Below are 142,100 nucleotides of genomic sequence, written 5' to 3' on the forward strand. Positions count from 1 at the left end.
TGGTGGTAGGCACCTATAATCCCAGCTACTCGGGAGGCTGAGGCAGGAGAATCACTTGAACCCAGGAGGCGGAGTTTGCAGTGAGCCAAGACTGCACCACTGCACTCCAGCCTGGGCGGCAGAGCAAGACTCTGTCTCAAAAATAAAAAGAAGCTAGAGGAGGAATCATGAGTATTTATGAAAGGAGAAACAAGCACATGCACAACTGAGCTTCATGACTCTCTAAGGAACCCAGGTTCAAAAAAGGGCAGTGTTAGCATGATCCAAGGGTGGAGTTTTCAGCCCTCTGATGTCAAAAGGTGAAGAAAGGACATGAAAAGCCACACTACTCATCCTTTGTAGACTGGTCAGAACCACTCTGTGGTTGTTGGTCTCCTATCAGGAAAGAATGCTGGTCAGTTGTGCTATAACTGCAAAAAGGGGGAGCAGCCTCAGGAAGCTGGGTGACATCAGAGGTAAAATGTTTTGAAAGAACTGGTTTCTATTTAGCCCTCAGGGAAGAAAGCCTGGTGGTGGTTAGAGAGGGGATGAGTATAACAAGACGTGTCCTGTCTCCCGTCCCATCATGGCCAAGAACTCAGTTTTCAAGGTTACTCTGGCATCCTGTTGACCAAGAGGGGGTCCATGTAGTCATTTGGGGGGCTTAGGATTTTATTTTCATTTATCAATTTTCATTTTAATTCCCTTTTCTCAAATGACAATCTCAGCTGAAGAAATTCTGTTATTCCCTAACACAGCCCCTGCTTCCTTTCTGCATACTACAGATCATAATTCATATTCTTTACCTATTTATTGTTTATCTCCTAAACTAGACCTCAGTTAAACATAGGCCAAAAAAAAAATGTTAGTTTTATTCACCACCAATACCTGGCATACACTAGGCACAACATAAATATTTGTTGTATGATTGAATAAATGAATGAATTGAATGAATAAATAAATGAGCTTTTCTGATAGAGCACACTAGTAGCCATGCTATCCATACATTTCATTCCGCATTTGAGCAAGGGCAACTTAGCCAAAATGAACAACAAAAGTATGCAATTATTCTATGACTTCATTCAACTGTTCATCTTGTTGACCTAAAGGAAAAACGGAGGTAAAATTAATACAAGTAGAGAGTTTATTGGACCAAGTTTGAGGACTGCAACTGAGGAGCATAGTTTCAAGTTTCCCAGAATATATGCCCTAATTAGCAGCAGCTACAAGTATACAAGTGGGGTGTGTTTGTTTGTTTGTTTTTGAGATGGAGTCTCACTCTGTCGCCCAAGCTGGAGTGCAGTGGCATGATCTTGGCTCACTGCAACCTCCCCCTTCTGGGTTCAAGGGATTCTCCTGCCTCAGTCTCCTGAGTAGCTGGGACTACAGGCACACGCCACCACGCCCAGCTAATTTTTGTATTTTTAGTAGAGACGGGGTTTCACCATGTTGGCCAGGATGGTCTCGATCTCTTGACCTCGTGATCCACTGACCTCGGCCTCCCGAAGTGCTGGGATCACAGGCGTGAGCCAACACGCCTGGCCACAAGTGGGTTTTTAAAGGAGAAATGAAGAGGCAGTTTCTAGGTTGTTTACCAAGATTTTACATTAAAATAACATAAGCTAGATTGGCTATACATTTTTCTTTGCATCACAAATTCTAGGAACATGAAGATAATGGGTGAGTCAGCTAGTCAGGAAACTACATGGAAAAAAAAGAAAAGAATGAAATGCCTTTAAACAATTGCTCCTGGGCATGTGTAGGGCTGGGGGATGACCTATGTCCCATATTCATGAATCTCCAGGCCTGATAAATGTTGCACACCTCACAGAGCTCAGACTGTTCTGGGCTATTTTTTTTTTTTTTCTCAATTTAAATCAAGAATTTTCTAAAAATAGTACTAAATCCAAAATTATTTATTGACACAACTATCTGCTATTAACTGACCTTCATGGGGTTTGTGTGGCCCCCCTCCCCCCTGCCCAAAAAATAAAGAGTCATCCTAGGTCTCTTCTATCCTTTTGAATAACTTCACAGATACTCTTTTACTCACTTAGTGTAAGCATGTGGCACTTCTATTCCCTTCAGATAATACCATTACCCCACAGGGGTAAACACTTTAAAGTTAAGATTAAAATAGCACTATATTTTTTTTCATCAAGGCAGTTTTGCTTTCTGATGTTTTGTTTTGTCCTTTATTTGTAGACTGTGGTAGAATAATATGAATATGAAAGGCAAATCAACTCAAAAACAAAAATCTTCTCCAAGCATACAAATATTCTTAAAACCTTTGCTGAGAAAAAGGCTTGATATGCAAGTGGCACCCTAGTTGACTACTCTGACAAAAACAATGTGTAATTTAATTTCCTTGCCATTACCCTGAAGAAATTTAATTAAACGTTACGCCTCCAGAGAATATTTTTCAAGATGCAACCATCCACATTTGAAATATTAAATAAGGAATTAAGCAATCCTCAATTTAGAGAGTGGAGGTTACAGGGGAAGTTGGGGGATAAATTTCAGGTGCCTCAAAGCCAAAGCTAAACAAGGGAGCTGAGTTAAGAGTTAGATTTCAGAATTTTCAAACAAATAACAAAAGAGGGCCGGGCGCGGTGGCTCAAGCCTGTAATCCCAGCACTTTGGGAGGCCGAGACGGGCGGATCATGAGGTCAGGAGATCGAGACCATCCTGGCTAATATGGTGAAACCCCGTCTCTACTCTAAAAAAAAACAAAAAACTAGCCGGGCGACGAGGCGGGCGCCTGTAGTCCCAGCTATTCGGGAGGCTGAGACAGGAGAATGGCGTGAACCCGGGAGGCGGAGCTTGCAGTGAGCTGAGAGCCGGCCACTGCACTCCAGCCTGGGCAGCAGAGCAAGACTCCGTCTCAAAAAAAAAAAAAAAAAAAACAAATAACAAAAGAGTTGGAGAACTAGGAGCTGTCCCCTTTTCAGCACTTTCTTGAGTGTCCACAGTTTCTTCTGCAAGTCCAAAGGATCGAGGAAGAAGTCAGAAAGAGAAGAGGGGTTACTTTTTTTTTTTTTTTTTTGAAACAGTGTCTTGTTATGTTGCCAAGACTGGACTCAAAACTACTGGGCTCAAGTGATCCTTCTGCGTCAGCCTCCTGAGTAGCTGGGACTACAAGCACAAACCACCATGTCCAGGAAGAGGGATTGCTTTTAGATCCTACCCCAGAGCCTAGTCTGCAGCTTCTGTTATCTAAGAAGTCATCACCGAAAGAGCTATCTTTCCAAGGAAACACTAACCAACCTATTGCTTTGTTAATGTTATTTATTGTTGTCTTCCCTTCTTTAGGTATTCGCTCCTTTAGGAAAGAAATCTTACCTCTATGATTCACCCTTGTAACTCAGCTAGAGCATGCCTTGAATACAAGAGGTCAATAAATATTGTTGAATCAATGAATGTATATATGACTTAACACTAGAGTGTACAGCAGATGATGAATACAGCACTGTTCAAGTTGAATATACATTGAATTCAATTTTATATAAAGTTTTACACTAAATGCTGAGACAAACACAACTGTAAAGATTAACCACAGCTCTTACTCTTTAGGCATAGATGGTCTAATTGAAAAGTCAAACTTGCACTAAGTGACATCAGCAAAATGGTGAAGTTGGCAGCTGCAAGTTCTCATTTCCTACAGAAACTCTAAAAAAAACAAGCATAAACTAACTATCAGAACCAACTTTTTCAGAACTCTAGCAAACAAAAACTGAATGAAGAAAAAAGCACAACAAAATGTTAGGAAAGTTTGTGGTGATTTTATAGCAGATTTGGTCTTGAAGCAGGGGCTGGCTGCATTCTTAGCGTAGGACACTTTTCTCTGATTCAGGAGGGAGTGGAGCAGAGCAGATATTATTCACAAATCATGTATATCTGTTCTAACCTGTCTGGGGACTACCTAAAGGAGTGATGGAAAGCAAACATCTCTTTTTCTACCTCAGAAATCAGGCCAAAAAAGCAGTGCTCACAAATACTACAAGCCCAACTAACAGCTTTCAGGTGCCTTGGACAAAAGATTACAGTGAAAACATAAAATAAGTTGCCCAAGTCAAAGGCTGAGGAAAACTTCTTTAGGAAATCAGGACATTAAAAAGCAGTCGTGTATACTGGGCATTTAGAAAGCCATGTACACACCCAGGACAAAATATGTACAGAGGAAAGACCTAAGAAGACCCTAAACTTTCACCTTGAGTTGCTCCACAGACTCATTGTGAGGCTGGCTAACTGTTGAAGGAAGGGCACACATGCACATATACAGAGGCAGTCTGGAAAGATTAGTAGAGGTTTCTCTCCCTTTGTTTTGTTTTGTTTTGTTTTTAGCTCCTGGCACTCAAGGAAATCTTAGTCAGAACACTAGCTGAACATAAGCTAAGGAATAAAGACTTCCGTGACCTCACATGATAAGAAATATAGTCTTTGCAATAATAATTTGGAAAAAAATACTAAACAGACTACTATAACATTCAATAATAAAAAAAAATCACAAGGCATACAGGAAACAGGAAATTATAGCCCATTCAAAGGAACAAAATAAATTGAAAGAAATTGTACCTGTGGGAGCCCATACATCAGACTTACTAGACAAAAACTTTAAAACAACTGTCTTAAGTATGCTTACAGAGCAAAGGGAAAACACAGACACAGAACAAAAGAAAATCAGGATAATAATATATGGGCAAAATGAGAATATCAATGAATAGATAGAAATTATATAAAGGAACCAAACAGAACATTTGGAGTGAGAAGTACAAGAACAAAAAATTTTTAAATTTACTAGAGAGGTTCAAAAGCAAATTTGAGTAGGCAGAAAAAAGAATGGCCAAATTTGAAAATAGGACAACTAAAAATACTGAGTCTGAGTAAAAGAAAAAAACGTGAACAGAATCTAAGGGACCTGTGGGATACCATCAAGAGGACTGATATATACAATAGAAGAGTTTGAAAAAGAGGGGCTAGAGAAAGGGGAAAAATAATATTTGAATAAATAATGGCTGAAACTTCCCAAATTTGATAAAATACATGAATCTACAAATCCAATAAACTTAACCAACTCCAAGTGAGATAAGCTCTGAGACCCACACCAAGACACATCATGATCAAACTGTCAAAAGACAAAGAGATAATCTTAAAAGCAGCAAGAGAGAAGCAGCACATCACGTAAAAGGGAGACTCAAAATTAGCAGCCGATTTCAAAAACTATCAGACACTGGGCTAGAAGACAGTGGGATAACATATGTGAAGTGCTGAAGGAAATAACTGTCAACTAAGAGTTCTATAACCAACAAATAATTTTTCAAAAATGATGGATAAAAATAACATATTCTTAGATAAACAAGTGATGAGGGAGCTTGTTACCACTAGACCTGTCTTACAAAAATATTTAAAGAGTCCTTCATATTGAAATAAAAGAACACTAAACAGTAACTCAAAGCCATATGCAAGAAAAATAAAGACCTCTGGTAAAGGTAAATACATGATCAAATATTAAAGCGATTATTATTGTATTTTTTGTTTGTAACTCTACTTATTTCCTGTGGAATTTAAAAGAAAAATGCATTAAAATATAATAAATCTATGCTTCTAGACTCATAAAGATGTAATTTGTGATAACATAAGGAGTGGGATGACAGCGCTGTATAGGAATCAAGTGTTGTGTGCTGTTAGAGTTAAGTTGGTAACCAAATTAGATTGTTATAAATTTAGTTATTTGTTTTGTTTTTTTAATTTTAGGATGTTAAATGTAGTTCCTGTAATAACCACAAAAAATCTTAAATATATGTACAAAAGGAACTGAGAAGGGAATCAAAATGGTCTGCTACAAAAAAAAAAAAAATCAATTAATCACAAAAGAAGGCAATAACAGAAAAAACGAAAGACAAAAAAGGCATAAGATGTACAGAAGACAAACTGACAAAAGTAAGTCCTTTCTTTTTTTTTTTCTTTATTTTTATTTATTTTTTTTATATAATACTTTAAGTTCTAGGGTACATGTGCATAATGTGCAGGTTTGTTACATATGTATACTTGTGCCATGTTGGTGTGCTGCACCCATCAACTCGTCAGCACCCATCAATTCGTCATTTATATCAGGTATAACTCCCAGTGCAATCCCTCCCCCCTCCCCCCTCCCCATGATAGGCCCCAATGTGTGATGTTCCCCTTCCCGAGTCCAAGTGATCTCATTGTTCGGTTCCCACCTGTGAGTGAGAACATGCGGTGTTTGGTTTTCTGTTCTTGTGATAGTTTGCTAAGAATGATGGTTTCCAGCTGCATCCATGTCCCTACAAAGGACGCAAACTCATCCTTTTTTATGGCTGCATAATATTCCATGGTGTATATGCGCCACATTTTCTTAATCCAGTCTGTCACAGATGGACATTTGGGTTGATTCCAAGTCTTTGCTATTGTGAATAGTGCCGCAATAAACATACGTGTGCATGTGTCATTATAGCAGCATGATTTATAATCCTTTGGGTATATACCCAGTAGTGGGATGACTGGGTTATATGGTACATCTAGTTCTAGATCCTTGAGGAATCGCCATACTGTTTTCCATAATGGTTGAACTAGTTTGAAAAAATTTTTGCAATCTACTCATCTGACAAAGGGCTAATATCCAGAATCTACAAAGAACTCAAACAAATTTACAAGAAAAAAACAAACAACCCCATCAAAAAGTGGGCAAAGGATATGAACAGACATTTCTCAAAAGAAGACATTCATACAGCCAACAGACACATGAAAAAATGCTCATCATCACTGGCCATCAGAGAAATGCAAATCAAAACCACAATGAGATACCATCTCACACCAGTTAGAATGGCAATCATTAAAAAGTCAGGAAACAACAGGTGCTGCAGAGGATGTGGAGAAATAGGAACACTTTTACACTGTTGGTGGGATAGTAAGTCCTTTCTTACCAGCAATTATTTTAAATATAAACAGGCTAAACTTTCCAATCAAAAAGCAGAGACAGGCAGAATAGATGAAAAACCATGATCCAACTACATCCTGTTACAAGAAGATCCAAAGATTGAAATTAAAAGGATGGAAAAAATATTCTATGCAAATAGTAACCAAAAGAAAGCTGGGGTAGCAATACTAAAATTAGACAAAATAGACTTTAAATAAAAATCTATTAAAAGACACAAAGAAGGATATTATATGAAAAAGAGTTTATCAAGAAGATATAACAGTTATAAGCATATATACAACAGACAACAGAAATATTGACAGAATTAAAGGGAGAAATAGGCAGTTCAGCAATAATAGTTGGAGACTTCAGTACATTTTCAATAATGGATACAGCATCTAAACATAAAATCAATAATAAGAAAGAGAACTTGAACAACAACTATAAACTAACAAGATATAACAGACTTATATACAAGACTTCATCCAACAACAGCAGAACATACATTATTCTAAAGTGCACAGGGAACATACTCCAGGTTAGAGCATATGTTATGCCACAAAACAAGTTTCTATAAATTTTAAGAGATGGAGATTATACAGTGTATCTTTTTCAATCGCAATGATGAGATAAAGCTAGAAATAAATAACAAAAGAAAAACATTTTTAAATTCACAAACATATTCAGTATGGCTCTAAGGGGAAAAAAATTCACAAATATATGGAAATTAAATTACACATTCTTAAATAACCAAAAGATCAAAGAAGAAACCACAAGAGAATTTTTAAAATACTGAGAGACAAATAAAAATGAAATACAATATACAAAAACTTATGGGATGCAGCAAAGACAATGCTCAGAGGAATATTTATAGCTATACCCAACTACATTTTAAAAAATAGCTCAAATCAGCTGGTCACGGTGACTCAAGCCTGTAATCCCAGCACTTTGGGAGGCCGAGACAGGCGGATCACGAGGTCAGGAGATCGAGACCATCTTGGCTAACCCGGTGAAACTCCATCTCTACTAAAAAATACAAAAAACTAGCCGGGCGAGGTGGCGGGTGCCTGTAGTCCCAGCTACTCGGGAGCCTGAGGCAGGAGAATGGCGTGAATCCGGGAGGCGGAGCTTGCAGTGAGCTGAGATCCGGCCACTGCACTCCAGCCTGGACGACACAGCGAGACTCCGTCTCAAAAAAAAAAAAAAAATAGCTCAAATCAATAACTTAATTTTATACCTTTATGAACTAGAAGCAGAAGAACAAACTAAGCCCAAAGCTACTAGAAAGAAGGAAATAATAAAGATTAGAGTGGAGAAAAATAAAATAGAAACTAGAAAGATAATAGAGAACAAAACCAAAAGTTGTTTTTTTGAAAAGATCAGCAAAACTGACAAAATTTTAGCTAGACCTGACAAAGGAAAAAGAGAGAAGACACAAGTAACTATTAAATAAAATCTGAAATAAAAATGGAAACAATACTACTATCTTTACAGAAATACAAAGGATACTATTATGAATAATTATATACTAATTGGATAGCCTGCAAGAAATGAACAAATTCCACACAAATTACCTAAACTGACTCAAGATGAATTAGAAAATCTTAACAGATCTATAACAAAAAAGATCAAATTAGTAACTGAAAACCTTCAAATAAAGAAAATTTCAGGACCAAATTGCATCACTGGTGAAGTACCAAACTTGGATGATTTACCAAATATTTTAAAAAGGATTAACACCAATCCTTCTGACATTTTTCTAAAAAATAAAAGAGAAAAGAACACTACCTAACTTACTATGAAATCATCATTACCTTATCTGATATCTGTTTAGGTGATCAGACCCAACACCAGGCCGTGGGAGCTACAAAGTCTGGCAGAGTCAAAGGAATGAGAAAAGACAAGAGTATACAAGGTGGTTCCAGGGGGCCAATGCTGGTATGGAGGCTGCGAAGGCCCTGAGCTCTGGGAGTCAATACTATTTATTGGTGATTAAACAAAGAAGCAGGTGGGAGGATGTGCAGAGGTAGGGGTAGAAAGGTAGCGGTGCATCAGGTGTAGCTGTGATGGTTTAGCATTTTCTTTGATGCATATAGAATATGCTTTGCTGCTTGAGATAATGGAGAACATGTTTATGAGCCTGGGAGAGCAACCAACAGGTCTGTGCACATTCCAGAGGCCTACGAGGGGTTTTATGTCATGAGCCCTGGATTCTATTCAAGCCACGAAGGGTTTTATGCCCTGGGTTTAGATTTGTGGTGCAGCAGGGCAGCCTTCCACCCTTTGGCACAGAGCTTGGTGTTCTAAAGGCCATAAGGGGTTTTAGTCCCTGGACCCCGGACATCTTCCAAGACTCTTTAATATTATAACAGACAAGCCAGTCCTGCCTCAGCTCTTCTACCAACAATATCAAAGCCAAATAAAGCCATCACAAAAAAAGAAACTGCCTTTTGAAAAAATGGAAAAGCACCTCATGTTCATGAATAGAAAAGCTTAAAATTATCAAGATGTCAATACAACTAGGCAAACTACAAATTAATGTAATTCCTATAAAAATTTCAACAGCCTTTTGGGAAAAATGGAAAAGCCATCAAATTCACATGAAATTTTAATGAACCCCAAATAGCCAAAACAATATTAAAAATGAACAAAGTCAAGGACTTGCATGTTCCAATTTCAAAACTCACTACAAAGCTACAGTGATTAAAACAGTATGGTACTGGCATAAGGGTAGACTATAGATCAATGGAATAGCATTGAGAGTTCAGAAATAAACCCATATATGTATGGCAAATTAGTTTTTGACAATGTTATAAAGTCCACTCAACAATGAAAGAACAGGCTGTTCAACAAATGGCGCTATAACAACTATATTTCTACAGGTGAAAGAATGAAGTTGGACCTCCAAATTATACCATATACAAAAGTTAACTTAAAATGGAACAACCTAAATATAAGGACTAAAACCATAAAACTTTCAGAAGAAAACATGGGAATAAATCTTGACTTTGGATTTAATAATGGAGTCTTAATATGACACCAAAAACACAAGCCACAAAAGAAAAAATAGATATATTGGACTTCATCAATATAAAATTTTTGTACATAAGGGGCATTATCAAGAAAGTGAAAAGAAAACCCACAGAATGGGAGAAAATATTTGTAAGTCACATATCTGATAAGGTTATATCCAAAATATAGTTAAAACTCCTAAAACTCAACAAGAAGAAAAACAACCCAATTTAAATGGGCAAAATATTTGAATAGCTGTTTCTCCAAGAACATATGGAAATGGCCAAGAAGTACCAAAAGGATATTCACTACCTTTAGTCATTAGAGAAATGCAAATTAAAACCACAGTGTAATACTGTTTCACATCTACTACGATGGCTGTAATTAAAAGTGGAAAATAAGTATTGGCAAGAATACGGAGAAACTGGAACCTTCCTACATTGCTGATGGGAATATAAAATGGGGCAGCTGCTGTGGGGAACAATTTGGTGATTCCTTTAAAAAGCTAAACAGAGAATTACCATATGGCCCAGGAATTCCACTCGTAGGTATATACCTGAAAGAATTTAAAACAGGGACTTGATCAGGTACTTGTATGGCAACATTCATTGCAGCATTATTTACAATAATGCTGTCTATAGGTGGAAACATGTGTCCACCAACAGATGAATAGGAAAACAAAATGTGGAGTGTACATATAATAAAATATCATTCTGTAATTCCAGCACTTTGGGAGGCCAAGGAGGGCAGATCACCTGAGGTCAGGAGTTCAAGACCACCCTGGCCAACATGGTGAAACACCATCTCTACTAAACATAAAAAAAATTAGCCAGGCATGGTGGTGGGCACCTGTAATCCCAGCTACTCAGGAGGCTGAGGCAGGAGAATCACCTGAACCTGGGAGACGGAGGAGGTTGCAGTGAGCCGAGATCGTGCCACTACACTCCAGCCTGAGTGACAGAGTGAGACTCCATCTCAAAAAAAAAAAAAAAAGAAAAAGAAAAAGAAAAAGAATATTATTCATCCATAAAGAGAAATAAAGTTTTGATACATGCTATAGCGTGGATGCACCCTGAAAATATTATGCTAAGTGAAATAAGCCAGATGTTAAAAGGACAAATATATTATTTTAATTAGATAAAATACATTGAATAGGAAAATTCATAGAGACAGGAAATAGACTAGAGATTGCCACGGCACTGGAAGAAGAGGGGAATTAGAAGTTATTGCTTAATGGTGACAGAGTTTCTGTTTCGGTAGTGAGAAAGTTTTGCAGATAGATAGAGGTAATGGTTGTACAACATTGTTAATGAAATTAATGCCCCTTTTTAAATGTTTTATATATTTTACCATAGTAAAATAAATTACACTAACAAAAGAATGTGAACAGATATCTGTCTTAAGAATATTTGCTTTTTAATAGAGAACTATATTTATTTAAGTAACATTTCTTAAAGGCCCTCTGTGGTCCAGACTCTGTGAATGCTCTAGTGCACAAGACAAGATTTCGGAGCTTAAAGAATTTACAATCCAGTAGAAAAGGTGGACCAGCCAACATCAACCCTGATAAATCCACGGAAAAATGTAAACCTGGGAAGTTAGGCAGCGCACAACAGGAGCACCTAATTTAAAACAGATTGGGTAAGGCCGTAAGATATAAGATGAAGAAGGGGTCAAAGCCTTCCAAGAAAGAAGCGAAGTTGGCAAAAGCTGTCAATGAGACAAACTTCGGGCATTAGGGGGAAAGTGTTAGTTAGTGGTTGAACAAAGTTGGAGCAGAACTGGGGAGGGAGAGGCCATGATCGAGGGGATGGTGAGGGATGAGGTTAAAGATACAAGCACAAACCTGACTAAGCTACACTGAGGAGTCCTTATGCCAGTCTACAGAGAAGCCATTACAGGATTTTATGCAAGATGGTAATACCATCAAGGGCAGCTCTATAAAGAATGGATTTAAGAGCGGCAAGACTAAATAAAGGGAGTCAGGCATTTCCATGAGCTTGAGAGAAAAATGTTTAGAAGATAGAGGACCTATCAATAATGTCCTAAAAATCACAAAATACTTGATAAACCTGTGTTGGTAATGCTTTGGGTAAACAGGCATTCTCATACAGTGCTGATGTAGGGCAATTACCCTATCATAGTAATTTGACAATATATTTATGGAAATATATGTACATACTTGGCAATTTTTCAGGAATTCATCCCAGAGATAGACATGCTCTTGTATAAAATGAAATACATATAATGTAATTTATCACTGCACTGTTCGTAATCCTAAATTATTGAAAATAGTGTAAATATCCACCAGTTGTAGCCCAGTCAAATAAATTATGGTACAGCCATACTCTGGAATACCATTTGACAATTCAAAATAAATGATAAAGCTCTTATGTAAAGACAGAGAATAACTGCCAAGATTTTTTTTTTTTTTTAAACAGGGTCTCATTCTGTTACCCAGGCCAGAGTGCAGTGGCACAATAACGGTTCATTGCAGCCATCAACTCCTGGGCTCAAGTGATTCTCCCACCTCAGCCACCTGAGTAGCTGGGGACGACAGGCATGGGCCATCACGCCCAGCTAATTTTTTGTATTTTCAGTAGAGATGGGATTTTGTCATGTTGTCCAGGCTGGTCTCCAACTCCTGGGCTCAAGTGATCTTCCCACCTCAACCTCAACCTCCCACAGTGCTGGGATTACAGGCCTGAGCCACTGAATGAGGACTAAAATTTTAAGCAATAACAAAAACAAAATAATCTCACTTCATCCCCCCAAAAAAGTGTAACATATGATACTATTTATATTAAAAAGAAGGGACAGATCTTTTTTTAAAAAATGCTATTGCCAAGATAAAATTTTAAACAATAACAATAAAAAATAAACAAAGACCAGGCACGGTGGCTCAAGCCTGTAATCCCAGCACTCTGGCAGGCCAAGGCAGTAGGATGGCTTGAGTCCAGGAATTCAAGACGAGTCTCAGCAACTGTGGAAATCCTGTCTCTACAGAAAATACAAAAATTAGCAGGTATGGTGCTGCACACCTATAGTAACAGCTGATCAAGAGGCTGGGAGAATCGCTTGAGCCTGGGAGGTCTAGGTTGCAGTGAGCCGAGATTGTGCCACTGCCTTCCAGCCTGGGTGACAGATCAAAACCTTGTCTCAAATAACAAAAGAGCAAGAATTGAATATATTACTATTTGTGTAAAAACAAAAGATAAATTCCGTACTAAAGAAGAAAAATGCAGCTGGGCGCAGCAGCTCATGCCTGTAATCCCAGCACTTTGGGAGGCTGAGGTGGGTGGATCACCTGAGGTCAGGAGTTCAAGACCAGCCTGGCCAACATGGTGAAACACCATCTCTACTAAAAACACAAAAATTAGCTGGGCATGGTGGCGGACGCCTGTAATCTTGGCTACTCGGGAGGCTGAGACAGGAGAATTGCTTGAACCCAGAAGGCAGAGGTTGCAGTGAGCCAACATCACGCCACTGCACTCCAGACTGGGCAACAGAGTGAGACTCCCTCTCAAAAGAAGAAGAAAAATATTAAAAGGACATTAGTGAGACAACTGGGGAAGTAACATTATAACAGTGTTAAATTTCTTGAGTGTCTTGAATGTGTTGTAATTATGTAGGAAAATGTCCTACTTTTCTATAAGCTGATTATTTGTTTTATCATTCATTCTATAATTTTGACAATGATTAACATAAAGCCCACTGGCCTATAGTTTCTGAAATCCAACTAAATAGTTCCTTCTTTTAAAAATAAGCACGTTTGTTACCACCAAATATGAGCCTTTCTGAGAGATAATGAGGCCCTTTGTGCAACTGAATCCCAGCAATATTAGTTGCTCAGCACTCAGTTCTAAATTTCCTCCTGACCATCAGTCTGATGCCTTGGTTAGAGTTCTGTGACTTTTTCATTTTCTCTGTGCTTTAGGAACATACATAAGAATTGTAAAGGTGGACACCAGACTGGAAAAAAAAAAAAGTTATATAGAACCACTGGGAATCTTTGAGTTCAAGGTTAGACATTTGGTGTCACTATTCCTTCATTATCATCAAGCATATTCCTTAATTAGAAGGCCTGGAGCACTATACCTAACTTATTGCCTCCAAAGTAATTTGAACCAGAAAAAAATCATTAACATTTTATTTTAAATCATCTAATGCAAGTCAAACTGGAGTATAAAAGAGAATTGAGACACAATATTTTACTTACCAATTCAGAGAATTGTGTGTCTGGAAGATATACCTGTTCATAACTCACTCAATCACAAAAACTAAAACAAAATAAATCCAGAGCTAGAAAAATTTTTAGAAATCATGTACTCTTAGTCTCGCATTTCAAAGATAAGCAAGTTGAAGCTCAGAGAAGAAGGGATTTAGCGTTTATTGAAAGAATATTATGTGACAAGCATTTTTTTTCTTTTTTTTTCTTTTTTTGAGATGGAGTCTCCTCTGTCTCCCAGGCTGGAGTGCAATGGTGTGATCTCGGCTCACTGCAAACTCTGCCTCCTGGGTTCAAGCCATTCTCCCGCCTCAGCCTCCCAAGTAGCTGAGATTACAGGCACCCCTGCCATCATGTCCAGCTAATTTTTATATTTTTGTAGAGATGGGATTTCACCATGTTGGCTAGGCTGGTCTTGAACTCCTGACCTTAGGTGATCCACCAGCCTCAGCTTCCCAAACTGCTGGGATTACAGGCATGAGCCACTGTGCCCGGCAGTGACAACCATTTTACACATGATCTCTTGAAACTGTAACTGTCCTACTTGGCGGCCAATAGTAATCTCAATTTTAGAGATGAGAAAACAGAGGTTCAAGAGGTTAAAAAAAACTTGCCTGACACTTTTTAGTTAAGTTTGTAGTTAAATCCAGGTCCAAAACTCAGTTCTCCCTAAAAGTGGATGCATTTTTCTAGAAGGGGCAGTTAAAACACTTTGCACTACTTTGAATTTTCTGAGAGTGTCTTGCTCTATTTGAAATTTTTGAGAATCTCTTGCTCTATTTGAAATGTCTGAGAATGTCTACAATGACATTTTTAAAAACTGTATTTAAAGTGTTTTGTATTTCTGAATCACGGGGAGTAATTCTGTCAATGATATCAATAGACATTTTGGACCTCATGGAAGCATTTTAAAAATAGTCAATTAATTCTATATAAATAACAAAATAAACAAATCTTTGGGCAGGTTCATGCATTTCTTTGGTTTGTAGGTCTCTGAGTTTGGGAAGCAATTGTTTGATTTCAGAATCCTAATAATGTTGATGATACCTTACCTGCATCCACAACTAGCCAGAAGTAACCCCATCTTTTTTTGAAATCTGAAAAAAAATTGTTTGTATGTCTATTTTAGAACTATTCATTATATATAATCTTTATGTATCTATATAATATATATAAATATTATGTATATGTCCATTTCTGTATGTGCCTCCAATGAGGCTTATCACAAATTTTACTTACGTATAGCAGTCCATAAGACCACATGGTTGAAATTATACTGATCATTTATTCATCTGTTCATTCAAAAAGCACTTGCTTAAACCTGTACAGAAATACTTATAGCTCTTTATAATTGCCAAAAGCTGGAGACAACCCAAATGTCCAGCAACGAACTGTGTTATATCCATATAATGGACCATTACTCAACAATAAAAAAGGAAGCCATGATTGATACAATAAATCTCAAAGTCCTTATGGTTGAGTAAAAGGAGCCAGCCTCAAAAGACTACATACTGTATGATTCAATTCATATGACATTCTAGGAAAAAACAGAACTACAGTAATGAAGAATAGATCAGTGATTGGCAAGGGGAAGAAGAAGGGGAGGGTGTGACTCTAGAGTGATAGCACAGGAAGTTATTTAGAGTGTTCTGTATCCTGGTTGTGGTGGTTACCTAAATCTATACAAAGTGTTAAAATTTGTAGACCTAAACATAGAAAGAAGTCAATTTTACCCTGCATTTCTTTTTAATGTTTAAGCACTTACTGTATGCTAGGCACTGTGCTATCTTGAGGCAAAAGCAATGACAGACCCTATTCTCAAAGAGTGCAATGAGTTAAGACATGAATATAAACACAAAGTAACTATAACACAAAAATATTTGTTACCTGATAACTAAAAAATAAAAACAGCAAATGTTATAAGAAATTAAAGGAAAAATAGATCATTTCTAGCTTAACTACACAGAAAATGCTTCAGAGTGGAGGTTGCATTGGATCTCACTTTCAAGAGCCAGAAAAGGCAAATGATCATTCCATGTGAAAATTTAGAAAGATTATCTTGTCAATAGTGTGCAGAAAGGTGTCTTAGTCTGTTTTCTGTTGCTTACAACAGAATACCTGAACCTGGGTAATTTACAATGAAAAGGAATTTGTTTTTTAAAGTTATGGAATCTGGCCGGGCACGGTGACTCACGTCTGTAATCCCAGCACTTTGGGAGGCTGAGGCAGGTGGATCACTTGAGGTCAAGAGTTCAAGATCAGCCTGGCCAATAAGGTAAAACCCCGTCTCTACTAAAAATACAAAAATTACCTGGGTGTGGTGGCACATGGTTGTAATCCCAGCTACTCAGGAGGCTGAGACAGGAGAATTGCTTGAACCCAGGAGGCGAAGGTTGCAGTGAGCCGAGATCATGCCACTGCACTCCAGCCTGGGCAACAGAGTGAGACTCTGTCTCAATCAATCAATCAATCAATCAACAATCCCTCAAATCACAATTTAAAACTCCTTACTGAGGTGGAGATGAGTAAAGAATGTTCATAGATTTTATAAAATAGAGAATAAGAAAATAATACATGGTAAGAATTTCTTAAGACTTAAGTATTGGCTTCTTTCATAATAAAGAAATTATGTTGAAAAATGAAAATGACTTATATACAGAATAAAGTAAGTTTATCACATAGCTTGTAGTAACAAGGAAAATGAAACCGTACTGGATGTACATTGTTGCAGCTTCTTTCATAATAAAGAAATTATGTTGAAAAATGAAAATGACTTATATACAGAATAAAGTAAGTTTATCACATAGCTTGTAGTAACAAGGAAAATGAAACAGTACTGGATGTACATTGTCACAGTTTTAGTATTAAACCACAATCAACATGCAACAGAAGAGACCCACAAAGGAATGTGAACACAATGAGACTTTTATTGTGTGTCAGTATGAATTATGTAAAACCATTATCAACAGCACAATAAAAAATATATGCAAGCCATTAAAATAAGCAAAGCATATCAATAAAGATTGAGGACATGAAATGGCCTTGTGTTCGCATTCAGTTGAAGTAATTACAAATTTTACTGGGCTCTTGGTTAAAAAGGAAACATAGTCACCACAAGTATTTACTGAAACATTACCTATTTGCCTATTCATGATGATTTCATTCTTAAGATTCCTCAGTGGGTCTAAACGACAATGCTGCTACTAAACAAAGCCATTCAATACATTTATTCTTATTCTCCAACTTTAAAAGGAACCATTTTAAACATGAAAGTGCTATTCACTGCTGATAGATGAAATAAAGAAAAAGCAGAGTGAACATTGATATTCTGTAATATGACAGACCCCAAGGGATTGAGTGATCTTGTTATTGTAGTAACTAAAAGACCATAAAAATCAGGACACAAGGCATTCAACTCCTGTTTATCTAGGAGAGGTAATAGGGGATGGCCACAAAACATGAATTATAAACTCTATCATCTCAAATGACATTTTGGTTGGTATTTCAATTTCTTCTCATATTAGCCACATTAAATCAGAAGATAAAAGGGTTTTCTTTGTTTGTTTGTTTGTTTGTTTGTTTTGACATAGAGTTTCACTTTTGTTGCCCGGGCTGGAGTGCAATGGCACGATCATGGCTCACTGCAACCTCCGTCTCCCGGATTCAAGCGATTCTCCTGCCTCAGCCTCCCGAGTAGCTGGGATTACAGGCATGCGCCACCACGCCCGGCTGATTTTGTATTTTTAGTAGAGACAGGGTTTCTCCATGTTGGTCAGGCTGGTCTCGAACTCCTGACCTCAGGTGATCAGCCCGCCTCGGACTCCCAAAGTGCTAAGGTTACAGGCATGAGCCACTGTGCCCGGCCTCAGAAGATAAAAGTTTAAAAAAAAAAAGTTGATTTAATCAGGCCCTTTCCATTCCCCTGTGTGTGGCTAAAATGGAATTAAAGAAAAGGAAGGAGGACAGCGCGGCATATAGAGTACCTGGAAAATTCACTCAAGGAAAACAAGCCCACAGTGGGAAAATGATCTCACACAGCAACACGATCTGGAAGGAAATACCCATGGCAACTATCTCAGACCCCTTGCTTCCAATTCCTCACTTGCTGGTCAGCTCTGGTATTGACTTATGTTTCTCACAGCGTCACTTCTGGGCCTCAGGCTCCAGCTATTAAAAAGGGGATGAGGGCAAGGCACTGGACTAGACATCTAAGGACTGTTTAAAGACAATATTGAAGAACAATTCTCATGTGAGCAGTTATAGTTTTCCTGCTGAGATTTCCTAGCAAGGAATACATGCTTAGTAGTTAGAAGTAGCAGTAGTAGTTTCAGTTTCAACACCAGAGGAAAATAAATACATTAAATAAATAGTAGTGGTAGTGGTAATAATTAATTCACATCACAGTATACAAGACACTATTGCTAACTAAAAATGAGAAATGAGGAGAGAGCTGATAAGGCATGATTTCCCATTTTCAAAAACAGAAGAAAGGCACTGAGTAACTTCATACAGTATCTATATATGGTGGCCAAAACATAAACAGTTTGTGAAACGCAATGGCTCATAGAAAAGCAAGACTCCCAGCACTGCCCAGAGCAGGTCGAAAGATCCGGTAAATATCTCCACCACACCACACCACACTCACATACTCAGCTGGGCCCTCGAGTGCTCTTTCATCCTGAGACCAACCATCTGAACCCCAGATCTGAGATTAAACACAGGAGTTTGTCACGCATCCTGATGCAGATGAGGAGTACCACACCCGGGAAAGTTGACACAACCACCACAGAAGGTTATGCTGTGATCTGAGACTCAAAAATCAGGTCATGGTCGAGGATCTCTAAGAAAGTGACGCAGCAATGATAGCTTGCTTCACACAAGGAGGAGCCGATATCACCTGATCCTAATTTTGGGCATATCGGGTGGACCAAGGGACCTGGTCAAAGTCACAGGCTCACGATGACAGAGGACTGAATGCCAGCTTTCCCTGAACCCTGCTGTCAGGGTGACATGCCCTCTCTGAGAGTTTTCAGGGCCACGAATTTCTCCAAAGCCATTTCTAGTTTCAGTCAATGATCAGCTTTGCGTGACTGTTCAAGCCAACCCGTGTCCAAACAGGCATCACATCCGCATCTCATACTTACTGTTGCCATAAAGCATTTTCTTGCGGCCTCAGGAATTCCCCTTCTGAAATGGGTAGTAACAAAATATGCAATTTAGTTCTTTTTAGTTTGCCTTGTCGTTCAAAGTTAATGATGATTATATGATACTTAACTTTTAAATGTCTTCAATTCTCTTTTTCTCATTGACGCTGTGAGACTAAATTCTTGAAGTTTAGACTTTATAGGGGAACCTATGGAGGTGCAAAGTCTATTCATTTGAATAACAGTATTGTCTGAATTTTGAAGTCATGTAAGAGCAGGATAGTAACACCAAACACCTTTCTGATTTCAAATCATCATGTATCAAACATCAGACCCAGGGTCTATCAAGCCTGTCAAACCACTTGAAAGCAACAAGATGAAACTGAAACAGTGGCAGAGACATTCTCCCTACTTCATCTTTGAATTACTCTATTAACAATAATAACCAGGTCTTTTCCAGTTACAAACCTCTTCCCTGTAACTCAAATAAAGTACATTTATATTGAAAAACTTGACCGGGCACAGTGGCTCACGCCTGTAATCCCAGCACTTTGGGAGGCTGAGGCGGGTGGATCACTTGAGGTCAGGAGTTCGAGACCAGCCTGGCTAACATGGCAAAACCCCGTCTTTACTAAAAATACAAAACTTAGCCAGGCGTGATGGTGCACACCTATAGTCCCAGAGACTCGGGGGGCTGACGCAGGAGAATCGCTTGAACCTGGGAGGTGGAAGTTGCAGTGAGCTGAGATTGGTCACTGCACTCCAGCCTGGTGACAGAACAAGACTCCATCTCAAAAAAAAAATAAAATAAAATAAAAGGAAAAAAAGAGAGAAAAAGAAAAACTCTACTACCACATATAAAGAAACCTAAATGACTGGAAACCAACATCATTGTCCTCCACTGAATTTTTTTTTTTTTTTTTTTTTGAGACGGAGTCTTGCTCTGTCGCCCAGGCTGGAGTGCTGTGGCGCGATCTCGGCTCACTGTAAGCTCTGCCTCCCGGGTTCACGCCATTCTCCTGCCTCAGCCTCCCGAGTGGCTGGGACTACAGGCGCCCACCACCACGCCCAGCTAATTTTTTGTATTTTCTAGTAGAGACGGGGTTTCACACTGTGTTAGCCAGGATGGTCTCCATCTCTTGACCCCGTCCACCTCGGCCTTCCAAAGTGCTGGGATTACAGGCGTGAGCCACCGCGTCTGGCCCCTCCACTCATTTTTAAAGGATTTTCAAATCCTTTAAAAATACTGCTCTTCAATATTGGTGGTGAAACTGAAAAACGTGTTGACACACTCCTTTGTATAACACACATACCTGGTTTTAATGTAGACTTCCTTGTTCATGGTTATACCCAACGTTAACTGAGCAATTGCTCGGTAGTAGAGTTTTTCAGGAACTAAGTCATTTGCATATATTTTATTTAGTCCTTCGAACTCTAGGCAGTAGATACTACCACTTCCTCCACTGCACAGCTAGGGAACCTGGGTGTTTAGGTAACCAGTCCCAGGTCACTCAGCAGAATCTGGCTTGAATTCAGACAGTGTAATTCCAAAGCCCATACGCCTCACCACTTCTCCAAGCATTCTACTGATTCTGTCAGAACTATGGGTCATTAGAAAAGGGAACCATTTTTCCTCTGAGGCTCAGCCTCTTCACTCCTTGTCTATTCTTTCCACTTTCCTTCCTGCTTCCTGTCAGGCTCTCTAATGCATACCTTTGGACTTCCTCAGTGTTCTTTTCCAGCCACAGCGAGGACCCTGGCCTCCCTCCGGCTCCCAGTTGCTCACACTGCAAGCTCTGGAGAAAGGCTGAGCCTGCTGGGAAACCCAAGCCGCTGGCCACTGACAATAGACACAGCAGCACTGCCTGGGAAGTGTGAGGTTACTTACCACCATGTACACATCGAGCTCCCAGACTCAGGTAAGACCACATCCCCTGACCCTTTCAAGGGACGCATTTATTTTCATGGTTACACAGAAGTGAGGAGCTCTCAGATTCTGAGAACTGCTGAACTTAGCAATGTAAACTCAAAGCACAGTGAGTAGCTGCTGATCTAAGCTTTCCTTCTCTTATACTTACTCATACTCTAATGTGCACAGAGTAGGAAATTTTGGAAACTTGGGAGTAAAACCTGCTTCATTAAATCATATTTCTTTAGCGTTACTGGGAACTAAAAGTTTTACAAAAATTTCTCTGGAAGCACTTAGGGTCATTTTAAATAAATTATGAATTGATTAGCAGATATGCTGAATTTGTTAGATGCCTATATCAGGGCTTCCATTGGAAAGAACTTGTTCTGTTTCTGCAGATTTTTCTGACAGAATGTGAATGATGACACCTGACTGTTGCAGCAGGCAAGAGCGCATGGGTTCAGGCTTCCCCCAGACCCGTGTGTCCACCTTCAAGCAGTGTGAACTTGAACCAGTTCTTTCACTTCTTCAAACCTCAGCGTCTCTGTAAAAAGTTGGGGCATTAACGTTCCTCACCTAAGGTTACTGTAAAGATCAAATGACATCATGTCTGTGAAAACGTCTCACACAGGCACTGGCAGAGTAGACATTTCATAAACGGTAGTTGTATTTAATTTCATGTCATTTTAAGGGAGGGGCAGATGTAAAAGTTTGTTATTGAGAAATAAGGAAACAGAAGCCATAAATTTGTGGTCTGCAATTTTTCCTGCACATAAGAAAACTGTTCACCAAAGCTATATTTGCAACAGAATCTTTTACAATACTTCTCCCACTAAAACCTCAACTTTTAGTATTTGGACACTTCAAAGTTTGGCTATACAATCTTTTCCTGCTATGTACATGTTTACAATATAAAAATCAAGACAAAAAATACACAGTCTGAGTCAACAGGGAATGCAGATGATCAGATGTAAATGTTAGCTTCCACAGCCTATCAGAAAAGAAATCATTTACAAAGATGATAAATATAGTGCTCACAATGAGAAAATTAGTAAATCAGAACCTCTACATAGTAAAAAATATGAAGAAGGCTTATGTGGAAAAATTACATTTCCATCTTTAGAATTATCTGCAAATTACCTAAACTTTCATTTTCAGCATTATTTCCTTTTTTTTGAGACGGAATTGCTCTCTGTTGACCAGGCTGGAGTGCAATGGCGCAATCTTGGTTCACTGCAACCTCCACCTCCCGGGTTCAAGCAGTTCTCCTGCCTCAGCCTCCCAAACAGATGGGATTACAGGCACCCGCCACCATGTCCAGCTACTTTTTTAATATATATTTTTAGTAGAGACAGGGTTTCACCATGTTGGCCAGGCTGGTCTCAAACTCCTGACCTCAGGTGATCCTCCCACCTCAGCCTCCCAAAGTGCTGGGATTACAGGCGTGAGCCAACCACACCCAGTCTATTTCCAGTTTTTTTTAAGATTAATAAAATGGAGTCGCCATTGCTTTGTTCAACATTTCCCTTTGGGTAATAACATAATTAATCTACTGAAAAGAGGAGCCATGGGGGCTCAGAAAGAAATGAGGTAATACATGTCAGCCCAACAACAAAATGTGCAACAGAACAGCTCAGAAAGAAAACTGAAATGGGAACCCCTGCTAAGAATTTTTCTTTGCATGAGGCTCCTGGGCCTACAACTAAACAAGTATCACACTGCCCAAGTAGCTGGAAGGCATTTCCTATTTAAAGGGTGCAACCGCTAGAAAGGAGTTCAGGCCACAGTGACTGTCAGCAAGCTCAGATTACAGCAAAACCTCTGAAGTTATTTCCAAAACATAATCAAAGCTCTCCTCTGCACAGTCAGAGCAGTGGCAAATTCCTAGAACTGATTTTTGTTGCTGAGTTCAGCACTAAACAATCTCTGAGAAAGCTCGGATTAGCCAGGCTGAACAAACAAGAAACAAATAAAAAAAAAAAATCCAGTGGAGTTTTAGCCACAACTAAATGAGTTGTCCTGTTTCACCAAAAATTCATGCACATAGCTAAGTACTCTCCTCATCTTCAAAAAAACTATAGTTGTCCAACTTTCTAAAATTCTCTTAAGTTTGCTAATGTTAAAAACAATGATGGTAAGACCTCCACTATTCTGTCCCTCAGATACACAAGCAATGTATCCAAAGCAAGTACATGGTATTTTGATAAACACTGTCTATAGCCACACAAGCTGTATTATTTCTGCCCATGTTTTAAAAATTAAGTGTCTTTAGTTGAAATCCATCCCATTACTCCCACCCAAAGTATAGAAGAATAAAAAGTTACAGGGTTCTCTAAAAGCTTTTTGTTAAGAAACAAGCCCCATTTTAAAGAAAAATCTTAAAGGATCTATGGGAATAGATACAATTTCAGGAAGAATTTCATATCTTCAAGTTTATGTTTAAGAAGAAATACAACTGGTTACATCAAATTTAATAACATATTTAAGAATAAAATGCCCTCTTTCGTTGGTGCCAGAATTTGTGTTCATACTTTGCTGTCACTAGTGGTACAGATTCCCTTCTACTAAAATTTAGTTGGGGGGGTTTAAAGACCTCAAATGGGCTTCTCTGGGCATCGTTTCTCAAGGCTCCCACAGAGAGAAAAACCAAACAGTCACAGAATAAACTCTTATAGAGGCAGTTATTCATTTCCTGAGCTAACCCACTTCCTTCTTCACACATTTCCTTCTCTTCAACAATGTGTTTTTTGAAAGTAGCATTGAAGTCATGCAAAATATACTTTTGGACCTAGGGCCGGGATTCCAGGCAAATTCTAATCCGTATCATTTTTAATATCATCACTGTATTGATACCAAATTAGAATGCCAAAGAAGTGTCCTGTCAGTAGCACAGAAGGCTCCCTGCGATGTTCATTGTGTTTCAGCAAAAGAATCTGAATCATTATGAACTTGATCCATACTGTGAGAAAACAAATGTTATTAAAAAAACTGAATGCAAAAAATTTCATGGTTCCTGACTACTCCATATGGAAAAGTATGGCATCTAACATGAGGAAATACATTTTTTTAACCTTTCAAATCTTAGAGAAACTCTAATGAGTTGTTGGGTTTCTCCACTCTAAATACAATCTTGGAGATAAAAACTGGAAGTCTCATAATTATTAAATTTACCTATTTTATTAGACATGCACCTTCTCAATGATTATTGTCTTGACTTTGATCAAAGCTGACACAAGAAGTTGAACTAAAATGTGGCTCTCGTTATTCTTCTGTACTAATAAATATTAAATATAATTTAAAAAATAAAATCAGTTCTTACCTAAATATAAAAAGCTTTACTTAGTGACAACGAGTGATACCACAGAAACAGACAAAAGGAATAAAGTCTCTCAAAATGTTTATTTTTGTCAGAATAGCTGACGATTTTCTGTTAAGTATTTTGGTTTATTATTATAATAAGCATTTTTCCCCCTTAAAAAATCCATTCAAAATATCTCAACCATTGAGGTAAAGCACTTTAACTAAAAAAAAAAAAAAAGAAAAAAAAAATCCTGATTTGTTTTAAAGACAAAAAAATCTTAAAATTCCTTTAGCTTGATAAATAGAAATAATCTCTTCTTGTTCTACTCTGGTGAACACAAATGTATTTTATACAGCCAAGAATCCAGTCACTTACTGGCAAGCCAAAGGTGGGAACAATTCATATTCATTTACACGTGCTACTCAAACACAGTGCAACACTGCCATGTTCATATATACTTTTCTTTATAGTTACCAACAGTTTTCTGGCAAAGACAAAGTTTTGGAATGGCAAAAGCAACAGAAGTTTTAGATCTCAAAGCTCCGGAAAGGAATTAATCTGAGTCTTCATCATCGAGATAGTCCTCGGCATTGCTTAATGTTCGAACTGCATCTAAAAGAAAGAGGAGGGGAAAAAGCAAAATAGGGAAATTATAAACTGCTCAGATTTTAGTTTTTCATTTTCAGAGCTCTTAAATTAGAGTAGAATCTTCCATCTGACCCATGGATTGTACTTTCCCTGAGGATCTTTCTCTGCTTTAGATTTTCAGCCTAACCATTAAGTTTCTGTTGCCACAGAGGCTGACGATGTGTTGGTTCCATAGTCATGCAGAAGAGTTTTGGCCCTAGGTGCCATGCATCCATTTCCAACAGAAAGGCCCAGCCACAGGCACCATGACCAACCTGACACACCACCAGCAGCACTCCAGTCTGACAACTGCGCTTCCAACCTCCTTTCCCAGTGACAGCCTGAGGTCTTTCCTAAAGGCAAGGTCACGGGTTAGGAAGTTAACTACTGAAGGGAAAAAAGGAAAAGAAAGAATGAAAACAAAGAAGCTTCAATTTCAATGTAGAAAACACCGACAATAAAGCAAAAGGCTGAAATAGGGGGAAAAAGTTTTAAAATAGAAAGAGCTGGACCCCATCAAATGTTCAAGCATCCTTGAACAGGACTTGAAAGGAAGACATCTGATCTTTCACTGTCACCTCTTCAACTGTCTAGTCAAATTCCTATAACAACAGATTACCCCAAGTATAATTTTAGTGAGAAAAACAGAATGCAAACACAGGCACATTGTTGAAGTTCAATAAATATATGTTTCAGCACCCAGATCATCATGGTCTGTAAGTATCACATCTCTGAAGCTTACCATACATACGACCAGTTCCAAGTATGGGGCAGGAAGTGTAAGAGATGGACCTAGAACCCTAGTCATGCCATAAAGTAAGGATCCTATAAAAGACAGCATCATGTGAAAGGGTCTGAGATTCAACTTAAAGAGGCCTCCACTAGCCAAAGATGGGCTATTGATAAAGCTACTAATTGGAATGGATTAAAGCGCATAAATGCACACCAAAAAGAACTCATTTTTCACCCTTTGGAGGATGACAGAGACCAGCTTATTTTTTAAAAACTCTTAAATAAAGGGTAAAAATCCAGCATTTATCCCACCCTTGCTACATTAACTATTCCACTGTGTAACAAAACAATTGATGAGGGAAAACTTTTCTTTATATTCCAGCTAGTAACTCAGAAAGAAGTGATTTAATTAGAATATTATCATTTTGTGCTGTTTAGTAACAGATCTAGGCAATGATCATCAATGGATGTCACATCACAGGAAGAGTGACAACCACGTATCATGTGCCCCTGACAAAAAAAACACAATATTCTGTATGACCTATTATTCTTTCTACTCCCAAGAAAGAAACAGATTAGGTAGGCAGGCAGGTAGATATACAGATGGATAGATAGATTGATTGACTGAACCTAAATTGGATCAAAACTTTAGCTAGCTAGATAGATACATAGCTAGGTAGGTAGGTAAGTAGATGGATAGAACCTAAATTGCTTCAGACCTCTAGATAGATAGATAGATAGATAGATAGATAGATAGATAGATAGATAGATAGATAGATAGATAGATAGATAGATAGATAAATGGATGGAAGAATGAATCTAAACTGGATCAAACCTCTAAATCTAACACCAATTGACAAAAACTTAAAGGATAGAGGAACATGACAAATAACACCATGGGAATGTAGTCAGCAATGTCCAGAATGAGAAATTCAAGTGAGTTGACCCAGTTTCTTTAATAAATAAATGGTAAGGTTAAAAAGGGGCAAGAGGGGAGGGAAAGGAACTATTGCTTAAAAAATAAAGAGATATATCTACCAACCACAAACTGACCTTATGTAAATCCTGACGTAAATAAACCATAAGTAAATAAATAAGTAAAAACAAACAAAGATGTATGAAAAAATGGAAGTTTGGACAAGGACAAGATATTTGATGATATTAAGGAATTATTTTTTTAGGTATGCTAATGCTCTTTTTTAAAAAACAAAAAGTCTTCATGTTTACAGGTTTTGTAAAATGATTGTTAAGAAAAAGAAAAGGAGAAGGGATGATCAGTACAAGGGAGGTGAAAGCTGATTTATCTTGCAAGAGAGAGAAGGAAAGAACAGAGGTCTCTTTTCTGGATCTCATTCTGTCACCCAAGCTGCAGTGCAGTGGTGCAATCACGGCTCACTGCAGCCTCAACTTCCTGGACTCAAGCGATCCTCCCACCTCAGCCTCCCAAGTAGCTGAGGCTACAGGCGTGTACCACCACACTCAGCTTAATTTTTAATTTTTTTTTGTAGAGATGTCATCTCACTATGTTGTCCAGGCTAGTCTTGAACTCCTTGATGCAAGCAATCCTCCCTGCCTCGCAAAGTGCTGGGATTACAGGTGTGAGAAACCACACCTGGCCATGTTTCAGTGACTTCACACCAGCTTCCAAGCTACTGGAAGTCTCCAGGTTGACTCTATTTTTCTCCACTCTCCTCAAGAGGAGTTCACAAGAACTGGGAGGAATATATTTTGTTCTCCCCCAAAACACACCCAGGAACTTCAGGACTTCATGTCAACTTGGGAAAATGTAGCTTTCTAAGCTAAAGCCTGAGAGACAAATAGGAAAACTCTTTCCCCTTCTACTTTGCTATCCTAAGGTCTGCCCATATTCTGTGTCCTCACATGGTTACTTCTGTTCTTTATTTTATTCTCACTTCTCCTATTAAAAAGAGAGGATGATTTGCCACGGTGCAGACTCTGACTGAGTGGTCATCAAAAGACAGAAACAAGTCAGGCAAATAAATTATTTCTCCTTCTCTCCTTTCATGAACTGTTCTGAGGCAGTTTTCTCAGGAAACCTCTCACATGGTCAGGCGTTGTTTAATACGCTGTATCTCTTTATAGCCCAATTCGGCGTAGCATGCATGGGAATGTCTCTTCCTGCAGCACTGCCATTCTTCCCTAGCTCACGTTCATTTTAACTCAATCCTATCACCCTGGGTTTACACATCTCAAATCAAGAACCAGCACTTAAGACCAACCAACAAACATACAAACAATAAATAAATGATGGAGAAATAAACACAGGCACACAGATGAATCTCACAGACATAATGTAAATGAAAAGAGGTCAGTCACAAAAAGTACATACTGTTTGATTCTATTTACATAAAATTCACAAACGGGCAGAACTTAATCTATGGTGAGAGAAGCAGAAGACACTGAGGGAGGAGTGTGGGAGGCATGAGGGTGGTGTGTGGGAACTGTTCTCTAGCTTCATCTGGGTTGTGGTAAACCGGTGTAAAAAAATTTCATCAAGCTGTATGCTTAAGATTTATGTACTTACTTAATGTAAATTATACTCAAATTTTTAAAAGTTGGAAAAAATGTTAAAGGGCTCAACTCTTGAGTATAACCCCCAGCCCTATATCCTAGTTATCTTCCACAGTAACTACAACATGTGAATTTTTGTACCTATTAAAAAATCCACACTGTGCTTCCAAAAGCAGACAGCAACACACACCCGTAATCCCAGCACTTTGGGAGGCCAAAGCAGGCAGATTGCTTGAGGTCAGGAGTTCGAGACCAACCTGGACAAAAAGGTGAAACCCCATCTCTACTAAAAATACAAAAATTAGCCAGTGTGGTGGCGCATGCCTGTAATCCCAGCTACTCAGGAGGCTGAGGCAGGAGAATCACCTGAGCCCGGGAGGCAGAGGTTGCAGTAAACTGAGATCGCGTCACTTCACTCTAGCATGGGTGACAGAGTGACACTGTCTCAAAAAAAAAAAAAAAAAAAAAAAAAGGACAACAATATCAGAATATACCTTTTCCAACTTAAGAGTTCATGCTGACAATTAACTCTATGGCCAAATAGTCCAAACCTATTCCAATGAGGATCAATATACAAATTAAAGCTTTTTTTTTTTTTAACTGTATAATTGGGGAAATGAAGCAAGAAAAAACATTTTAAAAGTAACATGAAAATTGAAATATAAAAACTCATTTCTTGGCTCTGTCTGCCAGGCCCTAAGATTACCTCATTAATGAATCCATTACCTAATCAGTTCAAATTTAGGAAGGTAGACTAAACACACTTGGGGTACACAGAGAAAAGAGTACCTGCCTCCCAGCACTGTTCTACAAAGGCTGCAGAAAGGCTCATCACCTGCTTCCCTCAACTCAAACTACTCTTGAGTAAGGCTTCTGGGTAAGCTCTCTGGGGTCTAAGAAAGTTTGGTATATGCCTTGTCTATCAAAATGGAGCTCATAGCATGCATGAGACTCTGGTACCTTCAGGTCATATGAAGGCTTAATCTTTGGTCAGGACAGGCTAAGGGTAGCCACACAACAGGAAGTCAGTGGCAGAGAAAGGAAGTTAGGCCAGAGTCCTACTTCCTGACCCAATCAAGGCAGCAAGGAGTAAGAGGTCAACCTCAAGCAGAAGTATGTCTCTCACACAGTTGCAAATAGGGCTTCTCGATCATAATGTAGCTGGGGAGCACCAGCTCAGCTGATACTTTCTCATTCCCTTAGTAGAACCCATCTCCATCTATCCACGAGGAATTACTTTAAAGAAAGGCTTGCACTGCCAGTGAGCTCTCATGGCTTAATTAAGGAATACCAACTGATTAACAGTTTACACTATATTCAAATTGAAGTTAAAAAAAAGTAAAGAAATCTGGAACAAAGACATATCTAGAATAAAGAACAAAAGGAGGCCGGGCACCTTTTGGTGGCTCTCGCCTGTAATCCCAGTGCTTTGGGAGGCTGAGGCGGGAGGATGGCTTGAGTTCACGAGTTCGAGACCAACCTGGACAACATGGCAAGACCCCTATCTTTACATTAAAAAAAAAAAGCTGAGCATGATGACACATGCCTGTAGTCCCATCTTCTCAGGAAGCTGAGATGGGAGGATCACTTGATCCCAGGAGTTTGAGGCTGCAGTGAGCTACGACTGCACCCCTGCACTCCAGGCTGGGCAACAGAGCAAGACTCCATCTAAAAAAATAATAATAATGTACACCTAAACTCTATTTTAAAAAACCACCCATAGTACTATGAATAAAGTCCAAAATATTTAGCAAAGTCTAGAATAATTTTGATTACATTTTATTGATATCCTCATTTAAAATAGAAACAAAATATAATCATGGAGCTATCAAATATTATTTTTAAAAATATTTAGTGATAATTACTCATAAATACATATTGAAATGAAGGAATGAAGACAATCGTTCTCTGAAAAGGACTGTAATGGAAAGCAAGGTGATTAGAACTTGATTGCAAAGAATAAAAGAAGCACAAAATAAAGGTAAAAGATTATGTTTCTCGTCTAATTTCTGTTTAATTGAGGGTATCCTATTTTGGAGGTCTGATTAAGATCAAGGATATAGAAACAAACTTTAGAATCATCTGAAGAGTTTATTTTTTTTTTTGTTTTTTTAAGATATGGTCTCGCTCTTGCCCAGGCTGGAATGCAGTGGTATGATCACAGCTCACTGCAGCCTCAACCTCCCAGGGCTCAAGTGATCCCCCAGCTCAGCCTCCTGAGTAGCTGGGACTACAGGCCCATACCACGATGTCTGGCTAATTTTTTATACTTTTTGTAGAGATGGGGTCTCACTTTGTTGCTCAGGCTGGTCTCCAACTCCTGGGCTCAAGTGAACCTCCTGCCTTGGCCTCCCAAAGTGCTGGGATTACAGGCGTAAGTCACTGCACTCGGCTGAGTTTATTTCTTTCGCGCAATTCTAAGTTAATAAATCTTAGTTATGGGGCACCAGAGAAGAAAGAAGGGTTTAAAACAAATACCTGTTCCCTGTTTCTTTTTCAGGAGAGATGCACAGGCAGCATTGGTAGCCATGTCGAAGGCCAGCTTCTTCTCATTGTTTCTTAAGTCTGTTCTAGCACCTTCCCAACACAAGAAAAATCAATTAGGTGTCTTTGAAGACTATACAGTAGTAACCAATCCTCTCTCCCCATAGCTAACCACTTTTGGCAAAACAAACTAGTGAACAACTCTGGCCCAGAAGTAAACGTTCTCAAAACAATAAACTTTCTCATGCAGTATATTTGGCATCTTTAATCAGGAAGCTTGTTGCTGCACCTGTGATAACAATTAATTCCAAACCTTTCCCTTCGAGTCCCTTTAGAATTGCATGTGAACTTTTCAGTGAGGAGTTTATGGTCCCTGTGGAGCTTAACTTCAATGAGCCCTTTGCTTCCTCTTTTACTCAAGAGGGTCTTTAGAAAAGACCAAGTGGGTAGTGCTTGAGGGGATTAATATTTTATATCTGTAAGTAGGTTCTCATGCAAATTAGCAGAATAGCAACACATAAAACCAAGAGGCAATTCATTATTCCCGTAAGCCATCTTCTACCCACTTTTCCTTTGCCTTTATTGTGTTCAGAATTACATCAGAATTCATAAATACATTTGCATTGTTAAGGATTCAAAAATACAAACGTATGCTGAACAAAAGCACAAGTCCCATTTCATCCCTTCATCTTCTACCTACTTCTAAGGTAACCATTCTTAACAAGTGGGCGTGAGTTCTTATCTCCCTTATTTGCATCAATGCATTCATACACATATTGATATAGACACAAAAATCATACTACACGTATTGGTCTGTAATTTCATGTTTTTAAAACTTAATGTCTAATGGTACTGTTTTCTTAGCAATACACATATTTGTAACTCAACCATTTAAGTATTCCATTTTGTGGATGCTCCAAAATTTAATTACTCCTGTATTGATGGGTACTTAGGCTACTCCTAATTTTCATTATCTCAAATACTCCAGTGAACATCCTTGAACAACATCTTTGTTCATATGTATTTCTGAAGAATGGTTTACTAAAAGTGGTATTAGAAAGTAAGGCTAAGTCCATTTTAAACTCTGCCAGCTACTGCCAGATTGCTTTTTATACTAGTCTCTAATGATCCTCTGAATTTATGTGGTATCAGCTGTAATATCTCCTTTTTCATCTCTGATTTTAAGATTGCTTTCCAAGAAGGCTTTAGGCCAAGCATGGTGGCTCATGCCTGTAATCTCAGCACTTTGGGAGGCCAAGGTGGGTGGATCATTTGAGGTCAGGAGTTCAAGACCAGCCTGGCCAATATGGCCCATCTCTACTAAAAATACAAAAATTAGCCAAGCATGGTGGCGCATGCCTGTAATCCCAGCTACTTGGTAGACTGAGGCATGAGAATCACTTGAACCCAGGAGGCGGAGACTGCAATGAGCCAAGATTGCACCACTGCACTCCAACCTGGGCAATAGAGCGAGACTCAGTCTTAAAAAAAACCAAAAACCAAAAATAGAAGGCATTATCAGTTCATACTTTCTGCCACAGTGTAGGAAAGTGTCATTTTTTTTGCAACCACTTCCCCTTCAATAAACAAAAATAGGCCAACACAGTAGCTCATCATGCCTGTAATCCCAGCACTTTGGGAGGCTGAGGCAGGCAGATCACTTGTGTTCAGGAGTTTAAGACCACACTGGGTAACATGGCGAAACTCTGTCTCTACAAAAATTAGCCATGTGTGGTGGTGCACATTTGTAATTTCAGCTACTCGGGAGGCTGAGGTGGGAGAATCACTCGAACCCCAGGAGGCAGAGGTTGCAGTGAGCTGAGATCATGCCACTGCATTCCAGTCTGGGCCATAGAGTGAGACCAAGTTTCAAATGAAAAAAAGACAGAAAGAAGTGTCCCCAAATTTAAAGGCACAGAAATATTGCATCAAGAAAAAAAAAAATAGTACGTTTAATTAGTAATATAATGATCTTGTGTCAAAATCTTTCCCCTAAGCAGATCGTTCTATTCACAGTAGGGTTATATAAGAAACCTCATTCTCTCAGTGTGCTACAGGTCAAAAACTCCTAAGGGTTAACAGTTCTGTGACTAATCATATATTACATTACACTTTAGAGCTCATAGACATGATTGCTATCAGAACAGGAAATATTCAGAGAGTGATGATAGAGAAGAAACACAACCATTTCCTGGGTCCCTTTAGATGAGCACTAATAGGAATATAATGTGATCCACATATATAAGTTTTAATTTTCTAATAGCCACATTTGCAAAATGTGAAATTAATTTTAATTATATATTTTATTTAACCCAGCATATCTGAAATGTTATCATTTCAACACATAACCAACACGAAAATTACTGGGGTGTTTTACTTTTGGTTTCACTACGTCTTTGAAATCTGGTATGCATTTTACGCTTACAGCACATCTCAATTCAGATAGCCTCATTTAAAGGGCTCAGTTGTGCACGTGGCTAGTGGCTGGCATATTAGACATCAAAGTCCTCAGCATACCCTTGACAGGGCCCTAGAGTGATCCTCATAATGTCTGGCCTTTTAGACCTGGAGCTTACATCACCAGCATACTTAAAATCTAAACCATTCCTATCATATATCCCACAATATTGCTCTGAGGATCCCTAATAAGGGTAATTCCATGACAAGTGTCTTGGGAACTCAAGCATCCTATATGATAGGCTTCTGGACTAGGGTACAGTATGGGTGGTCTGCCTGGCCTTCTCTAAGAGTAAACTAATATTTGTGGGACAAATGGATAAAGGGATAGTCGGTTTATAACTTCACTGTTTCCTCTGACTTACAAAAACGGGATCAAGATATCCTCCCTCGTTCACTTTACATCTAGCACCTGCTCAGCTCAAAGCAGGACATTGCAGCCACATCATTCTTGCTTATCCGTCAAGACTTCCCTGTGAGAACAGGGGCCTCCGCAACTTTACTTATACAGCTTTCTCAGACAAGATCTCCCCAACACATGTGTACACACACATTCTTTGTTTCTAAGGCTCTATAATCCTGCAGAAACGTACAATACAGTTCTTACTAAAAGTAATATATGTAATGTTAAAGCTTGCCGTGGTTTTAGTTTATATTAAAAACTAACACAAACCAACACCCAATAATTTCATTTTATCACAACTACTCCACGATATACAGACAGAGCAAAGGCTAAACCCTATTCTGAAATAAGAATATTATTCTTCCTACCATTTCAAATGGCATAATTTGATATAGACTATTTTTCAGGGCAAGCAAAGACCAGATATACACAGCACAAACTTTACCTTTTGCCAGAAGCAACTGGACAATATCTGCATAACCCTTCCAGGCAGCAGCATGCAAAGCTGTATCTCCCAACTTGTTCTATAGTGATAAAAAGAGAAAGTACCATTTTTAAGATAGAGGGTGGATTGAAAGTACATGTTAATGTAGGTTTAACCCAATTAAACCTAAAATGGGAATGAAGTTATAGAATTCCAAAGAGAAAAGGAAAGGAGACTCAAGAGATGGGAGAGGAGTCATTTTTGGGAGATGGAATTGGATGGAGGAGTACAAGCTGACTTGGTGGAGCACGAGCTGAAAAGCAGATGCCTGCAGAGGGAGACCCAGCAGGAAGCAAGCAGATTTGAACATGCAGAAACCTGGCAAAAATGAGGAACTGGAGATTCCTGGAGGTATTAGGGCAGATATGCGGCATTGGTGGGAAATCAGAGATACTGGTTAAAAGTACTCATAAAAAGCAGAATCTCAGAACCTCTTCCCCTTCTCTTGCTGCCAGATGACCCAATAATGATGACAGATTTACTTGTTAATAAAGTAACCTGATAGTTTCCAAGTTCATAAACACTAGGTACAAGAGAAGGTAGCAAAAGGCCAAAAACTAAAGGCTGAGGGTTAGGTAAAAAACCTACAGACTGAACAGTAAGACCCCTCTCTCAGGTACCTTACGTACCCCACTGCCCAGTGTGCACACACCCCCAGGCAGGAGACTGGAGGGTTCCTCTGGTGAAGTGGTGCAGTCCCATGTGCAGGGGAGAGAAGGAGTGTACTTTCATTAGCATTTGGGTGTCACCTAGCGAAATAGCCAGGACCTCACCAGATCGCCCTGTGAAGGAGCCCACCAGCCAGCAGACCTCACCAAGCACACACAGCTTCCAATCACACTTAAAAATGAATGGATAAGGGCCAGGCATGGTGGCTCATGCCTGTAATCCCAGCACTTTGGGAGACCAAGGAGGGCGGATGACCTGAAGTAGGGAGTTCCAAACCAGCCTGGCCAACATGGTGAAAGCCCATCTCTACTAAAAACACAGAAATTAGCCAGGCCCGGTGGCACAGGCCTGTAGTCTCAGGTACTTGGGAGGCTGAGGCAGGAGAAAAGCTTGAACCCGAGAGGCAGAGGTTGCAGTGAGCTGAGATTGTGCCACTATACTCCAGCCCGGATGACAGAGCGAGACTCTATCTCAAATTTAAAAAATAATAATGAATGGACAGATAATGACATCAAGTGTTCGTGGAAAGCCTACAGTATTTTAGGAAAGACTAAAACAAACAAAATAAATGGATCTCAAAGGGAAAAAACACAGTACAGTGAAGAGCCAAAAAACACAGTTTGAAAAGTTACAAATATTATATCAGCAAGATAAAAGATCATATTGTGTCATGAAACAATAAAAAGAAAGATACTACGTAAAAGTAACAATCAGAGTAAAATAAGAGCTCATAACAGACAGAATTCTAAGAACGGCCCCCAAGGTTCCTGGCCCCGGTATAGGCCCCCTCCTCCTGACTGCGAGTGAAAGCAGTGAATGTAATAGGCTATCACTCCCGTAATTAGGTTTCTAGTCAGCGGATGTTGAGTTCATCAAAAGGGACATTATCCCAGGTGGGCCTGACCTAACCAGGTGGGCCCTTAAAAAATAAAAACGATGAAGCAGCAGACAGACAATCTCCTTCTGGCCTTGAGGAAGAAAGCAAGCAGCCATACTGTGAGCTGTCTACAGAGAGGGGCGGCGTCTAAAAGCTGAGGGCCTCAGTAGTACTACAGACACAAGAAAATCAATTCTTCCAACAACCTAAATACACTTGGAAGCAGACCCCAAGCTCCAGATGAGAATCCAGCTCCAGCCAATACCTTGATTTCCACCTGGGAGACCCTGAGCAGAGAATGCAGCTATGCCATGCCCAGAATTCTGACGTACAGAAAGTGGAAGCTGCTAAGCCTGCGGTCGTTTGCTAGGCAGCAATAGGAAACTAATACATAACTCTGGGGAACTAAAAAGATAATCAAAATAAAACAAAGGTGAGAATATCTCTGGGAAAAATTAAGAAAACTGAAGGTTCAATCCAGGAAGTCCAACATCCTACTAACACGCATTCCAGAACAAAAAGAACGAAGAAGGGTCAGATAAAAACTCTAAAAGAAATAATACGAGATAATTTTCCAGGCTGAAAGAGCTCATCATAATCATTGGGAAGAGATGAGCGCTAAGGCACATCATCATAAATTGTTAGAACACCAACAATAAAGTAAATACTGTTGGCAAGAGAAAAAGCAGATCATACATAAAAGAAGGGGAATCAAAATGGCAGCAAACCTCTGAAGAGCAACCCTGGAAACAAGAATGCCACAGAGCCATGCCTTCAAAATTCTGAGGGAAACTGTTTTTGACCTAGACTTCTGATCAGTCAAATAATCAGTCCCAAGCTTCTCTTTCTCAGGAATCTACTTGAAGATGTTCTCTGACAAAAGAAAGACAAGGGATCCAGAAAAATGAAGATGCAACATGGCAGAGAATGGAAGGGGTTCCCTGGAGGTCAGCAAAGGGCCACAGGGACCAAGCTCAGCCTGGAGAATGATGGAGAACTTCAGGAAGTATGAGTCCAGGGAGAAAACAGAAACCTGTTGATTATCTTACACATTTTGGAAAAGTATTATATATCAAGACTGTATAAAACAGTAGAGAGGTCACAGTGAGATAACAAAAAATGAGTTTTAAAAAGTCAATAAGTACAGAAACAAAAAAAAAAGGTTATATAAGCAGTGAACACTATTTAGACACTCATAATGAAGTAAACGTCATATAGTAATATAACCAAAAACTGTGATGAAGTGCATTGAGGAGCAGAGGACAGGAGGCTGGGTGCTGGGGTGCTGGAAGATGAGAGCTGGGGCAGTGACAAGCTTAACCCTTCACATACCCAACAGGAGGCCAAAGTACACATGAAGATAACGCATGGAGAGAGAGCTCTGTCAGCCTATTCCTTGGTAAGACAAAGGTAAGTACACGAAGAGAGCTAAAAGCTGAAAGTGACATCTGAGGAGGAGTGGGTTTGGCATTTGGGGCTGTGGACAATTTGAATTTTAGTGCAATTATAATTTTTAAATTATGTGCTTGCGGTATTTTGACTACAATACTTCACATGCCTGTAAGTTGCTCTGTACTAAAGAGAACAAGCAGGTATGTGTTAAATGATTTTCAGATAAGCAGTCTTACCTGCTGGTTCAGTTCAATATTTGGTTGAGTAAATAGCATTTCCACTATATCTGAAATTCAAAAAGAAAAGATACTTTTTAAGAATTAAAATTAGAAGCCTGACAAATCTAGGTACAATAATTTTATAAAAGCGAGATTCTTTAGAAGAACCTTCAAGAAAATGTTAACACATTTTTAAAAATTTATAAAATAGAAAAATTTAAGAATCTAAAAAGTGGAATTATTTAGGAAAATACACTTTTTCTAATAGTTTTGGCTTTTGCATTTTCATATGACACAGGAATATTTTTACATTCATTACAATACTTTTCATTCATATAACTAACATGTTTATTAGCTGAAATAAGATAGGCTTCTTTTTAGGAGACAGTTACAAATTTTCCTTTGGCACTGCTATTTAATTTGTTGAGATCTTCATTTCTCATTGTTGTTGAGTTTATTTCCTTTGTTATGAGAGACGTAGAAAAGCAGTGGGTGATAAATTTTTGGCCAGGAAAAAATACATCTAAAAATTCACTTTGTCATTATTATTGATTATAACAGAAAAAGTATCAATGGAATCACTAACTTAGGCAAATGGTTGGCTTTCTCTTGAATCCAATAATTTGCATTAAAGTTAAAATGCAAATCATAAAAGCAGACCTTGTGAAAAGCCAAGCTAGGGAGCCAATTCTGATCTTTTCTTCGGTAAGATTAGACAGTGGTTTTGTTTTTCTATTACTGCTGTTTTCCAGTAACCTTTCTAAGCCTGAGAGAGGAAAGGAAGTGTCCAGTCTTTCAAGCGACAGGGACCCATGCGGAGAGACTGGCTGACCACATTCTACCCACTGTTCTACAGAACTTCCAGGAACAAGGCTTTTGGCCGGTGTTCTAAAGGATTCAAAAAGAATAGCCAGTGCTTTTTCTTTCTCATTTTTTGTAAATCTGGCTCCCGTAGGTGAAACACATTTTCAGCAGCATAGAAACATATAACAAACAAAATGCAATACCTTTGTGACCCCCGTGGCAAGCCCAGTATAAGGCAGTGCTTCCAGCTTTATCTAAGCCATTAACACCCACTCTGTTGTCCAAACACTCTCTCAACCAGCTCAAGTTGCCTGAAAGAATTTTATTTACAAAAACACAAGAAAAAAAGCTTTCACTTTTTATTTTGCTTTTAAATAAATTTCATTGTTTCATTCTGCATATATTTCCATTTGCAATGGATTAATCAGCAAGTAGTAAATTAAGACCTGCCCACTAATGCATTTATTATGGTACATTTTGACTTCCAGCTTATTAATGGAAAGTATTAACATCAATGTTTCTAATGATAGGTTAATGGGAAGAGTTGCCTAAATGGGTATACTTAAGGTATTTCTATTCTGTTAAAATATATATACGTGTGTGTGTGTGTGTGTATACATATATTATTTTTTCTTTGCGAAATTCTGGAAATTGAGGAAAAGACAATCAAACCTAAAAACCAGCAGATACTATTCATATTCAGATTTACAATGCATCTTCAGCTCCTATAAGAAAGGCTAAATAACCTACTCAAAGCTGCTGCTCTTATATGCCAAACTATAACTATTAATTTTAAATCCTCAGGCTAATGTCCCAAGTATCTAATTTACAAAGAATTTTTTAAATGTCAGTTTAGTCCTTTTACTTTTTCACAATCCTAACCAATCATTTCCTTGTGTACATTCAGATTTCCAAAAAATCTAAAAATTGAATGAAATGGAACTCACTGAGGCTTTACAAAAACTCCCCATTATCTACAGCAAGGTTTCTCGGCAGCAGCCCCATGGGCATTTGGGGTTGGATTTATTGTGGGGGAGCTGTGTGCTGTAGGATGTGTGGCAACAACCCCTGCCTCTCCCCAAAAGATGCCAGTAACATCCCTCCAGTCATGACAGTCAACACGTCTCCAGTTATTGCCAAATATCCTCAGGGTTTGTGAAAGAGGAATCAGCCCTAGCTGAGGACTACTGATCTACAGAATAAAGGCCAAGACAAGATTGACAGTTGTTTGGTCAAGGATCCTCCCCAGGTTCATCTCTGTTGTTATGCCCTCCCCGGCCAAGTGCTCACCACACCAGTGCTCTCCTAAATGCTGTACCCACCAGACCCTTCCATTCTTCTGCCCTCCAGTTACCCACCCTGGCCTCTACAGCCCGTTAAACACATTTCAATTGCTGTACTTATCATACCATATTTTAATGATCTGTTACATCTCTCTCTCCCCTGCCAGATGTTGAGCTTTGGAAGTCACAGACCATGTCTTTTGACTTGCGTCTCCCCACAACAGTGTTTCTTGACTGACATTTTAAAATTAAAATCACACTTCTCTAGGGTAATAGATGTTGGGACAGACTGTCTCTGGGGAAGGCAGGGATTTAACTGAGAATGTGCAAAGGGAACTTTATAGGATGGTAGAAATGTTTCAGATCTTGATCTGAGTGTTGGTTACATGGGTGTACGCATTTGTCAAAACTAATTGAAATCCGTGCATTTTACTGTACTGTATACCTCAGTCAAAAACAATCACACCTACCTCTTTTTGCTGCTTCATGCAATGGATTGTCAATAGATTCTGCCTGCTCAGCCACTAGATTGAAAATAAAAAGTGTTAGCCCAATGTTGAATTGCCACACAAATGATTTACTGAAGCCACTCATTCACCACAGTCCCCCAGCTTCAGGAGTACCAGGGCCTTCAACACAGTTTCCTTTACTTAATGTGGATAAAAAGTAACAGAAAATCAAATGGATAGTTCTTACATTAAATGAAGCTGAATGATGTGTTCAGGGAAAGGAAGCCAAGCAATAAAACAATAACATAGTAATTAACTGGAAGTATAAACAAAAACAAACAAACTTGCATACCTGAGTTAAATGCATACTTGATATTATTCAAGTATTTAATAAACAAAGCACAAAAATGCAAAAGAAAGCAATTTGATGTTCATTTTTACATTTTGTAGATCACTCTGCTTTAAAGATGCCTAAAAATAATTTTGAGTCTCTTGTGTGTATCTATGTAGGAGCAGATGGGGGGGGAATATTTTGCTTCCTGTATTCGGAAAGAACAATCAGCATAGCTACCTGCCTCTTAAAGAAGGTGTGTTCACTGCTGTCCTGGAATCAGTAGGGAGTGTTATCAGGAAATGGAAGAAAAAGGATGAAAACTCAGGAGCCTGGTTTATCAGTTCTGCGCTCTTTTGAGTTTATTCTGCTGACAACTAAATAAGTGTTTGATCCATTTGTCCCACTTCCAGCTAGAAGCGGCTTCACGGCAGGAACCGTGTGTCTCATCTCTCAAGGTCCCCAAACTGCCATGATAAGCATTTAATGAACCTCACTGCCCCGAACATGAATGAACAAGGTCGTGTTACTCCATCACAAAAGAAAGGGCTAGTCTAAGAAACGATCTGCAAGATTGAGTTTATCAGCATTAACAACAATTGTTTTAAGAGCTGAAGAAAGTAAAACCATAAGCGTCTCCTCGGAAACCTTGGGTTAAGAATGCTATAATGCTTTCTCTTAGGTCACACAGTCAGGCTCAAGCACATCTGGTAGTCATGACCAGTTTATCAACAGGAGGCTCATGGAATGGAAAATGTCCGAGACTGACAATGACTCCATTGCCTTCTCAGCCACAGCAGCACGCAGAAAAGCCTCAAGAACCAAAAAAATTCCAAGTGAACGAAGAATAGCTGAAGTAAAACCACTCAGCAACACTTACCATAGTTGCTTGGAATTAGTCCAGTCCTGCCTTTGGAGGTGCCTTTCCACCAGTTGGTATCACTCTGGTAAAAGAAAAGTTAAATTAAGCGGTGTGAAATCCAGACTACATTCATTCACTTTTCAAATTGTTTGGCTCCTAGGGAGTACCTGTTCTACAAAATGTCCGTCAACCCTACCCACACTGTCAAGTTTCCTCACAGCCTAGCTGTGGGTGTCGGTCTCCCTTACCAGTAAGTTACAAATAAACGTGCATCTGCCTGCAACAAATGGAATACGTTTCATGACACAGTCCCAACAAACAAACAAATCAGAGATGATATGAAACAGAAGAAAACAAATTACGCTAGTTTGGACTAGCTATATGATTTTGTGTCCACAGTTTCATTTCTCTTAGCTCCGAGATAATATATTTTATGGGGGAGGAAGTTCTAAAGATCTCTTTATATTATCTTCTTTTGGGGGGTAACTTTTTACTATAGAAAAATTTAAACTTATAAAAAAAAGAACAATGTAATGACCTTATATATACCCATTTCCCAACTGCACAAATCACTTCTTAATGATCAATATTGCATATATGCCCCACGACCTCCCTCCCCTCCTGGATTATTTTAAAATAAATTCTAGACATCATATTATTTCATTTGTAAATATTTCATTATGTATCACAGAAAGATACATACTTTTTGAAAGGCAATTATAATGCCATTATCACAGCTTAAAAGTTTTTTCCAACAATAATTCCTTAATATCATCAAATATCCAGGTCAATACTCAAATTTCCCAAATGCCCCATAATTTGGGATTCAAATAAGGGCTATACAATATGATTGATTTGTCTTTTAAGTATCTTTTAATCTAAAGGCTGTCTCTCCATTCTTTTTTATCTCTTAGAAATATATTTGTTGAAGAATCCAGTTGGTTTGTCCTGTAGTTTCAACCTTTATGGATTTTGCCTGTTGTATCCCTGTGTTATCATTAAACATGTTCCTCTGTTCCCTGTATTGCCTATAAATTGGTCATTCGTTCTAGAGGTTTAATTAGATTCAGCTTCAATGTTTTTTGGCAAAGCTATTTCCTAGGCAGTACTGATTTCTTCCATTGGGAAATGCCTACTATCTAGTCGGCTTCTTTTCATAATGTTAGTAGCCTTTGATGATCATTGTCTAGATCCACTATTTCCTAGGGGCTGCAAGATGGTGACATGCTAATTCTATCATTCCTTCTTCATTGAAATAACCTGAATACCTCTTCAAACAAAAACTTCCTCATCAATTCTCACGTTGCCCAGATAAGAAATTCATAAAGAAAACACAGAATAAATGGGGATTCTTCCCCTTAACGGTTGTCAGAATAAAAACCTGGTTTCCTAGCATTCTCTCATGCTGACCAATGAGATTTGTTCAGAAGTAACATTAGGAACTCATAAATTTTTTTTTTTTTTTTTTTTTTTTTTTTTTTGAGGCGGAGTCTCGCTCTGTCGCCCTGACTGGAGTGCAGTGGCCAGATCTCAGCTCACTGCAAGCTCCGCCTCCCGGGTTTACGCCATTCTCCTGCCTCAGCCTCCCGAGTAGCTGGGACTACAGGCGCCCGCCACCTCGCCCGGCTAGTTTTTGTATTTTTAGTAGAGACGGGGTTTCACCGTGTTAGCCAGGATGGTCTCGATCTCCTGACCTCGTGATCCGCCCGTCTCGGCCTCCCAAAGTGCTGGGATTACAGGCTTGAGCCACCGCGCCCGGCCAGGAACTCATAAATTTAAATGTATTGAATGTGTTTCAATTCTTGGAAGTTGTTGCCCTAATTGATGCTCAAATTGTCCTATCTTTGGCCAGTGGGAGTCTCTTCAAGTTAGTTCCCAAGTCCTTTCATTATGACCCTACTGTCTTTGGGAGCGTCCATGGTTTCTAATAAGAGGATGCTCTGGGTTTATCTTGTACCTCTGCTGCCCCTGACTTGGTACTAGCCATTTCTCAAAGAAGCCTGTTCGTTCCAATGGAAAAATAACATTATTATTGGGTTGGTCATTTTTCCTAGGCTCTTTCAAAGAACACAGCAGGGAATATTTTCGTTTTATTTTAGATAAAATACAATGTGATCCTTCCAATTCAGATGAAGGAATACAGAGCTTTTCTTAAACTGTCATTAATCTTACATCTGTGTATCTTTTTCGCCATGCTGAAAATCCGTTAGCAACATCACCGACCTAATGACTCATTTGCTCTAAACCACAATACACATGCAACAGTCTCAGACTTAGCAATACCAACATTTCCCGAACAAGGGCATGATTTAAATCAATTTACCCTTTTTTGGCCAGTTCTTTTTGTCCTTCATATATATATTCTTCATACATATATATATGTTCTTCATATATATATTCTTCATATATATATCCATATTCTACTATGGATGTTCAGTCAAATTGCTGAGTTTTAAACTTGGAATATTTCCTCTCTATGTGGTTATGTCAATTACCAGGGTACAATTAAGTTCATTTGATTCATTCTGCTTTTAATTTTTAGCGATTGCTGTTTACTCCAATTTTTAACTATGTCAAGGTTTACATCAGTTCAAAGTCAAATCCACAAAACAAGGTATAATTTTCCAAAAAGTCTATCTTCCATCTACGTCCATTATACCCTATTTCCCTCCCTCCACCTAGAGAAAGGATATTTACTCTTCATAGAATAAAACTAAATTTTACTTCGCAACTCATCTTTCAATTTTTTATTTGAAATTGAGAAAACCAAGTGTCTGCGTGTGTGTGTACACATACACTCTCACCCTTTCCTAGAAAAGTGAGGATATACTATCTACATTTTCTCATTTTGCTTTTTTTTCCACTTAAATTACTTCATAATAGCATATAGAGATATTCCCCATTTCCTTCTATAGCTGCATAATATTCTGTTTGTGGATAGACCAAAGCTTATTCAACTCTTTTCCTATTGATGGAAATAAGGTCTATTTTCAATCTTATGCTACTATCAATTGCGCTAAAATGAACAGACTTGTACATATGTATTTCTATGTACATATACATTTAAATAACTTACAATGTTATAGCTACATAAAACAGTCTTTATATGTGGTATTACAAGATATTATGTGGACTTACCATGTCAGTAATGTAGATAATATCACCTTCCTCAAAGTATAATTCATCTGGCTAGAAGAAAAAAAAAAGTTTGACTCCACGTGATTTTTCATGAATTAGAATATAATCATTATACAGATTCAAAATTCTATCATATTCTAATAAACAATGTGGTTTTATACACTTAAATCAGCACATAAGCCATATAATAAAACACTACTGAAAATTGTTTTTGTTTTTTTGTTTTTTTTTTTTTTTTTGAGACGGAGTCTGGCTCTGTCGCCCAGGCTGGAGTGCAGTGGCGCCATCTCGGCTCACTCCAAGCTCCGCCTCCCGGGTTCACGCCATTCTCCTGCCTCAGCCTCCCGAGTAGCTGGGACTACAGGCACCGCCACCACGCTCAGCTAGTTTTTTGTATTTTTAGTAGAGACGGGGTTTCACCGTGTTAGCCAGGATGGTCTCGATCTCCTGACCTCATGATCCGCCCGCCTCGGCCTCCCAAAGTGCTGGGATTACAGGCGTGAGCCACAGCGCCTGGCCTACTACTGAAAAATTAATACATGAATAGATTTTTTTCCCATGATGAACTTCAAAGAATTACATAAAGATTCTCCACACACATTTTGTATTCTTCTACAACCAAAGCAAAACATTTGTATATCAAAATAGAATATTAATAAAACTTCTTCCTTGTAGAAATCCTAAAAGGTGGTATATTGTTTTTCATAAAAAGATAAATGTCTAGAATTAGAATCATGAAAAACAGCCAGAAGCTTGGTTTTCTCTGAAACAAGGCCTCAATCCTTGAACACTTTAAGATCAACATCTGCTATCTGCTTATTATGAGAAAATCATTATCCTAACTCTTCATGTTCAGGGAGAATGAACATTTTCTGTATGAGAAAAGTTAATATGTAATTCAACCATTAATAAGGCTAAAGAGCTAAAAGATATGAAGCAGTAACTCAGCCAGTCCAGAAACCCCAAGCAGCTCTGAGGAGTTGGCTAATTACACCGACCATATGTGCTCTGGCCTGTACCAACCAAACATTCTAAAAACTTTCTGAGGCCAGGTGTGGTGGCTCATGCCTGTAATCCCAGCACTTTGGGAGGCCGAGGCAGGTAGTTCATGAGGTCAGGAGTTCAAGACCAGCCTGGCCAAGATGGTGAAAACCCATCTCTACTAAAAATACAAAAATTTGCTGGGTGTGGTGGTGGATGCCTGTAATCCCCGCTACTTGGGAGGCTGAGGCAGAGAATTGCTTGAACCCGGGAGGCAGAGGTCGTGGTGAGCCAAAATCACGCCACAGCACTCCAGCCTGGGTGACAGAGCAAGACTTCGTCTCAAAAAAAAAAAAAAAAAAAAAAAAAACCTCTCTGAATAAAGATATACATTTTAAACATCTTTTCCCCATTAGTAGATAACACTTGCCGTGACTTTATAAGTAAGTAGGGTGATGCCTACTGAGAGCAAATTTCAGATATTAGGAAATATTTACATCATCATGGTGGATGAAAAATGCAGGACACAAATTTCACATGTGATAAGAACACAACTATGCATTAAATAGACACAGAAAAATTTCCAAATTCTGTCATGAGCATGTGTTGCTTTCATAGTTTAGGTGGGAAAAATACTACTAAAAGAAAGGCTCTGATGTTTGTGATTATAATTACTATTCCATATAAATCAAAATTATGCTAGTGAAAATTACTTCACCCAGCCAGGTGTGGTAGCTCACGCCTGCACAATTCCTGCACTTTGGGAGGCTAAGGTGGGCAGATCACTTGAGGACAGGCGTTCGAGACCAGCCTGGCCAACATGGTGAAACCCCGTGTCTACTAAAAACACACACAAAAAATGTGCCAGGCGTGGTGGTACACACTTATAATCCCAGCTACTCAGGAGGCTGAGACACGAGAATCACTTGAACCTGGGAGGGAGAGGTTGCAGTGAGCTGAGATTACACCACTGCACTCTGGCCTAAGCGACAGAGTGAGACTCTGTCTCAAAAAAATTTTTTAATAATAATTAAAATATTTCATCCATTCATTTTTCCATTTGTTTACCTCCTCTCAGTAGCAGACTAGGGCAGTAAATATGATTCTGCACTAGTAATTTATTTAGTTTTAAGGCTGGTCTACATTCTTACTATAACTATTTCTCCATGAATGTAAATTAAGGCTATTATCAGCCATAACATGCTTTAAGTAACCATAATACATGAAAATATTTAGATGTATTATACATTCAAATATAAAAATTAGCAAATGATGATTATTGATGCCCCCAAATGGCTAAAGTCCTTTAAAAGGTAACTTTCTGAAACATATATTGCTTTTACACTTTGATTTGCACAGACTAGTCTGACACATAGCACAAACTATGGAAAATTAGTTATATATCGGACCTTGTGACATACATTTTGATATTGCTTGCAATAAGTTTTTACTTTTTATTTTTGTTGCCTGAATTTGGGAAAAAAGAAATTAATAACCACTAATATTCTCTCAAACCGGTCTCTAAAATGTTCTGATGATCAATGATCACTATGTGATAGATATAGAAAGTGATTAGGTAAAGAAACTATTTCCTTTAGTATTTATTTTGATGTAAACAGGATCACTCCCAGAGAGGCCAGAAAGATGACTCTCTCCCCACCACAGCATCCCAGCTGGACTCAGCAACCACCACCACTCGCCCCCACAACATTAAGGTTAGCCTTTGTTGGCAATTTTAACACCATCTGACTCTCCTTTAGATGGTGCCTTATAAGGCCTGGGAGGGGAAAATGAAGGAAGAAGAAGAGTAAAAGGAAAACAGGACATGTGGGCAGCAACATTTTCCTGGAGTAACTTTTCATTTCCTGGAACTTGAAAGAGTTCAATGCCATGAAGAGGTCTGTCCCATCTTTGAGCCATCCTGGGCTATTCTTACTGAGTACATCTCCCAAAGTTAATCTCACTCAGTTATATCTTACAATAAATCCTCCTCAATCAGTACTTTCAAGAAGTTAAGAAGTCATCTTTTCTTACAGTTTTACCCTCCTTCTAAAAATCACAAAAGTCAAATCTCCCTAAATTTCCATTTAATAAAACCACTCACCCTTTAAACAAACAAACAAAACACATTATGAAAAAGTACCAAACAAATAGCTTTTAAAAACAAAGCACACACACACACACAATCATGGTAATGACTCTTTCTTATAAAAACAAGCAATAAATCAGGGTTCATAAATCAATGAAAATGTTTTAGAACTACACAGAGGTAATGATTGTAAATGTACTAAACACCACGGAATGATTCACTTTAAAATGGTTAATTTGGAAATAAAGACAAACATCGCATGTTCTCACTTATTTGTGAGATCTAAAAATCAAAACAATTGAACTCATGCACATAGAGAGTAGACGTATGGCTACCCGAGGCTGGGAAGGGTAATGGGAAAACCTGGGGGGAGACTGGGATAGTTAATGGGGTACAAAAAAAATTTAGAAAGAAATAATAAGACCTATTATTTGATAGCACAATGGGATAACTATAGTCAATAATAATCGTACATTTTAAAATAACTGAAAGAGTATAACTGGATTGTCTGTAACACAAAGGACAAACATTTGAGGGGATGGACACTTAATATCCCATGATGTGATGATTCCACACTGCACGCCTGTATCCAATCATCTCATATGCCTCATAAATATATACTCCTACTATGTACTCATAGAAATTAAAAATTTTTTAAATGGTTAATTTTATGTTATGTGAATTTTACCTCAATTTTTTTAAAAAAAGTAATAAGGCCCAAAATAGTTAAAACTCTTAATGTCTTTCAAGTAATTCTTGTCCTCTGTGGTTTGGGAAAGTGCATCATTTGAGAAAGACCACTGAGTGCCAGTCGCTTCGATACCTCTCAGAGCTATTTCGGTTTTTGAATTAATGGCTGCCGTTCAATAGTGGTGTCTGCCACAAGCCGCCCATTAGGTCAGACTTGTTTTTCAACGGAGGCAACGAGAACAGGCAGTCCATTTCAGTCAGGCAAAAAGTGACCTCATTTTTTCATCCCGAGAAATTACAGTCGACAGTTTATTCTCTTTTAATCCATAGTTCCCAGACACAGAATGCTACTACTCATAAAATATCTTCTTCCAAAGAAACTAGGAACATGTTTTCCTAATCTAGCTAAGTAGGTAGTCTACTAAATTCTTCGCAGTGTTGGTGGCAGTACATACAACACGGTAATTTCATGGTTTTAAGAACAGATTTCACCTGCAATATTCACATTTTTCATTAAGAAACCACTAGCAGGATACCTGATGTAAACTGTTCAATGAGCATCTACTTTTAAATTCCCAGCATCATAGTCAGGGAACAGAAATGGGAAAACAGTAACATAATGAAGTATGCACTTCCCCATTTCCAGCTTGTTCTTTGTTTTTTAACCACATTCCTCCTTTCCTCTCTCCGTGAAGAACAACAAAGTATCAGAATAAGAAAGCGATGGTCCACTGGGATGTTACAGCAAAGAGTACACACTTAGTAACATACATTCCCATTCCCAGTCCGTATATTCTTGGTAACATATAATTCCCAAGGCATTACTTTTGTTGGTTTATGCAAATATACTTTATGAAAAGTTTTAAAAAACTGATATACTTTTGAAATTTTTCAGATTTACCCCCAAATCTGAAGTCTGAAGCCCCCAAAATTCATAAAAAGAGAAAACAAATTCTCCACAGATGTTTTTATTTAACACTTTATAATATATATTATGTGCCACATACTGGTCTGGGCATTCAGAAATATTAACTAATTTGCTCCTCACCAAGAACACTATATGAAGTAGGTGGTATTCTTATCATCATGTTAAAGATGAGAAACCTGTCCAAGGCGATAGATCAGGTACATGGTAGAACCTGCACTTGAACTCTAAGTCACATTATGGAGTCCTTGCTCTTACCCACCACCTATGCTTTCTCTCATACAAAAGGCATCACACACAACCATTATTGGCCATCATGGTGTCATGACCAGATTAAAAGATGGCCACCTTGGAAAATATCTGTCTCTATCCACTCCCAACTCCCCCACCCCTATAGTGCAGTACAACAAAACCAATGGCAGCATATTTTACTTGCAAAGTATACTTGACCTCATTTAGTCCTCACAACTCACTAGGCTTGGCTGGGTCATGGATACAATCTCTATTTCACAACCAGGCTTAGAGAAGTTAAAGAATCTCTGCAAATCAGCGTGAGTGGCAGGGCTGGGCTCCTACCTCAGCTCTTAGATTCCCAGTCTCCTTCCTCTACACGTGGCTCTATTTACCTAGTGCAGCCTAGCAACTTTTACATGACAGAGCAGGGTCCTGCTGGTTTCCCTTTGGAAATCCATGCGCCTCAACCACACAGGAAATTCTGTTCTCTCCTCATCAGTCTGTCTTGACACTCGTCAATCCAGTCCAGCCAGGTCTGTGGTTGACACTTTATTGAAAGGAGCTGGGTGAGAAAAAAGAACCAAATGGGGCTGGGTGGTGCCAAGACACCCTTGCCTTTAAGCAAGACAGATGAGAAATGAGTTGGCAGGAAGAACCAGGAGCTACCTAGCATTCTTCCGGTTCAATGGATCCCCAAGACTGGGGTTGGGCATTGCTGTGCCCATCTCCTGAGGGGGAACAGGAGCTTAAAACTGGACCCAGGCCTGCCTGGGGGGCTGCACATGCCAGCAATGTCCCTCAGAGCCCACCTCAGCCTTTCAATATTGCTTGGTCCCAGTGACTTCGAGGAGGTCAGGTCAGCTTGGGATATGCTGTGGTATATCTATCCCTCCAGAGAAGATGGCTGCTGGTCAGAGCGGAGAAAGACCAAACGGCTTCCAACAGAAATTCTCATTCAGAAAAAAGAAGGTAAGACGAACCTAGTTCTGGAATGATATTCGAAATTTAACAATGGGTATGGCATGGCACTTTACCAGTCAGGAAGGCCGTGGGAGCGAGAGGCTGCCTGCCGTGCTAGATGCTACCCACTTCACACCGGGATTGAAGGGAGCTGAACAGGGGTGAAATATGGAGGCAACAGGGCTTGAGGTGGTCATTACTGACTGCAGCCTACAATCCTTGGGACTAAAAATATTAAAAATACATTTTAAATATTGAATATTTTTTAAAGCCTAATGAATTAAATGTATATTCTACTGTATATTCAATCATAACTAAGATCTTTTTAAAAGCAGTGGAGAAACTCCATTTTGGAGTAGAATTGGAAGTAAATAAATCAATACACAATCCATCAAAAATATCTATTAAATGTCTACTAATACAGCAACCACTACTCCTTCAATAGTAACAAGTACTCCTTAATAGTAGTAATAGCAGCTTTATGCAATTAATCTCATTTAATTCTCATTAAAACCCGGTGGGACTATTATTATCCTCACCTTACAGATGAGAACACTGTGACAGAGAGGTCCGGTAATTTCCTCAAGGTCACACAGGTGCTCAAGAAGTGGAGCTGGTCCTGAACCCTAGTGCGGGCTCTGAACCTGGTGCTACCCTGCTTCTTCAGATGCTGTGCCTGTGAGCAGGACTGAAATACCAAGTGTGGAAGTTCAGAGGCGGGAGAGGCAGTCCACCTCCAGCTGGAGTGGTCAGAAAAGTCTTTACAGAAGAGGAAGTATGTAAGGTGAGCTTGGAAGGGACAGGGCCATGGGTCTAGAAAGGGTTGAGAGATAGGTTCTGCTGTGAGTCACCTCCAGACAGGATAGTTCAAGAACAGGAAGGAGCAGAGCACAGCGGGGCTGGAATAGGGGCTGGACTATAGAGGACGATACCGTTAGTCAAATAAAAGATGGAAGCAGGAGGCGGAAGCAAAGCCACCTTTGAGGAATGCCAATCTAGCTCAGACTACAGATGGAATGGAGGAGCTAAGTCTGTAGGTGAGAAGTGAGGAAAGGCATAACCAGGTCATGAGGAAGCAAAGGGGAAGGAGGAGGTTGGTGAGAAAGGACAAAGGCGGGGACAGCGAAGCATACTAAGAGAGGAGAGAGAGTCAGGAGTCACCTCAAGCCTCAAAACAAAGTAAATGCAGGTCCCATTCTAGATTCACAGAGGCAGCAGAGAATGGTCTATTCATTGAGTGGCCCAGGCTGGCACCTGACCACCCCTAACCTCTCTCACTCTTATCCCTCTTAGGGTCATGCAACCAACCAGGACACAACTGATAAGGACAAGCCGAGGCATAAAATGACAGCACTCCCAGTGAGCAGGGCTTAAAGACAACAGCCCTGGGCCTCCCACTTCCCTGTTATGGGCTCTTTGTGCCCTCTCCCTACCTCAAATTCTTATGCTAGAGTCCAAACCCCCAGTACAGATGCCCCTGACATACGATGATCCAACTTAACAATTTGTCAACTTTACGATGGGCTTAACGGGGTATTAAATGCATTTTTGACTTGCGGATTTTTTTTTGTATTACAATGAGTTTGTTGGGTTCATCATAAGTTGAAGAGTATCCGTACTTCCAAATATGAGTGTATTTGGGATAAGGACTTTAAAGAGTTAATTAAGTTAAAATGAGGTCTTTAGGGTGAGCCCTAATCCAATGACTCACATCTTTATAAGAAGAGGAGATGCAAACACAAGCATATGGGGAAAGACCATGAGAAGATGTGGACAGAAGTACGACATCTAGAAGCCAAAGAGCAAGGCCTCAGAAGAAACCAACCCTGCAGACGCCTTGATCTCAGTCTTCTAGCTCCCAGAATTGTGAGAAAATAAATTTCTTTTGGTTAAGCCACTCAGTCTGTAGAACTTTGTTATGGCAGGCTCAGTAAACCAACACTACCCACTCCCAATCCCTCACCAACACAGGAGAGTTGTCAGTGGAATCTCTTGGTGAGAAGAATAAAAACCCCACCTTTCTTGTTCCAGAAACATTTCGTGGACAAACTCTTGGGAGAACTGTCTGAATATGCACACTCCCATGTTAGTCTATTAGTGACTACCATTTTTTGGTGCTCACCATGTGGTAGGCCTTCAATATTCACCCCACTCCCTGCTCACGGCATGGTGCCACTGCAGAATGGTATCCCTATTTTCACATGAGGAATCAATGGCTATGAGGTAAGAACATCCATGCAGTAAGTAAATGACAGGTTTGGGATTTGAAGTCAGGCCCTGGCCTGATGGCAGTGAACTGATGTTCAGTGTCACTTGTTCTGTGTGACCTTCTGAGTTGCCTCTAACTTTGGGGACAGCAGGGTCTGGGGCAAACCCAGATGAAGCCGGCAGCAAGCTGACTGCCCACAGAGAGAAAGCTCTGGTCCCTAGCATATATGAGAGAAAAGTCAAGGATAGCAGGTTTCTCCTTGATACAGTTTTGCTGTGTCCCCACCCAAATCTCACCTTGAATTGTAGGTCCCATAATCCCCATGTGTTGTGGGAGGGACCTGGTGGGAGATAACTGAATCATGGGAACAGTTTCCCCCATACCGTTCTCGTGGTAGTGAATAAGTCTCACAAGATGTGTTGATTTTATAAGAGGTTTCCCCTTTCACTTGGTTCTCATTCTCTCGTCTGCTGCCATTAAGACATGCCTTTGCCTTCTGCCATGACTGTGAGTCCATTAAACCTCTTTTTCTCTATAAATTACCCAGTCTCAGGTATGTCTTTATCAGCAGAGTAAAAACGGACTCATACACCCCTTCTCCCCAAGAAACCTTCTTGGTTTCTTTCCTTTCCCTCCTAACTGTCTCAACTCCCTGCTTCACCATCTAGTCACTCCTGTACCAAAACCATCTACTCACCTCCAATCTTACCCAGAGCAAAACTGAAATGAGATCCACAGGCCCTAAATGCTCTGCCCTTCCAGTTCACCCCAACTCTCAGAAGTAGTCTCCCACCACCCTCTACTGTGTTTGCAACTTTCCAAGTCATGCTGTCTTCCCTGTTTTTTCTATTCTAGCATCCACCAAGGATGCTGCTTGCACTTGTTGCTCCCTCACTTCCTTCAGGTCTCTCCCCAGATGCCACCTTTATAGAAAGTCCATCTCTGAACATGCTATTGAAGACAGCACTCTTTTCTCCATTCACTTCTTTGCCCCTCACCCTCCTTATTTTTCTCCAGAGTACTTAGCCCCTGACAGTCACATTCATTTGTCTGCTTACTCTCTGTCTCTCTCCACTGGATGCAAGTTCTTTCTGTTGTCCCGGCACTAGTCCCAAGGCCTGGACCAGTGACTGGCATATAATAGGTGCTTAATAAACCACAGATAAATGGATGGATACCAGAAACTATAACAATGAGAATGCACACTGCAGAGAAATAAAAAATTGTTCTGGAAGGCTAGCAGTGGGTACCATTATGAGCTATTTTGAGGTAGAGGGTCAAGAGGAGAATGAAGGAAGGTTAGTATGAGATTCAGCAGAAGGATGACTAAGACAGGGTTGCCATGCTTTATATGCAAGTCACTTGTCAATTTGAAAGCAGGTGGTGTCACCATGTGGGGAGAAGCTTTACAAGACAGACATGACCTCAAGATGCAGAAGACATGCGAATCAGCCAGGACTTAACTTGCACAGCTCTGGACCCAACATCCGTTCCTGAGAATTACCTAGGTCTATCAAAGAAAAGGCAGACCACTGGCACCAGAGGAAATGTCTAAATAAAATCATCTCAGGTTTTTCTGTCAATTTTAAAAGTTAAAAACTGAACACTTACAGTTCTGGGTTCAAACGTATACAGGGCTCTGAAGACTTTAACTTGCCCTAAAAAAGGAAGAAAAAACAACAACTGAATTTTTCATTCCTGAATTTGCTCTTAATAGCATTATTCATCATATCCTTCAGAATTCCCTAATTAAAAACCAACGTGATCAAGTAGAACAGAGGATACTAGAGGCTGGAAAGGCTAGAGAGAAAGGAAGGACAGGGAAAGATTTGCTAAAGGATATAAAAATCACACTTAGATAGGAGGAATAAGTTCCAGTGTTCTATACCACTGTAAGATGGCCATAGCTAACAATTATTATATAGTTCAAACAGCTAGCAGGAAGATATTAAATTTCCCAATACTAAGAAATGATAAGTGTTTAAGATGACAAATATGCTAATTACCCTGATCTGATCACTATACATTATATGTATCAAAGCATCACTATGTAGCCCATGAATATGTACAATTATCTGTCAATTTAAAAATAAATTTAAAAAATACATCACTATATATATCAATGTGACTACACAGAAAAATTATGTAAGTACCAGCAGCAACTATTGTCATTATAAAAACACTGACTGAAATATCTCTATCCAAGAAAAAAAAACCTGTGGGAGAATTGTATTTCAGAATTGAGTGCCTTTTCCACATAGGAGATATTTTTAAATATTTCTTAAGTGAATGTACGAACAGACGCACACCTCTGAAAGATAACTTTGCTTCCTTCTAACAGCAGGAGCTACATAATTATTTGTGCTTCAGTTCTGTCCTATACAGAGTCCTTCCAACCCTGAGATCTAGGTTTAAAAATATAAACATGACCATGTTAACATAAACAAATCCTTAATGTGATAATCTACACTGGTTTGATATTCTTAAATCAGCGGGTTGGAATTTTATATTTTCCCAAAGAAAAGAAAATACCATGGAGGAAAAAAAAAAAGGACCCACTGGAGAAACCTATGAGTCCATTAAGTCCCAAAACAGAAAAGAGGCAACGAGGTCACATGCCTGAGAGTTGCCCTCCTTCCCGCCAAACAATACTGCCTCCTTTCTCTCTTTGTAGACTGCATTTCCATAACACTCTGGGCTATAACCACTGATTTGCTACCTGTCTCATTTGAGGGCAGCAACTCTAACTTGGTCAATTTCCCAGCACCTAACTGGCACATAGTAGAACTTAATAAATGTTTGCTAAATGAGTATAATCATCCCTCAGTATCCAAGGGCACCAGTTCTAGAACCACGATGGATACCAAAATCCATGGACGTTCAAGACCTTTATATAAAATGGCATAGTATTTGTGCATATATACATCCTCCCATATACTTGAAATTATCTTTACTTATTATGCCTAATGCAATGTACATACTATGTAAATAGTTGTTATACTGAAATTATTTGTATTATTGTGTTATTATTATATTATTTGAAACAGATTCTCACTCTTTCGCCCAGGCTGGAATGCAGTGGCGCAATCTCGGCTTACTGCAACCTCCACCTCCCAGGTTCAAGAGATTCTCCTGCTTCGGCCTCCCGAGTGATTGGGACTACAGGCACCTGCCACCATACCCAGCTAATTTTTATATTTTTAATAGAGATAGGGCTTCACCATGTTGGCCACGCTGGTCTCGAACTCCTGACTTTAAGCGATCCGCCTGCCTCAGATTCCCAAAGTGCTGGGATTACAGGCATGAGCCACCACGCCTGAACAGTATTGTTCTTTTTTAGTTTTTTTTCCCAAATATATTTGATTCATAGTTGGTTTAATCTGTAGATGTGGAACCAGTGGATACAGAAGGTCAGCTGTACATAAGTAAATTAACAAACTCAAACAGTATAAGAAAAAAAGCCTATAGATAGCAAAAAAAAAAAAGGGGGGGGAATCCTCTTTTAATAAAATAAATAGATTTAGAACAGATATCAAAATAGAAGGACTATCTATTTGATAGCTATTTAAAAGCTTTGGGAGGCCAAGACAAGTGGATCACTTGAGGTCAGAAGTTCAAGACCAGTCTGGTCAACATGGTGAAACGCCATCTCTACTAAACGTATAAAAATTAGCCAGGTGTGGTGGCATGCACCTATAGCCCGAGCTACTCAGGAGGCTGAGGCAGGAGAACAGCCTGAACCCAGGAGCTGGAGGTTACAGTGAGCTGAGATCGTGCCACCACACTCCATCCTGGGAAACAGAGCAAGACTCTGCCTCAAAATATAACAATAATAATAAATAAAAGCTCAGTTGCAACACTAGAAGAACCTTTACAGATGATTATCTAAGACAAGAAAATCATGCAGAATAGTGGCCTCCAAGGTGGGATACGGGAAGACTACTTCAGAAATTATTTACATTTTTATCCTTCTTATTCTTTTCTATTCCTATTTGAACATGTTTTATGATATAATAGCATAGAATAATATACATACAACTTATAAATCCATATGCATTTACATAGACTGAGTACTCAAAAACCTTTTGTGGATCAACTGTAAGCATTATGAAGACAAGTATTTTTGTTGTTTTATGAATGAGACACCCAAGTGCCTACCACAGTGCCTGGCACATACGAGGCACTCAGTAATTAATTAATGAATGCATTAAGTAATGAATGAAGCATGAAGAAAGGAATAGATGGAAGCAGGAATTTTAAAAAGTCTGAGGCCAGGCATGGTGGATCACGCCTGTAATGCCAGCACTTTGGGAGGCCAAGGCAGGCGGACTGTTTGAGGCCAGGAGTTTGAGACCAGCCTGGCCAACATGGTGAAACCCTATCTCTACTAAAAATACAAAAATTAGCCAGGCTTGGTGGTGCACACCTGTATTCCCAGCTACTCAAGAGGTGGGAGGCAGGAGAATCGCTTGAACCCGGGAGGTGAAGGTTGCAGTGAGCTGAGATTGCACCACTACACTGCAGCCTGAGTGGCAGAGCAAGACCCAGTCTCAAAAAAAAAAAAATTAAATTAAAATGTAGAAGTCTGAAATCAGTAGTTTACAACAGTACTGTCTGACCTAGCTTCACACAGTAACAGAAAAGTTCTATATCTGTGCTGGTCACATGTAGCTTCTGGGCATGAGAAAAGTGGTTCATGTGACTGAGAAATTGATTTTCAATATTATTTTAATTTCCCCCATGTTGCAGGTTTAGAATATCAGAAAATGGATTGACTTAATGTCCATTAAAAGGGGATTATGTAAATAAACTGATTTGTCCACAAGACACAGTCATTTTAAAAAGAACCCTGCACATTATTCATAATAACCAAGATAGGAAATCAACCTACGTGTCCATCAATGGCAGAATGAATTTTTAAAATGTAATGCGCGCGCACACGCACGCACACACACACACACACACACACTAGACTATTCAGTCTTAAAAGAGAAAGAAATCCTGTCATTTGTGACAACATGGATGAACCTGAAGAACATTATGTTGTGTGAATTAGCCAGGCATGGAAAGACTAATACTGCATGATTTCACTCATATATGTGGGATCTAAAAATGTTGAACTCATAGAAACAGACAGTAATATGGTGGTTGCCAGAGGCTGGTGGGTAGGGAGACTTGGGGGGATGTTGGTTAAAGAACACAAATTTCTATTAGAGAGCAGGAACAAGTTCAAGAGATCTACTCTACATCATGGTGACTAGTTAATAACAATGTATTACATACTTGAAAATGCTGAGAGTAGATTTGAAGTGTTCTTACCACAAAAAAATAATGTAAGGTAACACACGTTAATTAGCTTGATTTAGTCATTCCACAAAGTATACATATCAAAACATTATGTTGTATACCATAAATGTATACAATTTTTACTTGTCAATTAACAAAAAGCGTTGCCTAGCCTGGGCAACATAGCAAAACCCCATCTCTACAAGAAATATAAAAATTAGCCGGACATGGTGATATGCACTTGTAATACCAGCTACTGGGGAGGCTGAGGTGGGAGGATGGCTTGAACCCAGAAGGCAGAGGTTGCAGTGGGCAAGATTCCACTACTGCACTCCAGCTTGGGCAACAGAGCAAGACTCTATATCAAAAAAAAAAAAAAAGAGAGAGAGAGAGAAAAAAATGCTGCAGACAGACCCACAGACACTGACAGAGAAAATACACACAAAAAATCAGGTTTAGAACAGTAGGCAAATACCATCCTGTTTACGTCAACAAAACACACAGTCATTGAATGAGAACACCAATTCTGGGGGCATCATATTCTACTTGACATTTACTGTGTACATTCATTACGCCAAGTGTGTATTACCTTTATAATCAATGAAAACAGTAACAGTGTGATTTGGGATTGGGAGGAAGCATCATTCTCCTTCTAAACATCTTAATATAGAAGAGCAGCTCAGATCCCTGTCACAAGAAAACACTCTTTTCACCAGCAGAATTCCAGGGCCACATCTCTCCTGCTCTACTAAGAGGAGCTTAATAGGCACACACAGAAGTGGAAACTTTTTTGGGTCTGGAGTTTGTTTTTCACTCACATAGACTGAAGAAAGGAAACACCAAGCGGAAGGAGGAGCTGCCAGGAGAAATACAGTATTTTCTGCTGACTAGATTGTCTCTCTGAGAGCAGAGATTAGTTATCTTGATTACTTTGAACTTTCCAAAGAGAAGTTATACAAGGAAGCAGTCCACTTGTGACCAAAATCAATAACGATAGAACTTTCTTGTTCCTCTGAGGGAAGGCAGCAATGAGATGTGTTATGGCTAATTCTGGAAACAAGATCCCATGTCAACTAAATAGGTTTAGGTGAAATTCAATAAAAAGTACAGAGCCTGAAAACAACTATGTGCAGTGTGACTAAACCACTGATTTTTGTAATTGTCTCTTTCATGATCATCTTACTTAAAATGTTCACAACTGAAAGTGAGATTTAGTTGCATTTTGATTTATACTAAACAGTGAACAGCAGGCAACTCCTTAGACTATTATGCAAATGAATACTCTATCTGTTGTAGAAAACACTTTCACATAAACTTATTTATTGCTTAATGTTGGGACATTGGTCTCTTGTCCCTTTTCATCCATACATTATAAAAGTTCTGGGATTAATTTATTCCATCCTCAAAATTGAGTCAAGTGGTAACGAAAGAAGGCAATAGAAATAGCCTCAGAATATAAAAGAAATGCATAAGGAAGAAACACAGATGACTTTTACAATTAGTGTTTAACAACCCTGGATATTATTCCTCTCAAGAAAACAATAATACTGAATTCATTGATCATTTTACATCATATTTATTTCAATTTTGAGCAATATTCTACAGGTCTATACATTTATGTGCTGAGGGGAAGAAATTAGAGTACCCTGTGTTTCTATATAATCTTCCCTGAAAACATCTTTAAAAAAAAAAAAAAAAAGTGTTATGGCTAATTTTGGAAACAGGATCCCATGCCAACTAAATGGGTTTAGGTGAAATTCAACGGGTTTAGGTGAAAAAAAAGCAATAGGCAGGGCGCAGTGGCTCATGCCTGTAATCCCAGCACTTTGGGAGGCCGAGGCGGACAGATCACAAGGTCAGGAGTTCGAGACCAGCCTGGCCAACATGGTGAAACCCCGTCTCTACTAAAGATACAAAAAATTAGCTGGGCGTGGTGGTGCGCGCCTGTAATGCCAGATACTCAGGAGAATGAGGCAGAAGAATCACTTAAACCCAGGAGGCAGAGGTTGTAGCAAGCTGAGATCGCGCCATTGTACTCCAACCTGGGCAACAGGGAGAAACTTCATCTCAAAAAAAAAAAAAAAAAAAAAAGCAGTAAACATCTTAATAGATCACCAAGAGGAAGCACTGATCAATTCCAAATTTACTTGTTCTTGTATATGCAAGGAGGCTAAGTTAGATGCTTTCCTCGGGCTCCCTCAAGCTTGATCATTTTCTCATCAAAGTCTAGTGACATATAACAAAGAGGAAAAGTGGAGCTCAGAAGACTCTATGAATACCCTAAAATTACCCTGGAATTCTACTGAATTAAGGTTAAAAAGAAGTCCAATCTTTTGTCTGAGGCTTTAGGTGAATCTTGCATGAACCAGCATGTATTAGCACTAAGGATCTATGCAGGGCTGGTCTCTTCATGTAAGCAAGATCAGCAAACTCCCATTACAGCAGCAGCAGTGGTGCACCTCTGGCTCACTTCACCGGCTCCTCACCTTGCCAGTCCCACCCTTCCCTGTTCTGTCCAACCCCACCGTGTCCCTGAAGAGAAGGGTGAGTCCATTCGTCATCAGCCAAACACTGTATTTTCCTCTAGAGTTGGGATGACCCTAGGCTTCCATAAACGAATCCCTGTCCATGGTGGCAGAGACATGGTAAAGGCAGAGAGAAGGGTTCTGCAACAGGATATTCTACAGGCAAAGGGTAACTAGGTGAAATTTCTGCTCTAAGTTATGCAAACAGAGTATGTGTCAGCTCATTTTTGAGGCCCTGAAACAGCACTTAGAGGGGCTTGGAGCTTACAAATTTGAACAAAGAATTTCTAACCTATTTTATTCCCTATTGGTGAAGAACTGGAGAAGCCTCTAAAGACAGCCACTCAGACATCATTAAAAAGGGATTGGTGCCAGGCACGGTGGCTCACACCTGTAATCCCAGCACTTTGGGAGGCCAAAGTGGAGGACTGCTTGAGCCCAAGAGTTCAAGACCAGCATGGGTAACACAATGAGACCCCAGCTCTACAACAAATTTTAAAAATTAGCCAGGTGTGGTGGCAGGTGGTACACACCCATAGTCCCAGCTATTCAGGAAGCTAAAGTGGGAGGACTACTTGAGCTCAGCAGGTCAAGGCTGCAGTGAGCCATGATCACACCACTGCACTCCAGCCTGGATGACAGAGTCAAACACTGTCTCAAAAAAAAGAAAAAGAAAGAAAGAAACTGCTCACTATAAGAGACAGACATACAATAAACAACAAGACAAATGACTATTGAAAATATCAGCCCCTGGCCGTCTGTAATAGATGGACTATTTCACTTACGTCTTTCTAAGAATGTTAAGAAGCGTGAGATATTTAGATGGGCTTCACTTACAATGGCTATAACTACTACATACCCACTCTCATGGCTAAAGTGAAAAATACTGACAATGGGATAAATCAACTGTGGTGTATTCAGACAATGGGATATTACTTAGCACTAAAGAGAAATGGGCTATCAAGGCATGAAAAGACATGGAGGAAACTAAAATGCATATTACGAAGCGAAAAGTCAACATGAAAAGGCTATGTACTATATGATTCCAACTATATGACATTCTGGAAAAGGCAAAACTATGGAAACAGTAAAAAGATCAGTGTTGCCAAGGGTTGGGGGAGGTACAGTTGAACAGGCAGTGTACAGTGGACGTTTAGGGCAGTGACACTACTCTGTATGATACTCTAATGACTTATTAGAGTATCACTGTCATTATGCATTTGTCCAAACCCATGGAAACCACATCAACAAGAGAAAACCCTAACGTAAACTATGGATTCTGAATGATGATGATGCATGGATATGTCAGTGAAGATTCACCAATTCTAACAAATGTCTTTTTAAGAATGTTATCTCTGGTGAGGGATGTTGATAATGGAGGGGCTACACATGTGTGGCAGCAGGGGTATATGAGAAATCTCTGTACCTTCCACTCAATTTTGCTGTGAAACTAAAACTGCTCTAAAAAAAACAGTCCATTAATTTAAAAACAATACTAGCATTGCTAAGCATTATAGAACAAATAGAATTCTCAGATACTGCTAGTGGGAGCGTAAACTAGTACAGCCACTATGGAAAATTGTTTGGTGGTAGCATTAATTTATTTTTACTAGTCTTAATATGCCTTGAAACCTTAAGTTGCATTTTTGGGAGTGGAATATAACTAGAAATCCCTTCCGGTCATCTTCCATAGGACAAAAATATTGCATACAAAAATAACCCCTCCTCACTGTTTCACTAATCCCACAACACAATGAGTCACCTCAACACTTTTAAACTGAAGGTCATGACCTATTAGTAGATTGAGAAACTAATTTAGTTGACTTTAAGACAATTAAATGGGTCAGAAAGACCAGTGTACACTATACATAATAGAAGAAATCATGGTTTTGTGAAATTTTGTTTTATTGGGAATGGACAGGTGGATGAATATTTAATTAATAAATTTACCAAATACACATTTTTTGGCCTAATGCCAAATGACCAAATGCTAAAATAAATATTTGCCAAAGCCAAATGTGGCTTTAACGGAATGAACTACTGGGATACAAGAATAAACCTGAAACCTGGCCAGGCGTGGCGGCTCACGCCTGTAATCCCAGCGCTTTGGGAGGTGGAGGCTAGCAGATCACTTGAGATCGGGAGTTGGAGAACAGCTGGCCAACACAGTGAAACCCCATCTCTACTAAAAATACAAAAACTAGCCGGGTGTGGTGGCGGACACCTGTAATCCCAGCTACTTGGCAGGCTGAGGCAGAAGAATCGCTTGAACCCAGGAGGTGGAGGCTGCAGTGAGCCAAGATTGCACTCTAGCCTGGGCAAGAGAGTGAGACTCCACCAAAAAAACAGAAAAGAATAAACCTGAAATTTTATCCAAAAAAATAATTAAAATTACACTCTTATTACTAAAACTCCGGTAGACTCACTTTAAAAGTCTGATATAAAAGGACAAAAATGGTAAATCCTTGGTACTGTTAACTGTAGCCTGATGGGACTTTTGTAAAACTAAACAAATCCTCTCTCTAAAATGAGATCTGTAGAGAAAGCAAGATGTTTTTGCACTAGCTCTGCCAGAGTCACTACTGCCAGCAGTGATGCTGCCGGTACATTAGTAAACTATCCTTCCTCCCTAATAGGAACCAACTGAGGTCAAGACTTAACCTCTTCATCTCCTGGGCCTGAAGATTTGCTTAATGATGATGATATAAAGTCACTGACAGTAATCTCACAAAGAATACAATGGATTCCAAAATTACTAGCAATCATACTCTCTCAACATTAATTCTCAATCTATGCCTGTAATTTTTACTCTTTATATAGTAATTTTCATACTTAAAATTCAGACTCATTATCATCATTATTACAATAGTTTATATCTCCAATAGTGAATAATCATTTATACATTCAACTAACTGAGAGAATTTCAATTTATTAATATTGAAAATTTTCTTGGCAAAAAATGGAAGAAAACAATTTCAGTCCTGGGAATTAAAAAAAAAAAAAAGTTACCGTGGTCATGCCACCTCCACAAAAGGCAAATCAGACCAATACATAAAGCACACATTGTAAATAAGTTACATTTAGAGAACTTACCTGTTTTCAAAGCAAACTTTTCTTTTTCTTTTTTTTTTTTTTTTTTTTTTTGAGAGACAGGGTCTCACTCTGTCACCCAAGTTGGAGTGCAGTGGTGAAATCATAGCTCACTGCAGCTTCGACCTCTTAGGCGCAAGAGATCCTCCTGCCTCAGCCTCCTAAGTAGCCGGGATTACAGGTATGTACCACCACACCCAGCTAATTTTTTGGAGACACGGGAGTCATGTTGCCCAAGCTGATCTCAAACTCGTGGCTTCAAGTAATCTTCCCATCTTGGCCTCCCAAAGTGTAGGGATTACAGGTATGAACCACCAGGCCCAACCTTCAAAGTGAATATTAAGGTAACAGTAAATCCATATGTCATGCCTTGTTTGCATTACTGATGCTGCTAAAGTGATTAGGCATGAGTGTCACCTATGCAATCTATAATCCTTGCTCAAGCAGAAGTCTTGGTGTGCCAAATAAAGTAGGCATTCCACCATTTGGCCAGTTATCCAAAGCCTAATGGTAGATTTTAGAACAAATTTGAGTTTAAAGTGAACTTCTGTGTTCCCTTCTGGTCGTGTGTGTGTGTGTATTTTTATGTTCTGGATTATCAAGAAAAATACATCTTACTGAAGTTCAAGGTCAAAAAATGTATGGGAGCCATTGCTGTGGACGATCTGATGAAATTAGGAATTGTTACAGGACTCTATATTTTCCTACTTTGTGGATTTCAGTAAATATATAAAAAACAATATTCTCTCGCTTCCCCCAAAAGCAGATAATTACAAGCAATCTTAGAGCTCTCAAAATGAAAGAAGAGGAAGAGAATTATTTGATCAAGAGAGAATCATGGAAAATAATACTTTACTATATACATATATCTTTTTCTCACATCTGTCTAAGAACATGCAGGGAGCATTAATCTTCTTAATTTATACCCTGTGGGTATGAAAAAATAATGTCATCATCTCTGGCTATTCTCGGGGTAAGAAAAAGTATTAATTATTTCTATGAGGCATATTTGAATTATTCTATTAAACATGCATGATGAAACAGGATGTTTTCTGTTGAAAAACAAAACAGGAGGAGTCTGTGGGATGGTATCCAAGAGTTAAGGCCATCGTTTTCAATTCTTGGGGTGATAGAAAACAGCTGTACTCTGTTGGGCTAACACAGGCTCCCCCTCAACCTCCGGCTTTGTGGATTCCAACACCCATAAATGAGGTGATTAGCTCAGAACAGGCCTTCTGAACCACATCTCTATTGGCGTCATTCCACAAAAGCCCACTGCTTTTTGTTTCTTTTTCTTTTTTTTTTTTTTTTGAGACGGAATTTCACTCTTATTGCCCAGGCTGAAGTATAATGGCCTGATCTCTCGGCTCACTGCAACCTTCACCTCCCAGGTTCGAGCAATTATCCTGCCTCAGCCTCCCGAGTAGCTGGGATTACAGGCGCGGCGCCCACCACCATGCCCAGCTAATTTATGTATTTTTAGTAGAGATGGAGTTTCACCATGCTGGCCAGGCTGGTCTTGAACTCCTGACCTAAGGTGATCTGCCCGCCTCAGCCTCTCAAAGTGTTGGGATTACAGGTATGAGCCACCAAGCCCGGCCTAAAAGCCCACTGCTCTTGAAAATAAAAAGAGTGGCTATAATCCTTGGAAAGAAAGTCATATTGTGAGCATAACAATGCCCAATAGTTTCCAATGTAATGAATAAGTTCCGTCCTGCCTACTTATACTCTTGGATTAATTAAATCAAGTTCAATTAATTCTGTTTGTACATATACCTTTACAGAAAAAACTAATAGCAACAACTCTGAACACATTTCCATCCCTCCTCCCTCTAACACCACCTCTTCCCCATCACTTCCCCTATCCAATCCAAAAAAAAATAGAAAAAACCTAAAGAATTTGAAACATGTCTTGACTTCAGCTGCAGGAATAGCGGACTCTTTAAAAACAGTAGCCTGTGTGTTTTCTGACAAGAGGGTTCTGTTTATTAACAGTGTGCCTTTCTAATCCATTTTTTCTTTGCTTATGCTTTTCAGTGCCTTTCAGCAAACTTGGTTTACTTTTACATCTTGAGGGACCATACCCACTGGTTAATTTTATTTAGTCTCCACCATATAACATAAAAATCCCAGAGAGCAGGGTTTGAAATTTCAACTGACAAGCTCTTTGCCAACTGTCTTCACTGGGTAAAAAATAGAGAAAGAAAGCAATGGTCCCTAAAAACCCTTCATCTCAGGACAAACTGCTTCCAATGTCAGTTTGGGGAGACCTTGGGAAAAATGGAAGAAAATGATCTCTGTCCTTGGAATTTAAAAAAAAAAAAAAAAAAAAAAAGGTTACCCTGGTCATGCCACCTCCGCAAAAGGCAAGATCAGTCCAAAGGCTCGTCCATGAAGGCAATGCTTGTTTTTGTATGAGGTTTAAGCTAAGAATGGTTTTACATGTTTAAACAGATGAGAGAAAAATGAAAAACAGTATTTCAAGATACATGAAAATGATCTGAAATTCAAATGCAGTGTCCATGAATAAAGTTTTATTGGAGCACAGCATTCATTTGTCTTTTGTCTGTGGCTGCTTTCACATTATACCATGGCAGAGCTGAGTAGCTGCAAAAGAGCCACACGTGGCCTATGGAGCCTAAAACATTAACTATTCGGCCCTTTATTGATGATGTTTGCAGACCTCAACCTTGTAGTCCTCTTTTTCTGCAAGTAACAAGTCAGACAAACAGAGCACTGGGCCACAGCACGAACATCTGCAGCTCCTAACCTGCTTCTCCCCAACCCCAAACCAACCTGGGTCATGACTTCCTCCCATATGAAATGACTGGTTGGGCAAATGATTATATATATGCAAGATTAAAGACAGAAAATTCCCTAACATCAAAATCTTTAATCCAAAACTAAATTATCCTTCTATACTCACGTTTATGAGACATTTACCATGGGCCAGACACCATGCAAAGTACTGACTCACAGCAATTTATTTAATCCTCAAAACAATCTTGTGATGTAAATGTTGTATTAACCCTATTTTATAGCTGGGGAAACTGAGGTTAGAGAGGGTAAGTAACTAGTCCAGGTCCACACAATTAGGGAGTGGCAGCGAAGAGCCTTAAACTCAGGCCCCTCTGGCTCCAGAACCCATGCTCTGAATACTGGGCTCTTAATTCTGGCACCCAGGGACTGAATGACTCTAAACAAATACCATGTGTGAAATACTGAGTGCAGCTCCTTATGTGTTGTACGTGACCATAAATGTTAGCTACTATTAATTACTACATCTTCTTACACTATTCTGGGACTTATTCCCTGTGTTTCTTCTTACTGGCAAGACAGCATTATCGAAATCCTCACCCTGTATATTAGAAAATGTATCACACATGATATCCCAGCAAGAGATATTCTAATGCTTTTTTGTTGTTTATTTTTAATTTTAGAGACAGGGTCTCACTCTGTCACCCAGGCTGGAGTACAGTGGCTCTATCACAGCTCTCTGTAATCTCAAACTCCTGGACTCAAGTGATCCTTCTGTCTCAGCTTCCCAAAGTGCTGGGATTACAACAACCACGTGCAGCTAACTTTTCAAAAACATTTTTTGTAGAGACAGGGTCTTGCTGTTACCCAGGCTAGTCTTGAACTCCTAGCTTCAAGCAATCCTCTTGCCTTGTCCTTCCAAAGTACTGGGATTATAGGTATGAGCCACTGCACTTGGCCATAATGCTCTTTTTTTTGTTTTAGACGGGGTCTCACTTAAGTTGCCCTGGCTGGAGTGCAATGCCATCATCACAGCTCACTGCAGCCTTGACTTCCCCAGCTCAGGCAATCATCCCACCTCAGTCTCCCAAGTAGCTGAGACTACGACTACAGGCTTGTGCCACCACACTGGGGCTGGGCTCCCTTTTTTTTTTTTTTTTTTTTTTCTGTATTTTTAGTACAGACAGGATTTCACCATGTTGCACAGGCTGCCCTTGACCTCCTGAGTTCAAGTGATCTACCCGCCTTAGCCTCCCTAAATGTGGGATTACAGCCTTGAGCCACAACGCCCAGGCCGTAATGCTTGTTTTAAGTAAACAAAACTCACACCTGTAATCTCAGCATTTTGGAAGGCTGAGGCAGGAGGAATGCTTGAGCCCAACAGTTTGAGACCAGCCTGGGCAACACAGCAAGACCTTGTCTACAAATAATTTTTTTAAAAAACTAGCTGGGTGTGATGGTGTAGGTCTGTGGGTCCTAGCTACTTGGGAAGCTGACATGACAGAATCTCTTGAGCCCAGGCAGCCGAAGCTGCAGTGAGTTGAGGCTGTGCTACTGCACTCCAGCCTGGCACTCCGGCACTCCAGCACTCTAGCAACAGAGGGAATTACCATAATTAAAAATAAGAGTTTATTGTGTCCCTTAAAATTTAGCTTTTGGGGTATATACTTATCTTTTGTTGTTACGTAAAAAAAAGGCTGGTGGTAATATTATACATGCAATCAGCTATGTAAAACGAAAATCTGCACAGAAGAAAAACTGGAAAGAAACAGTATGAAAATGCCACCCGTTAGCTCTGAGTGGTAGAACTATGAGTTATATTTATTTTCTTATTTTCCAAATTGTCTACAATGAATAGGTATCTCACATACAATCAGGAAAATGTGTTCTCTTTTAATGCCCTTTTGAAGAATAACTTACAAGGTACCTGAATTTTATATATATTTATCAGTTATTTGTGACAGGGTCTTGCTCTGTCGCCCAGGCTACAGTACAGTGACACAGTCATGGCTCGCTGTAATCTTGACCTCCTAAACCTCCTGCCCCAACCTCCTGGGTAGCTGGGACCACAGGCACGTGCCACCACACCCAGCTAATTTTTCTTTCTATTTTTTTGTAGGGACAGAGTATCACTATGTTGCATGGGCTGGTCTTAAATGCCTGGCCTCAAGCAAGCAGCCCCCCCGGGCCTCCCAAAGCGCTGGTATTATAAGCGTGAGTTTGTAATCTGGCCTACTCGTATTTGATTTATCGGCAATGTGTTTACTAATATGAGTCCTTCTTTATCCTCTTTCTCTTCCTGACTTCACCATGAAAAAAAAGAATTGCCATGCCCAGTACACCCACAAAACTGAGAACACAGAGAGGCTTAAATTAACACAGTGAGGAGACCTTCATGATCAGCGCAGGCTGTTGTGGGAGGTGGCATCTACTTTAATTTTGGAGATAACAGTAGTTATCCATTGTGATGCCACAGGACTAGAAAAAAATTTAAAAAAACAAACAGTAGTTACCCACGCAAAAGGGGACAGGGTCAGTAAGCCCCAGAATAAAGAGCAGGGTCTGGGGTTCAGGAAGCAGAGTCTAAGAATGTCCAGTCAATCAACATGCCTGAATTCCTGGCGTAAAAGATGGCAAGAGATTAAACTGGGGTGTGAGCGGATGCTAGAGGTTTTGAAACTTTTTTGAGATCCACAGGAAGAAATATATTTTGTATCAGGACACGCACACTCATGAAACGTAAAAAAGGTCTTACAAAAATTTCTTATCCTTACTTTGAGTGATTCACTCTGATAGTTTTTGTTCGTATTCTATTTTCTTTTCTTCAAGACGCTAGTCATGACTAATTATGCTGACTTGACTACCTACCAAGTCACCACTCAACAGTGTGAAAAACACCAGGCCAGAGCATTTCACATATCAATGTGTGCATCCACTGTTTAGAGCTGAAATTATACAAACGCCCTCACTGGCGGGGTGTGGTAGCTCACACTTGTAATCCCAGCACTTTGGGAGGCCAAGGTGGGAGGATCACTTGAGGCCAGGAGTTCAGGGTCAGCCTGGGCAACAGAGTGAGACCCCATCTCTACAAAAAACAAAAATAAATAAAAAATTGGCTGGGACAGTAACGTGTGCCTATAGTAATGTGCACTACTTGGGAAGCTAAGGCAGGAGGGCAGCTTGAGCCCAGGAAGCTGCAGTGAGCTGTAAGCGTGCCACTGCCCTTCCAGCCTAGGTGACAGGGCAAGAAGCCATCTCTAAATAAAATAATAACTTCGAAAATTTTTTAAATGGCCTTAGTCTTGCCCATCTATGAAGATACATGGTAGCAAGACAACATGATGACATAAATGTGCCCTTTATTTATCGCGCAACCTCTTTCAAACCTGATATAGAGACCAGGATATACACAGTATCTAAGAAGACATAATGGGAATCACTAGGGACAGAACTGAACTTCAGCTAAGAGTTCAATCAAAGCTGACCCAACAGATACACAGGGGTCAAGTTTGTAACTGAGGATATTTTACTATTTCTAGCTAATATTAGAACTCTGGTAAAATAATACAAACTTTGGACATATGAGAAAGATTATAAAACACAAGAGGAAAAAGTAAAGCAAAGGATTATCAGTATCTTTGAAAACAGAGTCCCTCTTTGTTCAGAAAACAGAAGGATTCAAATGTTCTTATGTAGCACATATGAGAGCCTCCACAAAAGTCCATGTCTCAAATTCTAACAGACCCAAAAAGAGGAAAACGAGTTCAGAAAGGCCATCTATGAGAAACTAACAAGCTGTCCAAAGCATCTGTTTCTTCCAAGATCATCTACTCACTTAGACAACAGCCTTTAAACTGAAAATTGTTTCCCTAATCGCAACCTCTCTCAAGTCACAGCAGTGCTACTTCAAAAGGTTGGTGTTGTGTTCCTAACGGCCACATTCCTATCATAAAAGTGGCTCACCTGGTGACCCGGAAATGTCTGACCTGACTGCCCTGACCTGCCACTCCATTCTAGGGCTCCGCCTAGACAGCCCACGTGGTGTGCTCTTTCTCCAGCTTGGCCTGGTCCTGAGAGGTGAGATTGTTTATGGGAAGGAGGGGCTAGGCAGAAGTCAGGAGGATCTGGAAAGACCGAAGGAGTCCAAGTGACTCCCAAAAAGGCCAGGGGAGAATTTTAACCCTAAGAAATGTCAAGGTATTTTCCAAGCCAGCTCAGATGAGGGGTGGAGGAAGGGAAGCACAAGAGAACGGAGTCCTTTAGGATTTCCCCAGAGAATGGGAAGGCCAGGAAGTGAAAAGCTGTGGTTTCTGGGGCTGTAATTAAAACAGGGTGAATTACAGGATCATTCTTGCAGAAATCCCCCTTTGTCCAGGAAGGTGGGGGAGAGTTGCGACAATACTTCTATGGCCATATTTTTACCTTCAGCCAGGCCAAGGCCCTGGGTCACACCTACCCCTGAGGCTGCAGCTGCTCAGAGACATTTTTTTTTTTTTTTTTTGAGACGAGTCTTGCTCTGTTGCCCAGGTTGGAGTACAGTTGCCTGATAACAGCTCACTGCAACCTCTGCCTCCCAGGTTCAAGAGATTCTCCTCCCTTAGCCTCCCGAATAGCTGGGATTACAGACATGCACCACCACGGCCTGGCTAATTTTTGTATTTTTAGTATAAACGGGGTTTCACCATGTTGGCCAGGCTGGTCTCAAACTCCTGACCTCAAGTGATCCACCTGCCTCAGCCTCCCAAACTGCTGGGATTACAGGCGTGAGCCAACATGCCTGGCCTCAGAGACTTTAAAAAAAAAAAAAAAAACTCTTTTTCACTGATGGATGCCCAGAAGATCATTTTATCTTTTTATGAACATAGGCACATGGACAAGAAGGGCGGAAATGGAGACAATGGAATTTTTTCTTAAACTTCTAGGAATGCCCTGGTTCCCTCCCAAGCCCTTCAGCCTGCAGAACTATTTACTGTTGGAGATGTGGATGGCGTGGCAGTGAGAATAACCTCTGCTCACAGAGACAGAAGAAGGAAAAATCCATGCTTTCTAGGGCAGTGGCGTGCCACCAATATGCAGTGGTCATTTAAATTGTAGGCTTTCAGAATAATCACTAGGAATTTGCTCTCCTTCTATACGTACTGTCTACATGCAGAAGTACCCTGCTATCTCTTGCTCTCTGTCCTAACAAATTGTAGTTCTTTACCTTTGGTTTTAAGATACTTAGTGGAAAACTAACACTTGAGCACTATAATAATTTTCCACTATGAATAGATGATTTTTGTTTGAATTCTAAAGCCATAGCAACAAAATTTATTCCCACAAGTATAATTCTATGTCCTTAAAATTGTCATTTTGGCCGGATGTAGTGGGTAATCCCAACGCGTTTTTTTTTTTTTTATTTTTTGTGGAAACAGAGTCTCACACCATTGCCCAGGCTGGAGTGCAATGGCATGATCTCGGCCCACTGCAACCTCTGCCTCCTGGGTTCAAGCGATTCTCCTGCCTCAACCTAGCGAGTAGCTGGGATTACAGGCACCCACCACCATGCCCAACTAATTTTTTGCATTTTTAGTAGAGACAGGGTTCCATTATGTTGGTCAGACTGGTCTCTAACTCCTGACCTAAGGTGATCCACCTGCTTCAGCCTCTCAAAGTGCTGGGATTACAGGCGTGAGCCACTGCACCCAGCCTAATCCCAACACCTTGGGAGGCCCAAGTGGGAAGACTGTTTGAGCCCAGGAGGTCCCACTATGGAGACCCCATCAGACCAGCCTGGGCAACACTGTGGGACCCCAGCTGTACAAAAAATTAATAGCTGGGCTTGGCAGCACATGCCTGTAGTCCCAGCTACTCAGGAAGCTGAGACAGGAGGGTCACTTGAGCCCAGGAGGTTGAGACTGCAGTGAGCCGTGCACTCAGCCTGGGTGACAGAACAATACCTTTTCTTAACTTAAAAAAAAAAAAAAAAAAAAGCCATTTATCAGAATCTCTTTAAATATATAAATGTTATTTTCTTGACCCCTGTAATCCCAGAACTTTGGGAGGCTGAGGTGGGTGGATCACCTAAGATCAGGAGTTCGAGACCAGCCTGGCCAACATGATGAAACCCCGTTTCTACTATAAACACAAAAAATTAGCTGGGCATAGTGGCGCGTGCCTGTAATCCCAGCTACTTGAGAGGCTGAGGCAGGAGAATCGCTTGAACCCAGAAGGCGGAGGTTGCAGTGAGTCGAGATCATGCCATTGCACTCCAGCTTGGACAACAAAAGTGAAACTCTGTTTCAAAATTAAATAAGGAAATAAGAAAAAAAGAGGCTTTTGATTTCTGCCAGTATAACTGGCAGAGTGATGGGTAGGCAGAGAATCATTCTCTTAGTAGATTAGTCCTCCCTCTTCTCGAGATAAGCACAGAAAACCCTCCTCTCTGGAATCAAATACAATGATTTCTGTAAAACAAGGACTGAATTTAAATCTATGGCTTAAAACTATCACCTCCAAAAGAGATGGGAAAAAATAAGATGAGAAGAGACAAGAGGATCCTGAATGATATTTTGCACAGAGAATTTCCAAAATCTAGTAGAATACCTAGTATTCTCACATCTTGGGCCTACAGAGTTGATGTTATTGAGTTATAACCAACTTTACATTTTCTGAACATAAAAGTCTTCAGTATCTCGATGGCCGTTCATGAACAAACACATTTTGCAAGGGTCTCATTGGACCTGTGCATATAAAGCCCCAGACATATTCCTGCAGGGAGACCCCAGTATTCTCTTTGTCTAGACAGTTACAAGAAAAGAAAAAAATAAAAACTGCCCTATGTAGCAAAAGCCTAAGTGAAATCAGATCAGACCTAATCATTAATACATTACACCCCCTTCCTAACCCTCATCCTGTCCTTTCCTTTGTTGTTTCTTATGGAAATCTGGACTTATGAACAGCCCTTGCTTGGTGTGTTTAATTCCTCCATATGTTTCTATCCACATGCTGCTGAGCACTGAGTAGCTGGGAGTTGGGATGGGGATCATTGAAAATGGCCCAGGAGTCTAGGAGAAGGAGCACGAGATGAAATTGGTCAGAAATGTGAGAAATTATTTGAGAGGCCAGTATGAGGCCATGAAGATGATTTCAAATCAGATTTAGCATGAGATGAAGAAACTAGCCTGGGCAACATGGTAAAACCCTGTCTCTACAAAAAATACAAAAATTAGCCAGGCATGGTGATGCACACTGGCAGTCCTAACTCCTGGGAAGGCTGAGGTGGGAGGATCGCTTGAGCCCAGGAAGCAGAGGTTGCAGTAAGCCCAAGACCATCACACCACACTCCAGCCTGGGCAACAGAGCCAGACCCTTGACTCAAAGAGAAAAAAAGCAAAAACAAAAACAAAAGAAACTGAGGCGTAGAGTGGTCTAGTGACTTATAAAGGTCAACTAGCAAATTAACTACAAAATTGGTGCTAATAGAGCTGTTGCTTTAAAAAAAAAGGGGGGGGGAACAGCCTTATTATGAATCCCACTCATAATAAGGCATGTCCAACCCCCATTAGACTTTGTTTGGAAAACGTAAAGGTGATTATAACTCAGTAACATCAACTCTGGAGACCTAAATATGTCTGGGGCTTTATATGCACAGATTCCAATGAGAGCCTCAAAAAATGTGGTTGTTCATGAATGGCCATCAAGACATTGAAGACTTGATGTTTGGAAAATGTAAAGTTGATTATAACTCAGTTTATCATGGTCCGAACTAGTTTTTCAGGTTAAATCTGAATGAGGGGAGGGGTCCATTCCATTGGTTAGGGAGCTTAGAGTTTTATTTTGGGTTTACACTTTAGAGCCCCAATATTTAGATACAGAATAGGTTTTCAAGATTGCAAAGGCCTTAGGCAAGGACCAGAAGCCCTGTCAGATGGGAAGGGTTCCCTGAAAGAGGAAGCAGGCAGTCACCATAGCAGTGACTCCTACCTCACATTTCAGCTTCAGATAGGCCCGGGTTCTAGTGAGCAGTTGCTCAGATGACCTGAATGCAGAGATCAAAGAGAATGATTTATTCCCCCAAAGAAAAATATGGTCGACAACAATTTTAAGTTTGGCACACCATCAGAATATTAACTTTGGCAGGGATGGTTTCTATTGCAATGTTTCATGGACACTTCCCTTGCCTGAAAAACCAGTAGGAATACCTTCAGATGAAGTCGTCCCAGGGCTAGCTACAGATAAATCTGAGCACTGACTCATCAAAACAATAAGCCCAAGAAAGCAGTGAAATAATACATGCTAGCCAGAAAGTCCTGTGAACCTGGGTAGTCAACATTTCAGACATAAGCATAAGAGTTTGGTTTTCAAATAAGAAAGAATGAGACTCCGAGATCCTCCAAATCTTCTGGAGTCTGAGATACCTTCCAACCGTGTCTAAAACCTAGAGGGGCTTTTTTCAGCCAACCCCCTCTAACCCACACTCAGCGAGCTAAAGTTCGGAAGCATCTTCTCCCCAAATATGGGTTTTGTCAGGAAGTTCCTAGAAGACACACAGACATTCCAAGATAACCTCCAGGTTCAAGTCATTTCTTTGTCTCATGGGAGTGAGTCCTGGCTGGGAAGCCGGGAATCCTAAAATAGAATCCATGAGTTTCTCAGAACCAAGCAAAATTCCTGGATTGTAGGGATGCCAGAGAAACCTTTGTAAGGGGCCTGAGACAGTCCCTCTAGTGTGAGTATAAACTGAGTTGGTTAGAGCATCTCCCTTAATTTGAATTCAAATTGCCCTCAGGCTCCCTGGAAATTGGGAGCACCCAGCAGAAAAGATCCACATTAGATGTATTCTTGGGTCCCAAGAATATAAAACCAAAATAGCTTATCCAATTATAAGGGATGCTAAAGAGTTTTAAAATTCCATGCCAATCAAAATGCACAAATATAAAACTATCCCCCAACTCTTATCCCAAATGTAAGCTGAGAAATTTGCCTTGTGGCTTTCTAAAAATCCTACAGATGCACAGACATAAAGTGGTAAATAACTGAATAAAAAGGAGGGGGAGGCCACAGCAGTCACAACAGTAACTTGTTTAACTGATTTGCAGCTGCTAAATCTCTTTAACCCGTTGCCCTAAACTAAACACCTACACCAACTGTTAACACTCTGAGAAACAGATAAGCAATCTGTGAAGAGAGCTGATGTGTGCATTTAAATTCCTGCTTTTTGTGTGGAGCAATACCATTTTTCACAAACTGTTACACGGGGTATAAACGGCCTTCTCTTTATTCAGAGAAAATTATGTGGCTCACAGTTCTCCGTGCACATAACAAATTTCCTTGACTTCTCTGAAAGAAGCTTTGCCCTTATTTAGTTAGACAAATGTGGATAAGAGGATGCATTCTTTCATTTCCGCCTGAATCAAATGACTTTTCCCCTTTTGCTGCCCAGCGAACTCTTACTCAGCATTCAGAACTCTGCTTAGATTACTCCTCTTCCGTGACATCTTCTCAGCTTCCTCAAGCTCCTTGCCCTGTGCTTCCCAGCCCTCTGATCACACTTTGATAACATCTCCTATCACAAGCACTGCAATCTTTCTGTTTAAGACATGCTCATACATTTTTGGGAGGGAAGTAAACTGGCATGACCTCTTTGAAAAGCGATTTGGAAATTTCTATGAAATCAGCAGTGCGCATACCCTCTGAACCAACAAATCCCACTGCCAGGACTTTATCCTGTGGATTTACACATGTAAGCAACAACAATACTGTTGGGAGACTATTTGTGATAACAAAAGATTGAAAACAATCTAGAAGTACATTAGTTAGGGTCTGGTTAAATGAGCTCAGCAGAATACTATGTAGTTATTTAAAAGAACCAGGAAGTTCTCCTGGTTCTAATATTTGTATTGTTTGTTTGAGACAGGGTCTCACTCTGTCACCCAGGTTGGAGTGCAGTGGCACGATCTTGGCTTGCCACAACCTTCACCTCCCAGGCTCAAGTGATCCTCCCACCTCAGCCTCCTGAGAAGCTGGGACTACAAACACGCACCACCAAGCCCGGCTAATTTTTTTCATATTTGTTGTAGAGACAAGGTTTCACCATGTTGCCCAGGCTGTTCTCAAACTATTAGGCTCAAGTAATCTGCCTGCCTGAGCCTCCCAAAGTGCCAGGATTACAGGTGTGAACCACTGTGCCCGGCTTGTAAATTTTTTTGAAACTCCTTTAATTTGATAGAGAATCTTGACAGCTCGCTCACATCAGCCCACTGAAAGGTGTCTCTGTATTTTGTTTTAATGTAGTTTGTCTTCCCCTGTCCATTAAGCAAGTGAGGACAACTTTGGCAATGGTTCTGTTGTGCCTTGAGGTAGAAGGTGTGTATTAGAAAATCTTACTGCACTAGTCATGTAAGTCAGATTGTGGGAATGCTGAAACACCAAGGGAGGGGACCCCAGTATTTCCAGAAGGGAGGAGTGCTGATCAGAGGCACACAACCTCCAGCCTTTGCTACTTTGTGGTAAAGCTACAAGAAAAGCCCAATCACAGTCTCTGAGGCCACCCCCCACCTTCTTTCAGACAAAAACAAACAAACAAAAACACCTTTTTTTTTTGTATCAAAGTGTTTTACGTATCTGTCATTCATAAATGATTTAGTGGCTGTGCAGTTACAAAGAAATAAAAGACTGTTCCACTCTCAAAAAGTATATAGTTTAATGGTCTAATACGGATCCACTGAAAGAGGGCAGTTACACAAACCAAATACCAATAACACAACTGCATAAGCTAATAAAATGACTGTCCAACCAAAGCAGGTCCAACCCAATAACATCTCTGGCAGGTTTCTCTGCTCACATGCATGGACCCAATTAAAGCTTGTGTTCCACTTCCAGGTCACACCAACCACTCACTAGCTTTGAGATCTCAGGTAGTTTACTTGACCTCATTAAGTACTACTTCATCCATAAAACAGGGAGATGATGACCCACCCACCTAACAGGAAAGTCAGAATAATTAAAGGAGACAGAGCATACACAGTGCTGGGTGCAGTCCCTGACACATAGGGCCAAATATACGTTAACCATTCCCATCATCATCATCATTCTGAAATTTTCAAGATGTTTCTCAGGCTTTATTCTGCCATCAGGTATAAAAAGTATCAAGTTTATAAAAGAAGACTATGCACATGCATATTTCACCTCACTTTTGATTAATTCCTTTGTTGGGGTAAAAAAATACACAAAAATTGAGTTCATTTTAGATAAAAACCTTTTTCTCTCAAAAATGTTATTTAAGCAGCATGTGTGTGACGTCTTTTAAGTTTTATGATGTTTTTACTCTGAATAACAAAAGAACCTGAAACACTGACATTTGCTTCTTCAAAGTTCCATGAATTTATTTTCACAAGGCACATGAAATATTTATGTTGCTTCACTTTCACCACCAAAATCAATAAGCCATTTGGGAAAAAATGGCCAAGGTCAGACATCAGGTTTCCAACTACAATAGAGGGCTACCAAACCTGCTTAGAATGAGATAATTTTACGGCCCAAATCTCATTCAGTATTCTTTGGCCCATCCTTACTCTCAGAATAAAATATTTTTTTTAAAGATTTTATGAGAACAAAAGTTCTGTTTTCTACACTTCTACACTCTAACAAGCCAGACAGATTCACGCTAATTGAACTGCAAGCCTTCTGAGAGTGGCTGAAAACAACATAAATGCTGTATGTGTAAAACTAAGAGGTTGTACTCACTCAGAAAAAGGAAAGGAGGGTCCCAGCCAGGTTTGGTGGTGAGCACCTATAATCCCAGACACTCTGGAAACTCAGGCAGGAAGACTGCTTGAGCACAGGAGATCAAGATGAGCCAGGCAACACAGCAAAATCCCACCTCCAAAAAAAAAAAAAAAAGAAAAGAAAAGAAAAGGAAGGAAAGAACCATAAAGAATGAGATAAAGACCACAAAATGGAAACATATCTTAGTAGAGTACCATGGTGACACAGATAACAGTTAAGAAAGAAAGTTTCAATGACAGACCTTGGGTGGCCAAAAGTGATTCTACAGAAACAAAATCAATAAGCAAGGAAAGGTCAAGCTGCGACAGAACTGATTTTTCAAGCAGAACGCGGGCAATACCATACAGACTTTTGGAAACATATACCAACCAACAGCAAGACATTTCAAATGGAAGCTGAGACACTGTTCTAAGGATAATTGTTTTTATTTTCTTTTTTTGAAATGAAATGGATGTGAAGAAGAAAGAAACCTGAAACAATATTCAACCAAATGTAAATAATGATTATCAGTAGATGACAGGGATGATTTCTATATTTTAGTTATATATTTATTGTTTACCTTTTCCCAAATTTTCTAAAAATAAAAAAATTACTTATATTTTTAATTACAAGCTTTTTTATTTGTGACAAAATGAATGAGATCAGCCATCCAGTTGTAGATATGGGATACTCTAGGTAATATCTATAGATACATATGTCTTCCCCATTAGACTCAGGACCCTCATGAATGACACCTTAGGTTACTGCTCCTTAGAACCCCAGTGTCTAGCACAGGGCCTAAAATATGAGCTACATTTATTAAGAAATGTTTGTTTAGCAAATGAATTCTGGATATGGGCAAAAACCCAAGAAGGTAACCCTGATCTATCCTCCAGATGGTACAAATATGGCCAGGGTCTCCCACTAGTATCTGCCCAGGACTTCTCAGCCTCCTTCCACCAACGGTGCCCCTGTTGGGCATGTGCTGATCAGCCAGAAAGATGCAATTAGTCTGCATTATAGCTTAATGTCCCTCGCTTTTAATATCTTCCAGTGAGTCCTTTGTCCTTACTCATCTAGCTCCTTTCCTTTTAGTATTGTCTACTGAATTGAGCCATGCTGTTTTGCCCAAATCTTGCTCTGAAAGAAGCTATAAGAAACACAGTTAGGATGTTCTGTCTTGTATTTCTGCTAGAGATATCCAGGTCACTCCAACACTTTAAAAGAATCCACAGGAAAATCTGTCTCAGATCTCAATGCCATTAAAATAACTACTTTTCAGAGCAAGTGACACATTTTAATTTTATAAGCACTGTGAATCTTGAGATTTTTCTCTCGGCTTGCAGCTGAGAGCCAAATCTATAGTGACCTTACTACATGCAGGTCTGTCTGTAAACTAGCTTTTCCTCTTGTTTCATCTTATTATTCTTCCCTCCCTCTAAAATGACCTTGCTTTATCTTTATTTTTTTCCTCTCTCTCAGATCATGTGTATTTTTAGAAGTCCTTTGGAATGAGGTAGGATATAAACAAACCAAAAAATTAAATACAACCCCAAAGTCCCCAATCCCATGCTGTCTTTGGAGATTTTTATCCATGTAGCTTGCCTGCAAGACAAGAAAGTAAAGCTCCACACCACTCTCCTTGCTGTACCAACCAGGGGGTGACCTTTATGTGCATTTGTGACAAGAAGGTCTGTAGACCAGAGGCCCCTCCCTTTCGACTTCCTGACTACCAGCTCTAAAATACACATGACCACCAATGTGAATGGAGCACTATGACTCAAGGCAGAATTGCAAATGGTTAAGAGTGTAGACTTCGGCTGGGGGCGGTAGCTCACGCCACTGTGATCCCAGCACTTTGGGAGGCCAAAGCGGGTGGGTCACGAGGTCAGGAGTTCAAGACCAGCCTGGCCAAGATGGTGAAACCCTATCTCTACTAAAAATACAAAAACTAGCTGGGCTTGGTGGCGGGCGCCTGTAATCCCAGCTACTTGGGAGGCTGAGGCAGAGAACTGCTTGAACCCGGGAGGCGAAGGTTGCAGTGAGTTGAGATCGCATCATTGCACTCCAGCCTAGGCAACAGAGGAGACTCCATCTCAGAAAAAAAAAAAAAAAAAAAAAAGAGTGCATACTTCAAAGCCAGACTACCTGGGTTTTAATCCTGCCTGCTACATTCCCCACTCCAACTGTTGACTTTAGACAAATTAAATAACATTTCTGCACATCTTTATTTCCCTGTCTGTGCAACGGGAACAATATAATGGTACTGACCTCATAAGATTGTTGAGAACAGCAAATGCGTTAACACATGTAAAAGTTGACTAGGCCATTGCCTAACACACAGTAAATGTGGGACTACTACAATAGGACATTTCTGTTTTTGTTTTTTGTATTCTGTTGAGACGGGGTCTTGCTATGCTGCCCAGACTAGTCTCAAATTCCTAGCCTCAAGCAGTCTTCCCACTTCATCCTCACAAAGTGCTAGGATTACAGGCATGGACCCACTGCTCCTGGTCATTGCTTTTTTTTCAACTAAGGTAGCCCACCCACATTATCAAGTCTGATTGGCTGTAATGTTTCTCACTGTAAATTACTAAACTGACAAACCCATTTCTATTGTAACTTTGTGTCTGGATCTCATTTATAAATTAATGTTCATTCAAAATTCCCTGTATCCTGAATCAAGGACCAGATAAAACAAAATAAAATAAAACACAAAATTCCCTCTAAACACCAGTCACGTTTAACCACAAGCTTTCTGATGTGAAGGAGAAAGCAGGTTCCTGGGAATGTATCCACAATTAGTAACAGGATGATCCCTCAACCCCCAAGTGTGAATGAATGCACAAGTATACACTACTGTGTGCACATACACACACCTGTCATTTTCAATATAGACATTTAATATGCCTGAAGAGATTTAAAAAAAAAAAAAAAAGACTCATGAACTTTTTCTCAGGGCATTCTTTAAAATAATGTATTTTAATAGGCCGCAGGTGGTCAGAAAAAAAAATATATTGTTTAGCTATCAAAGAACAACTCTGCATTGTTAAGATACTTGAGGTCCTGATTTGCACCTGAGTTTAGAAAGCTACCTCATACACATGCACTTAAAATGGAAATTTCTCATCAGATTCCACATTTAATGCAATGCAGAGCCCAACTCTAGCTGTGCCCCATCTTTACTCAGGGGAGAGCCAGTCTCAGCAACTTCCTTCACACTCAGCCTACCAAGATGTCAGTCCTCAGTGAAGGACTATTCCACATACGTATGTACATGATTATCAAATAAAGGGACTTCATACTCCAACTGCAGGAACGCAAAGGAAGAAAACCAGACAAGTATGAAAGCTGTAGAGTTTAGGAAAATCAAGGAAAAAAATTAATCACTGAAACTCTTATCTCCTGCAACGAAAGTTACTTGAAAATTTGATGTAAATGGATTAAATTTCAGCATTTCGCTATACCGAAATTACACAAGATGGGAGGAAAAAAACCCAAGAATACATCGGAGTCATTTATCTTCCATTTCTCGTATTTCCCTCAATTACCTACCCAAATGAAAGCACCTAAGAGTTGTTAAAGTATTGAAATACGTCAGTCCTTTCTAATTACCTACCCAAATAAACGCGCGGAAGAGTAGGTTACAATATTTAATTAAAATACGTCAGTTTCTTTCATAATTTTCTGATTTCTGCATGTCACAAAAAATAGTCTAAGAACAGAGCAAAAGTGAACGAGGACAATCCGCCAAGAAAACTGCTTTGAGGAATGTAGTAATCTCAGTCCTCTCAGGTTTACCACGCCAACGTCTTTGGGAGAGCGAAGGCAAAGGAGATGATAAAATGACACTTCCAAATAGCAACAGCTGAGATTACTTTCACATCCTAGATTCTTTCCACCAGGAGCGCGAGTACAGGGTTTTCTAAACGCTCTTCCCAAGATCCCGAGGTCAATTTCAAACGCTGCTCCTAGCCTAAGTCCCGAAAGAGGCTCGCTCGCCCACCCTACCCTGCAAGCATTGCACTTCCCGTTCGCTCTGGCCGGTCAGGAACCCTAACCTGACAGTGACAAACACTGAGAAAAGAGGAAGCGGCTAAAGACCATTTCAAGACATTTTTTAAAAGGGAGATCAATGGCCCTGTCTTTCCGGAAAACTTCCATGGGACGTTGCCATCACATCCTCTGAAAGTTTCAGCGAATGACAACGTAGCAAAAGTGAGGTCGACTCCCCTTTAAAAATATACATATATTTTTATCCTCGAAATCCTCTCGCTATCAAAATCGATCCCTCCCCCGTAACAGCGAACGCAAAACTAAGAGCGCCCATCCCGGTGGGGCAGATCTCCCAAGCCAGGCTCGGGGCCGGGTGCGCGCCGGGTCCTCCCTGCCAAGCGGCAGAGGAGGGGCCGGCACCTCGGCGGCCGGAGGACCCGACGAGCGCCTCCCTTACCTCCCTCACCTGGTTTGACTGGTTTGGGTGGCGGCTTCGACATCTCGCTTCCTGGAGCTGCAAATCCTAAAGACCCCGCCGAAAAGCTCACCGCTTGCCCGTCACCTAGCACTCGGGCACCCCAGTTTCTTTTCGTCAGGCTTACAACGGGGCGCCTCCCAGGACCTGCGCCCAACCTTGGCTGCACGAAGAGCGAACGCAGGCAGAGCTGTTCCGCCGTGTGCCCCGCCCCGCGGCCGCCGGAGCCGTCCTGAGCGCGCGCCGGGCCGACGAGGAAGTGGACCCCGCCTGGTCGAGCGCTTATTGGCTCCCGGGCTGGCAGCTTCGCCGCAGCGGGAGCGCGGGCGGCGCGCACGGCGGCGGAACGGGCCGGAGCCGAGCGAGAGCGAAGCGGGCGCGCGCCAGGGCCGCGGGCCGCGCGCGCTCCCAATAGGGAAGGGCCGGAGCTGGCCAGGGGCGCGCGGGAGAGGCCACGCTTGCCGTAGCCGCGCCCCGCCCCGCCCCAACGGGGCTGGAACCCGGGGCCGAGCGGAGTGGAAAGGGGCGTCAGGTGGCCACCCCTACCTGGCATCCCTCTAATCCAGGAGGATCGTGGGGAAAGAGGCTGTGGGCCTCTCCGGGAGCGAGCTGCGGGTAGCGGCGCACTGGGGACAGGCGCGCGCCTGGCTGTCGACCTTACCGCTGTTTGGGAGGACTCGAACTGGCGCCAGGTGAGTGCTTACCTGCTTGCCCCTGCCGCGCCGCGCCGCCTTGGTGGGGCCTCGAGGTGTTTCCAGAGGGTTTTTGTGCTGGAGCTCGGGACTTGGTTACGCCTTGAAAGCCTTGCCTGGACTCTTGCCACCCTCACAGAACTGATAGGTAGCCTGCCGAGGAGCACGTGGACTCATGCTCTAGCGCCCTGGCATAATCCTGAAAATGGGAACGCTACCTCCAAGAGACCGCGCAGTTGGGAGAAGTCGGCAGGGACAGGATTCAGGACTTGATCCTCGCGGGTCGAGATGGTCTCATTCCTCTAGCGTTGGGGTGATGACCTACTGCCGGCCTGCTGCCTGTTATTGTATGGCCTGCTAAGAATTTTTTTTTTTTTTTTTTACGTTTTTAATGGCTGAAAAGAAATCAAAAGAAATATAACAGTTTGCGACACGTGAAAATTCCATGAAATTCCGATTTCAGTGTCCGTGAAAATTACATGAAATTCCGATTTCAGTGTCCGTAAAATTTTACTGGAACACGGTCACGCTCATTTGCATCAGTGTTGTCTGTGGCCGCTTTCGCATTACCCAGCAGGGTTGAGTAGCAGCTGGCAAAGCCCAAAGCATTTGCCATCTGGCACTTTACGGAAAAAGTTTACCGACCCCTGATCTAGCGGATTTTATCTTCGGTGGGAGGAAAGAACTGGAGCACACAAGGAAGCCAATGGCATAAGTTCAAAATAACAGTCAATATTGTAAATTAATTGTGTATTTGGGGAAGGAAAAAACTACGTAAGAACCTACATAAATGAAACCAACGGGGGAGGGGCATGAATTGCATTTTCAAAAACCCCAATTAGCCGGACGTGGTGGTGGGCGCCTGTAGTCCCAGCTACTCAGGAGGCTAAGGCAGGAGAATCACTTGAACCCGGGAGGCGGAGGTTTCAGTGAGCCGAGATTACACCACTGCACTCCAGCCTGGGGACAGAGCGAGACTGTCTTAGGAAAAAACAAAAACAAAAACCCAGCCTTGAGGGATTTGTTTACCAAAAGGGAGCAAAGTTTAAACAATAGTAGGAAAAGACTGCCCTATCTCCTGGAAGAAGAGAATCAAAATAGCTGTTGAATAGAATACAGAGTGAGAAGTCCTGGAAACATTTTCCTCTTTTTAAAATATCAGGCTGTCCTGTAGATACATTTGAAGAGAACATTTAGCAGGAACTTTGTCTTTCAGATCATTTGCGTTAGAGAGCTGCCCTCTTCGTACAATCTGCTGATTCTGCACATGCCACTTCTGACTGTTCGCTGTTTAGAATCCAAAATGTAAACGTTTAGTAGTGAAATGAATTAAACATAATAAACACATCTGAATTAAAAAAAAACCCCAACAACATTTTAATTAGGGTTAAAAAAAAAAGTGTAAAAAATAAAAATTAGTCATTTTAGATTTGCTCTTGGCTATCCTAGTTTGTTCTCCCGCTATGCAAAAGCTCTCTGCTGTTTAGGAAAGCTTTGCACACACCGGGAAATAAACTACATAGATATTCCATGAGATTGAAGGTGGTGTGGATTCTAGTGAAAGACATGCCCTGAAATGATGACTCTTTGGACACATCACATCATTTACAGTTTGTACCAAGCTTGCATTTGCTTCATGAAGCCTGGCAAATCATAATTGCAAGCTTTTTAAATTTGATGTTTTGTTTTGTTTTTGGTTGCTTGGGAGGCAGTTTTGGGGTTGTTTTTTGTCTGTTTGGGGTTGTTTTTTGTCTGTTTTTTGTTTGTTCTTTGGTTTTTTTTTTTTTTTTTTCAAGATAGGCGCTGTATGGCCAAGGCTGAAATGCAGTGGCGGGCGCAGTCATGGCTCACTGCAGCCTTGGTGATTTTTTTTTTTTTTTTTTGAGACGGAGTCTCACTCAGTCACCCAGGCTGGAGTGCAGTGGCGCGATCTCGGCTCACTGCAAGCTCCGCCTCCCGGATTTATGCCATTCTCTTGCCTCAGTCTCCCGAGTAGCTGGGACTACAGGCGCCCGCCGCCACGCCCAGCTACTTTTTTGCATTTTTAGTAGAGACGGGATTTCACCGTGTTAGCCAGGATGATCTCGATCTCCTGACCTCATGATCCGCCCGCCTCGGCCTCCCAAAGTGCTGGGATTACAGGCGTGAGCCACCGCACCCGGCTACCTTGGAGATTTTTAATAGTTCTAATAGAGGGCAACAGGCAATGAATTGAAACAGTAGAACATGATGTGGAGGTAGACAGTGCCAGGCCTGAACTTGGAGCTCCCCTCAAGCTGCCCTGTGCATGCACACTGTTTTTGAAATAAATGACTTCAGGGATTGCTGGGCCCACCCCCACCCACCCTAGTCACTTAGCCCTGTTACCTCTCTTGTCTCTGCATGTTCCAGTTGCCCACCCTTCCAGTCACATTGTTACCTGCTCATTGCTGACAGAGTATGCCCAGCATTTACCCAAACACTGGCTTAGACAGGCCCGGACTGCTAACTAATGTAGAACTGGGAGTTCCTGTTTCGGTTAAAAAAAAAAAAACCTTACATTTCACTGTATCCAAGAGATTTTATAAGTGGGTTTTTTATGCCATCTCACTCCTGGTTCCTGAATTCAAGTAACCCCCTCAAGCCAATTTCCCGTGCCACAACCATGCTCACTTGTTATTTACATGCCATGTAATTGATGCAACAGTCACACGTGTAAGCACAGATGTGGCAATTAGGACGGGGACCAGTAGTCCTTTCCATTCTGTGTGCACAGCAAATAGTGCCCCATCAATAATACATCAGTAAGAATGACATCAATTATCCATCAGAGCCTGACAATTAAGTTAGCACATATGTAACACCCTTTCTTTGCTGTTAGTAATAAAGTGCTTTTTAGCAGCTTGGAGTGATGGAAAGAAGTCAACTCAACTGGTTTAGTTTCATATCTGGCTTTTCCACTTACTGTCTGTGTGAACTTAGGCAAATCGCTCTATTGTCTGAGCCAGTTTCCACTTCTGCAAAAGGAAGAGGTAGACCAAGTAATCTCTAAAGCTATACTTCTCCAAGTTTGAGAATTTATGCTTCAGTGAGCTATCCAAAAATAAGTGAAATGGGGGCAAGGAATGACAAAGTTTTATGAATTTTTACTTTATTTGGTCAAGTGAGGATATCACTCTGCTAACAATTTTTGACAACATAATTTTGTAAGAGAAAGAACATTTATCGCCACAAAAGTGAGATAAAGAGCAGCCTCTCCCTTCCCAAAATAAGGCTAGTTGGCATCATTGCACTGACATACCGAAAAAATAAGAATAGGGTAAAATAAAATTCAAAAGCAGAAAAATCACAACATAAAAATGTATTTTACAATATTCATTGTATGCAGTCGTTCCCTCAATACATCTTGTAAATTTGGATGGAGATGTGATTCAACAACATAACTCTGGATGAAACTCAAATATCCAACTTGTTCTGTTTTATTTTATTTTTTAAGCCAGGGTCTCGCTGTCACCCAGACTGGAGTGTAGCAACTCGGTCTCCACTCACTGCTACCCCCACCTTGTGGGCTCAAGCAATCCTCCCACCTCAGCCTCCGAAGTAGCTGGAACTACAGGAGCACACCACCACGCCTGGCTAATCTTTTGTATCCGAAGTAGCTGAACTACAGGAGCACACCACCATGCCTGGCTAATCTTTTGTATTTTTGGTAGAGACAGCATTTTACCATGCTGCCCAGACTGGTCTCAAACTCCTGAGCTCAAGCAATCCACCTGCCTTGACCTCCCAAAGTGCTGGGATTCTAGGCATGAGTCACCGTGCCCAGTTGCTATTTTATCACAGTCATGATTGAATTCTTGTCTCACACAGACTTGTTAATGGAAATGGACCCCAGTCTTAAGCAATTGTACTCAATGTGGAATATTCTAGAAAGGCCAAGAAGTCAGGCAACAATAGCCCTTTCCCCACCAGGCTTTTTTCTGCATAACCCCTCCCCAGGGAGAGTGTGGACACAGATCAGAAGAACTGGAGCATTGCTGGGAGCCTCCAGCTTGACAGGCAGCCACTTGCCCCCGGCTACACAGCCTAGGTCCCTGGCCACCCCCCGAGCAGATAGGAATGAAGAACAGTGACTATCAGAGATGACCTTCAGCAGCCACTATTAAGGTTCCCTCCAGCTGCGCTTCACCTTTTCACTTAGTGATGAAAAATGGCCCATTGTAATAACCAAGGACTGCTTTAGTGAACCTTAGGGAGGCATGTATGAAACTGCCCTCCATCCCCTAGACCAAAGGTCCACAAAACAGCAGCTGGTGGCTTAACCTGGCCCTCTGCCTGAACATTTGCAGTTTCATGTAGAAAGCACTACACAAATCCAATTAAAGGAAATGATAGCCCAATAAAAGGGAATTTCATTCTTGTCATTAGTAGACCTGTTAAAAACCATTATGATTATATATTGAATTGCATCACAAAAATTTGTGAAAATATTTTTTCTCTTATTATATAAGTCCATACATAACAATTTAGATTTTGCCTCTTGGCCCACACAGCGTCAAATATTTACTATCTGGCCTGTTTCCGAAAAAAATGTACCTAGCCAGGCCCAAGAGCTAGGCTTTTGGGTGAAGAAATCTCGTCTTTAAACGGCATTAGCTTCATTTTGCCTCTGGTCAGCAGCTACTTTTTTCCTGTCTTATAAGGGGAGAAAGAGGCCAGCCCACAGAGGTCCCTGCCTCATTGATAATGAGTCATACCCAGGTGACTGAATTGTGCAGGTGGAAGGCAACCTGGCTAAGGAGAGGATGAAACTTCATATACCACACTGTGGCCTAGCAACTCTTCCACGCCTGGAAAACAGACATTCAAGGGGGAGTCTTCCGCAGCTCACCTGACGTTGAAGTGGTTGAGAGGCCCTGAGCATGCCCCGGCTGTTGGCACTCAGTGGTAGCAGGGGAAGCCAGTAGGGCAGGGAATGTGGATAACGCGGGGCTGTGCTGAGAGGTCACTGTCACCCTCCCCTCTCAGCTGGTGCTCCTAATTTAGGATTCTTTATCTCCCTAGACATCTAAATGAAATGCATTTGATTTTTTTTTTTTTTTTTTACTTTTAGGAAATACTAGGAAGCTGTGGTTTTCAAAGCTAATTATGAAAACATTTATCGTTGGAATCAGTGGGTGAGTAATTTTGGTACAGACAGCTCTTTAAGATACTGAGGATGTGCAAATGGTGTTTCCGTGTGGATGGAGTAGGGGACAGAGAAGCAGTGAGGATTCCAGAGTCCTGGGGAAGAGCAGACCACTGTGGGATGTCAGCGAAGTGCTGGCGTCATAAATGCCAACAAGAGATGGAAGAGTTTTCTATAAACAGAGAGACAGAAGAGTCCGTCAACCACATTTACCCACTTTCCCTTTTATTTTGTGGAGCTAACACCAGAGGCAAGGTCTGATTGGGCACTGCTTTCATTCAGGATGATTTATCATTCCCCATATGGGTGTTCCTCCGTCATGACGGAGGAGAAAACTTGGTGTTTCTTTCCAGCTGTGCCCAGCTTCAGACATGTGCTATACAGAACACCTTCACCTCCATTCCTTTCCCCCATGTTTTGGGTGGCCTTATGTCTCATGTTGCCCAAGCTAATACTTGTGGTCCTGGAGGCACCTCTCTTTCTCTCAAACGTGTTCTAAATTATATGGTCATCCTACCTGTGGTCCCAGAGGCAGGCATGCAAATAAAACATCAACATCAAGTGAAAATGACATTATTTGTTTTGCTACCATAGTATGTTCACCTTTACTCTATTATTTGTGACCCAGTTAATAAAATATAAAACTACTTTGTTTGTAATTTTGGGGAGATCATTGTGTTATGGTATTACATTACCATAGTAAGTCACCAATCAGAAGTAAAATTGAGTGAACTAAATGTCAGAACTCTGCTTTGCCTCCCATCTAATCAGAAGAAAAGTTCAGTTTTTCTCTGCAGTACTTCTCTTGTGTTTCTCTTCCTTCCCGCACTCACTGCCACCATCCTGATACAGGCTCTCATTCCGTAATCCCCATCTTTCCCTTCTAATCTTTCCTACACACCTCTACCAGTTTAAACTTCATACAGAACATTTTAATTATCTGCCTGAGGAATGATATTCAGTGGTTCCCAGTTATTGAGAATTAAATCTGAATATCATGGTATATGAAGGCTATCCATAAGTAATAAAGGAAATGTATTAGCCTCAGGGGTAGCAGGCTGCAGGAAAGATTTGATACAGGAGCTCAGTGGTATCACCAAAGACAGTTTTTCTCTCTTCTATGTGTCTTTCATTTGGGTTCATCTTAGAACTGACTTACCCTTTGGTCACAAGTAGCTGCTAGGAGCCCTGTGACTTGTTTCTTCATAGCCTGTCACTGGGCAGAAGGGGAAATACTTCTCTTCCCCTAGGTCATAGGTCTCCCTTTGACTGGACAAGCGTGGTCCACATACATGCAGCCACTGTGGTAAAAGAGGTGGGATTACATTGATTGGTTTAGGTCAGTGGGTTCTGTTCTGGAATTGAGAGTGGGAGCAGTCCCAACCAGACCTAGAAAACAGACATGGAACCTGGAAAGGCAACTACAAAGTCCACTACAGGATCCAATCCACCCTTCATTTGGCATCTGTGTGAATAAGATTTCCCTCTTCTCAATGTCCCAATACAGGGCCGTATACCTAGAAACCTACCTCCTGTCTTGTCCTGTGCACTAGGTACTATCCATAACTTCCTAAGAAAGCCTTCTTCCCACTATCTTTTCTTTAGCAAGTGCCATGATTTCTCCTTTTTCTCTTTTAAGAGACAGGGTCTTACTATGTTGTCCAGGCTGGTCTTGAACTCCTGGCCTCAAATAGTCCTCCCACCTGGGCCTCCCAAAGTGCTGGGATTACAAGGATGAGCCACTGCTCCTGGCCAAGTGCCTCAATTTAGTGCTGCTGCACCTGTGAAGCCCATGCCAGATTCAGTTATGGCGACTTTTGTTCCTGCCTTGCATCTTATGAACTTAACCACTTGCTTCCCTAGGAAGTAATTGTCCAATAAGTCTCGACCAAATTATTACTTCATAGAGAAGTAATAACAGTAATTATTGAACTGCAAATAACAGGGGTTCTGAAGGATTTCAGAGGGCATCCATGAACCTCTTGGAGATTTAACACAAATGTAAATATAGTCATTTTTCTGGGGGTGTTAGTCCATTTGTCTTGCTATAAAGGAATGCCTGAAGCTGAGTATTTTATAAAGAAAAAGAGGTTTATTTGTCTCACTGTTCTGCAGGCTGTACAAGAAGCATGGTGCTGGTACGTGCTTCTGATGAGGGCCTCAGGAAGCTTACATTCATGGTGGAAGGTGAAGGGGATCCAGCACATCACATGGCGGAAGAAGGAGCAAGAGAGAGTGAAATGGGGCTGGGCATGATGGCTCCCGCCTGTAATCCCAGCACTTTGGGAGGCCAAGGCGGGCGGATCACAAGGTCAGGAGATCGAGACCATCCTGGTTAACACGGTGAAACCCCGTCTCTAGTAAAAATACAAAAAATCAAAAATGAAAAAAAGAGAGAGAGTGAGAGGGAGATCTCAGACTTTTTAAACAACCAGCTCTCACGTGAACCAACAAAGCAAGAACTCACTGATTACCATGGGGATGGCACCAAACCCTTCATGAGGGATCTACCCCCATGAACCAAACACCTGCCAGGAGGCCCCACCTCCAGCTTGGGGATCACATTTCTTTTTTCAGACAGAGTCTCACTCGCCCAGGCTGGAGTGCAGTGGTGCAATCTCAGCTCACTGCAGCCTCGACCTCCCGGGTTCAAGGAATTCTCCTGCCTTAGCCTCCCAAGTAGCTGGGACTACAGGCGTGCACCACCACGCCCAGCTAATTTTTGTTCTTTGTTTTTGTTTGTTTGTTTGTTTGAAATGGAGTCTCGCTCTGTCTCCCCGGCCGGAGTGCAGTGGCTTGATCTCGGTTCACTGCAAGCTCCACTGTCCGGGTTCACACCATTCTCCTGCCTCAGCCTCTCGAGTAACTGGGACTACAGGCACCCACCACCACGCCCGGCTAATTTTTTTGTATTTTTTTAGTAGATACAGGGTTTCACCATGTTAGCCAGGATGGTCTTGATCTCCTAATCTCGTGATCTGCCTGCCTCGGCCTCCCAAAGTGCTGGGATTATAGGCGTGAGCCACAGCGCCTGGCCTAAGTTTTGTATTTTTAATAGAGGCGGGGTTTCACCACGTTGACCAGGCTGGTCTTGAACTCCGACCTCAGGTGATCTGCCCACCTCGGCTCCCAAAGTACTGGGATTACAGGTGTGAGTTACCATGCCTGGCCGGGGATCACATTTCAATATGACATTTGGAGAGGACAAACATCCAAACTCAGTCACTAGGGAAAGAGATGATAACCTTCATGGGATTCTCTCAGAGTCCCACAATGTAAAAAAAATTAAAATCCATCCTGGCATTAGACTTTGTATCCCATCTCCATTACTTAACATGGACTAGTTTTATTACTATATTAACTTCTCAATCCTTAGTTTCCTCAACTGGAAAATTGGAATATTAACATCTACCTGTTGCAGAATGTATTCTCCATGTGTTTGAATAATTACAGACAGCCTTTTAACTTCTCCCTAGCCCACTGTTATGTCCAAATACAATGAGCCCTCTTGTTACCTGGCACATAAAAAAATAAATGGGCCAGGAGTTGTGCATTTATTTGGGTGCTGTGAGCAAAGAAGGGAGCGGCACCAAGTAGTCACCCTTTTTCCTTCGTAGGATCCTAGGATCTGAGCACGCTGGGCACGCTTCTCCTCAGGTTGGATAGCACATGCAAGCAAGGCTGTGAGTGTGCTGCACGTGGTGGTTGTGGGTGTGCCATAGGAGAAGGTTCCTATTCCTTTCCCACATGTTTTGGGTGACCTTCCTATTCCTTTCCCCCATTCCTTTCCCCCATCCTATTCCCCCATTCCTATTCCTTTCCCCCATCCTATTCCCTTCCCCAAGGAAGGTTCCTATTCCTTTCCCCCATGTTGTGGGTGGCCTGAGCTGTCGTCACCTGACCAGGATGTCTCCCAATCTGAGTGTGGATTTTAGGTGCAGGCTTGTTTAAATACTTTTTCTCCCCTCTCCTCTCCATATCTCAGACTATCTTCTAGCCGGTCTGTCTCCTCCAAGGCTTGTGCAAAAATGGGGTGTGCATTTCTCATTGGCTTTAGCTAAGTCAGTGAGAAAGGATCTAATTACTACTGTTGGTTTGACTGCATGATCTTAACAGAGATAATTCTAGAAAATGACAGATTTTTCTAGCCAGATTGTTCATATTGTAATAAAGTCACTCCTGTTCACTATCTCATTTAAACCAAAACTTAATACCTAAACTATGGACAATTGGTATAGTTTACAGACATTTTTGTTAAAGAGGGGGAAAAGTCGTAATATTGTCTCGATACATAGGGTAGCACCCACTCCCTTTTCCTTGTTTTCAAAGAGATGGCCCATATCCTACCCAATCGTGTATCGTAAGGTTAAATGAGAAATCTTGTGCATCAGGTTCCTTTTACCTTGAGGTATAATATAATAGTAGAGTTATATGCAGGCCATTTTGATGAATAGATGTTAATTCATTTTCTCTTTTCTAGATTATAAGTATTTGTGGATTGATCTCATCTGAGATTAAGCAAAGTTTCTTACAAATAGATGTGTAGTCAGGAGTTTTTTGTACTGTGAACATTTGGTGGTATGGTGAAATCTTGACCTCAGCATAATAGTTTTAAGTGTACAAAATAAAATACAGGAATACAAAGGAAATTGGTTATATTGAAATATAGTTATAAAAATATTTTTAAAAACAAATTTGTGATATTGTGATATATACTCTTCTATGTCAATATATTAAATAACAATACCCAGAGGTGGGTCTAAACAATGCCATAAATCAGAAGTAATAATGAACATTGATGATACTTCAAGATATCCAACCCAACTGCAACATAATATGAAAATATCTGTGATTTCTCTTGGTGAATGTCAGGGGTACTTATATCACTTATATTTATAATTAAAGGAGATGCTAAATTTCTGTTAGAATTCAGTGAAATTAAAGGTATAATTTTTTTCTCATTCAAGTTCACAAATGCCCTGACTTATGTTCACAGACATGAGCCCCAGGTTAAAACACTCTTTCAATAAACGACTGAGTAGGGAAGTGCCTCCCTCCCGTGTGATCTCCTAGATGCTGGGAAACTAGATCTAAAGAGGAGTGACTCAGTGCCCCTTCTTCTGGACTTCACGGTCCGACCAGAAGGAACAAATAACTGGCCTGATGGGATAAGCTACAGCGGACCTCCCAGCTGGCCCCCAGGTGGAGAGAGATGGGGAAAAGGAGGCATCACAGAGGAAATGTGATTTCATGGTAGGTGGGCTTGTACTAAGCCACTCCTGTTTTTTCCACTATGCCTTGAAGCAAAATCAGTGACCATATGCAGTTTTATACACTTGCACTAAAATGTGCTACTCATATTCTCTGTGTTGCATATGAACCATGTGAATATTTTGACATAGGCAAAAAAACATTTCGCTTCCAACACAGTGCCTGTATTTGTAAGTGCTAGTGTTACTCAGTTCACTTACTCGGTAGTTACCTTTCTCCTTCATCTTTCCCAGCTTATTTCTTATCGTTTAGTACATCAGATCTGCTGTTTAAGGCACTATCTATGAAAGAAATCCTTTTTTCTTAAATAGTAAATATTGCTTTAAATATCCTCTTTAAAAATATTTTAAAGTGTTTAATGATTTTTTGGCCAGGCCCTGTGGCTCACGCCTGTAATCCCAGCACTTCGGGAGGCCCAGGCGGGTGGATCACCTGAGGTCAGGAATTCCAGACCAGCCTGTCTAACATGGCGAAACTGCATCTCTACTAAAACTACAAAAATTAGCCGGGTGTGGTTGCGGCACCTGTAATCCCAGCTGCTCGGGAGGCTGAGGCAGGAGAATCACTTGAACCCAGGAACCGGAGGTTACAGTTGGCCAAGATCGCATCACTGCACTTAAGCCTTGGTGACACAGCGAGACCCCGTCTCTCAAAAAAAAAAAAAAAAAAAAAGTGTTTAATGATTTTTAATGCTTTTTCCTTCTTGGTACTTTTCTTTGCTTCAGTGTGACAAACGGTGGGAAAACAACACTGGCTAAGAATTTGCAGAAACACCTCCCAAATTGCAGTGTCATATCTCAGGATGATTTTTTCAAGGTATCTATAAAACTTCTTAAATTATTTACTTAATACAAAAAGGTTTAACCACCAAGTTAATTGAATTACATCCAAGAAGTCTTTGGCGAGTAATGTACCTTTTGTATTGAAATTAGGCTCAGTGCAATGGTGCTATTTATCCACTAGATGGCACTGTCTATCAGTGCTGATCTTTAATTGCTCATTCAAAGCATTTATTAAAATACTTTAGTCTATAATTGTATTATTTCTTTATAATTGTATTATCCTTTTTAGTCTATAATTGTATTATTTCTTTCCTACACACTATTTTCATGGGTACTTTATTATTTTTCCAGCCACAGTCTGAGATAGAGACAGATAAAAATGGATTTTTGCAGTATGATGGTAAGTAGATTTGCTTGTCAAATATTGTATGCTTATGTTCATTTTCTTTTTCAAACCCAAAGAACTTCACTATGTTGAACTTGATGGTTCTGTGGAACAAAAATTTAAAAAAAGAACTTTACTGTATCTGTGAGGGCAGTCTTAAAGTGTGTTTAAATATATTGCGGTACTTTAAGCCTGCCTTTGTAGGTTTCTGATTTCTGTTGAACTATTTAAATAAGTGAAAACCTTTTTCCAGTTTTATATTTAAAACTGAAAACATTGGGGCCAGACTTGGAGGCTGACACCTGTAATGCCAGCACTTTGGAATGCCGAGGCAGGCAGATCACTTGAGCTCAGGAGTTTGAGACCAGCCTGGGCAACACAGGGAGATTCCATCTCTACCCAAAAAAATACAAAAATTAGCCAGGTGTGGTGGTGCATGCCTGTAGTCACAGCCACTTTGGAGGCTAAGGTGGGAGGATCACTTTGCCCAGGAGGCTGAGTCTGCAGTGAACCCAGGTCGCACCACTCTACTCCAGCCTGGGTGACAGAGTGAGACCCTGTCTCAAAAATATATATTTTTTTAAAATAAAAATAATAAAACTGAAAACACAGGAATGATAGATTTTTCTTCTTTTTAATTGAGGTAAAATATGCCTATATAATTTACTATCTTTACCAATCTTAAGTGTACAGTTCATTGGTAATAAATACATTTTTTTTTTTCTCCCTTCATTCCCCCCACCAGCTTCCCCTTCCAGGCCTCTGGTAACCACCAGTCTACTCTCTATCTTCATGAAATCCACTTTTTTTAGCTCCCACATATGCATGAGGATATGTGATACTTGTCTTTCTGTGCCTGACTTACTTCATTTAACATAATGGCCTCCAGTTCCATCCATGTTGCTGCAAATGATGACTTCATTCCTTTTATGGCTGCATGATATTCCATTACATATACACACCATACTTTCTTTATCCATTTCTTCATCGATGGGTACTTAGGTTCATTTCATATTCTGGCTATTTGTGAATAGTGCTGCAATAAACATGGTGGTGCAGATATTTCTTGGATATATTGATTTCTTTTATTTTGGATATATAAGTGGTAATAGAATTGCCAGATCATGTGGTAGTTCTATTTTTAATTTTTTGAGGAATCTCTGTACTTCTGCATAGTGACTGTACTGATTTACATTCCTCCCACTAGTGTATGAAGGTTCCCCTTTCTCCACGTGGAATCATAGGGTTTTCTTCTGAAGCAAGTTAGGCTTGCTCTCTCTCTGCCCATTCCTGTTCTGGAGATATATAAGTAGCTATATTGGTCACCCTCAACTACCCCATGACAGAATTTTGCCTGGAGCAGACTATATTCTCTCATTCTTTCAGCTTTCCTTCCTGGTGGCCAAAGCACTAGACAGCTGTGGTTTGCTTTTGTTTTTTTCACTGTTCAGAAAGTTTTGTGAACATATTTTACATGGATTCTCCTCATTCCTTACTCCAAGCTAACAGTTTTGAAGCCAAAGGATTACAGTCTATCCTAAAACATTTTCTGTAGAGAATATCATGCTAATAGGCTGTTTAATATTTAGTGGTCTTATTAACCTTTATAATAAAAAAGATGATCATTGAGTACTTATACAAACTAGTAACAGAGGGAGCTCCCTTAAAAAAGTCATAAAGTATGTTCTCTAACTGATAATCTTTTAGGAAAAGTGTTATATGATCAGTTCTTACAGACACATAATAGTTTTATGAGAGGCAAAATTCTTGACTCATTCCCTGTTCTTGCTTCTTGAGTTGCAGCCAGGATCATTTTTTCTTTTTTTTTTCTTTCTTCTCTTCCTCTCGTCCAGAGGTTAGTGAGAAAAATCATTACAAAGTAAGGGTGAAAAACAATGTAAGACAGTTTTCAACAATTGGAAAAGAATTACTATTTCTAATTTTTAATGAATTCTTACAAACTGGTAAGAAAAACTAATATCCCAGTAGGAAAAGGGCCTAAGGTTGTGAATAAGCTCTTCATAGAAGCAGTCAGTTATTGGATTAGTAAATGTACAATAAAAACCTTAAAGAACTGTAAATTGCTTTTTTTCCCACTTACCAAGTAAATGAAGATGTTTAAAGCAATGAGAATTATCCAGTGATAGCATGGGCTCAGTAAAACAAAGGCCCTAATATACTTTAGATGGAAGTATATAGATAAATTGGTACAGCCTTTCTGGAAGGGAGGTTGAGCATGTGTCCTAAACTTAGCATGTTCATGCCATGACTTCAAGGCATCTCACATCAGGAATCTATCTTAAGGAAAGATTTGAACATTTTAGGTAAATGCACAAATTTAAGGAATCAATGTACTAGTCAAGTCTTTCTAAGCACAAACAGGATAGTTTTAAAATGTGGAACTATCAAGTTTGTAGAGGAAATAATTCTATTTTCAATGGAATATAATTGATTAATATGAAAGAAATCAAAACAAAAATTAAAAATCAAAGGATGGCCGAGTACGGTGGCTCACACGTGTAAGCCCAGCTCTTTGGGAGGCCAAGGTGGGTAGATTACTTGGGTCCAAGGAGTTCAAGACCAGCCTGAGCAACCTGGCAAAACCCTGTCTCTACAAAAAATACAAAAATCAGCTGGGTGTGGTGGTACGCACCTGTGGTCCCAGCTACTGAGGAGACTGAGGCGGGAGGATCACTTGAGCCTGGAAGGCAAAGGCTATAGTGAGCTGAGATATGCAACTGCACTCCAGCTTAGGTGACAGAGTGAGACTGTGTCAAAGAAAAAAAAAAAAAATCAAAAGATGGTGGAAAAATAGAAAATAATAGTAAGATGATAGATTTAAGCCCAAATATACCAGTAGCCACATTAAGTGAAAGGAAGTAAAATACTCCAAAAATTGTCAGACTGGTATTTTTTTTTTTTAAGCCAACAATAAGTTCCTTAAAAGAGAAAGGCTTAATAGCTGGGTGCAGTGGCTCACAACTATAGTCCCAGATACTCGGGTAGCCGAGGCGGAAGAATCACTTGAACCTGGGAGGCAGAGGTTGCAGTGAGCCAAGGTTGCGCCACTGCACTCCAGTCTGGGCAACAGAGCGAGACTCTGTCTCAAAAAAGAAAAATAACAAAAGAAATGGACTTAAGTATAAGGACATAGAAATATAGGCAGTAAAAGGCTAGAAAAAGATCCATGATAGAAACCCCTACTGAAAGAACTGTTTTAACTCTAGCAACTATACTAATACCAGACGAAGTAAACTTTAAGGCCGAGTATTACTGAGATAGAAAGAAATGAGTTACTTCGATAAGAAAATAAAACAACCTAAAATTTTTATCTACCTAATAACATAACATTAAAATGCATTAAACACTGACAGAGCTAAGAGGAGAGAAAGACACAAATCCACAATTGGCGTGGGAGTTTTTTGTTTGTTGGTTGGTTGGTTTTTTATTGAGATGGAATCTCACTCTGACACTCAGGCTAGAGTGCAATGGTGTGATCTTGGCTCACTGCAACCTCTGCTGCCCAGGTTCAAACAATTCTCATGCCCCAGCCTCCCAAGTAGCTGGGACTACAGCCATGAACCACCATGCCTGGCTAATTTTTGTTTTTTTTTTTTTTAAATAGAGATGGGGTTTCCCCAGGTTGACTAGGCTCGTCTTGAACTCCTGACCTGAGGTGATCTGCCCACCTCAGCCTCCCCAAGTGGTGGGATTACAGGTGTGAGCCACCACGCGCAGCTGATGAGGGGGATTTTAACACAACTTCCTTTGTGTATTAGTTTGCTAGGGCAACATAGCAAAGTACCACAGAATGCCTGAAACAACAGAAAGTTATTGTCTCACAATTCGAGAGGCCAGAAGTCTGAGATCCAAGTGTCAGCAGGGTGGGCTCCCTCTGAGGCTGTGAGGGAGACTCTTTTCGGTGCCCCTCTCCTGGCTTCTGGTGTTTGCTGAAATCTCTGGCAGCCTTGGCTTCGGCTGCATCACCCCAGTCCCTGACTTCATCTCCACATGGTACTGTCCCCATGTGTGTGTCTGAATTTTCTCCTTCTGTAATCAATCATATTGGATCAGGTGCCCACCCTACTCCAGTGTGACCTCACCTTAACTGATTAAATCTGTAATGACCATATTTCCAAATAAAGTCACATTCTGGAGAACTGGGCATGAGGACTTTAACATAGGGGGACACATTCAGCTCGTAACAGCCACTAATGGGACTAGCAGACAAAAATTACTAATGATATAACAGATTTGAACAATATAACTAACTTGACCAAAAACTGACATGTACAGAACATGCACCTAATAACAGCAGAATACATATTTTTTTTCTTGAGTACATATTACCCCAAATAGTCCATATATGCAAGGGCATGGAGTAAGTCCTAATATACTTTATGGATTGAAGAAATACAAAGATACTCTGTAATCACCATGAAGGAAATTAAAAAGCAATAACCAAGTGTTTGAAAAGTAAGCATTACCCTTTTTTCTGATTTTCAAAAACTTTTTCTAATGGAAAATTTCAAACTTATGCAGAGGTCAGCAGAAAAGTATGAACTCTCTCATGAGTTCACCACCCAGTTTTAATAAGATGAAATTTTGACCAATTATATTTCATCTATACCGTCACCCACTGTATTCATCTATATTGTTTTCAAGCAAATCCCAAACATCATTGTATTTTATCTGAAGCAAAACACATATCTATTCCTTGGGTCAAAAGCTAAATCACAATGAAAATAAGAAAATATTTTTAATGAATGATAACAAAAATATATCAAAACTAGAAAGACTGCTGGTTCCAGCCAAGACGGATTAGTCCCATTGCTCACTGGTCCTCCCTCCTACATGAAAAACCTACATGGTTTTTTCTACAATGAAACCTACAATGAAAAACCCTGGACATAATGCAACAAACAGACAAAGGAAGACTGAAGGGAAAAAAGAAAGCATGCTGGCTAGAGATTCCAGGACATGAGGAATGACATGGCTATGGGATCCCTGAGTTTTCTTTTTGCTTCCTACATATACAGGAGAAGTATACAACATGGAACCATCCATAGGCACAGGCTAAAAAAGGAACAAGGAAAAAGGTGGCCTACCAGAATAGAAAACCTTTTTGATAACATCCACCCTACTCTAGCCAGACACAAAAGGCAAAACCGTCCTCCTTCATGGTGTTAGCTGGGTGCGGAGCTAGACTTCCAGAAGATCCATCCAGCATTAGCAAGGCAGCGTGAGTCACCCCTCCACGTCACCCCTGGGGGTTGGATCAGTAGAACCAAATGGGGAGCTGCACTTTCGCCTCCACCTGGCAGCACTCAGGTGGAAAGAGGCAGTGTGCAATGGAGCAGGTTGGCACTTCACCTTCCTTACTCAGGTGGTGTCAGCTCCTGTCAGCAGAACCCAGTGGAAAGATGAACTTCTGCCCACAGCTAGCAGCAATGAAACGTAACCGGCACTCTCCTTGACCCCCTCTTCCCACGATGGACCAACTTCCCCCACAACACAGCATCAGCAGGGCCTAGCAGGAAGCAGAGCATCCGCCCCCACCTGAACCTGCAAGCTATACCGGAACAGGGTGACTGCCTGGAAAAGAAGATTAAATAGGATCTACAGCCTTATAACACAGGATCTAAAATGTCCTGGACACAACTGAGGATCACTTGTTATACTAAGAACCAAAAAAGTTTCAACTTGACCAAGAAAAATGAATCAATAGACACCAATACCGTGATGACACAGATGTTGAAATTATCTGACAAAGAATTTAAAGCAGCGTTATTAAAAGGTTTTAAGCATAGTATTGCAAACAGGCTTGAAACAAGTGAAAAACTAGAATGCCTCAGTAAAGAAATAGAAGATTTGAAAAAAGAACCAGATGGAAATTTTAGAATGGAAAAAATACATTAATCAAAATTTGAAAACTCACTGGATTGGCTCAGTAGCAGAGTAACTACGACAGAGAAAACAATTAGTGAACTTAAAGACAGAACAATACAAATTATTCTCAACAACAGAGAGAGAATAGACTGAAAATAAATGAATAAAAATGTGGAACAATAATGAAAGATCTAATATTCATATCTTTGAAGTCTCAGGAGAAAGTGTGGGACTAAAAAAGTATTCAAAGAGGTAATGGTTTAAAAAAAAAAACTTCTCAAATTTGGTTTAAGACATAAAACTTCAAGAATCTGAGCAATCCCCAGAGTAAATAAGTCTCATAAAAAATACAGAGATGGAACAAATTACAAATTACAAAAGCAAAAAAGGTAATATCACTGTAAATCCTACAGACATTAAAGAGATAAAAGGATATTATGAACACTCATTATACAAATAAATTTGAAAAGTTAGGTGAAATTGATGATTTCCTAGAAAGACATCGCTTACCAAAACTAACACCAGAACAAAGAAAAAAAAAACCTTAATAGTCCTATATCTATTAAATAAATTAATCCATCATTGAAAAACCTTCCGCTAAAAAACACTCTTAAGTGCTGTTGGCCCAATTAAGTAGTTCTGGAGTGGAGCTGAGAATTTGCCTTTCTGACAAGTTCCCAGGTGATGCTAATACTACTGGTTTAAGTACCATACTTTTAAAAGCTATAGGCTACTTTTCTAAAATTACGATTAGCTCAAGAAGCATGCACATTTTAGAGTGTGACAATGACATATTTGTGTTCTTTACAAATAGTCTGACTTTTAATTATTTATCTAGAAGAGCTCTTTGCTAATTAAATATCTTAACTCTTTGCCAAAGACATTACAGGTATTTCCCCCCATGTGTCATGTATCTTTCAAACTTATCTGTACATATTTCATCTTCTAAAAATTTTACATTTTTGTGTAGTCAGGAAAGAATCAAAGTTATAAGTAAAGCAAGGTTAGCCATGGGTTTGTGACTGTCAGAGCTGGTAATAGGGACGTAGGAGTTCACTGTGCTTTACTTTTTTGTATGTTTGAAATTTTCCATAATAAAAACGTGTCACTCTGGTTTATCAGTATTAGAGTTTCAAAGTGTTATCTAAAATATTTGTTATTAGGAGTTTTGAAGGGAAATAAAATGATGGTCTATATATTTACAGAATCCTGGATATACGCATCACAAAAAGTCACATCACAAAATGTTTTGCTATATTAATTGCAATTTTTGTGTGTTTGTTTGAAGTGCTTGAAGCACTTAACATGGAAAAAATGATGTCAGCCATTTCCTGCTGGATGGAAAGCGCAAGACGCTCTGTGGTATCAACAGACCGGGAAAGTGCTGAGGAAATCCCCATTTTAATCATCGAAGGTTTCCTTCTTTTTAATTATAAGTAAGCATCTCCACTCTAATATTGGCTCTGAGTGAATGCGGGGAAGAAAAACCCTTGTGAACGAAGTATGCTGTTATTTTAGGCCCCTTGACACTATATGGAATAGAAGCTATTTCCTGACTATTCCATATGAAGAATGTAAAAGGAGGAGGAGGTAAGTTTTGAAATCATCTTTGGGAGTTGTAATTCAAAACAAAAAATTTAGAAGAAAAATGAGGACAGCAACATTATTGAGCAATGTCATTTTTCAGAGACAGGAAGCCTTAACTCTTTTTCATAAAAGGAGCAAAACCTTTTTCCATAAATGGTCATCCACACAGAGTAATGCAAATTACTTTCTAAGAAAAGGGCCTTATATCAAGCTTTTGGCTCATTTCTCCTAAATCCTCAAACAAAGCAAGCCCATGGTGATTATGATTTTAATGTGAGTGAGCCTGTTCTGCCACAGCTACAGAGAACACCAATTAGTTCAAAGCTTAATCCAACCTAGTGGTCTCTCCATCATTATTTACACTATTTGTCTCTTAATTCTCTTATAAAGCACTAGAAGGAAAAAGGATAATTAAGAATGATAGTCAGTGGATTACAAAATTAATTTTAGGATCAGAGAACTAAATCCACGTTACTACTGTCCTCTAACTGCCACTGGGTTAAAACATGTAGCATACTGTTTAGATTCAGCCTCTGAGTGATTTCTCCATTATCCTGACCATTCATATTTTACTTTATCAATTGTGTGTTTCTGTCAACATCAAGTTTCCTACATGTTTTGATAGTACAAGGGTCTATGAGCCTCCAGACTCTCCGGGATACTTTGATGGCCATGTGTGGCCCATGTATCTAAAGCACAGACAAGAAATGCAAGACATCACATGGGAAGTTGGTAAGTGCCTTTTCTCCCTCTGTTCAAAAAGTCCCCCTTTTACTTGTCATTTGCCTCAAAGTATACAAAAGAAAGGACTCATACAAAAGTATAAAGGGACACTTAAGCAAGAACACTCTGGGCTTCTCCTCTTCCATAGCTGGTTCCCCAGTTTCTGTTTCTCTCTGTGGCTCTCATCAGCTTCTGGATGGTTATTTATTCAACCAGTATTGAATGAATGCCTTCTGGTGTTACCCTGGAGATGGTGAGGGGAATAAGGCAGACCCAGCCCCTGCTGTCATGCAGGTGACATTCTATCGTGGAAACAGGTGCTAGAGACACCAGCGGCCCAAGCCTGTCCTTTCCAGCTGCTGTAAGTTCTGTGACACCAAGCTCTAGGGGACTGCCGAGATCCCAGTAGTTAGGGAAGGCTTCCTTAAGGAAGTCACATTTAACCAAACTTCGATGAGTTTAACTGAACAAAGGAGATGGATTGGGGAATAGAAGATCACCCCAGAAAGTGGGTATGGCACACAAAAGGACCGGGGACAGGAAGGAATGAGAAGCCCCTGAAAGAAAGCTGATGTTGAGAAAACTTTCTGGTAAAGAAAAGTAAGGGAGCAGATTGATGCTGGTGATACAGGCAGGGTCCAGACCCTATAAGGCCAATAGTCTAGGTAAGGACTTTGATCATTATTCTCAGAGAAGTGGGAAGCTCTCTAGAGAGAAGTTTTAAACAAGGACATGATTGATAAAAATTCTTTTTAGTTAAGACCCCTCTGGCTGTGTAGAGAATGCAGGAGGATAGATTTATAGGGTGTGATGTTAGACGCCTGCACTCAGTAGAAATGGGTGATAGAACAGCTATGGAGGGGGCGGGAAGATGACAGATGCCTCAGCAACTGATGGATTTTAGAAAAAAATGAAGGCATTGCAGACCCGTAAGGGAGGAATGCATGTCTGTTTTGCACATAATGAGGTTGAGGTGCCTGGGAGACATATGTAGCAATTTGGAGGTAAGCATCTGGATCTGTGGGCTTGAGCTAAGAACAGATCACTGGAATAGGGCACTCAATGCAGAGAAGATGGCTGAAGGCTGTTCTGTAAGGCAAAGGAGTTAGAACTGATGTATGCTTTTCACAATAAAGGGGACTTCTCCATGCTGTGAGAAGCCTGTTGGCCTCCAGGATAGGTAGCTATGTCAGAGCCCTGTGGAATGCATACGGAGTGCTTATCCCCAGGGCCAATGCTAAGATTCTGGCTGCACCATGTCCACCTTGGACCATTGGTTGCAAGAACATCCTCTTGCTTCCCTTCTCTCCCTTTTACCAAAAATGCAAATCTAATCAGGCTCTTGCCCTGCTTGAATACCTTGAGACGTCTCCAGATCTTTGAGATACAATCCAAACAGCCAGACATCAAGGCCTCTAACGACTGAGGTACTGAGGTACAGTCTTGCTCTAGAATCTCATCTCACATTGTTCCCAGAGCTTCCTCATATTCTAGCCATTCCAAATGGTGCATCACTGCTCTTGCCTCTCCCTGCTGTTTTCTGACCAGAAGGCCCTTTCCTTCCTTTAATCTAGACAACTTCTACTTTTTCTCCAAAGCTGCTTATGCCAGTTTTATTAAAAATACATCTCTTCTCTAATAGCTGAAAACACACACACACACACACACACACACACAAATACATATTTTCTGAGCCTGGTGAATTCTGAGTTAGTACATATGTTGCAGATCCCAGACCACTGCATGGTTTAAGAAGCTTCCCAGGTGATCCTCATGTCTAAGTATGTTGAAGAATTACTCCTTAAGTGACCCTTTTGGGTGAACACCTTCAGTGCATCAAAAGTGCCATATGGAGAACACCACTTTCTTTCTTCTGTTTCATTCCTCTTTTCTTCTTTCTTTCTCTTCTCTTTTAATTAAATAATTTTCACATAAGCCAGTGTGGATTTATCTGTAACAATCCAGCATTTTTGACCTATTATACCTGGCTAGCATCTACTTCTTTCTTTAATCGCTATTACTTTTCTTTTAAGTTATGGTCCTGGGTGCCTTGGTTAAACCTATTGGCATTTACAAGAGACGTTGGGTGCCAAAGTAAACATTGTATATTAATAAGCCTGTTAGCATTTGAACCGCTCTCTTTTCCCCTTCGTAGTGTACCTAGATGGAACAAAATCTGAAGAGGACCTCTTTTTGCAAGTATATGAAGATCTAATACAAGAACTAGCAAAGCAAAAGTGTAAGTATTGTGCTAACAAAGTGGAAGGTAGAGGAGAAACAGCCAGGAAAATAGTTCATTACATATGAAAGGATGGAATACCAGAATGCTAATGTAGGAGTGATTGTGCTCATCCATTCTTTGCTTTGAGGACAATTCAGAATCAGAAATTCTGGGGGGAAGGTTTCGAGACTCAGTTAGTTTGTCTGTTTTTAGGGGTTACATCTCTTAATGCTATTTATGTGATTTACTTTAAAATGTTTAGTAGGTGGCTGTACCGAATGGGACTGGAAGTATCCTTTGGGCAGAGCATAATTAAAATGCTGATGGTTTTGTTTTTGTGTGTCCAGAGCTCCCCATTTCTTTTATTCCCTTGAAGATTTCCATAAAATTTCTACTTTGCAAATACCTCAAAGATAAACAAAAGATTTTTAAAAGTATTATGAAGGGTTTATTTAAGGTTTTCATATTGGACAGCACTTTCTGCAAGTGCCAGAGATTTGCCTAAATATGGCTTCAGCAGAAAGGCAGTACAGGGGTAATAGTGGCTTCAGACCCAGCTGGATTAACCCGTTTATGCCTAGTGTTCCACTGTTGGAACTCTAAGCTAGTAGGAGTTATTTATATCCTAATGGCTCAAGGTCATCACCAAGGTCTGGTTTTTCACACAAAAAAATTTGCAACCTCCAATATTAATGGGTTAAGGAACTCAAATAAGGTCCTCAGGACTCTGCTTCTATTCTACTTTCTATTTAGGGTTTATTTTGAAGTCAGGCTCTCCACTGACCTGTTGTCTGTTGACAACAACATCCTCCTAGGTCCATCAGTCCCAGTGTGAAAAGATACCTTTTTCAAGATTTGACCACGAGTTGATAAATGTTGGAGCTGGGTATTGAGTACAAGGAGGTTCATAGTTATTCTCACTTCTTCTGCATAAATTTGAAATTCTTTATCTTAAATCATTTTCTAAAAAGCAATGTTCTGTTGTAGCCCAGATGATTGGTCCTGCTGGATCACATGACTTGCCAAAGTGATCGTTATGGCCAGAGAGATGGCATACTCTGATTGGTGAGGTCTGGATCACGTAACCCATCTTGTAATTGAACACCCCACCTAAGACTTTCTGATTTTAAAAATTTCCCTGGCCAGGTGCAGTGGCTCATGTTTGTAATCCCAGCACTTTGGGAGGCTAAATTGGGAGGATTGCTTGAGACCAGGAGTTCAAGACCAGCCTGAGCAACATAGTGAGAGAGACTCCGTTTCTACAAAAATTAAAATTTTAAAAAATTAGCTGCCAGGCATGGTGGCTCACACCTGTAATCCCAGCACTTTGGGAGGCCAAGGCAGGTGGATCACGAAGTCCGGAGATCAAGACCATCCTGGCCAACATGGTGAAACCCCATCTCTACTAAAATATAAAAAATTAGCCGGATGTGGTAGTGCGCACCTGTAGTCCCAGCTACTCAGGAGACTGAGGCAGGGGAATCTCTTGAACTCAGGGGGCAGAGGTTGCAGTGAGCCGAGACTGCACCACTGCACTCCAGCCTGGTGACAGAGTGAGACTCTGTCTCAAAAAAACAAAACAACAACAAAAAAACTAGCGGGGCATAGTAGCACGCGCCCATAATCTCAGCTACTCAGGATATTGAGGTGGGAGGATTGCTTGAGCCCAGGAGGTCAAGGCTGCAGTGAGCCATGATTGTGCCATTGCACTCCAGCCTGGGAGACAGACAGCCCTATCTCTGAAAATTAAAAACTTTAAAATTTCCCAAAGAGAAAGCAGGGCAGGAGGTAGAAACCAGAAGAAGAAGGTCGAAAAAACATGCTGGAAGGACAGAACTGTAGATCTAGCTGTTGTTGTATTTGAACTATTTGAATTAAAAGAATTTCCATGGCTAACACCGGCAAAATGCAATCATCAACTGGCTCAGAGAAGACAGTATGACTCACTCCAGCAGTGAAGAACATTATATGTTTTTTTGGTGAGAGGCAACTGCCCTAATCCAAATGTTGTCCTTCCTTAATAAGAGACTGAACCCAACTAGGCAGCTCATTGATCCTAAATATTGTCGATTTCAGGATCAGCCCATCATATAGGCATGAACCCATTTGAAGGAATTTCAGGACCATTTTAAATTTTCTTCTTGCAAGTAGGATTTAGAATCTTTGCCAGATATGCCCGCCCACTCCTGCCGTCTGTTACTTTGATGAAAGTCAGGCCTCCCATAATGAATCTCAGAGCACCAACGTGAGTGGATATAGAGGGTGTGGGGTGAAGGGAAGGGCTCAGCCTTCATAAATGATAGCACATGAGCCAGAACCACTTCTCTGAGAGTTACTGGCCCCCCTTTCTGTCCCTAATGAGGCACTTCCAGAAGTGTTTCAGCTGTTGGACACCTATAGCTCTTTGTCTTCTCAGCAATGGCCAGTGCTTGGGTCCAACTTTCCTTTATGACTAAGTCATACACTGGAGTTTGGCCTTATGATCTACCTGCTGATAAAGATGAAAGTAGCCTTGGTCATGTAGCTCAGGTAAATTGCAACCAGTTCCATTCCAAATTCAGCCTTCACCATCTGTTCCAAGGCCCAAATACGGCTGGCATGTTTTGACAGGTGCTGCTAGCCCACAGGAAAGTGCATTTCCCTATGTTGTGATGCCCCTCCTCTTTCCTTCCCTACATCCTAGAGGCAGGCAGGAAAGTATTTAGCTATGCCATTTGAGGCTTCTAGATACTCAATAAAGTTTAAAAAAAAAAACTTAAAAGAGGGATAAAAACAGAAATACATCAGCTTTTCTTACCTCTAACATTTGTGCTGTTTTTTCTCAGTTACATAAATAAGTTACTGTTTTATTTCTAGTAACCTATCACCTTTCCTGGTTCTTCCATACACAGTAACCTGACAAAGCCGTCCTGAAGGTACCCTCAGTGTAGCCTGGTTTAACCCTCAGTATGACACACACTGAGCCAGCTGGGGAGACCTTTCCTGTTTCCAGTGACTGATCTTCAGGGTTTTTTTTTTTCTCACATCTCATAAACTTGTTTAGCTAATATTTCAGTCTTAAGTACATAAAATCATAATTATGATAAAGTAATAATAATGAAGGGGAAACAAGAAAGACTGAGTTTAATTGTTAATGAAACAATAAATTATTCAGCAGAATAAGGGAATGGAGTTATACATTTAATTTAATCCTTATTTAAATCCAAAGTGTGAGGCAAAATTTAATCATTTCCTTATTCTTACTAAAACAAAGTAGTCTAGCCACCAGGAACATTCAAACTCCCTTTAAAAACATTTATTTTCACCTCATTATAAACGCATATTATTTTTAAAGGTTTTTTTTATTTAATTTTATTTATTTATTTATTTACTTTTATTTTTTATTTTTTTGATATGGAGTCTTTTTTCTTTCTTTCTTTCTTTTTTTTTTTTTTTTTTTTTGAGACGGAGTCTCGCTCTGTCACCCAGGCTGGAGTGCAGTGGCGCGATCTCGGCTCACTGCAAGCCTCCGCCTCCCGGGTTCACGCCATTCTCCCGTCTCAGCCTCCCGAGTAGCTGGGACTACAGGTGCCTGCCACCACGCCTGGCTAATTTTTTATATTTTTTTAGTAGAGACGGGGTTTCACCATGTTAGCCAGGATGGTCTTGACCTCCTGACCTCATGATCCGCCCGCCTTGGCCCCCCAAAGTGCTGGGATTACAGGCGTGAGCCACCGCGCCTGGCCAATATGGAATCTTGTTCTGTTGCCCAGGCTGGAGTGCAGTGGCGTGATCTTAGCTCACTGCAGCCTCCACCTTCTGGGTTCAGGCGATTCTCCTACCTCAGCCTCCCGAGTAGCTGGGATTACACGTATGCACCACCACGCCCTGCTAATTTTTGTATTTTTGTGAAGACGTGGTTTTGTATGTTGGCTAGGCTGATCTTGAACTCCTGACCTCAGGTAATCTGCCTGCCTCGGCCTCCCATAGTGCTGGGATTACAGGCATGAGCCACCACACCCTGCGTTGTTAAATGTTTATTAAGCAAAAGGGAGGAAGTAATTACCCTGTGTTCTCTTCAGTCATTAGTGTTAACATTTTAATGAGTACATATCCAGTCTTTTTACTGTTCACATCAATCTCTCTTTTACAAGACTGCAAGGGCAGTGTGATTAATCAGCCATGCTTATCTCTGTTTTTAAATTAGTATTTAATTTTTATGCAGCTTTATAGAGTTCATTATATAATGAAACTAGCTCTTCCAGTTAAAAACAAAAATCAAGGCTGAGTTCTGTTTTGTACACAGAAGAGAAATATAAGACTTGACATTGACCTTTTAGTAGAGAAGAAAGATGTCACATGTCTAGTTTCAAATCAAAGGAATAAGAAGTTGCAAAATAAAATTTAATTATCAGATGTTTGCGTTGTTCTCATTAAAGTTTAATCTCATTATAAAATTATAGTATAATTATCTAGTATAGTAGTCCAAATTAACATAAGATCACTTAACCATTTCCCAATTGTTGTCTGTTTACTGTTGTTACAGGTGTTTCACATGGATAAATCACAAGCTATAACAAAATATACACATGTATTCTTTATTGGTTTTCTTCTTTTTGAATTATATCTCTGGAGTAAATTCCCAGAAATGTCACTTGTGTAGTGAAAGGATGTAATCATTTTTACATTTTACATATTTCAAAAATGAAATACTACATTAAAAAATGTGTGCTCTCCAATATGAGCTGTGTAATAAGAATGTGGTAGGTTTATCATTGAATTTCTATGCCAAATCAAGTATTCCACTGGTCTTCCATCGTTTAAGAAAAGGGATTAAAGGTAATAATACGTTCCCCACATCAAGGGTAACACTCCAAAACAAGGATTATACTGCAGACAGCTACCCTTTGTGGTTTTATTCTAGTCTTCAAACTATTTCATTCCCTGAAGTCAAGGATTACTATACCAATTGCAAGTGATTTTGGATATCTATCTGATATTTTCAGGCATGCTTCAAATTTAATGCAGGGATTAAAAGAATGGGACTTGGACTCAATTTAGTTCTTTACAGGAAACCAGCATTTTTGGCTCCAGAATCCCCATAATTTAAACATCCTTAGATTTACTGTTGTTGATGTAAAGATTTAATAAAATGAGAATTGGAATTCTCCATTAATTTCTTCTTATGTTTATTCCCAAGGTTTGCAAGTAACAGCATAAAGACGGAATGCAGCAAATCCTTCCTGAAGTGAATTGGGAAACTCAAAGGAGTAATTTAAGAACCTTAACCAAGATACAAGGTGTACTGTGGTACAATGACAGCCATTGTTTCATATGTTTGATTTTTATTGCACATGGTTTTCCCAACATGTGGAACAGTAAATATCCATGCCAGTGGACAGGACTCTAGCTTAGCAAGTTGCTCCCTCTCCAGGGAGCACATAGGTACAGCAGAGCTCACAGTGAGTCAGAAAGTCTCCACTTTTTGAACATAGCTCTAAAACGATGATTGTCAAACTTTTCTAACTGGAGCTCAGAGTAAGAAATAAAGATTACATCACAATCCAATATATGTAGAATTCATTGTATGTGTATTTGTGTGTCTGTAGGTGTGTATATGTGTGTGTGATACATACATATATCAAGTATCATAGGACATTGACCTTATATATTCTGAACTGTGATGTTTTTCCATCTTTAATTTCAAAAAGTATATTGATCACAACCACAATTTGGCAAATGTTGCTCCATACCATCCCATACCACACTCACCACCTGCAAATAATAGCATTACTAGGAGCTGCAGTCACAATGAATAAATCAACAATTTGCTACAAGATCTAGGATTATTTGTGTATTTTGGTAGGGGAGTGTGTGTGTGTGTGTGTGTGTGTGTGTGTGTGTGTGTGTGTGTGTGTGTGTTTGCATGTATCTAATACCATTGTATCTCATTGTTGAGACTTTGTTACAAATAGGGTTTCTGGGTTTTTCCTCCCCCCCTCCTGGTTCATTTTGTTTTTGTCAAACCAGTGGTCTAAAATCACAGAAATAAGCAGTTACTTCAATCATGTGGGAATCCAGGGACCTATCTTTGGAAAGCACAGGAAGGAGGTCTGAACTGTGTGATCTCTTGAGGCTGCTTTCAATGCTGGAATTTAAATTATGTACTGGACAATCTTTTGCTTATTAATAACAAAAAGATTACACACAACCATCTCAATTTTCTTTTTTTTATACTTTAAGTTCTAGGGTACATGTACACCATGTGCAGGTTTGATACATAGGTATACATGTGCCATGTTCGTTTGCTGCACCCATCAACTCGTCATTTACATTAGGTATTTCTCCTAATGTTACCCCTCCCCCAGCCCCCAACCCCCGACAGTTCCCAGTGTGTGATGTTCCCAGCCCTGTGTCCAAGTGATACCACTGTTCAATTCCCACCTCTGAATGAGAACATGTGGTGTTTAGTTTTCTATCTTTGGGATAGTTTGCTGAGAATGATGGTTTCCGGCTTCATCCAAGTCCCTGTAAAGGACATGAACTCATCCTTTTATATGGCTGCATAGTATTCCATTGTGTGTATGTGCCATATTTTCTTAATCAAGTGTATCACTGATGGACATTTGGGTTGGTTCCAAGTCCTTGCTATTGTGAATAGTGCTGCAATAAACATACGTGTGCACATGTCTTTATAGTAGCATGATTTATAATCCTTTGGGTGTATACCCAGTAATGGGATCACTGGGTCAAATGGTATTTCTAGTTCTAGATCCTTGAGGAATCGCCACACTGTCTTCCACAATGGTTGAACTAGTTTACCCTCCCACCAACAGTGTAAAAGTGTTTCTATTTCTCCACATCCTCTACAGCATCTGCTGTTTCCTGACTTTTTAATGATCGCCATTCTAACTGGTGTGAGATGGTATCTCATTGTGGTTTTGATTTGCATTTCTCTGATGACCAGTGATGATGAGCATTTTTTCACGTGTCTTGGCTGCCTAGATGTCTTCTTTTGAGAATTATCTGTTCATATCCTTTGCCCACTTTTTAATGGGGTTGTTTTTTTCTTGTAAATTTGAGTTCTTTGTAGATCTGGATATTAGCCCTTTGTCAGATGGGTAGATTGCAAAAATTTTCTCCCATTCTGTAGGTTGCCTGTTCACTCTGATGGTAATTTATTTTGCCATGCAGAAGCTCTTTAGTTTAGTTAGATCCCATTTGTCAATTTTGGCTTTTGTTGCCATTGCTTTTGGTGTTTTAGTCATGAAGTCCTTGCTCATGCCTATGTCCTGAATGGTATTCCCTAGGTTTTCCTCTACGGTTTTTATGGTTTTAGGTCTAACATTTAAGTATTTAATCCATCTTGAATTAATTTTGTGTAAGGTGTAAGGAAGGGATCCAGTTTCAGCATTCTACACATGGCTAGCCAATTTTCCCAGCACCATTTATTAAATAGGGAATCCTTTACCCATTCCTTGTTTTTGTCAGGTTTGTCAGAGATCAGATGGTTGTAGATGTGTAGTGTTACTTCTGAGGCTTCTATTCTGTTCCATTGGTCTATATATCTGTTTTGGTACCAGTACCATGCTGTTTTGGTTACTGTAACTTTGCAGAATAGTTTGAAGTCAGGTAGCATGATGCCTCTAGCTTTTTTCCTTTTGCTTAGGATTGTCTTGGCAATGCAGGCTCTTTTTTGGTTCCACATGAACTTTAAAGTAGTTTTTTCCAATTTTGTGAAGAAAGTCATTGGTAGCTTCATGGGGATGGCAATGAATCTATAAATTATCTTGGGCAGTATGGCCATTTTCACTATAATGATTCTTCCTATCAATGAGCATGGAATGTTCTTTCATTTGTTTGTGTCCTCTTTTATTTCACTGAGCAGTGGTTTGTAGTTCTCCTTGAAGAGGTCCTTCATATCCCTGTAAGTTGGATTCCTAGGTATTTTTTTCTCTTTGTAGCAATTGTGAATGGGAATTCACATATGATTTGGCTCTCTGTTTGTCTGTTATTGGTGTATAGGAATGCTAGTGACTTTTGCACATTGATTTTGTATCCTGAGACTTTGCTGAAGTTGCTTATCAGCTTAAGGAGATTTTGGGCTGAGATGATGGGGTTTTCTAAAGATACAATCATGTCATCTGCAAACAGGGACAATTTGACTTCCTCATTTCCTAACTGAATACCCTTTATTTCTTTCTCTTGCCTGATTGCCCTGGCCAGAACTTCCAACACTATGTTGAATAGGGGTGGTGAGAGAGGGCATCCTTGTCTTGTGCAGGTTTTCAAAGGGAATGCTTCCAGTTTTTGCCTATTCAGTATGATATTGGCTGTGGGTTTGTCACCAATAGCCCTTATTATGTTGAGATACGTTCCATCAATACCTAGTTTATTGAGAGTTTTTAGCATGAAGGGCTGTTGAATTTTGTTGAAGGCCTTTTCTGCATCTATTGAGATAATCATGTGGTTTTTGTCGCTGGTTCTGTTTATGTGATGGATTACGTTTATTTATTTGTGTGTGTTGAACCAGCCTTGCATCCCAGGGATGAAGCCGACTTTGAGACAGTCTCACTCTGTGGCCAGGCTGGAGTTTGGTGGCATGATCTCGGCTCACTGCAACCTCTGCCTCCTGGGTTCAAGCGATTCTCCCACCTCAGCCTTCCGAGTAACTGGAACTACAGGCGCACGCTACCGTGCCCAGTTAATCTTTGCATTTTTGGTAGAGACGGGGTTTCGGGATGGTCTCTATCTCCTGGCCTAGTGATACACCGGCCTTGGCCTCCCAAAGTGCTGGAATTAGAGGTGTGAGCCACCATGCCCAGCCAACTATCTCAATCTCAATCGTTGACATATATTGTTACATAAACCATTCTCTGCAGACTCAGTAAGCTCTCATTATTTCTTTATTTCTAACTAGCTTGCACTCACTTGGTGATGACTGGACAGTTCTTTGGCTCCCACACTCTACAAAAAATACAAATAAAAACAAAACCCAGGTTCAAATTACAGTTCATCCACTCAGTAGCTATGACTTCAATCAAGCCATTTAAAGTCTTGGTTTTCTCTTTTTAAGATGGGGGATATCAACAGTATTTAGAATGGATGTAGGGTAGAATATGGATAAAGTTCAAGTATTTTAATGTGGCCTCCAAGGCTTTCTCTGATCTGGCTTCTGTGTACCTCTCTATCCTTATTTCCATTCAGAACTGGGTCATATAGTCACTTCTCCCTGCAAGGTAGGCTAGGAAGATGTCATGATAGTTTCAGACCAATTGTGATTCTGCCTTGGGATCAAGGCAATATCCCAATTCTTTGGGATCTTTTAGTGAGGAAATAGGAAAGTCACTGAAGAACAATATCAAGGATCTTTTAGTGAGGAAATAGGAAAGCCACTGAAGATGCCTACCACAGCCTTTTTCTGCATACCTTCCCTGGACCATGATTTTATCAAGTTTGGGTTGCTATAATTTATGTTATTAACACATTAGGAGGGTTTTGTTTTGTTTTATTAGGATAAAAATAGAGTATCGATATGATTATTAAACTTCATTTCTAAGAATTTCTGAGATGCCTTCTTCTCCCCCTCCCTGCTACAGAGGCATGGCCCTGCTGATTGAGAACCATCAGTTTTCTCCCCATTTCAGCATATGAAGGTCAGAGAAAATATCTTTATCTTGCAAAAAAAAAAAAAGCATTAAAAAGGGAAACATTCCAGTAATTTTGGGAAGAAATAAGTATATTTTGCTCACTTGTATCAGTGAGAAATAAATAGGAATTTGAAATAAGAATACCAGTGCTTCATTTCTGCATGCACTGATTCACATTACAGTTACTCTTTATTACAGGAGTTACTGGTGGTACTGTTATCTATTTAGAAAGATACAATACATATTTGATAAGGAGCAAATCTGCTGAAGTCTTCACTTTCTGTGCATAAATAACCCCAGTTCCTTTAAGATGAGTTTGCTGTAGGAAGGCTTCATTGTGTTTAGTATTAAACATGAGTTTGATTTCAAAGGTTTGGAAGACACACAGACCATTACACTAAAGGATGAGATTCAAGCCAAATAGTTTAAGTATATGCTTGTGATATATGACAGTCACAAAATGTTGAGGTATTAGTTCAACGCTCTATATCTCAATATTGAAATTGAAACTAAAGCTGTCCAACACCATGCAACTACCTGGTGACAGGACTAGTCCACAATCCTGACATCATACAAGCATGCACACATACATTTTTCATTTTAGACAAAGAATGGCAGAAAAGTAGCCTACTAGAATACATCATCTCTCCTTCCCTATTTTAAGGGAGCAAATCAAGGAGCCTGGAAAGGCAAGAGCTGTGTCAAGGCAAAATGAAGCTTTCTGTTCTGCACCTTTGGAGCCTAGTCAAGCATGCAAGCCAGCTCATGAGGTTATTCATGGGGTAGGGAACAGTGGTGAGGTCCTGGAGCTCCATGCCACCATCTGGCCATGTTGACCTGTGGTTTGTGACTCTAGCTGTCCTTTCAATATGCCATCAATGGTGGGGAGTTCAGAAAAAGCAGGTTGGGTGCAGTGACTCTTGCCTGTAATCCCAGCACTTTGGGAGGCCAAGGCAGGTGGATCACCTGAGGCCAGGAGTTCAAGAACAGCCTGTCCAATATGGTGAAACTCCGTCTCTACTAAATATACAAAAATTAGCCAGGCCTGATGACGTGCACCTGTAGTCCCAGCTACTCAGGGGGCTGAAACAAGAGAATTGCTTGAACCGGGGAGGCGGAGGTTGCAGTGAACCGAGATTGTGCCACTGCACTCCAACCTGGGCAACAGAGTGAGATACCGTCTCAAAAAACAAAAAGAAAGAAAGAAAAAAAAAGATTATGGTAGAAGTGAGCTATGTGACTTTTTAGGCCAGATCATAAAAGGTGATACAGCTGAAAAGATATGCAAAAAGCAGAAAAGACATTACTCTCCTGTGCACACACAGAAATAGATGAAAATTGCAATAGCAGCTTTTGGGCCCTAATCAGGGTAGCATGACATGCGGATAAGAGAACATCAAAAGCAAAACTTCTTACCACAGTGAGCATATCTGATCCTTTCATGCTCACGAGCCCAGAAATGCAGAAGTAGAGACACAGTAATATGTTCCTGGAAAAGTTAGGTTGTCTTCTTCAAGATTAGAAATAAAGACTAGGCTGGGTGTGCAGGAAGCTGAGATGAGAGAATTGCTTGAGCCCAGGAGGTCGAGGCTGCAGTGAGTCGTGCATGTGCCACTGCACTCCAGCCTGGGTGACAGAGCAAGACCCTGTCTCAAAAATGAAAAAAAAAATAAAGAAAGGAAAGAAATAGACACTAAGCTGGTTGTGGTGGCTCGTGCCTGTAATTCCAGGGTTTGGGAGGCTGGGGTGGGAGGATCACTTGAGGCTAGGAGTTTGAGACTAGCCTGGCAATATAGTGAGACCCCGTCCCTACAAAAAGATTAAAAATTAGCCACCCATGCTGCCTCATGTCTGTAGTCCTAGCTACATGGGAGGCTGAGGCAGGAGGATCACTGGAGCCCAGGAATTTGAGGCTGCAGTGAGGTACAATTGCACCATTGCACTCCAGCCTGGGTGACAGTGACCTTGTCTCTGAAAAAAGAAAAAGAGAAACTACAACTCATACAAAGAAGTCCTGTTGACCCTTCCTGTCAAGCTTGCACAAGCAGATTCCTGGGACTTCCTGCATAGAGCAGTGGTTTCCAAACCTTAGCATGTGTCAGAATCACTTGGAGAGCTTGTTAAAACGTAGATTGCTAGTCCCCAATACCAGAGTTTCTGATTCAGTGGGTTCGGGATAGGGCCCTAAAATTTGCATTTCTAGCATGTTTCTAGGTGATGCTGATATTGATTACCCAGGGACCACACGTTCAGAATTCCGGCTCTATAGTGGACAAACAGCAGCTTCCAGGCCCTGAAGGGCCCACACTGAATTGTTATTTGGATACTAAAAGCCTGAAATTATCAGTATTATCAGCCCCTAAAATATTGCAGAATTGCTCTTATACCAGTTATTGATTTTACTGACATTTAGTTCCAAATTCTCCCTTTTTGCCTCATCTGTGAAAATGAATCCGGGCCTTTTAAATATTTTTCTTTTGCCAAGTGGCATAATGTTGAGCATTGTCAGTAGAAGGCACTGGAGAGACACTGCAGGAGGGAAAGGTTTTGACTTTTGTTTCCTGTGTGCTGGCTTGCCAGGTGACTGCCACAAGCATGACTTCCCCAGTTTTCAGTTCCTGCAGTGCAGGGCAGAGAGCAGCGCCCCAGGGCCAGCCACCGCAGTGGAGCCCCTATAGAGAAACACCTCCCCGTGAGCAGCTTGGCCATGGCACCCCAGAGGGCAGATTTCCCTAAAATTCCAGAGAATAGATTTCCAGCAAATTATGCCAACATGGCACCAGAGCTACTTTCTTTAGTGCCCTCTCCAACAAGTTCTGGCTCTCCTTCCTGCCAAGGCTGTTCTTTCGGTGGCTGTTACTTTTTTTTTGGAGACAGAGTCTTCACTCTGTCACCCCGGCTGGAGTGCAGTAGCACAATCTTCACTCACTGCAATCTCCGCCTCCCAGGTTCAAGCGATTCTCCTGCCTCAACCTCCTAAGTAGCTGGGATTACAGACATGCGCCACCACACCCGGCTAATTTTGGTATGTTTAGTAGAGACGAGGTTGGACCATGTTGGCTAGGCTGGTCTTGAACTATGACCTCGGGTAATCCACCCGCCTGGACCTCCCAAAGTGCTAGGATTACAGGCGTGAGCCACTGCACCCGGCCAGCTGTTCTTTTATTTCTAGAAGAGTTCCCTCTTTACTTCTTACTGGCCAATCCTTTGTTTATATTTTATATAATATCTAATTATATTTATTTATTAAATTGTTTATGTGTATCTATATATTGTATTTTTGTTATATATTTTCTACAGCCCTTTTTAAAGCATGAATGTTTTATATTTTATCTATTTAAGTAGATTTAAATAAATCTACTTAAAATGTATTTTACACATTATAATTTATTATCTGTTTATTATTAAATTTATATAAATACTATTATTTATTATATTTTAAAAAATAATTGCATTTATTTTATAGAAAGATTTTATATAATTCTTTCTGTTGTTGTTTGGTTTTTTGACACAGAGTCTCCCTCTTGTCACTCAGGCTGGAGTGTGTTGGCACAATCTCAGCTCACTGCAACCTCTGCCTCTCGGGCTCAAGTGATTCTCATGTCTCAGCCCCCTGAGTAGCTGGGATTACAGTTGTGCAACACCACACATGACTAATTTTTGTATTTTAAGTAGAGACAGGGTTTTGCCATGTTGGCCAGGCTGGCCTGAAACTCCTGACCTCAAGTGATCCACCCACCTTGGCCTCCCAAAGTGCTGGGATTACTGGCATGAGCCACCATACCCGGCCTATATAATTCTTTATATTAAACTTCCAGTTCACATTATTATTGACTGGCTTTTCTCTCCTGATTGGACCCAGACTAATACAACTATTGGGTGAATTATCCAACTGAATTATAGAAGATGGATTTGGGCAACTGTGTGGCTGTCCTTTCCTTTAAAAAAATAAAAATAAATAAAATAAAAAAACTTTTGCCACCTTTTACTTCTCAGATTCAATGCACATACCATTTGCTCATAGAATAAAAACATTTTTGCCAATCATAAGTGCCACAGACTATAGTCCTGAAATTTTACCTTACCGTACTTGTTCTACATCAGTCAACGGGTTTCCTAAGGATACGCTGGATACCCTCAATTTGAGGGTACGGTTTCTCAGGCAGAAAGAGAGGCTTGGTTTTTTTGAGTCCAAGATTTCAAGATAATTTTAAAATATGGCTTGCTTTTTAGACATGATCTACCATCTGTTTGTCTGAAGGTTATACTGAAGGACTTTCTTAAAACCTCAAAGTTACTATGATGGAATAATCTAACAAAAATAATTTCCAACAGTGCTACGGCCACTGTAGTGCACTTCACAGACTCAAGTCTAATAATGTGCTTATTTTATTGAATGGAAATTTGCCCTTCTACCTAGTGGCCTGTAAATTTACAATAATAACTAACATTTACTCAGCACCCAGCATGGACTAGGTACTGTGTCGAGTGCTGTAGGAAAATTTTCTGAAACTTGGGGTCTGGTGTGGTGGCTTACGCTTGTAATCCCAGCACTTTGGGAGGCCAAGGCAGGCAGATCACTTGAGGTGAGGAGTTCAAGACAAGCCTGGCCGACAGAAGAAACCCCATCTCTACTAAAAATACAAAAAAGAAAATTAGCTGGGTGTGGTGGTGGGCACCTGTAATCCCAGGCACTCAGAAGGCTGAGGCAGGAGAATCTCTTGAACCCAGGAGGCAGAGGTTGCAGTGAGCTGAGATGGTGCCACGGTACTTCAGCCTGGGTGACAGAGCAAGACTCCATCACAAAAAAAAAAAAAATTCGAAAATTTGGAAATAAGCAAAAGAGGTCCTTTCAGGGTTCTCTGAGCGTCGTCTAACCAACTCACCCAATGGTTATCAAATTCTTCATGAGTGCATACCTTTCACTTGGAGTTTTCTCTTAATTAGCATATTTTAAATCTCATAAAGGTAGATATTAACTTGCAGAAGCTGACAGCCTGGGTTTCTAAACCTCAGCTGGATAGTACTTTTGTGGGAGGCTGTCCTGTGCATCAAAGGATGTTTAGTATCATCCTTGTTCTCTACCAACTACTACCACTAGATGCTAGTAGCACTCACCTCCCCCAACTCCAACACAGTTGTGACAATCAAAAATACCTTCAGGCCGGGCGCGGTGGCTCAAGCCTGTAATCCCAGCACTTTGGGAGGCCGAGACGGGCGGATCACGAGGTCAGGAGATCGAGACCATCCTGGCTAACACGGTGAAACCCCATCTCTACTAAAAAATACAAAAAACTAGCCGGGCGAGGTGGCGGGCGCTTGTAGTCCCAGCTACTTGGGAGGCTGAGGCAGAAGAATGGCGTAAACCCGGGAGGCGGAGCTTGCAGTGAGCTGAGATCCGGCAACCGCACTCCAGCCTGGGCGACAGAGTGAGACTCCGTCTCAAAAAAAAAAATACCTTCAAACATTTCCAAGTGTCCCCTGGAGGGCAAAATCATCTCCACTTGAGAACTGCTGATTGTGATACAAATTAAATTTGTCCAGTAGAGATGCAAATGATTTTTTTGGTAGAAAATATCATTCTAAAAGTTACTGTTTTATTGCTCTATACCTTAACCAGTTTTATATCAAATTAACGATCTTATTCAAACACTCTTCTTTCCGCCACCACAGATACTTTGCTGTCTCCAATTACCTTTGAACAAGATTTACCATCTTGCCAGGTTAAGTGAATGAATCTTTGAGTCATGTTCTCTTTAGATTGGTATGAGAGTCATATTTTCAACTTTTGAAAAGTATATTTTGACAATACTTTACATACATTATTTAATCATTATAACAACCATATAAACATGAGGCTTTGAGTGGTAAAGTAACTATCCAAAGTCTCATGGCTTACAAGTTTTAGAGCCAGATTTGGAACCCAAGTTTGCATGGCCCAAATAGTGAGTTCTTAACCACCATGCTATACTGTATTATGAAGCTAGCCCCCAAACTCTATGACCCAGCCTGCCACTATCATTGCATGCATGTACCTTGCAATTACACCTCTGTCATCTTGGCTACCCACACTATATTCTATGAAGAGGCTTCATAGTTCAGAATCCAAGAACCAATCAGAGAAGCCCTTTAACTTTGGAACATGCTGTGCTCACTTAATTGTATTATCACAGGAGGCTGATTGAGGAGTACCTGGAATCTGTAGTAGTCAATTCAAGACACTCCTTGAACTTATCTCCACGAGTGAGTTGCTGCTTTCTCTAGGCAAAAGAGAGACCCAGCAGGAACTCGGCAGAGACTCATTTATCCTGATACTGACTTTTTTGTCCCTCTTCCTATTTTACAAAAGGTGGATGGATATAGTAGTGTAAAGCACAAAGGCATCAAAGACTGATGACATCAGTACTTAAAGATATTTCGTTTAGGTCTATGCTGATCTTCATGTCTTCTCTATCTAAGTTTTTTTTTTTTTTTTTTTTTTTTTTTTGAGACAGTGTCACTCTGTTGCCCAGGCTGGAGTACAATGGCCCAATCTCAGCTCACTGCAACCTCTGACTCCTGGGTTCAAGCGATTCTTGTGCCTCAGCCTCCCAAGTAGCTGGGACTACAGGCTTATGCCGCCACTCCCGGCTAACTTTTGTATTTTTAGTAGAAATGGGGTTTTGCCATGTTGGCCAGGCTGGTCTCGAACTCCCGGCCTCGAGTGATCTACCCGCCTCAGCCTCCCAAAGTTCTAAGATTACAGGCGTAAGCCACCACACCCAGCCTGTGAATGCTTATTAGACTTTCTACTTAAACAGCCATTTACCTGAGTCTTGAAGTTCTGAGGAGGTAACTCAGATTATACTTCAAGTAGCTGTATCTCAAGTTATACCTCAAATAGCTATAACCTGCAGAGGGCTTATCACATACCATTCTAAGTGCCCTACATAGATCTCATTTAATACTCATAAAATTCTATTAGGATTGTGCCACTGCACTCCAGCCTGAGTGACAGAGCAAGACTCCATCTCAAAACAGAACAAAACAAAATAAAACAAAATCTCTATTAGGAGATACCGTTATTTTTCAGATGAGGAAAATGAGGCACAAAGGTGTTAAGTAACTTGACCAAGGCCACACAAGTATTGGCAGAGCCAAATTCAAATTTGACTTCAGAGTCCATGCTCTTAACCACTGGACTCTACCGGTAGAAGTGATTGTCTACCAGATTGGCAGGAGTACAATGAGAGGGTCAGAAGAATAAGATTTTGTTGTGAGTGAAAGCCAACTATGGGGTTGGTGGTGTGGGTAGTAAGAAGAATTTACCAAGACAGTTGTAGATAAAGAAAGGTAGATTTATTAGAGAAAGTATGAAAGTATGTTGCAAGGAAGTAATGGGCAAGTCAGCAACAGAGGAGCTGACTGCAAGGAGACAAAGACTTGCTGGGGATTTTATAGGACAGCGCTTGTGCTGGAGAGAGCTACGTGCAGTACTGGTAATGCCAACGCTGCAGTGAGCTAAGTTGCATTTTTCTATCAGCCAAGGGTCTGGTGATAGCTGGGCACAGGAAGATTGTGAGTTATTTGCGTAGGAGGGCTATGTGTCCTGGACTGCGAAGAAAGGCAGACTTAGAGCTTATCTGCTTTTTCTTTTTGCTTTCCTCTGCTCCCACTAGCTTGACTCCTTTTCCCTAATTAGGGCTCCACAGACTTCACTGAGGATATGACTAGCTGAGTGTTTGGGAGTCCCAGATAGGTGGAGCATGTAAGATGACAGCTCTTCCAGACCTCTATTTTTATGTGGTCCTTACTGTCCCGCAGAGGTGCTGCAAGGCTCAGAAGAGAAGGTCCCTTGTTCTTGCCTATGATCACTCTGATAATACTAGATTTAGGACGTGTTGTTCAGCTGGTCTACAGCTGCTAGAAGTAGCAGATTCATTTGGTGGGAAAGTTGACATCTATATTGGATAATCTCAGGTATTATTATTATTATTATTAATCGTTTTTTTTTTTTTTTTGAGTTGGAGTTTCACTCTGTTGCCCAGGCTGGAGTGAAGTGGTGTGATCTCAGCTCACTGCAACCTCCACCTCCCAGGCTCAAGAGATTTTTGTGCCTCAGCCTCCCGAGCAGCTGGGGACTACAGGTACTCGCCACCACCCCCAGCTAATTTTGTATTTTTAGTAGGGATGGGGTTTCACCATGTTGGCCAGGCTGGTCTCAAACTCCTAACCTCAACTGATTCACCCACCTTGGCCTCCCAAAATGCTGGCATTACAGGTGTGAGCCACCATGCCCAGCTATTACTATTATTGCTTTTAGTAAGCCACAAACCATGTGAAGAAGTAATGTTTACTTCTTGCAGTTGGAAACTTTGACTCAAATCACATTTAAGCATATTTGTAAGGTAAAAGAGTGATTAAAAAGCTTGAGACATTAGTAATAGAGATGATATATGCTGCCTGAAAATGATTTATTTCACCCAAATACCTATAGGAATACAAAGTGCTTTCCACCATTCATGCCACCTATTCTACTATATCCATGAAAGGTAAGGCAACCCTGAGAAGTGTTACTATACTTGACAACAAAGGAAAATGAGGCACCAACATGTTATTTGAGGCCACTCAAGTAGTCAGTGTTAGAGCCAGACTTGTTGGGTTTATTTCAGTATAAATTGTGAACTACTTATCCTTTCCAATCCAATATACTTCCTTCTCTCTCTCTCTCTTTTTTTTTTTTCTTTCCAATAGGCTTGCAGTAAAGCAGTCACCAAAACAAAAGGAAAAAAAAAATGTTTAGGGCATAATAAGTGTGGACCTGTCTGGAGGCCAAAGCAATTCCATCTTCAATGCCTAATTCACCACGTTGGCTTCTGATTAACCCCAGGTCCGAGAAGGCCTCTAAGATTTTCAGTTTATCTACTGTCCCTATGTAAGACCAGGTATGTACTATAAATCCTGCCCTTAGATCAAACAATCTTGGTGTTATCATACTTCAGTTGTACTACATGTCCCTTCTGAACCACTATTTCCCTAGGGAATATGAGCTGTGGATCTGGAGGGTAATTGCCCAGGGATCCACCATCTTGTTTTGCCACAGCCCAAGACACAGACAAGGCTTCTGTTCCTAAGTCCTTATTAAATACTTTTTTCTTTTTTCTTTTTTTTTTTTTTTTGAGATGAATTTTGCTCTTGTTGCCTAGGCTGGAGTGCAATGATGCGATCTCGGCTCACTGCAACCTCTGCCTCTGGGTTCAGGCAATTCTACTGCCTCAGCCTCCTGAGTAGCTGGGATTACAGGCTCCCCCCGCCACGCCCAGCTAATTTTCTGTATTTTCAGTTTAAACGAGGTTTCACCATGTTGACCAGGCTGGCCTTGAACTCCTGACCTCAGGTGATCCACCCACCTCAGCCTCCCAAAGTGCTGGGATTACAGGCGTGAGCCATGGCGCCCGGCCTAGATGTTCTTTTTCTAAGAAACGGAATTCGTCAGCCTATTCCTTTGGCCTCTCAGCTTCCTTGGACTTTGGCGGCAAACTTGCATAGACGTGCCCACCATGGAACAGTCTACATTTTTAGAGTCCTCTGTCTTTTGGGGAGTCCTTTGCTGCCAGAAGAGGAAGAGGAAGTCAGGGATGGAGCGTAAGGGAAGTGACAGCAATGACTGGTCATGCTGAAAAATGAAGCAGCTGAGTTGAAAGCACATGGGACTGGGAAAGCTGGGTTCTCAGTCCGACTCTGATGCTTGGCCGTGAGCATGTCATTTAACCTCCCCAAGCCTAAGGAAGCTGAGCCTCCCTCAAAATTAAAATTATTCATTTCTACCTCATGGTACTTTATTTAAAGAGTTCATGAATATAAAGCATCTAGCCAAGTGCCTGGCACCTGGTGGGTGTTCACTATTATTAGCTCCATCTTTCAATCCCAACTCTCCTCACTCCATCCTACAAACCTAAGATTTGTTCTTAAATTCAAATAACAAGTTATGAAATCACCTGAGAAACTCTAAAGGGTTCTGCAAATATTAAAGATGTTTAAGATTAAAAGACAGAGCTAAGCCTATCACCATGGTTAAAGGCAATCACCCATAACCCTTGGAGTTTTAAAAATTATTCTTCTTTCCTCTTCAAGGCTTCCCTTGATATCATTTTAATTATTTAATAATTTTCACCTTATTAAAAAACAAATGGATACAGTGGAACATGTGGTATATTTTCTTTTAGTACCTAAAACTTCATATAAGGGTGGCCCTCAGCCTTTGCAACATTAGATCATCCAACCCGTGCATACCACCCACCTTTTCCTATGCAAGGACTCCTGAATCCCAGCTGTAAAATTGGATTGAGCTGCTCTGCCTTGCTCTCTTGGATTGCTTGCTCTGGGAAAAACCAGCCAACCCATTGTGAGAATACTCAAGCTATTCTGTGCAAAAACCCATATGGCAAAACAGCAGGACCACCTGCCAACAGCCAGCACCAGCTTGCCAGCCATGTGACAGGCACCATCTCAGAAGTAGGTCCTCCAATGCCAGTCAAGCCTTCAGATGACTGAAGCTCAGCTGACACCTTGATTTCAACTTTGTGAGAGATCCAGAGGTAGAATCGCCAGCTAAGTCATTCCCAAACTCCTGACCAAAGAAACAGTACAAGGTGACTGTGTTTTAAGCTGCTAAGCTTTGGGTAACTTGTCATGCAGCATTAGATAACTAATACACGACTCCCTTCAAATTGTTGGCTGAGGCTGATTTGAATTGCTCTCTGCCACTCCCAACCAAAGAAATTCTGAATAACACACCTACTGTATCAGAATTGCTTGGGATGGGTCCTCGGCATCTGTATGGTTTAAAAGCTCTGCAGATGATTCTGATACGCAGCCCCATGTTAAAAACCTGTTTTATTTGGGGATGTAGATATTTAACATGTAATTATAACCCACTTCTTTCAAATCAGCTAAATTTCCTTCTTCCTTTCATGATACATTGTTAGCATTAAGTCCAGTTTTTAGGTTAATGGGAGCTCAGGTAGGCTTCTCCAAAATTAGGGAAATTTAAGAGTTTTATCTCCCCTCTATTTCTAACAGAGAAATGAGCAAAAAAGATTAATTTTCATTACTTTACTCTTGAATATTCATCTTGGCTTCAGTGTTCCAGAGGAAGACCAGAGGTAATTTACGTGAAAGACTCCTTGGTTGTGGAATGATTTACAACTGCTCCCATGACATTCTGTTGCCAGCCCCTGACACAGATGTACTAATTCTTTCATACAACATTCAACTATATATATATATATATACACACACACACACTGAGATGGAGTCTTGCTGTGTCGCCCAGGCTGGAGTACAGTGGCGCGATCTCGGCTCACTGCAAGCTCCGCCTCCCGGGTTCATGTCATTCTCCTGCCTCAGCCTCCCAAGTAGCTGGGACTACAGGCGCTCAACAAATATTTTTAAAGTACGTGTCAAGTTATCTTTTACCCAGAGAAAATGAGGGCAATGATGAGATACTGGTACTTCTGCCTGGTCCTCACTCATAGATATAAACCAAAGATACTGAATTTCCAAACTTGGAGCTTGAAAACAAGAATCAATGAATTGCTCAATGTCTCTTCCCCATCCCCTCTCTTTATCACAAACATGGAGGCAGTCACACATTAGCAAATTATTTTAAAATCTTACTAAGAAATCTAAATTACAAAGATCTTGGCCACAAATTGACAATGGAGTCAACCATCTACCTACTATCCCAGTAATTACTCTCACTTCCTCTCTCCACTCCACTCATGGAAACAGCCCCCAAATCCTATTGTTTTTACTTCAGAAATCTCAAATTCAGACTTTCATTTGTCTCTGCAACTACAGCCTTTGTTCAGAGCACCTTTGCTCATTCCCTGTCTAGTTTATTACAACAGCCTCTTAACTGTTGGCTTTGACAATAATCTTCCTCTCTCCAGTCTACCCGGCACATAGCTGCCTGAGTTGTCTTTTGATTATAAATTGTGAATTGTATCATGCCACTGATTTGACTAAAAATATGCTATTTCTGTCATGTACCCTCTAATGTGTACACTGGGAAGGGTACACTACTTTTATAGTATTGTTGCTGAAAATGTGTACCCTTGATCTAATTATGAGAAAACAGCAGATAAACACAAATTAAGAAACATTCTATGAAACAAATGGCCAGTATTCTTCCAAAGTGTCAAGGTCATGAAAGAAAAAGACTGAAGAACTGTCACAGACTGGAGAAGACTAAGTAGGCACAATGACTAAAGGCAATGCCAGATCCTGGATTGGACTCTGGAACAGTAGATGAACATTAGTGGGGAAACTGGTGAAGTGCAAATAAATTCTGTAGTAGTGCTATGGTACCAATGTTTTAGATTTGATCATTGTATATCATCAAGCAAAACGTTGACAGAGGAAGCTGGGTGAAAATGATATGAAGACCCTCTGTACTGCTCTTAGAACTTTCCTAAAGTCCGAAATTATTTCACAAAGTGATGGAAAAGAGAGCAGGGGGAAAAAAGCGTATCCCATTGCATCAAATTCTAATCAACTATATAGGCTTAGAGGAAAGGGAGAGAGAGTGAGAAAGAGAGACAGAAAGAGGGGCGGGGAGCTTTGGAGAGAATATGAATGCATACCTAGCAGGTACATGAGATGAGAAGTGAATTTACAAGACAAACCATCAGCTCCCCCAAATGCACATATAGTATGAACATCCCACTGTGCTAAATGTGGTTTGACTCTTGAGAGAATGTGATGCCTAATTGCAACTCAGTTACTTTATCTGGCACTCAACTGAAGAAACAGTGGTCTGTTCCAGCACTACAGGAAAAAATGATTGTGCTAATTTATTGGATGTGGCAGAGAAGCCCTCACAATTTCCATCTGCCCTTTCTTCTTTAGCAATAGAAACCCTAGTTTTCAGGTTAGAACACTGTCACCCTGCAAAAAGAAATTTCAGTATTTCTCTATGTGCTTGGAAAAGAGTATAAGGTAATAATAAAATGCAGAATTTTGGTGTCCATCATTTAGAACAGAATCAAATCTAGCTGTGTGATTTCAAGAAGCTAAGTCTTGAGACTTAGTCACCTTGACTGTAAAACAGAGATAATGACAAACTTGCTTTATAAAGTTGCTTTGAAGATTAAACTTTTTAACCTACGCTTTACATTTATCACAGTAATCTGGCACGGGACACATGGCCTTTATATATTAGTTATTGTTATCTAAAGATGTAAACAAAAAGTCTAAAGTTTGTAGCAGTGGAACGCTAAGGGTAAGACATTCAAGTACAGCTGTTGGCTTATAGTTCTTCGGATATTAAGCTAATGTGCGTTCCAGTAATCCAGTAATCAATAGTTTTGATACTGTGAGCTGCCACTCAGCTTTCTTTTTTCATTGTAGACTTTACTTCTTTGCTCACTCTTACATTCTCTACATTCTGTCCACCAAAACATCTTATCACTCTAGTTTCCTAAAATGAAGAATCTATCCTTCTGATCTAGTGCCCAGAGAAGGGAAACTAGGAAGGAAACATGAATATCTTTGTCTGAGTGCCAATGGCAGCCCTCTCCCAGTCTAGAGACATCTTTACCTGATGGACTTTTCATCTTTCATTTTCTCTCTCTTTTCTTCCTTCTGCCTATATATAATTGATATCCCTATCAAATAGTTTAATTACTAAAATTAGGTAGATATATGTGTGTGGGGGGTGGCAGGCTGTCACTCTGTCGCCCAGGCTAGAGTACAGTGGTGTGATCTCAGCTCTCTGCAACCTCCAGCTACCAGGTTCAAGCAATTCTCCTGCCTCAGCCTCCCTAGTAGCTGGGATTACAGATGAGCACCGCCACACCTGGCTAATTTTTGAATTTTTAGTAGAGATGCGATTTCACCAAGTTGGCCAAACTGGTCTTGAACTCCTGACCTCAAGTGATCTACTCACCTCAGCCTCCCAAAGTGCTGGGATTACAGGCGTGAACCACTGCACTCGACCTAGATAGACACCCTTTTTTTTTTGAGACAAGAGTCTTGTTCTGTTGCCAGGCTGGAGTGCAGTAGCACGATCTCAGCACACTGCAACCTCCTCCTACTGGGTTCAAGTGTCTTTTCTTTGAAAATATTATCTGGATTTTTGCTTTAATCTCTTCCTTTGGCTATTATTGTCTAGCCTAAACCTTTATCATGCCATTTCAGGATTCTTTAAACAATTTTCTCGTCTGGTCTTCCAGATGACAGTTAATCCCTCGGCTCTTGTCTAATGAATCATTCTATAATACTACTTTCATCATAGGACTCTAGTGCTTTAGAATCTAAAAAACAATCTCCATTGCTTAGTGATTTATCCAAACTTTTGGTCTGACTTGTAAAGTTCCTAATAGTTTTATACCACCTGAATTATTGAATATGATTTCTCCTGCTTCTTCACATGGTATATAATCAGACAGGTCTTTGCTTACCTTTCCTCCTTGCTCATGTTGTTATTCTTCCACTACACCAAAGATGGTTGTATTTTGCTGTCCAGAATCAGTTTTACCTTTTGGTAATATTTCTCAGAATTTTTTGGGGAACCATCAGACCCTTACTTAGAGTCCATAAATTTGGAAATGGCTGACGCCGCAGCCAGCTCTAGGGTAGCATGTGACCCAAACCTGGCCAATCAGAGCACCTCAGCCCTTGGTTATAGCACTTGAGTCAGTGAAGGGCACAGATCCAACTTGGTCCAATCCGGCCCTGCCTAGAGCTTCTGTTAGAATTTTTAGAAAAGAATAGTGTTTGGGAAAGCCAAGAAATAGCAAGGGACAAGTTCCTGATGATGATATAATTTGAGCCTCTAGATCTACCTATGCCTGATCTTTTTAGTTACAAACAATAAATCCTTTTGCCTTTTGGCTTAAACCAACTTGAATGGGTTTGCAAGGAGTACTCCTACCTCTTTGCTTCTTTGAGTTAAGTTCACTCTTCAAGATCTAGCTGTTACGCCACTTTCAAACTGTTCTTTCCTTTTTTTAATTCCCACTACATCCTGCTTAACCCGTACTGTTTTAACACTAAATTGTCTCAACTGTTTAACGTTTTGCTTTCCCAATGGGCCATAAGTTTACTGAGGGCTTGGACCATGAATTACATTTCTCTTAGTTCTCAACACTTAAGAATGTTTCATACTTGAGATGCATATTGATAAATTCTTAAGGTAAGTTATTTTCTTTAAGAAATCAGCAGTAAGAATCTCAAAAACATATGAAAACTGGGCAAATTATTGCTAATCAGGACCTAGATAATTAGGTAATTCTGTTCCATCTTCCTGATTTCAAAAGAAACACATCGGAAGCGAAGGGAAAAATGGTATCTGTTGGGCCTTTGTGGGGGGGGGCCAGTAACAACTGCTTATTTTAAAATGTAGATGTTATTATTTAGGTATGGTGAGGCCAGCAGATGATGAGATGACTGCCACTGAAGAGATGGCTTGTGACTCACAGTTCCCAAGAGGGAGGGGGCACAACATGCCACACAGGGCCACACGGGGAAGCACCAGTGTCAGTCAGGAGGCAGAAGAAGCCAGAGGAATCCGTGGGGATGAGCCTTTATCATTGTTTCTACAGGACAGAGAAGGGGAGGGGAGGGCAAAGGAGGAGAGGGAAGGGAAGGGGAAGGGAGAGAAGAGGAAGGGAAGGGAGGGGAAGGGAGGGGAGGAGAGGGGAAAGGCAAGGAGGGAGCAAGGCAAGAAAAAAGTCGAGGCAAGGAAGATGTAGGATTGGTTAGTTTTAATAATTTCAGCTGTCTCTGGGGTATAGGGACTGTCCTGAGTTGCGTGGGTACCTGGCCTTAGGTTGATTAGGGCAGGGGAAAGTTGGCTTGTGTATAAGAGTTCGATAAAGGAGGTGGTTGGGGGATATGAGTTCTGGACTGTTCCGTTTGCAAATGAAAGGCACAGAGGAGTTGTTGACTATCTCTAGGAACTAGTTAGTCCTGGGAGAGTCAATCTCTCCCTGGACAGTGAGGCTGCAGATGCCAGGATATCAAGAATACCGAATATAAGAAGATATCTTTATACACTCCCCTCTTTCCCACTGGGCTCAGAAGAGATTAAACAATAAGACAAAGAACAAACTGATGGTGGCCAAAATGTCTGCTTAATCACAGGCAATAAAGCTACACTGGAAGAAATATGTTAATGTGAGAGTAAAAGGAGCCTCCTAACTCTATCCAGAAATAGTCAGACTTACATCATGCTAGGCAGCACTAAATGAGGACAAGTAGGAAGAATTTTATGGAATGAGTAACAGAGAAGAAATTGCGCTTGATGTAAGCAAATGTAATCCTAGGAGGAAAAAATAAGGTCAGGGGCTGAGCCAAGCAAGCCCAGTTTATTCTTTCCAGATGTACCAATCAGACGACTTGCTCGACCTTTCCCAAACAGGATGAGTAAAGAATAGAAGACAAGGACAGTTGTTTGATTGAACTCCCTTTCTGTGGATAGAAACCTCAAACATGAGAAAGAAACATCACTCCCCCCAACACACACACACCAGGAAACATTGACTTTTCTAGAGATTTTAGGAAGATAAAATTCTGACACATTCCTAGTTATGGTTCCAGCTTCAACATTTTACATTTTAAATCCAGAGTTTTAGCTACTTGACGTTCAGAAGAGAAATGATTCAACCCACATAGGGGTCCATAGGTGGGTTCCTACACTATAAAATTTAGGGTGAACTTTCAGACTCTCTGGTATGTGGGAAATATCCAGCTGTGGTGGCTGTTGGTTTTATACTTTCCTATTTAGACTTTTTTTGAAAGAGCCAGGGGAAGGGCCAGTAGGCTCAGACACCGGGGAACTATCATCTGGCAGATATGTTAGTAATGAATGACCCAGACATGATGTTTGAGGCCTACAAAGGCCTCAAGGTGGTATGGGAAAACAGGAGAAAGTAATTTACAGTAGCATTCATGTTTACCGTCAACATTTATTCATCTATGTTAGGGTCAGCAAATTATGTCCTATTGGCCAAATTCAACCAGTCACCTGTTTTGTTTTGTTTTTTAAGTTCTATTGGCCGGGCACTATGGCTCATGCCTGTAATTCCAGCACTTTGGGAGGCAAAGACGAGCAGATCACTTGAGTCCAGGAGTTCAAGACCAGCCTTGGCAACCTGGCAAAACCCTGTCTTTATAAAAAATGCGCAAAATTAGCTGGGCATGGTGGTGTATGCCTGTGGTCCCTGCTACTCAGGAGGCTGAGTGGGAGCATTGCCTGGGCCTGGTAGATTGAGGCTGCAGTAAGCCAGTATCACGCCATTGTACTCCAGCCTGGGTAACACAGTGAGACCCTATAAAACATAAATAAATAAATAAAGTTTTGTTGAAACGCAGTCACATCACTCCTTTTTGTGTTCTCTGTGATTGTCTACATGCTATAACAGCAGAGTTGAGTAGTTGTAAGAGGTCTCATGGCCTGCAAAATTGAAAATGTTTATGCATTGATTCTCTGTAGAACAGTGGTCACCAAGTTTTTGGCATCAGGGACTCGTTTTGTGAAAGACAATTTTTCCCACAGACCCCGGGTTGCAGGGGGATGGTTTTGGGATGATTCAAGTGCATTACATTTATTGTGCACTTTATTTCTATTATTATTACATTGTAATATATAATGAAATAATTATACAGCTCACCATAATGTAGAATCAATGCGACCCCTGAGCTTGTTTTCCTGCAACTAGACAGCCCCATCGGGGGGTGATGGGAGACACTGGCAGATCAGCAGGCATTAGATTCTCATAAGGAGCACACAACCTAGATCCCTCGCATGCACAGTACACAATAGGGTCCATGCTCCTATGAGAATGTAATGCCAAAGCTGATCTGAGAGGAGGTGGAGCTCAGGAGGCAATGTGAAAGATGAGAAGTGGCTGTAAATTCAGATGAAGCTTCACTTGCTTGCCTGCCACTTACCTCCTGTGTGGCCTGTTTCCTAACAGGTCACCGAATGATATTGGTCCATGGCCTGAGGGTTGGGGACCCCTGCTATAGAAGTTTGTCAATGCCTGCTCCTATACATGTTCGTTGTATGTTTACAGATTGCCCTCACTGTGCAAGGCACAGTGCTATGAACAAGGACAACCTATGTCTTAAATGAGTTCACATTCTACTGGGGAATCAGATATTTTAGCAGTGTGAGAAACTTAGTAACTGAGGAGTGACTCTTTGAGGGATGATAAGGTAAGGGGTTGAGAGGGAAGTCATGGGATTGACTGGAAAGATGGCCTGTGGCCCACATGGGAAGGACATTATACATTATGTCAGGGAACTTAAGACTCTGCCCAGTAAACAGTGGAACACCATGGAGGGATTTGAATCAGAAGAGTAACATAATCAATTCACATTGGACAAAAAAGTTGTTCATTGAAAAAAGAATAATCTGGAGTCACTCTATATCTAGTGGCACTGGAGGAAAGTCTGGAGGCTGGCAGATTAGTTAAAAAGTGTTGGCCCAATGACTGGACTATACCAAGCCCTGACCCAAATAATTTTTATGCAATGTATTGATTAGCAAGTAAAGCACACACCAGCATTTCATTGGGCATAGAGCATAGAACACAAAAAAGTAAACCAGGCTGGGCGCTGTGGCTCAAGCCTGTAATCCCAGCATTCTGGGAGGCCGAGACAGGCGGATCACAAGGTCAAGAGATCGAGACCATCCTGGCTAACAAGGTGAAACCCCGTCTCTACTAAAAAAAATACAAAAAAACTAGCCAGGCGAGGTGGCGGGCACCTGTAGTCCCAGCTACTCAGGAGGCTGAGGCAGGAGAATGGTGTAAACCTGGGAGGTGGAGCTTGCAGTGAGCTGAGATCCGGCCACTGCACTGCAGCCTGGGCGGCAGAGCGAGACTCCGTCTCAAAAAAAAAAAAAAAAAAAAGTAAACCAAAGCCAAACATTAATTAAATATACATATTTAGTTAATTATGCTTATAGTGCAGGTATACATTAAATCAGAGAGAATTCATTCCTTGAAGAAGATTTAGTTGGGTTTTTTTTCTGTTTAAACACGAAGATAAAGTTATTTTCACTTGTCTTCTTAGAAGCAAACTCTCCCATCTCTACCCCACTTTCGCCTTTCTTCTTTCATTTTTTAATTTTTTATTAAAGACAGGGTCTCTGTTGCTCAGGTTGGAGTGCAGTGGTACAATCATAGCTCACTGCACCCTTCAACTCTTGGGCTCAGGTAATCCTCCTGCCTCAAGCCTCTCGAGTAGTTAGGGCTAATTTTTCAATTTCTTGCATGTTGCCCAGGCTGGTCTCAAACTGTTGACCCCAAGCAATCCTCCCACCTCAGACTTCCAAAGTGCTAGGATTACAGGTGTGAGACACTGTGCCCAGCCCACCCTTCTTCTTGATAAGAGATGAGAGAGATTAGATTGGATTAGGTATCAGGTATCATGTGTTTCAGAACCATGGAGATGATATTTAGTCTAAGCCAGATAAGGTAATTCTATATTTTTTGTTTATTATTTAGAATGTTATTCATTTCTGGGAAATCTGCTGGGGGGCTTCCAAGAAAAGTATCCCTACAGAAGAAGAGACATATGGAGGAGGAAACACACCTTCTTCTTTGCTGGATTTGCTGTATCTGGGTGTGATGCCTGGAACTGTGGCAACCATGTTTTGATCATGGGGGACTAAACTAATATGCTAAAAATGCCAGAGCAAAAGCATGAGAAAAACGGGGTCCTTGATGGTACTGATGACCCAGCCTGGGGTTATTACAGCATGAAACTTCATTTTATTTTACATAGTAAATGTCTATATTGTTTACGCTGGTTTCAGTTGGGTGTTCTGTTCATATCGTTTAGAGTATCCTGACATAGGTTCTCAGAGAAAACAATACATATGAGGGTTCTTTTTTGTTTGTTTGTTTTTGACAAAGTCTCACTCTATTGGCCAAGTTGTAGTGCAGTGGTGCAATCTTGGCTCACTGCAACCTCCACCTCCAGGGTTCAAGCAATTCTCCTGCCTCAGCCTCCCGAGTGGCTGGGATTACAGGCCAGCGCCACTATGCCTGGCTAATTTTTGTATTTTTAGTAGAGACAATGTTTCATTATGTTGGCCAGGCTGGTCTTGAACTTCTGACCTCAGGTGATCCGCCTGCCTTGGCCTCCCAAAGTGCTGGGATTACAGGCATGAGCCACCATGCCTGGCCATATATGAGGTTTTAATCTATCAGTAAAAGGACTGAGATGTATATGTTCTGCTGGAGCAGTGCTTTTCAAAACTTTAACGTGCCTGTTAATCACCTGGGGATCTTGTTTAAATGCCGATTCAGATTCAGTAGGGGAGGTCTGAGATACTGCATTCCTAAGAGTATCCCAGGAGATATAAATGAGCTGATGCAGGGTTCATACTTTGAAGTAGCAAAGGTGGACTGCAGGTATCACTCATTAAGCGTTGGGTAGAAGGGATCCTTCCAGAGACTGAAAGGATTTTAAATAGTGAGATAGGAGTCATGATAGGGTGTTAGAGTGATTCTGCTAATTCAAATAGGATAGCCCACTCTTACCTTTTATTAACAATTTCAGAAAAGGTCAGGTCCAGATGATAAAACCAGGCCAAGATCTTGGAGACTAGCTTTGCAGTGAAAAAGGAAGTAGAAAGCACCTTTCTTACTTGTATGAGGGCCTCAGACAAAACCCAAATCTGTGCTTCTGGCAGAGCTTTCAGATGAATTTTATAGGGCTTTTGCCCTGGACATCCTGTGGTACTCCCATCTTTGCCACTAAAAGTAATTTAAAACAACAAAAATAATCTGTAAGATAAATATAAGGAAGTCCAAACAAATTCAGATACTTTCCCCCATGATTATTATTTTGATGCTTCTTGGGGAAGTAAATACATAATTCAGCCGAGCACAGTGGCTCACACCTTTAATCTCGGCATTTTGGGAGGCTAAGGTAGGAGGATCACTTGAGTCCAGGAATTGGAGACCAGCCTGGGCAACATAGTGAGACCTTGCCTCTACAAAAAATAAACAAAATTAGCAGGGCATCGTGTTGCATGCCTGTGGTCCCAGCTACTTGAGAGGCTGAGGATGGAGGATGGCTTGAATCCAGGAGGTCAAGGTGCAGTGAACCATATTCATGCCACTGCACTCCAAGCTGGGCAACAGAGCAAGACCTGGTCTCAAATACATACGTACATACATACATACATACATACATACATACATATCTTCCCAAAATGTTTTATTTGGGTGCAGTTGTTTGGCTAATACCCTAAGCATGCACGGGAAAGCATTGAATAATGTCAGTTCAGAGTATTCTTTTAACTTGAAGTGTTCCCTAACAACAAAAAGATTTAAAGGTTATGGGATGTAAAGATATCTTTGTAGGGACCACTATAGGACCCCTAGAGAGACTTATTCCTAGCAGTACATACCCTATGATGTTTCTTTGTGAACTAACTTAGCACTAATCAGTTACATAAAATCCATTTCACTTCACTTTTTAACCATCCCCTCGAAAATTAACAACAATAATAGAATTTTCATTCCAAGTTTGAGAATAACCACTGAGCGCATTAAAACTACGTGTTTACGAAAACTGCAACTGGATTCTGGTTCCTGTGATTAAGAAAGAATATAAAAATTCACTAAAGGTGTTCTATGAGTCACCAGAAGTAATAAGACAAAAAACAATTTAATTATTGTATAAAATATTTAAATAGAAAAACTCACTAAAAGCACAAAATGACTATTTACAGGAATCATATCCCTAGCTCCACAGTGGAGAGCATTCTTATTATTTTAAGAGCAAATTATAATATCCTTCGTGCGGATCCAGGGACTAGAACAAAGAATACAAAGGCAAAACTAGCTAGTTCTCAGTCAAAGACAGTTTTGCATAAAGAACAGAATAGAGGAATCCCAGGAGTAAAAATAATAAATCCTAGAATGATGATGAGAATTGTAAGGGAGCCCTTGTATTAAGTGAAAAAAGCCCCTACTTGCCTTTGCCTTTTTCCTCGAGATTCTAGATCAACAGCAGTTTGAGTCATTGTTGATATATAAACTAGATTTTTAACATAAAGTGTAAGAAATTGTTTATTTTCTCTATAAACAGACTCCGTGGGCAATCTAGTCTTTCAGTTTTGGTCAGCAAAATACATGTATTTTCTTATGCGACTAAAATGCTAAATCACTACAAACAACAATTATTTACAAATTAATAAGATTTCCAGAAGTAAAACAACTTAATGAAACTTATTTAAAGATAGACAAGACCAACTTTAGCAGAGGCAGTAGATTCAGTAATCGTTTCTTGGGCTTGCTTTCAAATTCAGGTTTTGCTTATTAATAGCCGTATGACTTTGAGCAAGGTACTTGATTATAGTGTGCTCGCTGGTTTTTTAAAAAGTGTGTGTCGGGGGCTCCCAGCTATTCCAACCTGGGCAACACAACAAGTCCCGGTTTAAAAACAAAAAAACGAACAAAAAACCCCAAAAAAGATGACACTATTGTATTAAGTTATATGCAATGATACATTACAGGGTTTAGTGCAGTGTCTGGCACTTGTAAATCAATTTATTCATTTCAAAAAGTGGTTATAGAAAAATCTCACTTTGCTAGATGCTGGAGATACAAGCATGAACAAAACAGATATGCCTCCTGCCCTCAGACATACAGTCTACAAGGCAAGGCAGTTAAAAGGTCAGCTAAAACCAACATAATACATATTACAAACTTTCAATGAGGCATTTAACCAGGAAATGTGAGGCTAATAAAAATATATTTAGTAGCTGCTAAACGTTAACGTTTAAAAATATGTATATATACTTAGGATTAATAGATGAGTAGACTTGCACATTTCAAAACCCTTACTTACAAACATTTATTGATTATGAACCATCCTTGAAAATAATGATGGAGTAACTTTGTTGGTATGACTGGGAAAATAAGTTGAGTCTTCCTGGTTCAGACAATAGAGCATGGAGTTTAGTGAGTTAACATTGATATAATTAATGGACCTTATTTAAATTCACCAGATGGATGAATTTGTGTGTGGTGTTCATATGTGTGTGAGTTGTTGTGTATATTAATTTTAAAATTTTATTTTATATTTTGTGGGGTGGTCTCCTGAGCCAAAGTGGGCTGAGAGAAACGCCTTCATTTTTATGCAATTGTATCTCGTATATAGATTCGTGTGACCACTGCTATAGCCAAGATACAGGATAGTTCTACTACAAGTTTCCTTTGAGCTACCCTTTCATAAACACAGACAGTGCCCTTACTCCCCACCACCCCCAACCCCCAGTGACTAATCATGTTTTTCATCTCTATAATTTTGTCATTTTGAAAATGCTATATAAATGTAATCATATTACTTGAAGCCAGGAGTTCAAAACAAGCCTGGGCAACCAAGCAAGGCTCCATCTCACAAAGGAAAAAAAAATCAGCCAGGTGTGGTGGTACACATCCGTAGTCCCAGCTACTCACAGAGGCTGAGGCAGGAACATCGCTTGAGCCACGAGCTCAAGACTGCACTGGGCCACTGTCACACCACTGCATTCCAGCCTGGGTCAAAGAGTGAGACCCTATATCTAAAAAAATAAAAATAAAATACAATAAATGCAATCATACAGTATGTAACCCTTTGAGACTGCTTTTTTATTCCCCATTCAGCATCATCCCTTTGAGATTTTTCCAAGTTATTACATACATCAAGAGTTCATTACTTTTTATTGCTGAGTAGTATTCCATGGTACGGATATGCTACAGTTTGTTTAACCATTCATCTGCTGAAGGACACTTGGGTTATTTACAATTTCTGGCTTTTACAAATAAAGCTGCTATGAACTTTTATGTACAGGTTTTTGTGGGTACATGTCTTCATTTCTCTGAGATAAATCTCTAAGAGTGCAATTGCTGGGTTGTATGGTAAGTGTACGTTCAGTTTTGCAAAAAAAATCACTATACTCTTTGCATGACCGTTCCCAGCAGACTTGGACTGATCGAATTCTCCCCAGTTTCTCACTTGTATTAATAGCTCTCAAGAATAACTGTAGAATGTGCTAGGAATACAATATTCTGAGATGAGGGACTGGCTGAAACATCCCAGGCTCTGTTCCAGTCCCTCCTAGAAACAGGATGTCCTTCATCATTTTAGTCCAGCATGTCATGTTGCCTCCAGAATGTAAAACCCAAGATGGTCTGCTTTCCAGGGTCACTCAGCTGTGGTACAAATGGGGTACACACAAATGGGACTCCATCCTCCTGGGGCAGCTTTCCTGAGTCTTGGGAGACTGGCCCACAATGAATCCTATGCTTCTGTTGTCCCTTGTTGCCTAGCTGTAAATAATAAATTCACTTCGTGTAACTTGTACACATGGATGTTCTGTCTCACCAGACTCAGCTGGTAACCAATGCACAGCAAACCTGCTTCGCACTCTTTTCCAGAGTGGCTGCACCATGTTACATTCCTAGCAGCAGTGTACAAATGCAAGTAAGCAGTTTAAGTGCTTAGCCAACAGTTCTTCAGAATAACTAACAAAAGTATAATGATGCTTTTTACTTATTAATTCCTGGAGATTAATTAGTCTCCTCCTGATAAAAACATTCCAAATCTTGCAGCTCAAATCACTCTATGGTTTGGGAAGATATTAATGGAAGAAACTCACTACAAAGAACTTATGTCAAGGAAGTCCTAAGAAAACTGTTTTAAAACAAGGCTAAAACTTTATTCTAAAGACAACTGAGAGCAGGGAAGGTAACTAACATTTATTGAGCCTATATACCAGGCATTTTTCAGTCTTTATCTCATTTATTCCTCCCAATGACCCTGTAAAAAGGGTAACATGTCTATTTTATAAATTTTACAATTGGTGGGCTTGGTGGCCCATACCTGTAATCCTAGTACTTTGGAGGCCAAGGCAGAAATATTGCTTGAGCTCAGGAGTTCCAGATCAGCCTGGGCAAAATAATGAAACCTCACCTCTATTAACAATTTAAAAAAACATTAGCCAGGAGTAGTGACGCATGCCTGTTGTCCCAGCTACTCGAAAGGCTGAGGTGGGGGGATCACTTGAAGCCAGGAGATCGAGGCTTCAGTAAGCCATGATCACATCACTGCCCTCCAGCCTGGGTGACAGAGCCAGACTCTGTCCTCTCCACCCCCCACAAACAAATAAACAAAAAAAAGAAAGAAAAGAAAAAGAATATAACAAACATTGCAATTAAGGCTTTACATAATGTTTCATACAGGTCATGGAGTTACTAGGTGGCGAAGTGAGAATGAGAGGCCCATTCTTCTAGCTTCTGCTGCCTTCAGCTCAGGGCAAAGAAATATAGAAGGCAATCAATACATTTGTTGAAAAAAAGGAAAAGAATAAATGAATGAGTGAGTTAACTTCAGCTCTGCTATCTATGTGTCCCTGGGCAGGAAAATTAATTTCTTTGAGTCAATTTCTTCATTTCTTATAGCAAGATAATAATGATACCTAGTTCACAGAGCTAAGGGACAAGTAAGGTGATAAACTGGGAAAACAATTTGAAAAATATTAAATCAATGAATGTTAGCTAGCATAATATTTAAAAAGTACAGTCACAGTCCTAAACAAATACTGATAAAATATAGGTATGAGACATGGGGGGGTGTATGAAGATCACTTAATATCTCTGATTCCCTGGTTTCATCACCTGTAAGATCACAATTGAGTTTAAAGTTGAGCACCTTCATGACACAGACTCTAAGACTTAACAAGTTAGGAAACAGAGTCAAGCAAGCCTCTGCACATGACATTAATTTGAAAATGTTTATTCTACCTCCGAGGATACTGCAAAGTATGGAGCTGATTATCTTTATCCATGACATTCCAGCCTTTATCAATTAGGTCATTCAGACCTATATCAATACATGTAACGAATTACAACATGTATAACTTGTGTGCATGTGTATATGAGAACAGTATTAGAAACAGTTACTACTATGAGGGTTTATACATAACTTCCAAACAATTAGTGTTTGGAAAAATAGACATTAGATAGAAAATCTGGAAGAATGGACAAGGAATTGGTATATTGTGTCTGGAGAGGAACATTGTTGGCTAGGGACAGGGTAAAGCAATCATTCACATTTGGCCGAGCATGGTGGCTCATGCCTGTAATCCCAGCACTTTGGAAAGCCCAGGCAGGTGGATTGCCTGAGTTCAGGGAGAGCAGCCTGGGCAACATGGTGAAACCCCATCTTTACTTTAGTATTTTTTTTTTGAGACAGAGTCTCGCTCTGTCGCCCAGGCTGGAGTGCAGTGGCGCGATCTCGGCTCACTGCAAGCTCTGCCTCCCGGGTTCAGGCCATTCTCCTGCCTCAGTCTCTTGAGTAGCTGGGACTACAGGCGTCCGCCATCACACCCGTCTAATTTTTTGTATTTTTTAGTAGAGACAGGGGTTTCACTGTGTTAGCCAGGATGGTCTCGATCTCCTGACCTCGTGATCTGCCCGTCTCGGCCTCCCAAAGTGCTGGGATTACAGGCGTGAGCCACCGCAACCGACCAGTACAAAAATTAGCCAGGTGTGGTGGCGCATTCCTGTAATACGGGATGCTGAGGCAGGAGAATCACTTGAGCCTGGAAGTCAGGGAGGTTGCAGTGAGCTGAGATGGTGCCACTGCACTCCAGCCTGGGCAACAGAGCGAGATTGTCTCCAATTTCTATTTGTAATCCTTTGCACTTTTTGAATTTTGAAACATGTATTACCGCATTACTATTAACAGACTCACATTTTAGAAAACTTTTATATAAAAATGTTAATATAAGTCATTTTGAGCATTACTTTTATTTCAACTATTAATTTAAATTATGAAAATATGAAGCCACTTCCCTTTCAATATGACTGTAACTTTTTAACAGACTTTGTGGTCACTGGGCATATTTAACCCTTTGAATAAAGCACTCTTTCCCTTTTATCATTATTTTGTAAGACTCATTTGCCAGGTGGTGGATTAAATTGACTAGAATAACTTATTTCTTAAGAATAACTTAGTTATTTCCTAAGAGCCACCCTTAGATACTGGTAGGTGTCATCATCTTCCCAAGACCAGCTGCTGGATAGAATGTCCTCGCATTTTCCTCATCTGCTGCCATCCTCAGTAAGGGAGGAATTAGGACTGCCGCAAGCCCCTAAAGACTGGAAAGATGGGAAGGGTGCGATGGCTCACGTCTGTAATCCCAGCGATTTGGGAGGCCAAGGGGGGTGGATCATCTGAGGCCAGGAGTTCCAGACCAGCCTGGCCAACATGGTGAAACTCCATCTTTACTAAAAATACAAAAATTAGCCGGGTGTGGTGGCGCGCGCCTGTAATCCCAACCACTCGGGAGGCTGAGGCAGGAGAATCGCTTGAACCCAGGAAGCAGAGAGGTTGCAGTGAGCCGAGATCGCACCACTCACTGCACTCTAGCCTCGGCGGCAGTGTGGGGGAAAAAAAAAAAAAAAAGAAAAAAAGAGTGAAAAGATGGCGCTCACTCCCCACCCCCTTAAGTAATTAAAAATAGGAATTTATTTAGGAAGC

General features: G+C 40.4%; 2 protein-coding genes across 5 annotated transcripts; one reads left to right on the forward strand and one right to left on the reverse strand.

The window, feature by feature from the left end:
- Positions 1 to 21,858: 21,858 nt before the first annotated feature.
- Positions 21,859 to 82,443, reverse strand: OSTF1 (osteoclast stimulating factor 1). Of its 2 annotated transcripts, none has more exons than XM_010388723.2 (10): positions 82,209 to 82,443; positions 53,952 to 53,998; positions 44,253 to 44,303; positions 41,133 to 41,196; positions 39,943 to 39,996; positions 38,393 to 38,500; positions 37,404 to 37,453; positions 34,191 to 34,269; positions 30,880 to 30,978; positions 21,859 to 25,122 (listed from the first exon to the last, which is right to left on the reverse strand). In XM_010388723.2, exons 1-10 carry the CDS (start codon positions 82,240 to 82,242, stop codon positions 25,064 to 25,066), a joined length of 645 nt encoding a protein of 214 aa, XP_010387025.1. In that variant the 5' UTR covers positions 82,243 to 82,443; the 3' UTR covers positions 21,859 to 25,063. The 2 variants fall into 2 exon arrangements, with proteins under 2 accessions (XP_010387025.1, XP_010387024.1); XM_010388722.2 differs by having other exon boundaries at positions 24,590 to 25,122; positions 82,200 to 82,417.
- A 119-nt stretch (positions 82,444 to 82,562) lies between these two features.
- Positions 82,563 to 110,481, forward strand: NMRK1 (nicotinamide riboside kinase 1). 3 transcript variants are annotated; one of them, XM_010388725.2, is made up of 9 exons: positions 82,563 to 82,909; positions 88,002 to 88,065; positions 94,073 to 94,163; positions 94,481 to 94,529; positions 101,692 to 101,839; positions 101,922 to 101,993; positions 102,616 to 102,722; positions 104,869 to 104,952; positions 110,114 to 110,481. In XM_010388725.2, exons 2-9 carry the CDS (start codon positions 88,037 to 88,039, stop codon positions 110,131 to 110,133), a joined length of 600 nt encoding a protein of 199 aa, XP_010387027.1. In that variant the 5' UTR covers positions 82,563 to 82,909; positions 88,002 to 88,036; the 3' UTR covers positions 110,134 to 110,481. The 3 variants fall into 3 exon arrangements, with proteins under 3 accessions (XP_010387027.1, XP_010387029.1, XP_010387028.1); XM_010388727.2 differs by lacking the exon at positions 101,922 to 101,993; XM_010388726.2 differs by lacking the exons at positions 82,563 to 82,909; positions 88,002 to 88,065 and adding an exon at positions 91,690 to 91,759.
- Positions 110,482 to 142,100: the final 31,619 nt, after the last annotated feature.

Source organism: Rhinopithecus roxellana, chromosome 16 (assembly GCF_007565055.1).
Source record: "Rhinopithecus roxellana isolate Shanxi Qingling chromosome 16, ASM756505v1, whole genome shotgun sequence".
Taxonomy (NCBI): Eukaryota; Metazoa; Chordata; class Mammalia; order Primates; family Cercopithecidae; genus Rhinopithecus; species Rhinopithecus roxellana.

Coding starts and splice junctions, on each gene's coding strand:
- NMRK1 (XM_010388725.2), top strand. CDS start 88,037: ATGAAAACATTTATCGTTGGAATCAGTGG. Junction 94,530..101,691: donor TGGATTTTTGCAGTATGATG/GTAAGTAGATTT, acceptor GTTTGTTTGAAG/TGCTTGAAGCACTTAACATG. Junction 104,953..110,113: donor AGAACTAGCAAAGCAAAAGT/GTAAGTATTGTG, acceptor TTTATTCCCAAG/GTTTGCAAGTAACAGCATAA.
- OSTF1 (XM_010388722.2), bottom strand. CDS start 82,242: ATGTCGAAGCCGCCACCCAAACCAGTCAAACCAGGTGAGGGAG. Junction 38,501..39,942: donor GCATGAAGCAGCAAAAAGAG/GTAGGTGTGATT, acceptor AAATTCTTTCAG/GCAACTTGAGCTGGTTGAGA. Junction 30,979..34,190: donor CCAGTTGCTTCTGGCAAAAG/GTAAAGTTTGTG, acceptor TGTGTTGGGAAG/GTGCTAGAACAGACTTAAGA.